The sequence below is a fragment of the Chlorocebus sabaeus genome, chromosome 22, assembly GCF_047675955.1.
Source record: "Chlorocebus sabaeus isolate Y175 chromosome 22, mChlSab1.0.hap1, whole genome shotgun sequence".
In the NCBI taxonomy this organism is placed as follows: Eukaryota; Metazoa; Chordata; class Mammalia; order Primates; family Cercopithecidae; genus Chlorocebus; species Chlorocebus sabaeus.
In genome coordinates, this window is record NC_132925.1 from 10,936,518 (window position 1) to 11,080,696 (window position 144,179).

Sequence of the window (144,179 nt, forward strand, 5' to 3'; positions counted from 1 at the left end):
GATCTCCCCTTTATCATTTTTTATTGTGTCTATTTGATTCTTCTCTTTTCTTCTTCATTAGTCTGGCTAGCGGTCTATTTTGTTAAACTTTTCAAAAAACCAGCTCCTGAATTCATTGATTTTTTAAAGAGTTTTTCGTGTCTCTATCTCCTTCAGTTCTGCTCTGGTCTTAGTTATTTCTTGTCTTCTGCTGGCTTTTCAATTTGTTTGCTCTTGTTTTCTATAGTCCTTTTAATTGCGATGTTAGGGTGTTGATTTTAGATCCTTCCCACTTTCTCCTGTGGGCATTTAATGCTATAAATTTCCCTGTAAACACTGCTTTAGCTGTGTCCCAGAGATTCTGGTACATTGTGTCTGTGTTCTCATTGCTTTCAAATAACTTTTTTTATATCTGCCTTAATTTTGTTATTTACCTGTAGTTCTGTGATTTTGAGTGAGTTTCCTAATTCTGAGTTCTAATTTGATTGCACTGTGCTCTGAGAGACTGTTTGTTGTAATTTCCATTCTTTTGCATTTGCTGAGGAGTGTTTTACTTTCAATTGTGTGGTCTATTTTCGAATAAGTGCTATGTGGTGCTGAGAAGAATGTATATTCTGTTGATTTGGGGTGGAGAGATCTGTAAATGTCTGTTAGGTCTGCTTGGTGCAGAGCTGAGTTTAAGTCCTGAATACCCTTGTTAATTTTCTGTCTCATTGATCTGTCTAATATTGACAGTGGGGGTTAAAGTTTCCCATTATTATTGTGTGGGAGTCCAGGTCTCTTTGTAGGTCTCTAAGAACTTGATTTATAAATCTGGGTTATCCTGTATTGGGTGCATATATATTTAGGATAGTTAGCTCTTCTTGTTACATTGATCCCTTTACGATTATGTAATGCCATTCTTTGTCTTTTTTTATCTTTGTTGCTTTAAAGTCTGTTTTATCAGAGACTAGGTTTGCAACCTCAGCTTTTTTTTTCTGCTTTCCATTTTCTTGATAAATCTTTCTCCATTCCTTTATTTTGAGTTGATCTGTGTCTTTGCAAGTGAGATGGGTCTCCTGAATACAGCACAACAATGGGTCTTGATTCTTTATCCAATTTGACAGTTTGTGCCTTTTAATTGGGGCATTTAGCCCGTTTACATTTAAGGTTAATATTGTTATGTGTAAATCTGATCCCGTCGTTATGATGCTAACTGGTTATTTTGCCCATTAGTTGATGCAGTTTCTTCATGGTGTTGATGATCTTTACATTTTGTTTTGTTTTTACAGTGGCTGGTACTAGTTTTTCTTTTCCATATTTAGTGTTTCCTTCAGGAACTCTTTTAAGGCAGGCCTGGTAGCAACAAAATTCCTCAGCATTGTTTATAAAGGATTTTATTTCTCCTTCACTTATGATGCTTAGTTTGGCAAATATGAAATTCTGGGTTGAAAATTATTTTCTTTAAGAATGCTGAATATTGGCCCCCACTCTCTTCTGGCTTGTAGGGTTTCTGCAGATAGATCCACTGTTGGTCTGATGGGCTTCCCTTTGTGGGTAACCTAACTTTTCTCTCTGGCTGCCCTTAACAATTTTTCCTTCATTTCAACCTTGGTGAATCTGATGACTTTTTGTCTTGGGGTTGCTTTTCTCAAGGAGTATCTTTGTGGTTTTCTCTGTATTTCCTGAATTTGAATGTTGGCCTGCTTTGCTAGATTGAGGAACTTCTTCTGGATAATATCCTAAAATGTGTTTCCCAACTTGGTTGCATTCTCCCTGTCATATTCAGGTACACCAGTCAAACATAGGTTTGGTCTTTTCACACAGTTCCTTATTTCTTGGAGACTTTGTTCATTCCTTTTTATTTTTTCTTCTCTAACCTTGTCTTCACACTTTATTTCATTAAGTTGATCTTCAATCTCTGATACTCTTTCTTCTGCTTCATCAATTTGGCTATTGATACTTGAGTATCTTTCACGAAGTTCTCATGCTGTGTTTTTCAGCTCCTTCAGATCATTTATGTTCTTCTCTACATTGTTTATTCTATTAGCACTTCCTCTAACCTTTTATCAAGGCTCTCTAACATTTTATCATGCTTCCTTGCATTGGGTTACAACATGCTCCTTTAGCTCAGAGGAGTTTGTTATTACCCACCTTCTGAAGCCTACTACTGTCAATTCGTCTGACTCATTCTCCATCAGTTTTGTTCCCTTGCTGTCAAAGAGTTGTGATCCTTTAGAGAAGAAGAGGCTTTCTGTTTTTTGGAATTTTCAGCCTTTTTGCACTGTTTTTTCCTTAACCTTGTGGATGTATCTACCTTTGGTCTTTGATGTTGGTGACCTTAGGATGGAGTTTTTGTGGGATCTTCCTTTTTGTTGATGTTGATGCTATTGTTTTCTATTGGTTAGTTTTCCTTCTAACAGTTAGGCCCCTCTTCTGCAGGTCTGCTGGATTTTGCTAAGGGGTCCACTCCATATCCTGTTTGCCTGGGTATCTCCAGCAGAGGCTGTAGAATAGCAAAGATTGCTGCCTGCTTCTTCCTCTGAAAGCTTTTTCCCAGAGGGGTACCTGCCAGTAGGCAGGAAGGTTTAAGTCTGCTGAAGCTGAACTCATAACCACCCCTTTCCCCAGGTGCTCTGTCCTTGGGAAATGGGAGTTTTATCTATAAGCCCCTGACTGGGGCTGCTGCCTTTCTTTCAGAGATGCCCTGCCTAGAGAGGAGGAATCTAGAGAGGCATTCTGGCTACAGAGGCTTTGCCCAGCTGTGGTAGGCTTAACTTAGTCCAAACTTCCAGGTGGCTTTGTTCACACTCAACTGGACATTCAGAAATCATCCACCTTCTGCATTGATCTCACTGGAAGCTGCAGACAGGAGCTGTTCCTATTTGGCCATCTTGCCTAGGAATCCTCATGTTGTTTCTTAAAGGAGGAGACCTAGTAATAAAAAGAGGAATGCCTTTTAAATATTTTAACAATGATGGTTGATAGAAAAGATAAGTTATTGAGAAATGTGTTTACATTTTAATTTTAAAAATCATTATTGTTGTAATCAATATAGAATTGTATGTTTTACAGAAAAATGTTAATGCACATCAGTGTTATTAAAACTCATTTGTAGTGCAGCAAACCAACATGACACATGTATACCTGTGTCTCAAACCTGCACATTGTGCATATGTACCCTAGAACTTAAAGTATAATAATAAAAATAAAATAAAATAAAAATAAAAATAAAAAATCTTGAAATAGAAAAACCAAAACCAAAACAAAAAACTCATTTGTACTTCTCCAAAAATAATTTTCTCTTTGTCTTGAAGAGTATTTAACTTCATGGTATCTGATTTTTAACTCACCTCAAATTTAACTTTGAATCTTGGAAATAAAATTCAACTGTATTTTTATATTTCTAAAGTATATTAATGATTAACATTACCTTATTTTGATATATTTTTCATGATTATATTTACATACAAAATTCTAAAACTACTTAGAACTACAAAAAATGTGTTTATTTATTCAAATACTTGGATTCATTCCTCTTCAAATATATTAAATTAATATATAATAGGCAATCTCAAACTTTTTAAACATTTGTAACTGAGCCTAAATAAGCATAGTTTTGTGTTTATGTTTTCTCTGGTAAATGAATAAAATAAAGTCTTTGCAAAGTTATAAATTCAAATACTTCAAAAGGGATCATAATGGAAAATGCTACCTTCCCACACCAATATAGTAACTAATCTTTAAATAATATAGTGTTTCCTATGGACCAGATATTAATCTAAGTCTTCTGTGTATATACATATGTACATTAATTTTCACCACATCCTCATATGGGAGGTAGTATTATTGTTTTCACGTTACAGATTAGGAAACTGAAGCAAAAAGTATAAGGTCATTTGTCCAAAGTTGCATGGTTAGTAAGGGTCAGGGTCAGAATTTATAATCAGTACTCCTACTCCAGAGGCCATGTTCTTGGTCAATACTCTGTTCTCTTTCTCTGTATCTGAGCACTCTATTCCTGATGTGACTAGTGAATTTCTTCATCAGAAAATAATCACCGTATACTTCGTAAATCAGATGGGTTAAAAAAAAGTGGATATTTTTGGCCATGTTTTTTATTAGAAAACAAGTCAGCGGAAGGTCATGCTGTGAAGGATGGATGTGTGTCTGCACATTTGTCTGCTTTTCATTGTAATGAAATTTATTTGCTCACAGTAGTTACCTTTCTCTTTATGAGCATCACTCTGTTAATTATTCTCACAAAAGTAAAAGGGATTAAAACATTAAAAGGTCACCAAATTCTCTTGCATGGCCCTTTCAAATGTGTCTCTCAGGGCTTGGATTAAGACTTTCTCTTCTTCTACTATGACAGTGCACTTCAAGACAGACTTCAAAATAAGGAGAAGCAGCATTTAAAAACTGAGGCATGGTGGATATTTTTGTGTGGAGAAAGGGAAGGAATAAAAGGAGAAAGATCCAGGGGAACAAGGAACAAAACATTGCAGTGGTTGTTTAAGTAATCTGAATTCCATTAATCACCAAGCATTGTAGAAATAAAATGTTTTAGAATGTTGACAGGGCATTCATGTATTTGTTAACTAACAAGATGAACACTGCTTCCATATGGGGGCCCTTTGAATTTCCCTCCTAATTTAAACTGAAGCTGTGACACATGGTTCAGTTCCAACAAATGTGACTTTCCCCCAACCCTCAGAATCTAAGCGATGCATCTCTTGTTTTAAAAAGAAGAAAAGTAATAATAAAATCTTTATAGGATATTATAATCTATTTGCTCCTTTGTTAAGAAATAGTGACAGTCATTTTACAGAGTGGATACTGATCAGAAAAGTTATCAAATTTGCTTTGCATTCAGTTTCAGACCTGGACAATAGGTATCAATTATTAATTTGATTTGGGTGCACTTCATCTGATAAAAATCTAAAATGTTGATTTAGACTGCATTTTGAATATCTCAATACATCTCTAAACTATGGAAACTTACCTAATGGCTAAACACTGCCTATTGAGGTGGGCTAAAATTTATATTTCTATTCGAGTTAATCCTTTCTTATTAACATAGGAACCAGGGCTGTGTGAGTGTTGTCCTAGTAAAATCAAGTCAACCAATAGTCATTTCATACGTTGTAGGCATTGTAGGGAATACTAGAGGGGAAAAAAAAGACACCTGCACAATCTAATTAAAAAGGCAAGATAAATGTTCCTCTAAATTTTAAGACAATATATTATCAAGTAATAGATTTTTTTATACAAATGTAAGTACTTCTGGAAATGGAATGTTTGAAATAACTCTTTTTTTTTTTTTTTTTTTTTTTTAATTGAGCCTGAGTTTCACTTCCTGGGTTCAAGTGATTCTCCCGAATAGCTGGGACTACATGTGTACACCACAAAGCCTGGCTAACTTTTGTATTTTTAGTATAGAAGGGATTTCATCAGGTTAGCCAGGCTGTTCTCAAATTCCTGGCAGGTGATCCTCCTGCCTCAGCCTCCCAAAGTGCTGGAATTACAAGAGTGAGCCACCATGCCTGGCCTTGAAGTATCTCTGAGGTTGAATCATTAATAAAGTTTTTGTGAAGAAAATTGTTCTAAAACATTGCATATGATATTATGTTGCAGAAAAATAAGGAAGAGACTGCAAGGTGAAGTGGAAAAGTTAGTTCTGGGATAGTGGAAGAAGAAAACAAGGGAGAAGGGGCAATGACAGAAGTTAACTTCCATTGTAGTATGGTACACAGCATTGCTAATGACTGAAGGTTTGCTTCCAGCCTCCCACTCTGCCCCAATTCGTTATGTTGGAGCTTAGTTCCCAATGAGATACTATTTGGAGATAGGACTTTTGGAGGTGATTAGGTCATGAAGGTGGAGTCCTCGTGGTGTAATTAGTGCTCTTATAAAAAGAGACGGCCGGGCGCGGTGGCTCAAGCCTGTAATCCCAGCACTTTGGGAGGCCGAGGCGGGCGGATCACAAGGTCAGGAGATCGAGACCATCCTGGCTAACACGGTGAAACCCCGTCTCTACTAAAAATACAAAAAAACTAACCGGGCGAGGTGGCGGGCGCCTGTAGTCCCAGCTATTCGGGAGGCTGAGGCAGGAGAATGGCGTAAACCCAGGAGGCGGAGCTTGCAGTGAGCCGAGATCGCGCCACTGCACTCCAGCCTGGGGGACAGAGCAAGACTCCGTCTCAAAAAAAAAAAAAAAAAAAAAAAAAAAAAAAAAAAAAAAAAGAGACACAAGAGAGTTTGCTTCCACTCCCTGCTCTCCACCATGTGAGGCTACAAGGAGCAGGGAGCTGGCTACAAATCAGAAAGTGGGCCCTCACCAGACACTGCATCTGAGGCACCTTGATCTTCAACTTCCCAGCTTCTAGACTGGAAATATATCTGTGTTGTTTAAACTGCACCATTTATGGTAGTTTACTGTGGAAGCCAAAACGAAGATAAATATGTTGAGAGTCACCCGTCGATGATCTGGACTGTCTGATGGTGCTAAGAATCTACCTCTCAAAAAGCTTTTACTCCTAACATCCTAAGTAAAGACATGCTATTTTCAAGTTATTTGTTTGGGTGTTTCAGGGAAGATGACTCTCTTTACTGCCTTAGAGATTTCCATTTTTCAGGTCACCATCAGCATCATGCTTTTTCTGCTCTGCTATGCTTCTGAACCTCTCATTGTTTGATGGGCAGACCCAGTCCATGAGACTGCCCTTGTCCTAGGCTGGACAGAGTCATGCCTTCCATGTGACAGTGTGTTGTGTAGACCAAGCAGTGTGTAGACATTTACTTGAGGTTCTGGTGTTTCCATGGAAGCCAGGGTCACTCATTCAGGTTGCATGCTTAGGCACAACAGGTGCAGTCTCTTGATATGTAACCTTATTATTATCTTCCTACCACAACCTCATCCCCTATCCAAGTCCCCTTATCTCTCAGGGACTACACAACTTTAATTCTACTTTCCAGACAACTATGAGGAAAAGTTTAAGCTTTAAAAAAAAAAACAAAAAAACAAACAAACAAAAAAAACAAAGAGTTGAGCTGCTGTATCTTTGTATTGAAATACAAACAACTCAAAACTCAAACAGGAAAATAAAAGTTTTTTTCTTTATATTTTGTAATTGATTAATTACGGGAAGGGAGCAAGCATTATTCAATGTAAAAGGACATGTTCCACCTGTGCCTCCAATATTCCTCTACTTTTATGGAGAACGTGGCTTTTATGATCTGTAAATCCCATCCCTCCTAAGTAAGCCATGACCCTTTTGCTGCCCCATCTCCAAGATCCTAGAAGAAACCAATCTGATACAATTGTAAACTTAAAGTTATATCTCCTTGGAGTACATTGTAACTCAGATATGAAATATCCTCATGATTTTCTAAACTCCAAAATACCACCTACAGCAAGACACAAATAATAAAATTTAAGAGAGAATATTGCTCAGATATTTATCTTGAGTGGTAACCTTGGCACGTGCTCTCTCTCTTTGTTTTAAGTAATTTTTTTCTGGTTGCATAATACAAAGTCATGTATTAACGAAATTTCAAATTGCCACAGGTTTTGGAATCTTGTAGTAGCTTGTTGGCAAAGAGCTATAGCAGAGAGGCTACTGTGTTTTCATTGTAAAAAGAATCTCTGAAGAGGCAATATTAACCAAAAGGAAAATACAATAATGGTGTGGGAATAAAATAAATTTTTGTTATCTTGTCTTTTTTTTTTTTTTTTTTTTTTTTTTTTTTTTTTTTTTTTGAGGCGGAGTCTCGCTCTGTCGTCCAGGCTGGAGTGCAGTGGCCAGATCTCGGCTCACTGCAAGCTCCGCCTCCCGGGTTTAAGCCATTCTCCTGCCTCAGCCTCCTGAGTAGCTGGGACTACAGGCGCCCGCCACCGCGCCCAGCTAGTTTTTTGTATTTTTCAGTAGAGACGGGGTTTCACTGTGTTAGCCAGGATGGTCTCGATCTCCTGACCTCGTGATCCGCCCGTCTCGGCCTCCCAAAGTGCTGGGATTACAGGCTTGAGCCACCGCGCCCGGCCTGTTATCTTGTCTTAAAAATAATTGCTATTTTGTTGAATTATAAAATATCTTTCACCATAGCTTAGTGGGGTTATCACAGGAGAGGAAAAAGGCTTAAGAGCAAGAAAACAAAACTTATATTTTTAGGAGAGCATTCATTTAGATCACACGACATATTGGCATATAAATCAGTTCCTACCAAATGAGTCCATCGAGATGACAGTACTTATATGTTGAAATCAGTGTTGTTTTGAAACTCAATGTTGCATTTACAATCCACTTAAAAAGTAGAATAATTTATTAGTCCTACTTTTTTACCCTAAACAAACACTTCTTTTTTTAAAAAAAAAAGCCATAGTATTCATTCTATTTATATATTAGTCTACTTTAAGAATGTGCACAAACGGGAGGAAACACCCATGGTAGAGACAGGGCAATGAAACCCAAGTCTACCCTCGTTTAGCCTTATTACACTGGAGCTTCAACCAAATTGTATGAGCAATTCTCATTTTTCAGAAATGTTAGGCAGTCTTTGTGTTCGTTTGTTTGTTTGTTTGTTTTTGGAGACAGGGTCTCACTCTGTTATCTAGGCTGGAGTGCAGCAGCATGATTACAGCTCACTGCAGCCACAATTTCCTGGACTTAAGTCCTCAACCTCCTGAATAGCTGGGACTACAGGCATGCACCGCCACGCTTGGCTATTGTTTTTTTTTTATTTTTTTGTAGATATGATGTATTCGTCCAATCTTGTATTTCTGTAAATAAATACCTGAGGCTGTGTAATTTATAGATAAAAGAGGTTTAATTGTCTCACAGTTCTGTAGGCTATACAGGAAACATAGCAGCTTCTGCTTTTGGGGGGGCCTCAGGCAGCTTCCAATCATGGCAGAAGGCAAAGGGAGAATGAGTCATCTCCAGTGGCCACAGCAGGAGGAAGAGAGAGGGGCAGGTGCTGCACACTTTTACACAGTCAGATCTTGTGAGAACTTACTATTGATGACAGCACCAAGGGGGTGGTGTTAAACCATGAGAAACTGCTTCCACCACCAAAGCACCTCTCACCAAGCCCCACTTCCAACATTGGGGATTACAATTTTATACAAGATTTGGATCGGACACAGATCCAAAACATAATAGACAGGAACTCACTGTGTTAAACGGGCTGGTCCTGAAATCTTGGGCTTAAGCAATCCTCCCACCTCAGCCTCCCAAAGTGTTCTCCCAAAGTGTATATATTGAAGTCTTAAACCCCCATCCCTCAGAATATGACTATATTTGAAAAAAGAGCCATAAAAATAGTGACTACGTTAAAATGAGACAGGTTGAGTCCCAATCCAATATGATTTGTGTCTTGGTAGAAAGAGGAAATCTGGACACATGCAAGAAATACCAGGGATGCATGTGCACAGAGGAGTGACCATGTGAGGACATAGTGGAGGGCAGCCAATTACAAGCCAAGGAGAGAGACCTCAGAAGCAACCAATCGCCCTGACACCTTGATCTTGGACTTCTCAGCCTTTAGAACTGTGAAAAAATAAATTTATGTTGTTTAAGACACCTAGTACTTTTTTATGGCAGCCCTAGAAAACTAATACGTATGCATATGCAGAAAAAGCAAATCCTTATATAGGTATATATTCATTGCTATGTCATAGTTGTTAGAAACATGCCTCAGAAAATGTTATATGAACTTTACATGCATTATTTCATTTAATCCTCAAAATATTATAGCAACAATGAGTTAGGTGCTATTTTGATGTCCATTTTACAAAGAGGAAATTGAGTCACAGAAGGTTTTAATAACCAATGTCATGAAGTTAGCCCAAAATCAGTGTTCAAACTCATAACCACTATTCTCTAAAAGAAACTTTTAAAATTTAAAAAAATAAACAAATAAATCAAAATTTAGTTTTGTAGGCATGTAGTGCAAAATGTATACCAATAAACCCAAGGCATGAAGCCCCAAAACTTTTGTGAAAAAGTGGGAAAATTCAAGTGACTTTAAACCTAATTTAGGCACACATGAGTGCATGTTACCAGATGTATTCTTATAAGAACATTTCAATGTTCATTTTCATGAGGAATGTGGATGACATGCAATTTTTAAAGCACTAAGAGTTGTTTTTAGTGCAGCCTAGCCTATAATTTTAGAGTCCCTTAGCACATCAGTTTCAAGTATCCATTGGGCAATTTCATGATCACAAACACAAAGTAGATATAACTCAGAAGAAAATGAAAGCTAATAACTCTCTTTTCTGGTCCATGGCTAAAATGCTCAGATTTTCAACTTGAAAAATATTTCATTTTGCCCACATCATTTGGTGTAAGGATTTCAATAGATCAAATATCTAGATTATATTGGTTTAACAGAAACACAATTTGATAATTTGAAATGTGTTAATAAGCATTGATAGGACAGGCCCCCAAGTATATAAGAATTTAGAATGTTTAGCATTAATTATGTATAAATAAATGTATCTAATAAGATAGAAATAGCATTTGAAGTTATGAAAAATAGTTATTACCACATGCCAGTTACTTTCCTAGATTATAGATATAGAAATCAACAAGAAAAAATCATTTTCTGTATTTGTCACAAATATGAGAAAAATGCCATCTCAAATTCATTTAATATTATTGTTTTTCCTTGAAATGACTTTTTTGATGAAACAGAAGGAAATGTTACCCGATGACCCAATAAATATAATCATAAATTGTAATTATTTAGTTCTGCGAGTGGCAGTATTTTCTCTTATTTACACAATCTTGTTCTTTATGTGTCTTAAAATCTAAACAATTGTACTTAGCACTTAATTATTTTCTCTAGCTATAACACTAATACATAACCATTATGGAAAATTCAAATGAGACAATTCCCACATATTATCCCTCCATCACTGAGGATTAGTATCAGATATTGATACATTGCATTTCAGTTTCATATTTGTATACATGAGTGTGTGCTCTCAAAGGTTGGTGCATGTATTTATTTATTCTTTTATTTAGTTACTGTGGCTAACGTGTATGGATAACAATTCTGTTTCAGAGCAACAGAAGGCAGAAACCGTAAACTCTGTATTCTGAGATTTTAAAAAAGTCTATTGATGGAGAGACCAGGAATCCAGATTTGGACACGCTAAGTTTGAGATGTGTATGGAACCCTCAAATGGAAATATGTTAAGCAGGAGCCCGATACTGAATTGTGCAGTTCAGAAGAGAAGTCTTGTCCAGCTTTATTACATTTGGGAGTCAAAGGCATTTAAGACCGTGCAGTCACGTAAAGCAGCGAAGACATCAGTGTGGCTAGAAAACAAAAGACACCAGAGATGAGCCCTGAAGCACTTCAATATTAAAAGTGTGAAAAGAAAAGGAAGGGCTGGCAAATCTGACAGAGAAGAAGAAAGTAGTGAGAGAGGAGAAAGAGAGACTGAGGTCAGGAAGTCAAGTAAACAAAACTTTTCTAAATTATACTACTAAAAGAGATAGTTTCAGCTTCATTAAATAGTGCTGATAGATCAAGTGAGGTGACAAGTGGGATCAGACTGTTGGATTTAAAATGAGGAGGACATTTCTTTATCCACTTGTAGATGGATGGGCATTTGGGTTGGTTCCACATTTTGGCAATCGCGAATTGTGCTGCTATAAACATATGTGTGCAAGTATCTTTTTCGTATAATGACTTCTTTTCTTCTGGGTAAATACCCAGTAGTGGGACTGCTGGATCAAATGGTAGTTCTACTTTTAGTTATTTAAAGAATCTGTAAACTGTTTTCCATAGCGGTTGTACTAGTTTACATTCCCATCAGCAGTACAGAAGTGTTCTCTGTTCACCGAATGCACGATGCACCAAAATCTCACAATCACCACTAAAGAACTTACTCATATAACAAAACACAACCTGTTGTCCAATAACCTATGGAAATAATTTTTTTAAAATTAATAAAAATAAATAAATACATTCAATGAGGAGGGCATTGGTAATCTTGAGAGCAGTTTCTATGGAGTATTGGGAAAGAAAAACCAACTGGAGTGGAATTAAGAGAAAAAGGGATAAGAACTGGAGAGTGTACAGGCTAGTCTTTCCTGGAGTTTTGAATAAGGTGACTAAAGAAATAAATACAAGTGAACGGCGTGTCAGAAGGAGGTGAGAAATTGAGCCAAAAAAATTTTTTCTTTTACAATGATAAAAATAACATCTGGCCTAAATGCTAATTGAAATGATCCAAAGGGGAATAAAAAGTTGGTGATGTAAGAAAAGGGAGAGAACTGTGATGCCGATAAGAAGAAAGGAGAATCCTGCCGTCAGTACATGAGGAGTTTAACTGCAGTGATAGGCAGGAGTGCAGAGTATGTGAGGGCAGACAAGGATAGGTAGCTGGTCATGATTAGTGAGAGCTTGAAATAATCCCTCAGATGTGAATCCACTAGAGATAGGATAGGATAGGTTCAGAAGGAGCAAGGCTAATATTCATGAATTTAAAGTGAGAACAATCAGGGCCCTTGTTTTCTACACTAAGGTTTAGCTGACTAAGTGCAAAATAAATGTAGGATAAATTTTGAATTTAGGTAGTATTGGCTAGTTTATCAAGTGTCCAAGAAAGTAAAATGAAGATTTTTAACATGAAATCATAAGCCTCTTTCCTGTATTGCTGAATAGCTTTAAACTTATTATTTTAATGTTTATAAGTAAATATGAACAAAAACATATTGAAGTATTTTCCAATTGTTGGAATATTTGTTTTCACTCATTATATATAATATTTCAATAATTATTGAATTTAAGAACCAAAATTGAAAATCAATTAAAAAAATAATAAATTACAAAGAGCTTCCAAAAGAATAACTGATTTAATTATGATCTATTGCTATTTAACAATTCATTCTCAACATTTAGTTGGTTTAAGAATCAACAGACTTTAATCTGTTTTCACTACTACAGTTTAGGAAGGACTTGTTGGGAATAGTTTATTTTGTACATGAACGTGCATTAACTAAAGTAACCTGGCTAGAAAAATTACTTCCAGAATGGCATCACTCACATGACTGTTGCTGTTGGTTGCAGACTGTGAGCAAAGCTGGAGATATCTGAAAGATCAAAATTTATCTTAGAAATCATATTTCTCGTGGCACACACACACCACGGAATACTACGCAGCCATAGAAAAGAATGAATTTATGTCCTTTGCAGGGACATGGATGAAGCTGGAAACCATCATTCTCAGCAAAATAACACAGAAACAGAAAACCAAACACTGCATGTTCTCATTCACAGGTGGGAGATGAACAATGAGAACACATAGACACAGGGAGGGGAACATCACACACTGGGGCCTGTCGGAGGGTGGGCGGGGGCAAGGGGAGGGAGAGCATTAGGACAAATACTTAATGCATATAGGGCTTAAAACCTAGATGACAGGTTGATGGGTGCAACAAACCACCATGGCACATGTATACCTGTGTAACAAACCTGCACGTTCTGAACATGTATCCCAGAAATTAAAGAATAATAAATAAAGAAATGAAGAAATCAATATTTCTATGATGGCTATAAACTTTGATTAGATTGGGAGAATTTTTATATATTTCACTATTTTTCACCCCAATTTTTTTGAAACTTATGAATTAAACTTCTTTAATAATTAAGCTTTGTTTAAATTTTTTTGAAATTACTTTTCTATTTTTTTAAGTTCACTTTGTTCTTTGACCAATTAATGTAAAGGTTTATTTAATTTAATTTCATTCTACTTTGTAAGTCTATATATTTTTTGGCATTTATCAGTCTCAACTTTTATATTTATTTATTTATTTATTTAAATCAGTAGGTACTTTAATGAGGGTGTATGTGAAGTATAGTCGGGACGTTTTATAGACAATGAAACCAAAGCTCCCCCAACAAAAAGTGGGCGAAGGATATGAATAGATACTTCTCAAAGAAGACATTTATGCAGCCCACAAACATGAAAAAAGCATATCATAACTGATCATTAGATAAATGCAAATCAAAACCACGATGAGATACCATCTCATGCCAGTCAGAATGGCAATCATTAAAAAGTCAGGAAATAACAGATGCTGGAGAGGATATGGAGAAATAGGAACGCTTTTAAACTGTTGGTGGGAGTGTAAACTAGTTCAACCATCGTGGAAGACGGTGTGGCGATTCCTCAGGGATCTAGAACTAGAAATACAATTTGACCCAGCAATCCCATTACTGGGTATATACCCAAATGTTAATCTATAATTTTTAAATTTAAGTTTTAAATGAATTTTAATTATTAAAATGTTTAAAACTATGTTTGTGCCTCTGGATATATTCTTGGACACACCTTAAGTCACACCTAAGGTGTGTCCTAGTTGTTCACTTTTGCTATTAACTTCTATTTTGTTGACTTAAAAAAATGAGAACTTTACAATTTCTTCGAGAAATACACTGAGGTTTTTTTTGTGACATAATCTAAAATCACCTTTTTGAAGAATTTTTAATGAAATCTTAAATAGTGTTTATTCTAAGTTTTAGGTTGTTAGGTTCAATGCATGCCTTTAATTTAACCTAGTGATTCTTTACTCAAACACTTTATTTTATGATATCATGCCAGTTACTTGACTGGCTACATTTTTTAGTGTGTAACAAAATTATCATGCCAGATTTATGACTGAGAACTGACGTATATAGCATTAAGGAAAAAATTGTTCATGACACTTGTCAAAGATGATAAGGAAGAATCGAGGGGAATACAAGGGACTACTGCAGTGGGATTTTATAGTAGGAGAAAGAAACTAGGCTCAATTCTGAATACCACATAAGTATTTACAGCTAAGAAGTAGGGTGAAAAGATTGGTGGATGGAAAACTACTAAGAGAGTAAAGTAATTCTTTGCTAAACTTACCTGTCAAGATTCTTGCTAAACATAATCTATGATGATCAGACATCATGAAGGGGATGGTAGAAAGGAGGAAATTGTCCAGATACTGAGGTTGATTAGACCCTACAAGGACGAAGACCAAAGCCCAAGTTTGAGCCTACTTGAGTGGACGGCTTAGAGGAACTTGACTGAAGTTTGGCCAGGTACAGTACCTTTGACAACAGCATCTCATTTGTAGAAATGTAATATTTTCAGTTAAAGCAATGACCTGTCACTATACAATTAGTTGTATTTGCCAAAATGTAATCTGAATAAATGATTCATTGTGAAGCCATACAAACAACCTATAAGGCCATTCTATGATTTCAACCTAAAAGGCCATTCTAAGATTTTCCTATAAGTATAATATCGACAAAGTATTAGCTTCTTACATTTAGAATCACTCTGTGATCTGACTCTAAATTATATATTACTTAATACATAACTAGGTATTAAAAGTTATGTTGCTGAATTCAATTTATCTCTTCCTAATACTTAAAAAAATACATTGAAATTTATAAAACCTAAAAAGACAGTTTCCATATTATTCACAGAGTGTCTCTTCCTACACTTTCATCTTTAACAATGTAAGTCTTCCCATAATAAAATGCATCTTAAATATTCATGTTTTATGACCTCATCAATTGTAATCATTTTATCCACCTGGATGAAGCATGGAAATAACTATATTAATCATGTTAACAGCATTGCCGTCTGAGGGTACTTACTGAAATCACATATCCTCTCTTTTGACTTTTCTTTTTTTGCAGAATTGACCTCAGGATTTATTTTTACACTGCTATCGTAAGTTTCATTGACACGTATTATTTAACGCAGTTAATATTTCAGCACATCAACGGTTAAGTAATAATATTTCCTAAGGTTCTTACTGATAAGTTAAAAAATGTTCATGAGATCTCCATATACAATGTAAAAAAGTGACAACAATATTTGACTTTCATCATTTGCATACTAAGAAAATGACTTATAATTTATCTCTATGTAACAGAATAGTTTCTCTGTGAACTTCATTAACATAGATATTTTTCCATCTTCTTCATTTGGAATTACACTTCAAATCATCACATGGATAAATTCAATGTGATTGAATGTTTCCTAGGTAATATAAATAAATAATACATTTTTGCACACAAGATTGACTAATAGCTAATTATTCTTACAGACAAGCCTCTGTAGTAGAATTTGTGAAGTTTATAGGTATATTATAATGTCATTCCAACAAATGCACCTCTGTAACAAGAGAATAAGATTTTAGAGATTGTTTGCTGGGGTTCCAGAACTATTTGAAAAGTAAAGGATACTTTGATTTTTTTCTGTGAAATATGTTCATATTTCAAGTTTACTATTACACTTTTATTTGTAATTTTACTTCTCTTTTATTCTGACTTTAAATATAATTTTCATCTTCAATCTTGAGCAGAGCATTTTTTTTTCCTCAAAAAGTAACTAAGTACTATATTAAAGTGAATTGCTTGTATTGTCATCTACAGGAAAATAATGCACTACATTTAATCCCCCTAGGTAAATAAGCCATATAGAAAATACACATTTTATTATACCCTCTAATTCTAGAATTTAGAGATACACTTTGTTAATAGTATTACTATAGTGTTTGTTTTTAAAGACCAAAACTCCATATGGAATATTTTAGTGTTATCCTTACATTCCTTTCAAAAGTATCTACACATCTTCAAGGAGAATAAACACATACACACATACACACACATGCAGTGTCTCAGCAATTGAAAAGTTAAGATAAATATATGTACAGTGTTATGAATTAGAGCTGTGATATCAGATCTCTTGAATAAAATTCTGCGTTCTCCATTTACTACCTGTTTATCCTTTTGTAAGCTACTCAGTCTAAGTTTTGAAATTCTTGTCTGTAAAATGAGATTTTACTTAGGACTATTGTGAAGATTTAGAGCAATCATATTCCTGGTACATATTAAGCACTGACCATATCTTAACTATTATTTTTTTGAGGTATCTTTTTCCTATCAATATATTTTTAAATGAGAGATAATCATATGCATAAAAGTATGTGTGTCTGTTAAAAAGCAGTTTAAGCTGGCATATGACGGATTTCACAAGCAAATTTATACAGGCTCAAAGACTCAGAAGAAAGAAAGAATTTTTAATTAACGTTTTTAAAAAAGATTCCATGAATTAATAGCGCCCTTCCCAGACACTGACACCAATATCTATAACATGTTATTAATGTTTTTATTTTTTATTGCTATAAGTTTTAGAAACAATTGACAGGATGACACAGATGCATTATTATTCAAGAATAATAGAATGAGTACGTGGTTTTTGAATAAAAAATAGATCTAATTCAACATATACGAAGTTGATCATTTAGTTCTTTATTAGATTTGAGTTCTTCTAGTGTGTTTGAGAAGCAAAGTACAATTGTTTTGAAAAGTCACAGGTTAAAAAGTATGTGAAATACTTTTCAGAAAACATTTCAATTGGTTGCTGCACAGATAATAACCTACAGCATGTGGTCGTGAATTAAATGCAAAATAACATCAGGAGCCCTGCTTCAAGAAATAATTAGGCTTTCTGCAGAGTCATTCAGTAAAATTACATTATTGTGTTCAACTGAGAGGAGCTGTGTAGAATTGTATTTGTAAAATATAATTGCAGGGACAGCTGGCCTGAAAAGGGAAGAATCTTAATAATATATGTTGCTGAGGTGGTTGGTTGTTTACTCCCCATTATGAAAGTGGTTGATAAGAAGAACAGTCACTGTTGCATGGGAAAGAGAAATTAATTCAGGAAAATAATGATGCAGCTTCTCATGTCATTTAACTGCATTTTAAAGCGAAATGTATTGTTAGGCATGCAAGCAACATGCCTGGAGAATTTGTGCTCCTGGCTCCTACTCCCAAAGCCTCAAATCTGCTATGTGGCCTTTCCCAGTTGGCTTCTTTTATTTTCTTAACTTCTCCCTTGTAATGTAAACATGGGAAAGAGAAAGCGGTAGAAGAACAAAGAATAAGCATACAAAGTAGCCCCACTCCTTCCGCATAAAGCTGTAATAGGGAAATGGTGCCACACTGAGACTGTGTGAATAGATTGATAATAGTGTGTTCATTTAAACCAAATAAGGAACCACTATATGTTTTGCCATTTTAAAGTTAATTTCTCTTTTACTTAAAGGCCTTCTAGATTTTTTTCCACTCTTTGTCAAATAGGACAATTAGTTTTATCAACATAACCTTTCAATGCTGTTATAAACTCCCATGTGTTAAAATAAATGTCTTAACATCCTCATGATCATGTCTTATACAGATTATCACATAAAATATGGGTGCTAGTATTTCATATACAATTTACTGTCATATAAATTAAACATAAATCAAGGGAAGACAAAGAAAAATGTTTAGCTGATTATTAACTCTGGAAAGAAACACGTTTTAATTTTTAATGATTATTTAAATGCAGGTTAGTTTTTAAGTGGCTTTTCATTATTCAAATAAATATCAAGTAAATATTTGTTGTAATCGTCCCACCAAACAAAAGCATTGATAAATGAATATAATTATCATTTCCTGGAAACTGAAAGTTTCTATTTTTAGACAATGTCACTATAATGTACTCTAAAATTATTGGGATGACCTGTATTTTCATTTGTAAAAGCAAAGTTTGTAACTTACAGGCAAAATATCTGAAGGCAAAGTTTTACTTCTTCAACAAATATATATTAAGGCTACTACGTGCCAGTCACTATTCTATACAGTAAACAAAATAGAGAAACTACTTTCAGGGAAGGGACATGCAAAAGTGAAGGTGGACATTACACATTTAATGTCATGTCAGTAGTAACAAATGCAGTGAAGGGACAAAAGGCAGAGTAAGGGTATCGATGAAGGATGTGCTACTTTAAGTAGGTTAGTCAGGGAAGGCCTTTCCGAGGCGATGACATTTGAGCAGAGTCTTGTCTCTTATTTATTTTCTTATTGAGAATCCTTTAATATTTTTATGAGGAGAAACAATACTGCTTGAAAAATGTAGGATATGATTGAAGCAATCCTGTTCTGTTTATCACAGGAAACCAAATCAGGTCTCTCAGCTATGTACAGCTGGGGTTGACAGAAATGCTTTTGTTGGCTTCATTTGTGAAGAAAACATGGATTTAAGTAAATCAGTAGACGATATTTAGAGCCATTTTTAATTTGTTACATCTCATGATCTTATGGGTCAAGAATTGAGCCAGAGCTTGGCTTCCTGTTTTGCTACACATGGCTTTGGCTAAGGTCGTTCTGATATTCAGCAGCACATAGGTTGGTGTAAGGATCCAAGGCAGCTTCTCTCACACATTGAGTCCTTAGTGGGGACGACTGAAAGACCACGTTTGGCCTGGGGTTGTCAATCAGGGCGCTTATATGTGCAGCTCCAGTACAGCAGTCTTCGAGTCATCAGAATTCTAACGTGGTTGTTCAGGGATGCCAGAGGGAGTAGTCCTAGAGAAGAAACGTAGATGCTCCCAGTCTAAGACACAGCCCTAACATCTGCCATGATATCATTTTGGCTTTATGCTATTGAGTAAAGCCTCATGGAGCTCACCCAGATCAAGAAGGTTGACATGGGCTCCTTGTTTTCATAGAAGTAAAGGCAAAGAGATGGTGACCATCTTTGATTGGCCACTTACGAAACGTATTCAAATACAGTGACCAGAAAGCGAGTTTGCCTAAGGTGCTTGGATAGTTCTAAAGACTCTGTTACGTGTGCGTGTGTGTGTGTGTGTAGTAAACCTAAAATGATATAGCTGTCAATAGAATATGTCATTTCCCCAATTTTGTACTGTAGAACTCATAAATTAAATTCCAGCCAGAGAAATATTGTTTATTTGTATGTTCTGGGTGGTAACCTGAGTCCAAAATGCAGGAAAAGCTAATTCACTGTAGGTATTCGTCTTACAGAATGGATTTCATAGGCCGGGCGCGGTGGCTCAAGCCTGTAATCCCAGCACTTTGGGAGGCCGAGACGGGCGGATCACGAGGTCAGGAGATCGAGACCATCCTGGCTAACACGGTGAAACCCCGTCTCTACTAAAAATACAAAAAAAAAAAAAAAAAAAAAAAAAACTAGTCGGGCGAGGTGGCGGGCGCCTGTAGTCCCAGCTACTCGGGAGACTGAGGCAGGAGAATGGCGCAAGCCCGGGAGGCGGAGCTTGCAGTGAGCTGAGATCTGGCCACTGCACTCCAGCCTGGGTGGCAGAGCGAGACTCCGTCTCAAAAAAAAAAAAACAAAATGGATTTCATTAGATGGCTTATTTTCATCTCAATATTTATGTTATACAACATAGTGGCTATAATTAATAGCTTATAGTTAATACGTTATATTCTAAAATTGCTAAGAGGATGTATTTTAAATGTTCTTACCACAAAACAATAAGTATGTGAGATAATGCATATGCTAATTAGCTCGATTTTGGCCATTCCACAATGCATCCATTATTCCAAATATCATGTTGTGCACCATAAATATATACAATTTTTGGTTGTCCATTTATTTATTTTAGCATCTTTTGATTCTTACATAAAGGGTATAACAGCAACTAACTACAACATAATGATCTCCTGTGTGTTTAAATTCCCACTGAAATTAAAACAGGTATTTGCAATGCCAACATTATGATGGACATTGTATCACCTGTCCCTGTTTAACTCAAAGGCAATTTTGTGTCTACTTGAGAAAAAATTTTGAAAGCTCCGTGCTGTCAATCTAATCATTATGGCCTTTGCTTCTGATATTTCCTTTGGCAGGTAACTTTAAGTTACAAGTGAAGTATCCACCCAATCAGTTTCACCTACAGCAGCAATAAAATCATTCTAGCATTCTCCATAACTGTGGTTATTCATTTACTAGATCAACTTCTAAATGACAGACAATATCATTTAGAATAATTCCTACAGCCATGAAAATTCTTAATTTGGGAAATTACAAGAACTTTTAATTTGCTATCGAATAGAACTCTGAGGTATTATTTTAAGATAATTTTATTTTCTATGTAAAAATGCTGTCTATGATATTTAAATTGCCAACATTTTACTATGACACTTTAAATGAGAACAGTAGAATTCTAGGAATGGCATTCCATCCATTGTAGCAGTTAGCTTGAATTATCCAAATTTCTGGTCTGTGTTGACAGCAAGGAACTATACATTCCAGAATTCACTTGACTTTTAACAGGAATTCTTATTTCTGTTCATGCCAGTTTGAGGATAGCTATGTGCAACTGGATACTTACTTCAGCAATTTTTTTTTTCTTTGATCTGTGTCTCCCAGACACTAGGTATGACTATGCCCTATATTAATTAGATAAGATTTCTCAATACCTAAATTCTAATAATTAAATTCTTAACATTGCCATGAGTTAGAAAACAAAAATTCTTCTTGCAGTTTTCCTTATTAAACAAACGGAAGCAACTCAGAAATTGTCAAGTGGAAATAAATTTAGAAGAAAACTACTTTCCACTCACCTTGTGCTGATCTTATGAAATAGTCTCATTCACTCTTTAAGTATGTCTCTCAAGTTTGACCTTGGCCAGAAAGTTACAAGGACATTATTAAAATCTCTTGTCTTTGAAATGGGTGGGTCTGCTGGGCAATTTTCCTTTTGGCATTCACAGTCTCAAATTAGTTGTGCACTTAATTAACAGCTACTTTAGTTCCTTTTTTGAAAGTGTCATAAAAATTCTGTGCCAACATTTAAATGTCTATCCATATAATCACATAGAGATGAGAATAATATCTGCTTGGTTTGATATCACTGTTGTGGGAATATCTGGGTCTAGATATTTGGGGATATCTGAATTTATTTTTCTTCTTTCAAATGCTTTATTTTCTGTGCCTTTAGCATTATAGAAGCCTAACTATAAACTACTGAATAACAAATAGTATTTGTAGGAAGCACTCATACCACTGAACAATTCATAGGAAACACTTACAGCACTGAATGTTCACTTCAATTTGTTAATTTTATTTTCTAGAAACCAGGTGTTCTTTTCATAGCTGTGGACCCATGAGCTTTAAAAAATAAGAACTAACGCTTCCTGAGCACTAATTCAAATCCACGTGTTTCTCTAGTGCTTCTTTGTATATTGACTTATTTAATCCTCATTACATTTCTACAAAAAAAGATGCTGGTTTTGAAGGAGAGAGAGTCATACCCATTTCTACGTGGACATTCTCTCCCAGAGAAGATCACAAAGCTTATAAATGGCAGAATCAGGATTTGAAATCGAGCTGTTTGTTTTGCCTGTTTTTTAACTGCTGGATTGTTTTTGCTCTCTATATAATATTTAGGAAGAAATTATTTGTAAAGACTCAGTGGCCTTAAGCTAAGTCATGGCAGAACCTATATATTCAAAGTTGCTTGGTGTGAGTCATTTGGAGTTTTTAAGTGTTCAGGCCTACAAACTCACCACCTGAGACCATGTAGAAATATCTGATTATAACTTTTTTTTGTGATTGACACATCCCTTGATCACTTTTCATGTATAATATATGATTATCACTTGGAGACACAAATGTATATATACACACACACACACATTCACACACACAAATGTTTGGGGGTAATATTGTCACTATTATTATATTTTAAAACATAATTTTCCTTCTAATTTTACCTTGTTCTTAGAGTGTCTATAAAGATATAATGAGACAAATTATATTTTGGGATTTATTTTTTTCTAAATTAACGTTCTACTTTTGGTGACCTCAAGTAGATATCTCAGACAGTGAAAGGGAGGGACATATTTGAAAGGCAGAACCATTTCATGTATTTTGATACAATGCCTAAGAAAAGTGAAAGTATAATGTTAAAACAGTAATTGTTTCTCTTATATATCTCTTATAGCCTTTAAGTAAATTTTTACTTCATGTATGTATCAAACATATAGTCTTAGATACAATTGACATTATAATTTCAGAAGAGCTATTTATCAGGTTCAACAAAATTCACTTTCTGGAATTTTTATAATGATTTTAAAAATTATTCAGTTTTGAGAAAAACTTTAAAATAACAAGTATCTATAGACCGTGGCAATATTTCTCAAAGAAAATAAAATAGAAATATTAAGATAAAATATTTCAGGATAGCTTTTTTTTGTGACTTGTTAAGACAGAGCCTTTCTTGTGGAATTAAAAATTTAACACATCAACAAAATATGTTTGCTAACTTATGGTGTGTAGGAAATAACTTACAAATTTTATTTAAATCACTATTATGCTGTATGACATTTCTGTGCTCTGACTATGCAAGACTTAGACTCATTAAAGTATAAGTTCAAAACATTTTATTTGAAAAACATTACTACTAGATCTCATAATATGTTTTCCTTATGATCTCTTCAGAAGTGAACTATTTTTTCCAGATACTGTTTAGCTTTAGCGTTTGGCCAGTGAATCAATAAATATAAACGTTATAATCTCTATGGATAGATTTGGTGGTAGGTATAGAAGTAAAGGAGCAAGAATTTTTGAGACATGATGTTGGCTGTGCACTGTGACAACGTTCCCTGAGGCTAAGACCATATGTTTTATATCTTGAGTCTAGCACAATTTCTGACACATAGTAGGCAGTTAAAAAATATTTGCTGAATGAAAAATGACTGAATGGCTGAATGTACTTAACTGTTCCAGTTTAGCATTTAGAGGTTATTTTTAAAACTGTTAGGGTGACGAATATACTCATTGAATACGGCAGCAAATATTTTCCTTTCACAAACGTCCAAGGATTTTTTGATCGGTATGTCAGTTTCCCATTGTGCCAAAAGCTCTAGTAATTTTTATTTTATTATTTTTTTTAATGTAAGCACCTTGGAAGTCTTCGGTTAAATTGAGAAGGACTTAAGTTTGCATTTTCAGTTTTTCTCTTTGTAAAAATGTTAATTTTTGTGTTGAATTTTCCATCTGATAAAGTATCATTAATAGTTTTTATATAGTATGCCTATGATTATAAGCAGTTTTTCTTCTTCCTCTTCTTCTTATTTTTTTTTTTTTTTGAGACGGAGTTTTACTCCTGCTGCCCAGGCTGGAGTGCAATGGTGCAATCTCGGCTCACCGCAAACTCCACTTCCAAGGTTCAAGCGATTCTCCTGTCTCAGCCTTTCTGAGTAGCTGGGATTATAGGCATGCGCCACCACGCCCAGCTACTTTTGTATTTCTAGTAGAGACAGGGTTTCTCCATGTTGGTCAGGCTGATCTCGAACTCCCGACCTCAGGTGATCCGCCCACCTTGGCCTCCCAAAGTGCTGGGATTACAGGTGTAAGCCACCGCCCCCGGCCAGCAGTTTTTCTTAAAACAATTATTCCTATTAAGTAACATTTAGCAATTTTGAAAATTGTTCAGAAACCTCACAACAATCCTAAGATGTAGGTATTATGGTTATCATTCCTCTTTAATTAGGTCTAGAGATGTTAAAAGATTTTGTCCCAGTTCGTTCAACTAATAACGAGGCCAAACATGACAGATCCTAAATTGTTGTCTTTATTATGGTCTCTGGCAAAGCTACTTTGTATTGGGATTGTAGTGTTTGTACCACATTCGTTTCTCACTGTGTGTCTCTGTGTGTGTGCATCCGTGTGAGTGTGTGTGTATATATATATATACACACATACTTTTTTTTTCTAATATATATCAGACTTTTTGGAGTCCTTACCTCAGCATGTTAAGTCCTTCGACTAAGTCTAGAAACAAAAGTGCATGGCTAAGGTGGGTATAGTGATGCCCATCTGTAATTCCAACTACTTGGGAGGCTGAGGCGGGAGGATTCCTTGAGTCCAGGAGTTCAAGACCAGCCTGGGCAACATGGCAAAACCGTGTGTCTACAAAAAATACAAAAATTAGGTAGGAGTAGTGGCACACACCTGTAGTCCCAGCTACTCAGAAGCCTGTGGCAGGAGAATGACCTGAGCCTGGGAGGTAGAAGTTGCAGTGAGCTAACTGCACTCCAGCCTGGGGGACAGAGTGCGACCCTCTGTCAAAAAAATAAAAATTGTGTTTAAAAAAGTACATGGCGGCCGGGCGTGGTGGCTCCCAGCATTTTGGGAGGCCGAGACGGGCGGATCACGAGGTCAGGAGATTGAGACCATCCTGGCTAACACGGTGAAACCCCGTCTCTACTAAAAAAAAATACAAAAAAACTAGCCGGGCGAGGTGGCGGCGCCTGTAGTCCCAGCTACTCCGGAGGCTGAGGCAGGAGAATGGCGGGAACCCGGGAGGCGGAGCTTGCAGTGAGCTGAGATCCGGGGCTACTGCACTCCAGCCTGGGTGGCAGAGCAAGACTCCGTCTCAAAAAAAAAAAAAAAAAAAAAAAAAACTACATGGCAGGAAATGTCATTTTTTCAAAGTATTTTTAACAAAAATATAATTTATTTTAATGTTTTAAATATGAAATTTAAAAACGTTTCCACATTATTAATGGTGAAATATAAAAACCTAAAAAATAAGACAGAACTAGTTTATTTTTAAGCACCAGATCTGTTTCCCATACAGTAATTACTTTGATTTGTTTTATTTTTTCCTTCTGCTTCCCAAAATGCTTACATAGGTGTGCCTGGTTACAACTCAAGTTGTTTATGTTACTCTAGTTTTTCAGACAAAGAGAAGTTTATTTTATTTTTCATACTTTTATTAAAACGTCAATGTACCACTAAAAATTCTAAAGACAGATTGAACTAGAAAACAAATCTGAACCCATTATTGTCTGCAAATGAGTAAAAAACACATGTATTTAAATTACCCGAAAAAGTGCTCATTTTGCTTCTTCAGTTGGTATGATTCAGATATAACTAGTGATGGAAGAAACTCTCTGAGAGCCATAATTGTGTTTCTATTATACCATTTGGATGCTCTTAGCTGCTTGTGTCTCGGGAGCCACATCAGGGCCATAGAACAGACTGTTTCCCGTGGAAAGCAGCAGCCCGGCAACACAGTTCTCCATAAAAAAAGAGACAGAGCACTGCCATGTTCACGTTTTTGACATTTTCATTATTATCGTAAGTTGCTTCCATTTTCAAAGTTGAGCATTCATCAGGGTGATCATTAGATCCAAAGCGAAAGAAGTAACTGTAGAACTGAAAATGTATTGTAGACATGTAACAACTGATTTAGGGTAGTCAATATTAAATCCTATTCTATTATCATACTTTTAGTTTCCATAGTTTTGCTTTATACTGTCTAGATGGACAAATAAATTGACTAATTTTATCAACATGTAGCTTATTGGCTTACAAGTCAATAAATCCAAAAATGTGGATGTAAAGCTATTCCTGATTGTGTATAGAAATTAACAATTTCTGGCCGGGCGCGATGGCTCAAACCTGTAATCCCAGCACTTTGGGAGGCTGAGGTGGGCGGGTCACGAGGTCAGGAGATTGAGACCATCCTGGCTAACACGGTGAAACCCCGTCTCAACTTAAAACACGAAAAAATTAGCCGGGTGTGGTGGCGGCGCCTGTGGTCCCAGCTACTCGGGAGGCTGAGGCAGGAAAATGGCGGGAACCCGGGGGGCGGAGCTTGCAGGGAGCCGAGATCGCGCCACTCACTCCAGCCTGGGCGACAGAGCGAGACTCTGTCTCAAAAAAAAAAAAAAAAAAAGGAGGAATTACAATTTCTATAGTAATCAATTCACATATTTGTTGAGTAAGTTAGAGAACAAATGAATAAACTGAGTCCATCTCAACTGTTTGTGGGGGAAACCAAACCAATGAGGAAGTAAGGCCTTAGTAAAGGATCATGGATGCCTATTTGAATATCACAGGTACTGAGAGAGAGAGAATATTCTTCCCTTATTCTAACTTTTGATATTTGTTGGTGGCATAATTTGAAGATGACTGATTTAAGAGTCAGAGGCCTGGATACTTATTGATTTAGCCGTGTAATGCTGTGTAACCTGTTGCCATGTATTTAACCATTTTGGGTTCCAGTTTCTTCATGGGAACTGTCACAGCTTTCCTTGACTTACAACTTTATGGTGACTACCAAAAGTTGTAAGATCCTGTTTTTTAAAAGCCACATTATAAACTACAGAGCCTTTTTAACAGATTTTTCTTATAAATAGAAAGTTGAAGATTTTCTGGAGTTTGCCTCTTTTGGATAAACTCTTATCCCCCAGTAACTTGCTCCATTTTGAATCTTTGGAATTTTCCATGTCTACACTCAATAATAGTGAGTGGGAAATTTCCTTGAAGGGTTTAGAGATAATAGAGATGAAGAAGGAAAGTGTGCACTTGTCCTAAGATCAGATGACTAAACTGAAGCCATCATTCCAGATTGCCTATGGTCTCATGTACCCAAACTGACATCAATAATCTTGTGTGTATGTGTCTGTGTGTTTGTGCTTATGTGTGCTTCTCTGTATATTTGTCTGAATTTTTGTCTTTATAATAAATGCTTATTATCCATTCACCAAAATACGCAAATCTTTAATTTCCGAATAATCTACTACATGTAGAAACTATTCTGAGCCAACAGTTTTAAAGAAAACTCCTCAGACAAAGAAAATAGATTTATGTTTACCCACAGGACTGAAGAGCAGGAAGACATTATACAGGAGAAATAACCACTTTGTCCAAAGGACCAGTCTTAGAATGATAACACGTATTATGTTCTCACGTAGAAATGATGGATGGTCCTCATTGTAAATGGGATCAGATGGCAATAAAAGGAAGCATATCTGATGGCTACAATATTGGGACCAATTAGATAAAATGAGACAGTAGTGCATAATGGACAGCACACATCTGTTGTTACAATACAAAGTGCTCCAAGGAGTTCAAGGACTACACAAGAAAGAGTAGGGGAATTTCACACTCATTGACTTTACCTCTAATTGATATTTCAGCTGCAGAGATAAGATAAACTTGTTTTCATGCTTAAGTAACAACACTCTCCAAAATATCTAAGTATCATTAGCAATTATGATGTACAAAGAAAGAAAGAAAGCAAATGTTATAATATCCCACTTTGTTTACCAGTAGTTAATTAAAAGAATACATGCTATTTCTTTTGCTGCGAAAGTACATGCAGTCTTGAAATACAAAATCAAATTTAGAAATACAAATGGCAAGGAACTAATTTACGAACATCACATATAGGCACTCTTTTTATCTATTAAGAAATTGAGGATGTCAATGTTTAAGTATTACTGGGCTCCAGCATCTGTAATGGTCTGTTAGTGTAATCAGCTATCTAATTATATTGGAATGATGCAAAATTTTCCATGTATTTTACAGCTCAGTGGTCAAGATACTCAAAATTAGATAGCACATTAGGGCTTTGATAATGAAAGTAACGTACTGTAATATTTTTGAAGGTAAGGGATTTTTTGGAACTAATGTTAACTGATTTCAGTGTTAATTCATTTTTAGTCTCAAATATACCTATCTACTTTGCTATTGGAGAAATATAACTAAAAATAAATTAATGATCTTTTTTCAGTCAGCTCATTTATTCCAACAGACTTTTCGCTCTTAGTGTCTGCTTTTATAATTAGCCACAGCGCAATTAATAATACAATAACAAATTTCATTTTATATATATAGGGGGAGGAAGAGAGAGAGACTTCACTACAATCTATATGAGATAAATACTATTATTACCTGAATTTCACAAACGAGAAACTGGCACCAAGAATTTAATTAACTTTTCAGAGATCAAAAGGAAGTAAACTGTGAAGACATGATTCAAATGTAGGAAGGTTTTGCTACACACTAAACCTTTACAGTAACCTGAATTTCACTGCTCATTAAAGCTCCAAATTTATATAAAGAAGAAAAATGTTGAATTGTATCCCTAAGTCTGCTTTCAAGCAAATATTTTATAATGAAGTTCTTATTTATTGTGCCTCATTTCAAAGAAGTTCAAACATTTGACAGACGTCAAATCTGTTGTACTTGAGTTTTAATTCTGACCTATCCTTGTCACTTACCGGATGTGTGATTTGGGGTTAGTCACTTAAAGTTTCTTAGCCTCATTTTCTTATGTGTAAACAATAAGAAAAATTAACGCTGTCTTTTCACCATTCTATGCATAATTAAGCAAAGTCTTATTATTTGTGATATTCTTGGCATAGAGACTGGAAAAATAGAAAAGGCCTAATATATGAAACTATTAACATTAATATCATTGTTGCCATCATTATCTTCCTTGTTTAAAATAATTTAATAACTTTCCATAAGCATTTCATAAATATATAATGAATTGATACTTTTATTGTTTTAGAGACTATTAACCCTATATGTTAAATTGAGAAATACACTTTTAACCTGGCTTCTAAGCAGTAGAATTTCATGATCCATTTGTAGAGATGGACTAGAAACAAAGAATAAGTTATTTATTCAGATATTTTATTTTCATTAAAACAGTATATACACACAACCATCTATTCTTCAAGTGAGTTCAAACCTTGTAACATATTGTTATCTCTTTGAATTCAATTCAATCCCTGATCAACTTTTATGGTTGAGCTCATTAGTTGACCTGATCCTTTGGCTCCATCACCTTCTACAATAAGAACTCTAACAGCTTCTGCAATTAATTGTGCCTAAATATATTTAAGACAAACTGACACCTAGCAAAGAAACACTTTGTCTTTCATCCATCTTTGAGGAGTGAAGACTTGTTTTCAGGAATGACCAACTCTACTTAAGTAGTCTCCACAATCTTAAACATCTGTAAAGAATATAATGCTTTATATGTAAAAATATAATGCACCATGTTGCAGAGATCCTATTTAAAACAGATTTAATATTGAGATTGCTTTGTTAGTCTAGTAACAAAAGGTAATTTATTCTATTATTTAAAAAGTTTCTGCACAGACTGCTTTCACTTTATTTTTTTCTTTTCTTCCTCTTTTTGTGAGGATACTTTATGTGCAAACTAGAGTCCTAAAATTTCATCTACTTCAACAAACACTTATATAGTACCTGCTAATAATATTAGCAACCACTAATATCTATTCTGCATTAATTATACACTTTCGTTTTCAAAAGAACCCAGTAAGATAAATATTATCTCCATTTAATAAGCAAGGAAACTAAGACTAAAAATATACAGTAATAAAAGAGAGAGAGCTTGCGCTCAATAAAACTTGCAATCTACTATGTTATGATAGTAGATTCAATTCAATCTACTATGAAGATAGCTGTGAACAAACAACTTAACACAAGCCATGGCATAAGTACAAGCCATCTAAGCATGCTAGATATACAAAAACCATTGAATGCACAGAAAGAAGAGCACGTGATACAAGTTGGAGAAAGCTGGGAGGAGCTGGCATTAGAAGCAACTTTAAAAAGAACCAGTGAATATCTGAAAATGGGGAACGGACTATTGAGGTAGAAGAAACAATTTGAGAAAAGGTGCAAAGGTGTGAAAGTGTATGGCATATTTGGAAATGAGTGTGTCACCTTGTGCCATTGTAGTACAGCATATTTGAGGAAGAAAGTAGGTGAGGCATCATGGTTAGATCCATTGCTCTCAAATTTTAGTACCACTCAGTAGTGGTTCCCAGGTGGGCCCAAGAATTTTCACTTCTGACAAGTGCCCGGGTAACCCTAGCACTTCTATCTCAGAAAACACACTTAGAGAACTACTAGTTTAGAGGCATATGAGTTGCTAATTTTAAATGCAAAATGTAAAAAGTTTTAATGTTTGTAATTCGTAAAATAGGATGTTCAATGTTGGCCTACGATGTTAAAATCATGTGATTTCAAAGGTAATTAACTATAGGCCTGAAGGGACTGTTAAGAAAGGATTTTTTACATTGAAGTCTGGAGTTCATTTGACAATCTAACAGGATGCTTGTTCATCGCCCTAAGGATGAAAGTCCTGTTGAAATTGACATAAGATCAGGTTCTGGCTAGGAGCAGTAATTAAGGAAACCATTGGGATCTTGGTTGTGGTAATACAACAACAGTCCCCCCAAAATGAAGACTCGGGTAACAAAGCAACATTAGGTCACATATGCGAAAGAAGACACCACATAAGAAGAGACCAAAGAACTGTCTTTGAAGTGTCTCTCTTTGAAGAGCTACTGCAAAAGGTCATGAATTGGTACACAGCACAATGGTATTGAGCAGAAGCTGACAGAGGGAGACCTCCAGGCTGGGGGCGGTAGCTCATGCTTGTGATCCCAGCACTTTGGGAGGCTGAGACAAGTGGATCGCCTGAGGTCAGGAGTTTGAGACCAGTCTAGCCAACATGGTGAAACCCTGTCTCTACTAAAAATACAAAAATTAGCCAGGCAGAGTGGAGCACTCCTGTAATCCCAGCTACTCGGGAGGCTGAGGCAAGAGAATTGCTTGAACCCAGGAGGCAGATGTAGCAGTGAGCCGAGATTGTGCCACTACACTCCAACCTGGGTGACAAGAGCAAGATTCCGTCTCAAAAAAAAAAAAAACCAACTACCTCTAATACTTGCACGCTCATATCTGATGCTGAAGCTAGCACAAAATAATAATTTGTCTAGACAGCACATCCCTTTCTAATTTATCTCCTAACTTCAGGAATCTATATTTTTTCATTCAAACCCCATAAGCCAAAGAATTGGGCAAAATTGGTTAGTTCTAAAATCTGGAGAAAAAGCAACCGCCTTCATATTGCTGGTACTGTAGTAGTAGGTTGCATGATCTTAAGTAAGTGGCCTCTTTTGGGATGTAGTTTCCTAAAACATAAAATTGAAATAGTTAAAATAAGTAATTTCAAATACACTTTCATATCTGAAATCTGTCTTTTAGAATAAAGAAAAAACAATGTGAGTAATCATCAGTATTGAAACAGGGAAGATCTGGGTTGAAAACCACTCACTCTCAGAATGCTCACTTATTGGATGATTTTGGGGTACATTGTTTAATCTCTCAAAGTTTCAGGGGACTTTATTTGCAAAATGAGGACAACAATCCTTATTTCATAGGAACAGAAAAACTGAAGAACAAGTTCCAATGTAAATTTTTTTCAAGTCACTGAAGCAAAACATTTTGCCCATTTTTGTGTGTGTGGTAAGGTAAAAACCCTACAGAATTCAAATCCATACCAACTTCCATTTCAAATCTTCCCGTACCAAACCCTAAAACGTGTAAATTGCTTTAAAAAGAAAGGTAAATGAAATTGCTTTGAATAGAAAGGTAAAAGAAATTGCTTTAAAAAGGAAGGAAAGAAGAAATGAACAGACGGGATGGAAAAATCAAAGGAGGAAGGGAGGTAGGAATGAAAAGACATGCCTTTTAATTCTAGAAAAGAACTACTTTTCTTTAATCCAAAATGACTAAATCAAATCATGACAGTACAACAATGTATAGAACATATGAAAAGTTACATACTATAAAAATTAAATTGTCAACAGTTCCATATGAAAAGTATGACTACAGAGGGAACAAACATAAGCAGTACAAGAAATATTAATATTTAACAGGTATCTATATTTTTACATGTGCACTTTAAAAAGAAGAAATTAATCATTAACATGTCAAATTCTCCAGTGTCTTGAAAGGATGTGAAGCACCATACTGTTTTCTAAGAATGCAGATACAGCTGGGCATTGAGGCTCAAAGCAAATTTTACTTGAATCTTGATTCCAGCACTTGTGTATTCCAGTAATGTGACTTTGATCCAGGTATTTACACTCTCTCAACCTTAATTCCCTCATTTACCAGATGTAAATAATACTACCTGCTTCTCTAATGAATCTGTTGCTTATTACTCAAGTGACCACATAACCAAACATTTAAATACTTCAAGCCCAGTTTCTGAGCTATCTCTAAGTGTTGTTTATTTTGGGGATTACATGAGACAGTGTATTTAAAATATCTACATATAGTAGTCTTTCAATAAATATTAGCTTTATTAATACTAAAGAATTCACATACAAGTGTGCAATTGACGTGCAGTTAAAAATATTCCTATTTGAATACCATAATTTCAGTCATTTTAACACCCTAGGATTTTTGGGTCTATCAAATTAATCTAAAATAGCTGTTTTTTTTTCCTTCAACAGCTGATTAAGGTTCAGACATAATAACAAATTAATTTTCTACAAATTCTGTTACTTTTATGGGACAAAATAGAAAACACGATTACCTGAAGCATCACATTTTTTATAGAAATCAACTCATATCACCAGGCACTTCTGAATGCTCATCAATTTATCTCAGAAACTAAACACAATAACACAGGTACTGCCTATCTAAAATTCAAATGAAAGAGTCAGTAATCTATGTATAGGTCCTGAACATTGTTTTTCAGAAATTCCAAAAAGATGGTAATACCATACTACATATCTTTTTATCATCTCACTCTATGAAATTCCAAATTTTAATGCTTCTTTCCTTAAGTGAGGAGCTAAGATTCCTACTGTCATATTCACATACCCATGAAGGGCATTTTGAAATGTAATCATTGACTTTCATGTTTATTCTCATTTTCGAGCATGATTGTGACCAATGACCTCCCCTGACATAGTCAATTTTATAATCTAGGTGACTTTTGCAGGCCTTGTTGGCTCCTGTTTGAAAGGAATAAAGGGCAATAACACTGCTCAGGTTACAAATGAAATGTTCTTTTACTCACATATTTTATAAATAATATGTAGGTACATTACATAGATTTTGAAATATACAAAACAAAGTCAAAGAAGAAAATCAGTATTACCTTGCACTCAGAGATGTCCTACATGCACACAAGAAAGAAAAATAAATACCCTGCTATTTCCATATATCACAAATATATTCTCTGGTAACTAAATACTTTTGTAAATAACTATTCTAATGAGTAATACATGTTTACACATTCATCCTATAATTCATTTCAATAACCCAATTGTTGATGCCAATTTTTCATTATTATAAATGTCATAACAATAAAGACATTTATAGGCAAATGGATGGCAATTATGTATAACCTTAAATACCTCCTAAGAAGAGAATTTCTGATCTAAAGTTAATAAAGCATTTACTTTTGGTAAGTGCTGTATTTTGTTTTTCAGGAAGTTTATACCAGGCAACAGTAAGTAATATCACTGTTTAAAATATTTCCAGTAATATATCAATCACCTCATTCATCTTGTTGTACACCTTAAAAAAAAAAAATCAGTTTTTGTCAGTTATACTTCAATAAAGCTGGTGGAAAAAACAAATAAAAATAGAAGAATTCTGGTAAAATTGAATTTTAGTTCAATGGAAGTATAATTAATGCATGTTCATTGAAGAAAATTTAGAAAATACAGAAGAAAATTAAAAATTTGAATAAATTTTGCCATTCACAATTAGTGGCTATTCCTTTTATCAGCAGAGCTTATGTATATATTAAACACACATTTTTAAAAAGGTAATACAAAATTTCAAACTCTTTTGACATTGTATTGTAAGAAAGCGTGAAAAAAAAAATCATAATTTTTTTAAGGCAGAGTCTCACTCTGTCACCCAGGCTGGAGTGCAGTGGTATGATCATGGCTCACTACAACCTCCACCTCCCAGGTTCAAGTGATTTCTCCTGCCTCAGCCTCCCAAGTAGCTGAGACTACAGGTGCCCGCCACCATGTCCGGCTAATTTTTGTATTTTTAGTAGAGACAGGATTTCACCATGTTGGACAGGATGGTCTCGATCTCTTTACCTCGTGATCCCCCCGCCTTGGCCTCCCAAAGTGCTGGGATTACAGGCGTGAGCCACTGTGCCCGGCTGCATTTTCTAATTTTTGAGTGTCTTTTTTTTCTTCCCTATTTCAGAGATTGGCTACTATCAACAACGTTACTCTCATCAGAAACTCATGGGAATCACTCCAGACATGACCTTCTTTCTTTTGTCCAGCACCAGCAGCTTACCAAGTCCTAAAATGTCCACTTGTAGAATAATGCTTGTAAATTTCAGCTCCCCTCCAGTCATATTTCCTCTCCTGTTCACTTATATTACCATAAATACCTTTCAGCAAGTCTTTTGACCTTCACTTTAGTCATTTGATATTCCACATCCCATGATCCTGTCAGAATTTTCTTCCCAATATTGATATAAAACCCTGTGACTCGTAGGATTACAATGATTCATTTAAGATAAAATCCTAGTTTTTCCAGATAACACTGTTCCCCTTTACTTTTTCAGCTTCATCCGGATAACACTGTTCCCCTTTACTTTTTCAGCTTCATTCATCTCTTGACATTATCTCAGACGTAGCTTGCCCTGGGGCAATGCCAAACACTTGCTGTTCCTTGACTGTTTGCTGCTTTTCCATGTTTTTTTTTTTTTTTTTTTTTTTTTTTTGAGACGGAGTCTTGCTCTGTCGCCCAGGCTGGAGTGCAGTGGCCGGATCTCAGCTCACTGCAAGCTCCGCCTCCCGGGTTTACGCCATTCTCCTGCCTCAGCCTCCCGAGTAGCTGGGACTACAGGTGCCCGCCACCACACCCGGCTAATTTTTTGTATTCTTAGTAGAGACGGGGTTTCACCTTGTTAGCCAGGATGGTCTCGATCTCCTGACCTCGAGATCCATCCTCCTCGGCCTCCCAAAGTGCTGGGATTACAGGATCGAGCCACCATGCCCGGCCCTGCTGCTTTTCCATGAGTGGGTAAGTTCCATATTGGAATCCTCACGTAGGGGTTCACAGCAGGGGCTCTGGGTGAATACTGCCTGTAGTTAAGTCTTAGCTGTGCCAGCTGTTGTCCTTGCACAATTCACTTAACTTTTTTTTTTTTTTTTTTTGGAGATTGACTCTTGTTGTGTGGCCCTGGTTGGGCAGGTTCCAGAGATTCTCTCATTTCTGCCTCCCGAGTAGCTGGGACTACAGGTGTACACCACCATGCGCAACTAGTTTTTGTGTTTTTAGTAGAGACAGGGTTTCACTATGTTAGCCAGGATGGTCTTAAACCCCTGGCCTCAAGTGATCCACCCACTTCGGCCTCCCAAAGTGTTAAGATTACAGGTATGAGCCACTTAAATGTTATATGTAACTTTTATGTTTTCTCACTTGTAAAATTAGGATAACAGTATTTACCTCTATGATCATTAGAAGGATTAATTGTTATGGTTATTAACTAATTACTATGTGTATTAAATAATGGCTTTCTGTTTTACCTGCACGTTATATTGGTTAACTTGCACAGCTTACCCAACATTGAGAGCTCTCCAAAAATTTTTTTTTTTTCTGAAACTCAGCTGAGATGCATTCCTCTCTCCTTTTACCTTTGTCCCATCATTTTCATCCAGCGTTGAAATTGTCTGTTTGTAACTCCTGAAACAGACTAACTTGTCTGAGAGTAGAGGTTGTCTTTCTCCTCTTTGTCACCAGCATCGAGCAGAAAGCTTAAGCTATGTCCTAAATTGTTTTGCATCAGTATCTGTTTTATGAATGAACAATGTTTGATAAATGGTAGTTTTGATGAAGATCTTATTCACCATTCTTCTTTTGCTGTGCAATATGTTTTCAAGACCTTAAATTAAAAAATAAATATATATATATGTATGTGTGTATATATATACACACATAACACACATATATATATACACACACACATATATATATATTTAAGGTCGAAGCTTTACATAATAAATTAAAAACATGTAATCTAATTTCAAAGGGAGACAGAGTCAAAATGTACTTTTATCTGATATTTTCTTGTAATATTTTCATGGAGAAAAGAAATAGCACATGTCATATAATAAATACAGTGAAAATGAACAGCCAAGCAGGCACATTGACTGAAATTGTATGTTGTAACAATTGCAAGTAAGCACCATGAGAAGACATGAAGGAAAAAGACATAGAACTTCCTTTGCAGGCTTCTTGGGGGTCTCTTTGGCTTCAGAGCACACATCCCTAAGATTATTTAGACACATGTAGAGATCTGTAACAACGTACAATTCAGAGGATAAGCAAATTAAAACAAATGGAACCATTATGACAGGAAATTTCGGCTCAGCAATGAAATATTTTAGGATGATATTAGTCTTAATTCAAATTATAAAGACAGAGACAAGGCTCTGAAACAAGAAGGTTAAAAAAGTTAAGGGAGATGAAGAGAACACTCAAAGTCATAAAAGTAGAAATGAGATTAATATTACCAAAAAGAAGCTTTGTGGAGGACGTAAAGCAATTGACAAATTCTTTTTCTGAGTCTGATGGTGCAACAGGAAATGAAAAAAGGTATACCACAGAGCATGGAAGTCTTTCACTATTGAAGTATTTAAGAATGAATGAGGTAAAAGTACTTCATAAATGAAGAAGTTATAAAATGTACATATGCTTATAATGCCACCAATGTTCCTAAGTTTCTAAAAATTATTGTAAATATTAACAATAGCATTATGACTGATGATGATGAAAAATGATGAATATTATTATTATATTAGTAATCAAGGAGAAGCAAGATGAATAGACAAATATAGATTTTCTAGATTATGTTATTTAAATACTTCAGGTTTACTGAACACCTGGTTGTCTAATGTGAATTATTCTAAAGAACATGCTGTTCCTTTCCTAACAAAAAAAACTTCAAAGGCAAATAAATAATTTCCAATTCTTTTTTGGTCTCCAAGTCACTCTTTACACAAGAGGAATTTGATGAGTTAAGTGTAAATGTATAAGAAACATGTGGATTGCATTTTCTTTAAAAATATACAACGGTTTAAAAATTAAGAACGAAAAAGTGTTTGGCACAGTGCATTTTTGGTGAAGCCAAACCAGAAACATTTGAGACAGTTTCAGATTGGAGTGTGACCTTCAGCATTGCTTGTGTTTCTGAGCATTAAATGAATCTAAAAATAAACACTATCCATAGCTAGAACTGAAGCAATAAAACCTGCAGCAAGGTATGGACTTGAATGAAAAATTTTATGAGGATTTACTGAATTTTTTCTTTTTTCTAAAAAAAAAAATCTTCCAGTCTGAGATTTCAAGCAAATGCCCACCATATGTGTCATGCTCTGTGTCTATTGCATTACTTCTTCATAAGGTTTCTGGTTCACGTAGAAGAGGAGACATCTGAATATGTATAAGAAAAATGTCAACCTTCCCTAACGGTAATATTAATTTAACTACAACTTGTGCTCTTCAACGGTTTCAAATGTGTTCTGAGATGGAGTCATTTTTCAATGCTTTTGGTCCACACTTTGTTCTAATTTCTCCCTATGTATTTGTTGAAAAGACACTTTCTGAGAATGATATTTTGTTTCTGTCCATAGGCAAGAATTATAAAACATAAATAGCTGGGTTATGTTGAGATTTATCGGTGGGTAAGTTAAGGTGATGGAACATGCACTATAACAGGCAACGACCATTTTAACAACCTGTAACAAGTGGAAAAAAAACAATAAAATGGAACTGTAAAATTAGTGTTTTATTTTTGTTGTGTGCTGCTGGCTTACCTGGGGCCTCTATTGAAGCATGGCATTTCAGTGGTTTTGGCTGTTCTACAAATTTTCCCAGTCATCGCACATTACCTCCATCTCCTTTATCCTGTTTTCCAAGCACAAAGCACTGTGTATCAGTCAGTTTTCACAATGCTATAAAGAACTGTCTGAGAATCGGTAATTTATAAAGGAAAGAGGTTTAATTGACTCACAGTTCTGAATGGCCGGGGAGGCCTCAGGAAACTTACAATTATGGTCGAAGGCGAAGGAGGAGCATGAACTTTCTTCATATGGTGGCAGGAAAAATAAGCAGGAGAAGAGAGCAATCGAGGAACTACCAAAACACTTATAAAACCATCAGATCTCATGAGAACGCACTCACTATCACAAGAACAGCATGGGGAGAACTGGTCCCATGATCCATTCGCCTTCCACCAGGTCTCTCCCTCAATACCTGGGGATTACAATTCAAGATGAGATTTGGATAGGGCACAGCCACACCATATCACACTGAGTCCTGTTGATTATTTCCTAGTGCTTTTCTCAAAGTCATCCTTTCCTTTGTTTTCCTACTGCCAGCGTTCTGAGGTAGGCTCTCATCTCTCTATATCTAGACTGTACTTGTGAAAGAGAGAAAGCATCAGTCTCTGCTATTTCACATATGCCCCATCACTTGTTAACAGCAATCTAATATTTCTAAAAAATAAAAAATTATTCTACCACTTTCTGCTTTATAGCCTTCAATGACATCGTATTACTCAAAAGCTAAATCTTACATCACAATATTAGAAAGCAGTGTTTATTCAGTAACTATTCGTTGAAGAAGCAAATGTATTTCTCTCTTGTATAGCTCTCTAAAACCTATCTTCTCACTATCTCCACTACTTTTTGAAGTACATAAACTCTTCGTGGTAAGCAGAACCATTTTTTCAAGTTGCCCACCCACTAATACTTGGAAACTGAATATGTTATGTTACATAGCAAAATAAACTTTGCAGATGTAATTAAGGTTACAAACCTTAAAACGGAAGGGGAGAGGATCCACTATCCAGGTGGGCTCTCAATCTAACTACATTGCTGCTTAAAGCAAGGAATCTTTTTGGCTTTTAGGGGAAAAAAATGTGGCAGAAGGTGAAGCAAGAAATATATGACTGAAGAAAAAGTCAGAGAGATTCCAAGTATCCGCAGATTTGCCGTGCCCTTGCTGGCTTTGAGAAGCAGGAATACACAGGCAAGGACCTCAGGGGCCACTGGGAGCTAATGGTAGCCCCTAACAGAGAGGGTGACCTCAATCTTACAAGTGCAAAAAACTGTATTCTTACAAGAGCCCGAGTGAGTTTGGAAGTGAACACTTCCTGGTACCTCCTGATAAGAACCCAGTTTGCCAATATATTTACTTCAGGCTTGTGAAAAAGCTGAAATCCAGAGCAGAGAAACCAGCTGAGCCAACAAAACAATGGGATAAATTTGTGCTGTTTTAAGCAAATTTGTGATAATTTCTTACAGCAGCAACAGGAAAATAATACACTCTCAAACATGCTGTTCTTGAGTTATGCCCATTGCCTCCTCAGCTCTACCTGGCATGCTACTTACCTATGGCAATAGTATACCTTCTGTATCACCTTCCAGTCCATCCCTAATCCACACAAACATCTTGGAAAAAATTGCATTGTGTTCCTTACAGCCAAATATTCTTAATTAATTAATGTTTGAAAAAGAAAATACCCGAGAGAATCTCCTTGGTTTGACCGGAAGGAGTAATGTATCTTTTGGATGACTTGCCATTATATATAAGATGGTCTTGTTTGATTTATGGCTATGGACATTTAATAAAGAAAAATATTTTAAACTAGTGCATAGCAAACCTAAATATGCATGGGTCACATCTGGGCATCCTGTTAAATTGCAAATTTCAATTCACTAGGTCTGGATTTGGTCTAGAAAGTCTTCATTTCTAGTAAGCTTTAATTGCATTGTCGTTTAATTTTTGTGACCTTGAGTAAATTACTTCAGGGTCCAAACTTAATTTTTTTCACCTGTAAAATTGATATTGTGTGTATAAATGAGAACATGGATATAAGGAAAACAGTGCTTTTTATGCTTTTCTATTACCACAACTCAGATAACACCAAAAAAGCAGCCCCAAAATGCAGGGATGAGCCAGGGACAAATCGCTCAATTAGCAGATCTCAAGAGCTGGAAGAAAAGGTCTCAGGCTCTCATTCTTTATTTAAAACTGCATTCAACACATTCAACAGGTTTTGTTTGTTTGTTTGGTATTGGAGGCAGAGTCTTGCTCTGTCACCCAGGCTGGAGTGCAGTGGCCCGATCTTGGCTCACTGGAACCTCCACCTCCCAGGTTCAAGTGATTTTCATGCCTCAGTCTCCCTAGTAGCGGGGATTATAGGCATGTGTCCCACGCCTGGCTAATTTTGTGTATCTTCATAGAGAGAAGGCTTCACCATGTTGCCCAGACTGGTCTCCAGCTCCTGAACTCAGGCAATTCTCCCCCCTTAGCCTCCCAAAATGCTAGGATTACAGGTGTGAGCCACCGCACCCAACCTCAACACAGTTCTTCAGAGGGACTGAGGCCCATAGCAGATGGAATTCCAGTTGTTCTCAGTGGTAACAAGCTTTCCTCTTTTTTAGTTTCCTTCCCCCCTGTCCTGCCACACCTTTGCTTCTGCTTCTTGGACCCTTTCAAATAAACTATCTTTTCATAAGTTCTTTTCTCAAACTAATTTTGCATCACAATTACTGATAGTCTCACCTATTTTGAAATGGGGTAAGAGGTAGAAAAGAGGGAAACATTGGTTTATGGAGTAACTCTGATGCTTGAACCGTGTGGGGGCAATGATAATTTAAAAGATTGTAAAATTAGTTGACATTTAATTTGCATTGAAAACTTTGGAGAAACAGAATGACACTGGCCAGAAGACCTTCCTGGAAGTATTTAAAAGTATTTAAAAAACTTAATTTATTTATTTATTTATCTATTTATTTATTTATTTAGTACTTTTTTAAAATTATACTTTAAGTTCTAGGGCACATGTGCACAATGTGCAGGTTTGTTACATATGTATACATGTGCCATGTTGGTATGCTGCACCCATCAACTCATCATTTACATTAGGTATATCTCCTAATGCTATCTCTCCCCCCTCCCCCACCCCACAACAGGTGTGTGATGTTCCCCTTCCTGTGTCCAAGTGATCTCATTGTTCAATTCCCACCTATGAGTGAGAACATGCTGTGTTTGGTTTTCTGTTCCTGCGATAGTTTGCTGAGAATGATAGTTTCCAGCGGCATCCATGTCCCCACAAAGGACATGAACTCATCCTTTTTTATGGCTGCATAGTATTCCATGGTATATGTGCCACATTTTCTTAATCCAGTCTGTCACTGATGGATATTCGGGTTGGTTCCAAGTCTTTGCTATTGTGAACAGTGCCACAGTAAACATACGTGTGCATGTGTCTTTATAGCATCATGATTTATAATCCTTTGGGTATATACCCAGTAATGGGATGGCTGGGTCAAATGTTATTTCTAGTTCTAGATCCTTGGGGAATCACCATACTGTCTTCCACAGTGGTTGAACTAGTTTGCAGTCCCACCAACAGTGTAAAAGTGTTCCTATTTCTCCACATCCTCTCCAGCACCTGTTGTTTCCTGACTTTTTAATGATCACCATTCTAACTGGTGTGAGATGGTATCTCATTGTGGTTTTGATTTGCATTTCTCTGATGGCCAGTGATGATGAGCATTTTTTCATGTGCCACCGCACCCGGCCTGCTAACTCAATCTTAGCTAGCAATCCTCTTTTATATCAGTGACATGACATAACAAAACTGTCAGCTTGCTTCATCATACAGTTTTTCTTCCATCACTACTTCCCCAATATTTATATTAACAAACAGTTATATAAGCAAACTTTATCCTTTTGTTTTTTCTTTTCAGGAATATTGGTAGTTGATGAAAACAGTAAGAGAAATGCCTGCTTCTTTGCATACACCGTAATCTTCCTAAGAGCACCAACCTGAATGCTATGCGTTTTTAAATGTATCAATCTAACAGTCAAACCTGGAGTAAAACTTTTATTGGAGGTGAAGGCAGTTAAAGCTCAAACTTTGGGAACTATAAAATTCCAAATTCAAGGTGACTCCTCTCTAATTGATTTCATTTAAAACAGAACCACTTATTTCAAGAAAATGAACTTGAATAAAATTATAAATAGGTGAGAGTATGAGTAGGCATGCTATGGTTAATCGATGAGAAACGTAGTCATTTTATCAGACTAGACATGCTCGGTGAATAAATATGAATAGTTAGAACCTTTCATAAAATTTCTGAAGAAATAATAGATATTTTCATATATTATTCCTGTATATATTAGTTTCAAAGACCCTAAGAGAAATCCTAAGATCACAGAATGTTAGAACAGGGGGTATTTTAGGGAGTATTCAATTCCATCCTCTGTTCTTAGATCCTCCTTCTTGCCCAGGAAAAGCAATGTAGCATTAAGGTTAAACATGCAGAATCTGGAGCCAAACAACCTTAGTTTTAGTCTTGGCTGTGAGGAAGTTACCTAATGTCTCCATCTCTCAGTTTCCCACCTGTGCAAGGAGAAGAATAATAGGAGTACCTAATTACAGGGCTGTTGAAGAATTGAGTGGCTGAATACATGGTAGATCTAGAAGAAACTGACACACACTAATAGCACAGTATGTGTATATGTGTGTATGTGTTTTTCTGCAGTGATGTTTCATTGAGAACCTACTACATGAAATCATTGACCAGGAACTAGAAATGAAAAGATTTGTTGTGGTTTCTGTCCTCTGGATGCTGAAGAACTTAAGGAGATGGACACCACAATGGTGTGAATGGGCACATTTCCCTGAAACGATATTTACAGAAGAGATGATAGTTTATCTAGATCTTGAAGGTTAAGTAAAAGCTTGCTAATATGTTGCTGCTGCTACTGCTGTTGTTGCCATTGATGATGATGATAATGACAGTGATGACAATAAATAATGAATTGATAATATAATTATTAATTGCTAAAATTTATTGGATACTTACTATTGGCTAATTGTGTTATTTTGTTTAATGCTGAGAAAGATCCCATGAGTCAAGTTTCATTTTTATCTTTACTCTTGAGGACATGAAACTCAGGTCTTGAGAGATTATGAAATTTTCCCAAGGTTACTCAAGGAGTAGATGGCAGAGACAGAAAGTTAGCATAGGCAGAAATCCATTTTAAGTAATGGGACAAGCACGGGAGAGCATACCTAAACTATAATGCATTGTGATGAATGGAAAAAAATATTCAAAGCAGCTCAAGCACTGAGTGTGTGCAGGTGATGGCAGCTGATGGTGAAGAACCTTCAATACTCTGCTAAAAGGGTGAACATAATATAGTAGGACCCAGTGGAAAAGAGAAGCTTTTAAAAGAGAGAAATAAGAATGATTGCTACCATTCGTTAAGAATTTATATCTACTCATAATCTCAATTGCCTGTCCCAATAGCATGTTATATACCTAATAGAATCCTTGGAAGTTTAGAGGTTAATCACTTTCCTAGAAATTTTGAAAAGATTACTCTGGAGGCAGTGTGCTTGAGAGTAATTTCTTAATTGAAGGGGAGGATGAAACGGAAGAAATGATGAAGTGGAGAATGACTGTGGTTTCTGGAGTAAGGAATTGTGGAAGAAATTATAATAATAAATGAGATTTATTGGAGAGTTTGAGAGGTAGTGGAGGAAATAAAAAATTAAGATTTTGCATAAACACTTTTCACTGATTATTGGATTTCCTAGTAGTAGATGTTTTTAGATGAGCAGTTAATATATGCATCTGAATAGGAAAGATAAGGTAGATAATAATAACAATAATAGTAATGATTTGAAAAGCATTAGGAAATTTTCCTTTTACCTTTCTGCATATATAGCCATTATTCTGATTGACCTGGGGTCCAGGGATATGGGTATCAGTGGCAGGTGAGAAGATGAAAATGTTTCAGAAGAAAAGTAGAGAAAGAAGATGGTAATAGTTATATCAATAATGATTTACAGCAAGACAGTGATTGTAAGTTCCAATATCATAGAGAAAAATTAAGATTACTTTGACATCTTTAATTTTCATTTATATATGAAAGATTAAACTAGATGTTTCCCAAAGGTTGGAAAAGGCAACCATTCCTTGAGGTTAGAACAGAAAGGAAAGTGATAATGTGATACATAAAAACACTTCACACTGACTTGAAGTTTGGTCAGAGAATGGAGTTGGGGAGAGAGAGAAACTATTTGACTTATGTCTCAGTATTCACTCTCTGGATTTGACCTCAGGATGAAGAAAGTGGATTAGATAATTAGGGGAGGGTAGAAAGTTCAGGGGACTTGTTATTTCACTTGAAATAATTTGGGAGGAGCCACTATGCACTGTGCCCTGCACTAGCATGAGGCAGCCAGTTTAGTAAAGAAGATGGAGTGGCGTGGGAAAAGAGGAGCACAGTGGGCACCCTCTAGTTCCTGCCATTCTTTGATGGCAGGGAGACCATGGTGGAGGTCACCACCAAATCTGGGAGCAGCCTACTGAAGTGGCATCAGTCACATTCTTGTCAAGGCCAGAGTGACGAATGGAAGAGAATTGTACATCTTTGCCAGCTGAAACTTGGGTAAGCTGAGCAAACCAGGTGAGAGAGGGCTAGGCTTCTGGAAGGACTTTATTACAGCCCTAAGTTTAAAACCTCAAATTTTAGTTTAGGAGGCATGTATGAGGCCCACCCACAAAGTGGACAAGAGTGACAGGAAAATTATCAGCAAGTGCATATCTAACAAAGAAGCAAAGGTCGGAGGAGTCCTCCCCATTGTACCTCTCACCAAATTAAAGTAATACAAAACTAAGAGCCACCACAAAGATGTGAACATTCCCTTTTCTCTACCTGAAAAGCTTAAGTTCATAGCAGGTGAAGGAGGTGCAGAATATCTGAACATAAATACCACTAAAATAGACAGCTTATTTAGTTTCAAATTAGATAGAACTAAAAGTTAATACTTCTTCTTACCAAGAAGTGAAGATTTCTAGGAAGACAGGCATAGTTACGGATTGGATTAAAGAGGTTTTATTTCCTATGTGACCAGAATGAGATTGGGAAAGAAGAATGAGAGAGAATAGAGGTATTGCAAATTTAGAGATTCTTTTCCAGTTATGGGAAGAGTTTCAGAAGAAATCTGAAAAAGTTTAATTAATTCTCCAACGGTACAGCAAGTGAATGCACTGAAATTTTTAGTTTGAGTTCATTTCTTGACTGTGCATCAGCTCATGGCCACTCCCCATGGGAGGAGCCTGAGGATGATACAAAGCACTTCACACAGTGTGTATGAGGCTTTAAGGAAAATAATTTCTCTGTTGGCTTCTGGAAATACTGCACTGGAAGGGTGGAAGGAAAGCTCTGTAGAATGTTACATGGAAAATGTTAACCCTCTCTACAAAAATGGTACCAAGAAACCTCAACATAGTTTATTAGAAAAATCTGGATAGAGAGAATACTTTCTAAAAACTCAACTCAATCTTATTTTTTACTTGCCTAAAATCAAAACGGTTTTATATAATAGTTTGGGAGTCATATTTACCATTATTTTGCTTTCTAAAACAGGTTTGGATTTATCAGAGGTGGTCTTTGGTGCTTTGGGATACAACATTCTCAAATTGTATTATTTGGATTAAATCTAAATTAATTAAAAAATATATGTGAAGTAAAAATACCAAGATTCTGGTAACTAATTAGTGTATCAATTGGTAGATTGATATTAATAGCTCTCATTTTAATAATTACTCTGACTTTTAGTAGCCATAAGACTAACACTTGAAGTACTTCTGTGATGTTCTTGGACAGCCATCGACATTACCAACTCATTCCCAACTCAATTGACCCAATGGAGAAAATCAGACCCTACTTAGCCCCTACTTTTACAGATTCTTGGTACAGAACTAAATCTGTACCCTGTGCCCCAAGAGTATGTGTGAGATCAACCTCATATTTTCTACTTACAAGCTCTTTCTTTGCCTTTTGTCTACATTTCCATTAGTGCCTCCTCTTTTTACTTTCAAAGTTGTAAAGGTTAAACTGCTTTCTTGTTCTAACTCTGAGAACTGCATTGTATTTCACCCTCTTGTTGAAACGGGAAATTGACTTTAAATGAAAGGCAAACAGATACTACTTAGTCATGATAAATGGTGAAAATTAAGCCCACAGAACTTTTATCTTTAAACATATTTTTACCCTGACATCTTGAACATATTATATGATGCAACTATTTCCACAAGTATTTTAAAACTGGTTTTCTGTTCCAGATAGGACCTCAAATTATTGCTATCATCATCATTCCATGGACTCCAACTCTGCATAAGGTGCTCTAAAGATATTGTATCTACTGAAAAGATATTGCACGTGACTAAAATCAAAGGATCTTTCTCACTAGGAGGCTAAGAGTCTATTTGGGGAAATTCTACAAGCACAGAAAAATTGTAATTAATGTAATTAATGCTGTTCATAAAGTAGAAAATGACTTTGAATGGTCTTAAAAGATGAATAAGATTGAGGTAAAGGAAGTCAGTGTATCACAGTGTCTTCAACAGGAAGTGTGTGATGCGTGCCTGTGTGGAGTTGGGAAGGCACATGGCAATCCTGGGAAACAATAGGAGGTGATTTGGGCCACAATGAGGAAATTTTATATAGAATAATTTTTCTCACTAGTAAAAACTACAAAGAGTTCTGAAGGAAGAGAAAAGAACTCCCAGACATCAGCAGAGCTACAATAACGGCTGCTAGGTGAATATTCTTGTAAACAAAGATTTTTGTATTTTTTTTTCTCTTCCTTCTTAATGGGGACTTAATGTTCCAAGAATCCATTTGACTTTGGCAAGCTCTACCAGACACCAAGTGATGGCATCTTTAATTTGTTTACATGAAACAGAAAAATAGAAAATAAAAATAAATAAATAAAACCTAGAATGATTTTCACTTGAACAAGCCAGAAGCTGAGAAGTGAGTGGGTGCTGTATCCACTGTGAAATGGATGCTGGTATCTCTAGAAGGATCCTACCTCTACTGTACAGGTGAGTTTTGTCGTGTTTCATAAAATGCTCCAGCCCTTTGACATATTGGACTCTCTGTTCTTTCCTCCTTCCCTTCAAAGGTTAAAACAAGCAGGGGAGATTGGGTGATGATCATAACAGAAAGAATGTGGGCGTAGGAGGTGTGAGGAAATCAGTGCCTGGGGCCTGAGTTGGTTCTTCCCTGAAATGATTGAAAAGCACAGTATGGCTTGATGACCAGAATGAACAACAAAGACTTTGAACAGAATCTGCAGTCTAGGCCCATGGGAAGAGTGTTCTGCAGTGATGAGTCCAGCCATCACTCACTCACATTTGCCAAAACAACCAGCCGTAAGAAGGATGCCCATCTCCCCCCAGGCCCCGCTTGTAGCCTGGTCGTAGTGTTGCCTGTTGCTAATGAACCACTAGGATTGCCTCAAACGCACCCTGACAGCTGCAGAGTTTTCGGTAACAGCCCTAATTCCACTTTCCCTTCCATCTGTCTACAGATGGTTTAAATTTGACCCCTTCTAAAAAAAAGTATCCTATTAAGAGGCAATTACTGTGCTTGTAGATTTCCCATAAAAAAATGACAGAATTGTGATTTGCAAGGGAGTCTGGTAATTGTGGATTATGTTGAGAGTTTGACCCTCATTCTGGACATGGAGGTTTTGACAGTATTTGGGGCTGGATTTATTCTAATTGCCCATCATAATGGCATAGATAATAGTTAGAAATGTCAGTCATAAGTGCAAAAAGAAGTCAGTCCTTTCAAAACCATTAGCACTGATCTTGTTTTTATTTTTTCAAAATATCTTTCAACTACAACAGGATGCTACACCACCACAATGTTTCTGTTTATTTTGTGCCATCTGGGTTTCCTTGATTAATTATATATTTCTTGTTTCTACAAGAACTTTCTTCTGAAAATTGCAAAGCAATTTAAAGATAGCACTTCAATATTCATTGTACTTTACGTATTATCTCAGTGTGAATATGAGAACCAAGATAATTTAGGAGAAATCAAAATGTAAATAGGTTTCTAGAATATTTCAGAGAATTACAAATCTTAGACTCTTTGGAGCCTTAAAGTTTGCTTGTCCAAATCTCTCTTTTGCTAGAGGCAGGGAGGATCACCATGCCTTGAGTGAACAATTTTGTTTCCCAGTGAGCTAGAAGGAAATGCCAGTCCTACTGATGCCCAATTCAGTACTATGTACTTTTGACACCTAAGTCACAAAAAATCTTTCTTCTAAAATGAGTCTGTGTTTTATAATAACCGAATTTCTCTCTCAAGGTTTCTGAAATAGAAAAATGTTCTTTTTTTTTTTTTTTTTTTTTTTGAGACGGAGTCTTGCTCTGTCGCCCAGGTTGGAGTGCAGTAGCGTGATCTCCACTCACTGCAAGCTCCACTGCCTCCCGGGTTCAAGCCATTCCCCTGCCTCAGCCTCCCTAGAAGCTGGGACTACAGGCACCCACCACCATGTCCAGCTAACTTTTTTGTATTTTCAGTAGAGATGGGGTTTCACTGTGTTCGCCAGGATGGTCTCAATCTCCTGACCTCGTGATCTGCCCGCCTCGGCCTCCCAAAGTGCTTGGATTACAGGCATGAATGTTCATTTTAACATGTCAAACCAATACTTTAAAGCACGTGCTTTGTGCACTATGTTGCAGAGCCTACAAAGAAAAGATACAGTCCCTGTCTCAAGCAGCATATTATTGTCTTGGAAAATTACCTTGAGGAATCAAGGCCTTCAAATGTGAAAAGGTATTTCATATTGGGAGGTTGTGCACGACAGAAAGTGAATGGTACAGTTGATATGGAAGTGAGTAAGGCTTCTCCTTGACTTTCTGCAGGTGCTCTGCAAACACTTGTTGAGTTGCATTGAGTTGTATTCACTTGGAGAGCAGCTTCTCTATGGGAAAAACAATGGGTATCGTGGGAAACCCCACCCCTGATATTCAACATGAGTTCTTTTCTATTTCCCTAAGTGTAGGCTGGTCTGAGAAATAAAGAGAAAGAGTACAAGAGAGAAATTTTAAAGCTGGGGCCTGGGGGAGACATCACATGTCAGCAGGTTCTGTGATGCCCAATGAGCCGTAAAACCAGCAAGTTTTTATTAGTGATTTTCAAAAGCGGAGGGAGTGTAAAAATAGGGGGTAGGTCACAGAGATTCACATGCTTCACAAGGTAATAAAATATCACAAAGCAAATGGAGACAGGGCGAGATCACAGGACCACAGGACGGGGCAAAATTAAAATTGCTAATGAAGTTTTGGGCACACATTGTTGTTGATAACATCTTATCAGGAGCCAGGGTTTGAGAGCAGACAACTGGTCTGACCAAAATTTATTAGGTGGGAATTTCCTCATCCTAATAAGCCTGGGAGTGCTACAGGAGACCAGGGCTTATTTCATCCCTTTGTCTTTGACCATAAAAGATAGTCGCCCTCAAAGCGGCCATTTTAGAGGCCTACCTTCAGGGGCACATTCTCTTTCTCAGGGTTGTTCCTTGTTGAGAAAAGGAATTCAGTGACATTTCTCCCATCTGCTTTGGAAAGAAGAGAAATATGGCTCTGTTCCACCCGACTCACTGGCAGTCAGAGTTTAAGGTTATCTCCCTTGTTCCCTGAACATTGCTCTTAATCCTGTTCTTTTTTCAAGGTGCCCAGATTTCATATTGTTCAAGTACACATGCTCTACAAACAATTTGTGCAGTTAACGCAATCATCACAGGGTCCTGAGGCAACATACATCCTCCTCAGCTTATGAAGATGATGGGATTGAGAGATTAAAGACAGGCATAGGAGAAATTACAAGGGTATTGATTGGGGAAGTGATAAGTGTCCATGAAATCTTCACAATTTATGTTCTTCTGCCATGGCTTCAGCCGTTCCCTCCATTCAGGGTCCCTGACTTCCTGCAACATCTCTCCCTTTCTTTTTATATAAATGTGCCATGGTGATGAAGGCTTGTTCGTTCTCTCGATTTTGACACAGGATTCTTTGACTGTTCCAGCACACTAAAAATAAGCCAATTAAACAGAGAAACATAATTCTAAAATTTACTACAGTGGAGCCCCCAATAGACTTAATCCAAGTCGTGGGGTTTAGTCCAGAAAGATTTTCTGCCACCTGATCTAACGCCTCAGCTCCAGGCACAATGGATAAGTGAGCTTGAGAGGCTTCAAAAATTTGTTTCTTTAATTTACTTATGTCCTATGATAAATTATCTTCCCTACCCAGAAGGTGTCCTTTGACCATTTCCCATGAATGATCAGTCTCATTATAGGAATACCGGGTGATGCAGAAATCAGAGGTGTTCCAGTTGCACTGCATTTGCATGTGGTGTTCGAGAATCACTACCTGATCTCCAAGCCAAATAACAGACTGTCTTAAATCATCAATTTGATTAGCCAAGTTTTGATTAATGCCTTGCTGAGAATTCCACATTTGCGTGGAATTGGCTTGCCAATCATTAACAGAATGAGCTGTTTGAATAGATGGATGTAACACCATTCTGGCAGTGGTGGCCATTGCAGTGACTATAATTAGACCCATGATCATAGCAATTAAAGTGAAAACAAATCTCTTAGATCTTTTCAGAATTCACTGTAACACTTCATTAATTAAATGTATCAGGAGGGAGGATTCCCAAGGTCTGGGCAAAGTTACTGGAATCCAGACCTTCTCGAGCTCAAACCTACATTACACTTTTCCTGGAGTCAACATGGGAGTTAATACAAGTGTATAAATGACAATTAATGCATTGGACAGTTTGATTGTTTGCCCAAAGTTTGATATTTCCCACTAACAGCATGTAAGGAGGCTTAACACAACTCTGTATGGGAACTGTCAGGTTGGAGGTAAGTAAAGCAGAATGTCTGGATCTACGTTGATACTGAGAGATGGGGGCAGTAGTGGGGACAATAGACAAAATAGTTTCCCCTTCCCATACTCATAGTGCAGACATAGCAATAGCCAATTTCCAAAGTTCTGGGTGTTCTGGGCTCAGAATGGGGAGTATCATATGAGGCCTTGGTGGGGGGTAATGCCTTTATCTTCCCATTTTATGGGAAAGAATGAGCTGAACCTCCTATGCAAAGTAGAATGATGATTCTCATTCTCCTGACAAGAAATAAAATAAGTAGCCTCCAGGCATTCCCTTCCACCAGAGAAGCAATTGTTTTTAAATAGCCCTTTGGTGCCCAGTCTCTTACTAAACCATGTGAGTCATTTTTTGATATTACTGCATGGGAGTTAACACAGTCTTCCCAAATTAAAGTTTTAGATGGACCCTCAACATTTTTAGGGCATGGTTTTCCTGCAGGTTTACATTGAAAGTATGGGGTATCTCCCATTACTCCCCTTTTCATTTGTTTTAAAGGAGAAAGGGAGAGGCCAGAGACCAAATGTCCCGGTTCCTCTGTAGCTGATTTATCAAGAAGATAAGCAGACCAGACGTGAGTTTCTAGATGGAAACAACCAGGTGCATGTCCAAGGCACAGAGGGGAGTATTTATAACACATGGTAACATTAAATGCAGTGCCTTCTTCTCCTGGTTGAGCGAGGCAATGATCATCTGTAGCTCCAGGCATCCACAAACTATCGTTAGTATAGATTTTCGCAGGAGCATCCATCCAGGTGACAGGTCGAATAAGTGGAGGAAAAGGCACATAAGCCCAACAAGAATAATTGTGTGTAGCAGGTAAACCAGTGTGAGAGAAAACTGGTGAGACAGAAATTATAAGGAGAATCATTAAATAAAACCCGTTGTAAGCGAGATTGAGTGCTGAAGGAGGAAGATAAAAACAGAGGGATGTTATTTTCAGGCTAATAGAAATGGTGAGATTTTTAGGTTTGTAAGGAGAAAAAGAAAGGTAATTAGAAATGGGATTAGTTAGATGGGTCTCCACTGCCAACAGAGAGGATTGAATCAGACCCATTGTGATTTGGTGTGCCTGCTTATGAGGAGTTGGCACAGATCTCACCACGTCTGAGGGTGGTCTCTGACATGGACATCTTTTCCCTGTGGTTTTCTTTTGATGATCTCCTGGTGAAACACAAACATATCCTCTTTCCCACGTTAAGTAGAATCAGAGACAATATCTAAAGGTTTGGGGAAATCCCGCAAGGCAGTAATGACAGCAATTAACTCTGCCTTTTGAGCAGAGATATAAAAGGTAGAAATAAGCTTGTCTGTAGGACCTACATAACCAGCATCGCCATTACTGGAGTCATCAGTGAACACTGTAAAGGCCTCAGGAATGGGCTGATCTTTGGCTAATTGAGGAACCACTAAGAAGTCATTTTTATAAAATCAAACAATTTTGCTGTTATCTGAACATTGCTGTTATCCTGTTCTTTTTTCAAGGTGCGCAGATTTCATATTGTTCAAGCACACATGCTCTACAAACAACTTGTGCAGTTAACGCAATCATCACAGGGTCCTGAGGCGACATACATCCTCCTCAGCTTATGAAGATGGCAGGATTGAGAGAATAAAGTAAAGACAGGCATAGGAGAAATCACAAGGGTATTGAATGGGGAAGTGATAAGTGTCCATGAAATCTTCACAATTTATGTTCAGAGATTACAGTAAAGAGATTACAGGAGTAAGAAATTATAAAAGTATTAATTTGGGGAACTAATAAATGTCCATGAAATCTTCACAATTTATATTCTTCTGCCATGGCTTCAGCCAGTCCCTCCATTTGGGGTCCCTGACTTCCCGCAACAAATGGGTTTGATCAACAATGTTAACTACTAATTTTTAGTAAAAATTCTGTAGGTTGGACTAAGTTGTGGATATTTGTTTACATATATTTCAATGTACAGTGTGACTAAAAAGTGCTATGCTATGCGCTTATTCTAAAAAATATGTTAAACATGAAGATTATATTAATATGGGGAAAACACTTTTTAAAATAATTTTCTAAGTCTTTACCAGTAGCTTTCTAATTTGTGATGGTTGATTTACGTATTAACTTGGCTAGGCCATGGTACCCAGGTATTTGGTCAAACACCAGTCTAGATGTTTTTGTGAAGTATTTATTTAGATAACATCAACATTTAAATCAGTATTCGTTGAGGAAAGCAAATTGCTCTCACAATGCAGGTGGGCCTCGTCCAATCAGTTAAAGGCCTTAAGAGAAAAAAGCCTAATATCCCTTAAGGAACAGGAAATTCTATTAGCAATCTATCTGCCTTCACAGTCATATTGCAACATCAACTTTTCCATGGGTCTCTAGCCTCTCAACCTCCTCTGAAGATTTTGGACTTTCCAGCCTCCATAATCACCTGAGCCAATTCCTTAAATCTCTCTTTTGTGAACGTGTGCATATGTGTATCTTTAGAAATATAAAATCCCATAATACCAAATACACAGCAGGTTCTTGAATAACATCCTTGCAAACATACAAATGGACTGTGTGCTGCAGAAGAATTACAAACACACACCAAGAGCAACATGTGGTTATAATATATATGCAGAGTTTATTGGGGGAAATATGCATATAAAGAGGTTATTGGAGAGAAAATTCAAACTGAAGACATAGCATAGCACATGCTGTCTCCCAAGCTCATTATTCTACAACTTCAGCGGGGTATAGATCGTCTGAATGCACCCCGGCCATGGTTTCAGCAGGAGGCGTCTGCCTGGATGAGAAGCTGGAAGAAAAACTGTGAACACGCCGGGACAGTGAATCAGCCTGGAGCCCACACTGCATTACATATTTTTTGGTGAACCTGCGAGGGGCTAGGGATCACCTAGTTTCACAAAGAACAAAAAATATTTTAAGATGTCTCTGAGCCCAGGTAAGATGCTACAGAGAATGCATGCAAATCAGGTGGGTCTGGAAAGCTATGCACGCTAGGAATGCAGACATCAAAGATCTCTTCTCTCTGTGGGCCATGACACCAACTGAACCAGCTCCCTGCCCAGACACCAATAAAGAGGAGAAAATGAGCCTCTAGAGCCATGTAGGCTTGTTTCCCAACAGGGTCTTAAGTATGAGTGACATGAGTCACTTCCACTTTTTGACTCAGTTCCCCTACCTGTACATTCTGACTATGGAAAAAATACAACTGCAGATTAGTTGCTATTTCAAAGCGAGTTATGCATCTTGCGTGACAACAAATCCAACCTTGGAGCGTGCTGTCTCCTAGCTGGCACCCTAACTGAAGCTTCAGCCGTTCCACTAGTCTACTAGATCAGCTAGTATATAGATAGGAATTCATTGCCACTCTTCTATGTTTCTAGATTACAAGCAATGTGGTGTGGGATACCATAACTTGTAAATAAGCCATTCTATAATTGCTTGGATGATAGTTCCAGAAGCAAGGTGCATTGATAAGTCAAATTCAATTTTGAAAATGTATCTATTTATATTAAAAAAAAGTTTGCTCACTAAGACTTGTTTCTCCTTTTGAGTGGGATATTGTGCATGTCTTTCACCCTAAAAAGAATGCCCTTAGAAACTTCTCTAAGGGCAGAAGCCTGAAATTTCATTTTATCTCTTCCTTTATACACACAAATTACTTTCTAATCATTTAGGATATACTTGCTACTTCCTCCTAACCAGATTCAATCAGCATCTAAATCATAGACAAATGTGATGTTCTGTGAAAGGTCCTAATCAAGGTCCTGAGTATGTATAAGCATATTATATAAGATATGAACACTCCCATACCTTTTATAATATAGAAGCATATTATATGCTGTGGCCATACCTTATATACTATATTTACACATACAATACACTGATATCTCTGACAAGAGAAAGTGAGCTGCTTCTGGTCAACCCTTCAAATTGCTATGGAGAAGAAGAAAAAAGCATTTTCAATCCAGATCAATAGATGTGTACTAAATTCTAAAACCTTCTTTGATTTATTGTACTCAGAATACCTATGTGGAATAGCAGTTACAATTGGAGTAACTACCTGGTTTATGACAGCCCTCAGTCATTCTTTATGACTCCTTCTGTTTTTTTCCCAAAAGTAAACTTGCTGTGGCCCTCTGGGGATGAGACTTTGCTTTTGGTTTGCTATGCAGGTACAGATGGCACTTCCAGGTGCTAACCCTTGGGACTTCTTATCATAATGGACAATGAGAGGCTTCTGTTAGTTTCCTAATGTACTTTACCCAACTATGCTATTAGGAACTGGGAAAATATCCAAAGGAGGATTCCGGACCCAATAGGACCACTTTGAGATAGACTTGGCCCAAAACTTTACTCATCAGCCAATTTCCATAAGTCCCAGAAGACTATAGTGGCACTTCAGGTGCTCAGGGATGAGTGTCAACTCAGAGCCAGTGTCTAGAATTTTCCCTTTCTCCAGTGCAAAGTCATAGGTGAAATGGCCATATACTCCTTCAGGGTATGCTTAGAGGAAGATTTAGAGTCTGTAAACATGAGAATGTTGCAAGGCCTTCCTCAAGGGGGCCTGGTCTCTCCTTCAGTTAAGTAATCCAGGTTTATAGACTAGTTTAGATAGAGGAATTGGAGACGCCATGACTTCTTACTGCAGTGACTCAAATAAGACCTCTGCTCCCCAGTGTATTCTCTACAATACAAATCAAGTAATATTTATGCCTATGTATTTTGTCCCTAGGTCTCAGTAATCAATTATCCATAACTCAGGTCCCTCGAGTTTAAAACACCCTGGATGGCAGTCCATCTTTACAACCAGTCATGGTAATTGAGCCATCCTTATCTCTGATGCTTAAGCACTGCCACCTGGCCTCTGTCACTCTGGAATCCCACAATTTCCATTAAAATCACATAGATTACTTCACAAGTGGCAACTCCCACCATCAACCCATATTTCCAGTTGAAATCCAGAACCAGGTTTTCAAAAAGGCTGGTATTTCCCTCATAAAGCATTTCTCAATGCCCTGGTGATATAAGTGTTTTTTTGTAACTTTCAGATAAAATTGTCAGAAGAAGAGAAAGCAAATTGTCCATAATTATTTTACTCTAAAATGATCATGTTGGTATATCTGTTGGACTCCTTGCTCTACATAATTACAGGAAAGTTTTCACATCTTGACCTTTTTAGACATAGCCCTTTGTGGAATCTATGCTTTAGTCAGTCAACCAAGTGAACTATTAGAGCCATTTCCAGATGATCAAGTTAATACATTAAATCATGAATCCAATAGATATAGCCAACCGGACTGTATATTTCTTTTTCTTCTTTTCACATGCTTACGATTCATTTATATATGTGCTCTTTAAATTTCCATTAATCAATATGGGCAAGTTTTTGCAGTTCCTGGTGGTCTATATGCTGCCTTCTTCCAAGATAACTCGTGATTCTGCCCTGGTCTTACTGGAATCTGACTCCAGTTTTGGATCTATAAGCAATGAAGTGCGATGTGTGTGAATTACAAAAGACGGCTAGTTTCCTGAGGAAAATGAAAAGAAGGAGAGGTGTTTCTTTTAGGAAATCAGTTTTGATATTCAATTATGGAACTCATTTCATTGTGTAAGTCCAGTGTCCAGCTTGATGTGAACAAACAGTTTTCTGTGCATTTCTAAGAGAATCATTGCTTTCTCACTAACCCCTAAATATTAGCAGAAGAAATTTAGCAAAGTTATCTGACCAACTTGCTTCAAATTTCTCCAGACTACACCACAAGACATTAGTCCTGACTTTCAGCCATGCTGTCCTGTATGTATAATGGATAAAAATAATTCACTGAAAGCTGTCATCAAGTACTCTGGTTTTCTACCTATGTTTGAGCTGAAACTTGTAAGTCTTGCATTGGCTTTCTTTTTTTTTTTTTTTTTTTTTTTTTTGGAAACCCTGTAGTGTTGTCTCAAATACTTTATCAAGCTCCACAATACTTGTAATCATTGTTACTGCCATAGTGGCAGAGTACAGCAGATTACTTACTTTCTTAGAGCCTGGAAAATCCAGGTGGTTGTGATGCCCCTACATACCATGGATTACTAAAATTCTCTCTCTGCCTTCATGCGGGTCGTTCCTACTTTCAAGATCTAACATACAATCCTTTCTTGAGGATTTGTTTCCTGGGATCACTCCTTATGGGCAAAATTGTATATACCATATTTCAACCAGGTAAGTAGAAACCACTCTGAGCTCTTAAATAGCAAATTTGAAGCAGGAACTTGGTTATATAGTGATAGAAGAGCTGCAGAGATGGTCAAACAAACCAGAGATTAGCAACATCAGGAAGCCACTCCTACCCACAGAGACAACAAAGAGAAGCATTCTAAAGGGAGCCCAGACACCAGGGTACCCAGCAGTAGTTGGGAGTGTGTCAGCAGCTGAGGCCTCAGAGGAGTCATAGTCACTGCAGGAGACACAGCTGCTGCCAGAGATGCTGTCCAAAGCAGAGCAGGAGACAGAGAAATATCCTGGCTAGTCCTAGTACCTGGTCTCACCCTTCAATCTCATGCCAGGGCCAGGGCTCCACCCTCCGGTGATACTACATGTGACATTGGAAAGTCTAGGAAGGGATCAGTCTTGGGAAAGCAGTTTCAGTGCCTGCAAGGAAACTAATATTTCCCTTTCCGGAACAGAGTGGTTTATTCAGGAAGAGAAACTATGTCTTCCTCCACCTCAGAATGGACTGCTCTGGCCATAATTTGTAACCACCACTGAGCAGTTAGGGGACCTCTTGCTTGATGTGATCAATCTATTTACAATAAAGCTATGATGAGGGTAAAAACAGATGAAGTATATGTTAGGACATTTGCTGAGAAAGACGTACTTATGAGAAATGAAGCAAGTCAGACTGACTAATATGGAAACATTATTGATGGAAGAGAATGTGCTAGAGATCCATACACATGAAACAGCCAGATCAAGGAGGTTGAGGATGTTTTTAGGGCACAGAGACTGTGTTCATTTAACTTGCTTTGTCTACATGCTGGATGGCATCATGAGCAGGTGGTAAATGCCTTTGAATTATCATGATAAACCGTTCTTCCTAATGAAAGTGTGAATGACTGTAGGTAATTACATGAAATTCAGTCGCGAGATTAAGCCGTCAGCAAATGCAGGAAATTTATATTGAAATTTAGTCATTTATTAGTGTCCCAGAAGAATCTATAGAAGCCAACATGGATCGTTGAAATTAAGCTGGACACGTAACAAGGATTTTGTTTTGTAAAATGCAGCAGAGTTGACTGAGCTAGATAACCTGTTATGTCTTTAATGATATATGTCTGTAACTTTGTCTACTGTGCTGCCTGTAATTAGTAACAGGAATGCTGTGAATGCTTTTTTTTTTTTTAATTCTACATTTCTATTTTCCACCACTGAATAATTCAAACCAGCACATGAAACATATGGGATGAGCAAAACATCTAAATTGTGCACAGGTTTGCCTATTGGCTCCTTGAAAGAAAAACTGTTAAAAACACAATTCCAGGATGTCAAATTCCTAAAAGAATCATGTCCCTCTTGCTATTTCTTTTCTCTCTCTCTTTTTTTTTTTTAACTTCAGATTACATAAATGGCAATGGCATTCGTTGCAGAGATTGTTTGGAATTTGTCTTTGTTCCACTCTGAACAACATTGTCATTATTGAATTTTTACAGCTCCAACTTGCATTAACATTTGAAGAAGTTGTTAAATAATATTTTCCAATTAGATTATTCTTTCCAAACTATTCTAGCTCCAGGAAAATATGAATGATGATGTCTAAATAGGGTACGTTGTCATATTTAAAGAAAATACATGTACAAAAACTTTTAGAACTAGAAGAAGCCTTAAAGATTGTCTAGTAGTATTGTTCCTATTTTATAGAGAAGAAAACACACCAAAGAAGTTTAGTGATTTTTTTTTTTTTCTAGGAGCACACGGTTTGTTAGTGACAAAAACAAGTCAGGAATAGATTTTCTTTCAGACAATCTAAGAAAGCATTCTTTAGGTAACTCTTCATTATTCAATAAGATTCCATTACTTTAGCATGTGATGTAGTTCTGGTTCATGATCATGCACAGTTGCAAACAACATATAGTTTTATTCTTAAGAACAACAAGACTGCTTTATTCAGAGGATAACTCATTCCTCATAGTTCTCAGCATCAGGTTATTTGTACACAAATTCTTCAGTTCAGAGCCCCCCCCCCTTTTTTTTTTTTGAGACGGAGTCTCACTCTGTCGCCCAGGCTGGAGTGCAGTGACATGATCTGGGCTCACCGCAAGCTCCGCCTCCCGCGTTCCCGCCATTCTCCTGCCTCAGCCTCCTGAGTAGCTGGGACTGCAGGCGCCGCCACCACGCCTGGCTAGTTTTTTGTATTTTTGGTAGAGACGGGTTTCACCGTGTTAGCCTGGATGGTCTCGATCTCCTGACCTCGTGACCTGCCCGCCTCGGCCTCCCAACGTGCTGGGATTACAAGTGAGCCACCGTGCCTGGCCCAGTTCAGCATCATCTTACAGACTTTTTCCTTGTTTGTCTACTTAAAATTGATTCCAAACATTTTTAATTTTCCATTCTGTCCCTCTCCCTCAACCTGGTCTTGTAACATTTTAGTTATTCAGTATGTAACTCTCTTATCATCTTAGGGTTTTGTTTGAGGCAGAGTCTTGCTCTGTTGCCTAGCCTGGGGTGCAGTGGCACGATCTTGGCTCACTTCGACCTCCGCTTCCCAGGCTCAAGTGATCCTCCCACCTCAGCCTCCCAAGTAGCTGGAGTTATAGGCATGCACCACCACACCTGGCTACTTTTTGTATTTTTTTGTAGAGACATAGAGACAAGGTTTACATCATTTTGTCCAGGTTGGCCTCAAACTCCTGACCGCAAGTGATCTGCCCCCTTGGCCTCCCAAAGTGCTGGGATTACAGGTGTGAGCCACCACACTCCACCTTATTATCTTTGAATTTTCGGTTTAAGGTACTGCAACAGATAGGAACCAGAAAGTAAAGGTGCAAAGCCACAATCTGATGCCTTTCTAAGCAGAACTTCCGTTTTTATCATGGGAGTCGTGCTTAAGTGACATGTGCATAGGAGAGTTGCCGTGAGGCTAACCAGCTAAAGCTTCCAGGTCTTACTTGCACAGGCCCTTTCCCAGGTCTTGGGATGAATCTGGAGCTCATGTTGACATATGTTTTTGTAATTTTCTCAAAAATTAGCTGTTTTAAGCACTATTGTTTAAGAACACTGTCTCCTTCACTCACATATACTGTCTTTTCCATCACATGTTCCAGTTATGGGGTGGTGGGGATGAAACTAAGACAAGGTTGAGTTGGTCAATACATACAACTGAGATTTAGTGGATGTATTTATGCCATTTTCAAATATATCTATGTACAATTAAATAATCATTTGTTGGCGTAGAAATGGCTTCTGGGAATACTTCAACCCCTCCATTGCAATGTTTCAAATGGGCCTGAGATGACCTCTCTCTATGAACATATCCTATCAGTGTTCTATCAGCAAGCACAAGAGTGTAGTGAAAAAAAGTAAAAAACAGGTTTAAAGTGTGCAGAGGATTAAAACTAGTCGTTAGAAATACAGTGCATCACATATGCATCTTTAAACAAGTAATTAAGGAAAATGTACATTGTTTTTCTGAATTTTGTTTTTTATGGCATTGATTTTCTTTTCAAAATGTGTCCATTGTGATTTCTCATTTTCAGCATTCACTTATGTACATAACTTAGTATTCATTTGGGATTCTTTTTCTTAAAAGGTCATCCTCTCCCCAGCTTTCCTAAGTCTCAGGCCCCACAAATCCTGGATCTGCCACTAGGTGATTAACTTTCCAAAGCTAATCCTTTTAGACTTCAGAGGGAAAGTCTGTTCCCGGCTCGCTCTAGCCGCCAAGGTTTAGCAGGGCTGGGATAGCAAAGACCTAGCAGAACAACCAAGAAATAAAAACAGGTAAAAATCTCTTCTGTGGCATTCGATAAAAAGTTCCACATCAGAGAAGCTGAATTCTTTTGACAAGGCTAAGAGAACTGTCATAGGGCCACCGAACATGGACAAGTTTAGAAGCCTCACAGGTCCACAGCAGAGAGCAAGGTGCAGTGGTTGCATCCAAAAATATTTCCATGAAAAAGCTGTCATTTCTGAGACTTGTTTTTATGAATGTGCACTTCCTGATGGGAGAGAGTGGTTTAGTCTATTACAAATAGTCAATACAGACACCATATTCACTGTCAACATTGACAGGGGAAATGGATTAAACATCCATATGACTTCAAATCAGGACTTCTAGGGGTTGAAATCACTACTTTGTTTTACTTCTATTAGTATTTTTACCACATATAGTTGACCCTATAGAAAGTCTAAATAAAGAGAAAAAGATATGATACACACACACACACTCACACACATACACTCACACACTCACACACACACAAGTTCTGGGGGTAGGATGATTTCTCCTGCTTTATTTTCATGAGTTTAGAGAAAGAAGGAAACGGGGATTATAATTCACAGTAATCTGAATTTTCATGCAGAAATTGAACTAGATTGTCCAATTACTTACAATGTGTCAGTCTCATAATTCAATTTTAAGAAAGTAAGACAGTAGTGCAGAGTACAGCTAATTTGTGGTAGAAACAGGTTAAAAACCAGGCTTTCAGTTACTTGTAGTAGAATCTCTGTCTTACTTGTAGTTTAAGTAGACTTCTGCCTTACTTATATTTTATATGTGAATGTGAGCAAACATTAGGCACTCAATGTTAATTGTACAGTAGATTGAGATGGAGGTTGGTGTAGCGGAAAATACACGAGATGTGAAATTACACTGGACTTTTAATCCTGATTCTTCTTTGTCATGTTATTTAAAATCCCTGCAACTCAGTTTTTCATCTCTAATGTGAAAATAAGGAAACCCGCCTTGAAAAGTTGTTCTGAGGATTCAAAGAGGTGACTTTTGTAAAGTTCCTGATTATAGATGCCTAGTAAATTTGAGCCAATACCAATTGATGCATAAAATTCTAATCTTCCTGGGAAGTCTAGTAGTTAACAGGTACTTACACATTATCGCATGTAATCCACATATCTATCCTATAATATAGGTATTGCCCTCTCCTTTTTACTAATGAGGAAGGGTACGTTTCCCACGTCAAACAACTGGCAAGTGAGGAGTAAGGTGACGCTAGAATCTTACAGCCTCTCAGCTTTCTGACACAGAAGCTGCAGGTTAAGATAAGTGTTTTCAGATGATTTATTCTGTTCACGTTTATTAAAGTCTTGCCCAAACACATACTCTAAGTGTGAGAAATGAGGGTGCTTCATGAAAAAAAAAATTTCAGGACTAAAATGTAATTTTGATTTTTTTTCTAGCAGACCAAACAAGCGCTGAACACTTAGCGAGATTAGGGAGTTGACAGTTTCAGATGAAAAATAAGATTTCAGCATCAAGAAGCTAGAATTCTTCCAATCCATTATGCACTACTTTAATGAGATTTGAGGATGAACTGAGTAAAGGAATAATCATATTCCTTGAGACCAGAAGAATATATCAGATGAATTTATTCTCTATCCCCAAGTTGCAAATAATGTTCTACAGCTCCAAAGTCTCTCAGAACTGTCATTCGTGAAGCCACGTTACTCTCCCTCACTCTTCCAAAGTGCCCTACCCTTTCTGGCCATTTTTACCTCCTCCTCCTGTCTCTTTTTATCCCAGTTGACTATGAGATTATACAATCTTCTCACAGCAAATACATTCAGATGTGACAACAGCAAAAATTTCGGGTGGTATGGAGTTCTGAGATTTCTGTTTGGCTAAATCTGGGATCTGGGTTTGGATCCTGGCTCTGTCACTCCCAGCTGAGTGCCTATATTAGGATTATCTAGAGGAGAAGAACTAATAGGATATATATATGTATAAAAATATATTTATATAATATATAATTATCACATATATTTATATAATATATAATAATATAAAAATATTATATATGATTTATATATAATTATAATCATATATAATTATAATTATAAAATATATATAATATAATATACTGTAAATATATATTTATATAAAATATTTATTATGTATTTATATATAATAAATATATTTTATATTTATATATATATTTATATATATATATCCCAGCCCACTGACTCAAATGTTAATCTCTTTTGGCAGCACCTCACAGACACATCCAGGATCAATACTTTGCATCTTTCAATCCATTCAAGTTGACACTCAGTATTAGCCATCACAAGTCCACTGCTTATCGACTTAAACCCATACATGTCTCCTGAAATCACACATAATTTCAAATAAAGACAATAATAAGGTCATAATTAGACCTAACAAAATACAACTCTCCTTCATACAACCAGAAATGCAACAGTCCCCAACCTAAATGCTATTACATAAACTTAAATGCTGATATGAAGTCAATAAATCTTACGTCACGTGATAAAGGAAAAAGAAAAAAAATGAAGGTATTTTCTTAGTACAAGTGTATGCGTTCACAAACATGTTTCTAACAAAAGGAGAAGGAAATATTCATGACAATTACAGTCCCTGTTTCTGCAGCTGGTCACATTGTCTTAGCTGGTATTGATGACTACCTTCTTCTGCTACCCATTCTGTATTCCCTTTGCCTTTAGCAAGCACCTTGGCACGTCATGGTTTTTCCCCTGGTGGAGTTATCCAACCATCAGCTCTTGACTTCTGTGCACTTGCACAGAAGCTGCCAAGGCTTTAAGTCACAGCCCAGCCTCTACATTGGGCCCTTTCAGCCACTGTTAGAGCAGCTAGGATGCACCAAGACCTTAGGCTGCACACAGCACAGGGACCCTGGGCCCAGCCCATAAAACCATGTTTTCTCCCTAAATCTCCTGAGATGGGAGGGACTGCTGTGAAGACCTCTGATATGCCCTGGAGACATTTTCCCCATTGGCTTGGGGATTAACATTCAGCTTCTTGTTATTTATGCAAATTTCTGCAGCCGGCTTGAATTTCTCCTCAGAAAATGGATTTTCCTTTTCTATCACATTGTCAGGCTGCAAATTTTCTGAACTTTTATGCTCTGCTTCCCTTATAAAACTGAATGCCTTTAACAGCACACAAGTCACTTCTTGAATGCTTTGCTGCTTAGAAATTTATTCCACCAGGTACTCTAAATCATCTCTCTCAAGTTCAAAATTCCACAAATCTCTAGGGCAGGGACAAAATTCCTCCAATCTTTTTACTAAAACATAACAAGAGTCACCTTTGCTCTAATTCCCAACAAGTTCCTCCTCTCCATCTGAGACCATCTCATCTTGGATTTCATTGTCCATATCACTATCAGCCTTTTGGTCAAAGCTAGTCAACAAATCTCTAGGAAGTTCCAAACTTTCCCATATTTTCCTGTCTTCTTCTAACCCCTCCAAACTGTTCCAACCTATGCCTGTTACCCATTTCCAAAGTTGTTTCCACATTATTGGGTATCTTTTCAGCAGTGCCCCCACTCTACTGGTACCAATTTATTGTATTAGGACATTTTCGTGCTGCTGATAAAGACATACCCGAGACTGGGCAATTTCCAAAAGAAAGAGGTTTAATGAACTTACACTTCCACATGATTGGGGAGACCTCACAATCATGGTGGAAGGCAAGGAGGAGCAAGTTACATCTTACATGGATGGCAGCAGACAGAGAGCTTGTGCAGGGAAACTCCCCGTTTTAAAACCATCAGATTTTGTGAGACTCATTCACTATCAGAAGAAGAGCAAGGGAAAGACCTGCCTCCATGATTCAATATCTCCCATTGGGTCCCTTCCACAACTCTTGGTAATTATGGGAGCTACAAGATGAGATTTGAGTGGGAACACAGAGCCAAATTATATCAGTGCCTTTTGGAATGGACTTTACTGATGATTTCCTCAATTACTGAAAAGTTAGATTAATTAAAGAGAAACAACAATATTTTTTCAGTGATAAGTAAATTAAACAGTTAATCCCTGTAACAACTCTGTGAAGTAGTTTCCTTTAATATCTTCATTTTACAGCCAGGCACAGTGGCTCACGCTTGTAGTCCCAGCACTTTGGGAGGCTGAGGCGGGCAGATCACGAGGTCAGGAGTTCAAGACCAGTCTGGCCAGTGAAACCCAGTCTCTACTAAAAATGTCAAAATTAGCTGGGCATGGTGGCAGGTACCTGTAATCCCAGCTACTTGGGAGGCTGAGGCAGGAAAATCCCTTGAACTCAGGAGGCGGAGGTTGCAGTGAGCCGAGATCGAGCCACTGCGCTCCAGCCTGGGTGACAGAGCTAGACTCCAGTTCAAAAAAACGAAACAAAACAAAGCAAAACTTCGTTTTACATACAGATGATCACCCTGTGATTTAAAGAGGTCAAGAAAATTATCCAAAATGTGCAGCTTCTAAGTAGCATTGCTGAAACTCAGCCCCCATTTTTATATTGCTAAAAGCTTCCCAAATAATGCTATCTGCATATTACTATTTGTGAGAGTTACTTGAGATTAATTCACGTAATACTCATGATAGATCAAGGACTTTCATTAAATATTGTTTCCTATTTATTTGTATTTGTATAGTACTTTATTTTTCCCAAATCCATTTAGATTTTCTTATTTCACTTGATCTTCCTTGGACAGATAAACAGAAATATAAGATTAAATGATATCAACAAATCACCAGTGGAAATCGTCCTAGGATGTGGACCTTCTCTCTTCATATTTGGTATCATTTTTCCTTCAAACCTTCAATCCCTCAAGATGCCATAAGAAGAGACTTTGAATTTTAGCTTTTCTTGTGTCCTCCCTCCATTTGGGGCTCTGAGGAAAGGCATATGAAAATAGGGCATATGCTTATTTTCATAAAAGGATGTTACAGAACCTGATAGCACACACTTAAAATGATTACTTTGCGATCTTTGGAATCATCGTGGTTGAAGGGCCACTCACAACAGGACTTTTCCTCTTCTTGCAATGATAAGCCTTAATGGAATCTGGCCTACAGAGTGTCTGGGCTGTGTGTGAGCTTGGTGTCAGATCAAGTCCAAGCAAGTTCCCCGAAGCTCAGGCTTTACAACATCATGTAACTCAGAAACATTCCATCAAGCCACCACCCACCTTTTCCAGTGGGAATTCACTAAAATGATTCTCTTGGAAGCAGTGTGGAAGTAGGGGGAAGGGTGTTAAATTTGTGCTTTTGGAGCGGATTGTAGATGCGTGAGTGGGTGGAGACAAGAGGGGGAGAATTAAAAGCAAAGATGGAAAAAATAACCACACTGCCACCAAAATATTCTGCTCAAGGATGAGGGAGTACACCCTACAGCTGTTAGCACTGTTCAGCATATTTTGCATATTTACATATACCAAGTATTTCCAAACAGCCTTGTGTTTGTTTTAAAATCCCACACGGAGATGTCTGGTAAAGCTGTCACTGCGGAAACTTCATGGTGAAGTTTGTAAGACTATTTTCAAAATTCTTTATATGCATCATAAACTGAGCAGAAGAGCTATTGTCATTAACCACATTATAGAGAAATCTGAACTAATCTGCCTACCCATCAGACAACACTCAGAACAAAGCATCCATGTTCTAAGACAAAGAAAGCACCTCGTTGATTGAAGCCAATTGTTTTTTTATTGTTGGTGTAATTTGTTTAATACAAAATGGCACACAGCATGATATCATGTCACCCAATTATCCTTGATTAGTCCTGAAGTTATCGAAGTATGATTTTTCTTTATTTCTGATGACTCTAACCTTTGACTTAAAGATATTTTCCCAGACTTACTGAGTTATCATTGACAAATAAAAGTTGTATATATTTAAGGTATACCATAGGATGGTTTGACATGGGTAAACATTGTGTAAACACAATCAAATTAATTAATACAGCCATCACCAGACGTATTTTTTGTAAGAAAAATAACATTGGACAGATTTCTCATGTAGCCATTTTCTTTTGGAAACATAAAACACCACAAAACCATACAGAGCTCATTTGAAAAAGATTCTTGAGTTTTCAACAGAAAGAATCGGGGAGTTTAAAGCTATATTTTCCTTTTAGCAAGATCCACAAGAAAGGACAGAGTGTCATGCTTAAAGGGGAACAGATTTTGTATTTTTTGGCAAGATATTAAATCCTCTGTTGCTATATTTGGCTCTCTGCAAATAGTCTCTTGTACAAGTGCAAAGCAAAGATCAATGCTGGTGTTCTTCATTCAGTCACAGCCAAACTTGGTATGGAAAGTAAAACAGTTGTGCTTGAGTGTTGTTTCGAACAAAGTCTTGCAGTTCATTTATTGATCAGCAGCATTCCAGAGTATGGATACCCTCTTTACACATTAAATCTATCAAAACATGTTTGCTTTTCCATAAGTTTTTCCACTGCTTAACTGATAGCAGATGGAGTGATTCAATCTGGACAAAAGTGTTAAAGCTTTACCACGTCAATGTGGTCGTATTTAGCTATTTAGTCAAATGTGTATAAGCAGGTCAAATAAGATGCTTGGAGACTTAGGGCATCACAAGATGGGCCTATGTTCCCAAAAAAGGAAGCAAAACAATGAAATCGTACTTGGTTGTCCCCAGAGGAAACACACTTCAGCTAGGAAGAATCTGCCGGAGATGACCTGCTCTCCACCCCGCAGACTGCTCATCTTACATAAGTAACACATAACCCTTTGGATTCTGAAGTACTATAGAAACTACATGAAACATTTGAAATAGTGACAGAAATTTTCTTTATATGCAATTATTTGATGAATGAAGACAAACCCCCACACAAATGCCAACGCAAGCATTATGACTTGCTACTCCCAGTGAAATAGTCCTTCTTGATTACAAGAGTGATGGAAAATGACAGAAGTCCAATACTAATTGTTGTAGGTAGAATAATGGCTCCAAGTCCTAATCCCCAGAACCACTGAATATGTTATTTTACATAGAAAAAGGGACTTTAAAGATGTAATTAAGAACCTTGAGCCGGGCACGGTGGCATTCGCCTGTAATCCCAGCACTTTGGGAGGCCAGGGCGGGTAGATCAGGAAGTCAGGAGTTGGAGACCATCATGGCCAACATGGTGAAACCCCGTCTCTACTAAAATACAAAATATGAACCGTGCGTGGTAGCACGCGTCTGTAGTCCCAGCTACTTGGGAGGCTGAGGCAGGGGGATCCTTTGAACCCAGGAGGCGGAGGTCAGAGGGAGCCGATCGCGCCACAGAACTCCAGCCTGACGACAGAGCAAGACGCCATCAAAACAAAATAAAACAAAACCTTGAGATGATGAGATTATTCTGGATTATACAGATGCAGCTATTGTAATCACATGAGTCCTTACACATGTAAGGGAGAGGAAGAAGAGAAAGTCAGTGATGCCATGTGAAAAGGCCTTGACCAGGTTGCTGGATTTGAAGATGGGAGGAAGCTAAGCAAAGGACTCTAGAAGCAGGAAACAGCAAGATTCTCTCTAGGAAGCATCCAGAAGAAATGCCGCCTACATTCTGTAGCCCACCAAGACTAAGATCTTCGCCGAATGTCTGACCCACAAGAGCTGTAAGATAGTAAATGTGTGTTGTTTTAGGCCATTATCGTTGTAGCAATGTAGTGATATTTTACAGCAGTTCTAAAAAGCTCATTTTGACACCACATTCTAAATGTGGTAGACAGTTAAAAAGCCTGTGCCAAATTATTTCATCTGTAATGCTGGAAAGTCTATTATTTAAATGCTGATTTTCGGACTTTAGTACTTTCACATTAAAGATACGTGTAATAAGAAAATTGAGGGCCCACGTGGAGAAACTCTAGCTTTCTTCAGAATACACGGTCTTGGAATTCTCTTTTCAATGTTAATGCATCGTGGAAAAGTTTTTGTTTGTTTTTTCATATTACTTATGGTAGGGTCCCTGTCAACAAATGTAAAAACAATAAAACACACCTTGGTCAACCAATATCCTTAGAAGCATTGTATTATAAAATTCTCAAGACTTTTGCTGTTATGTAATTAATATACCCTATTTCATTTGCTTTTCCATTATAAACATGTGTTTTATAATCTATTCCTTGCTGTAACATATAGACTTCTTGGCTCTAGAAATTAACTTCTTAATTAAAAACACCTAAGATGTTGTAATTTCCAAAATATTTATAAGATGCTTAACTGAATAAGAAGGAAACAAAAAGAGCTTTAAATTCTCAAGAAATGCAGACCAAATCCAAATGCTACATTCAAATATAAACATTCAATTCACATTAAATTATTTATTGAACAAGTTGAAGATAATGACATCTGTTTTTATTACAAAGTCCTTCCATCATCTGGTATCATTGACACATATTATGAGACCTGCATTTGAAGAGTGAACAGAAATAAGAAAATGTTTTCCCAGTCCCACAAAAACAGAAAAAATATATAATTTCATAGTTATCTTATAAAGCCAAAAATTTTATGAGTTATACATTTTTTATTAATTAAGAATGACAGCATAACTAAGGTTAATTTTTATTTCTGGAAACACAAAATTAAGGTAGCATAACTGCTTGTAGAACTAATAAGTCTGAAATTTCATGGTATTTCAATGCACTAAAATAATATTTCTATTAGTTTTCAGTTTATCTAATCAAGTGACAGATATAAAATTCACTACACTGTATTTTTGTTCACAAAAGCATTTCACCTTACCTAGATTTATATAATAAAAACAAATTGTATTCATATCTTCCCTTTACATATATGTACTTTAAAATGAAACAAAGAATTCACATGAAAACTTTTCCCTATGTTTTATCTCCTGAAAAAAAGGTACGGAATAGTATTTTTAAATCAGATATAATATCCAATATTGTACATATCCTAAGAAATTAAATCAATTGTGTAAATAATCATTATTAACTTTTGCTCTAGCCACAGCATAGAAAGAAATGTACATCTCTATTAATATAAAGAGATATCAATAGGAAAGTTCACATCTTATGTATATACCAAAAAACTAAAGTATTTGCATTTTAAAAGCATTATTCTTATGCCAAATTTAGTAGTCTAGAAATTGTTTTTTTAAAAAAAAACAAATTGATGATTACTTATCCTTTTCTAAAAGGTGTCTGTTTGCTTATACAATGGAATTGGTAAAAGTACACTTAATTATAATAGAATTTATTGGAACGTAAAAAGGAGATTCAGAAAAACTTACTGGATCAAATTAAATTGACTACGACTTCAAGAGAATACTACTTTGATCAATACTTTAAAACTATAAAAGTATTTTTAAACAAAAAAAGCACAATAGACAATAAAAGAAATACAAAAATTGAGATAATTTAACAATAATGACGATTTCTATAGGTTGGAAAAGTGTACATGGTGCAATTCCCAGAGAGCACTACAAGATTAAAAAGAGGAAAAAAAAACCTGCTAAAAAATTCTAAATGTCTGTGCTGTGACCAATCTCCATGATCAAGTTACCAAGGAAAGTAACATTTTGAAGTTATCGAGACTGAGGTTTCCTTATAGGCTCCACTCATGCCCCCACTTGCCAGAACATTCACTTTTTTATAGGTTCTATGTTTGTTTTCAACATGCATTTTTGAATGGATGTTGAAAGGCTAAAATTTTTGCCCAATTTTTCTAAAATGATTTTAATAATACTTTTAATGCTTTCATAATAGATTTAAAGGGCACTTTGGCCTTTAAATATTTTCAGAGAATAAACTGTAATTTCTCTCTCAAACAAGCCTTTCTTATTCTGAAAGATGTCTTTTATCTTACAGGAAAGAAAAAAAAAATGAGTTTCTAGGAGCCTCTCCATTAAACTGGCAGGCTGATTTCGTTTCTGATCCCCTACAGTTTCTGCTGTCTTTCCCTTGGCTGCAAAGGTGATCAACCAGGAATTCGAACGGCCATCAATACCCCTTTGTAACTGCAATGGCTCAAGTGAACTCCTTCCATCTTCAATAACTGACACAGTGTCAACATCTGCTTCCAATAAGGTGGTTTCTTTTTTTCCTTGAGTAGAATAAATCTGCTGACTGAGATTGTAAATGGTTGTGTTTTTTCCCCCTTTTCATGCGGAAGATTTTTTCCACCATATTTTGCAACTTTCCTTCGAGTCAAGTAAAAATAAAAAAAAATCGGAGAACTTCAAAAGAAATGTTCTTATCCTAGGTGCCAAGGAAGTTCAATATATAACTAAAAATATAAACCATGGTGAATGAATGACACTGTCCTCATAATTTTGGACACAGTAATTTAAATAAAATTTTGGAACATGTAAGAAAACTGAGTTGGACCTACACGCCACTATAAGGTTAATTTATTTTTCCTTCAGAAATGATACACTAAAAAGTCAGCTAATTAAGAAATGTACATTTATCTCCTATACCAGGTAGGAGGGACGGTTAGTAGGAGACAAAGATTCTCTTTGTAGTAATTGCTTACAGAAAAACAATCATGTATCTATTTGATTGCTGCAGAAACGAATACGGACGTGAAGAGAAGAGACCTTTGGGAGCTCAATTTAAGGAACTACTTACTCAACTGATAGGCATCTCTAGTAGCTGTTATTTATTGAACATCTAATATGAGCCAGATGATTGATCTGTGTGTGTGTGTGTGTGTGTCTGTGTGTGCGTGTATGTGATTTACAACGTACACAGCCTGCCTGTTAGGTATTATCCCATTTTACTCATGAGATAAATAAATAAAACCCCAAACCACACATAAAATTGTGGCTAAACTAGAATTTAGAGAATGGCCTAACAGCCAAACTCTTTTCCATTAATTCATTCTGCTTTGTATTTATCCATCAGTCAAAACTCTAACATATGTACTTTCCTTTTTCCACCACTTAATGCCACTGCCCCCACCGGCTTAATTCAGCAAACACTATTTAAAGAAGGGACACTCACTAAGGGATAGAATACAGGTCTTTGAAATACAGTCTCTGATTGCCACTTTAAATTATAAATACAACATTAAACCAGATAGCAAACTCAAAAGCCAGATAGTGTGACATATTCTGCAAATCTTAGAACAGGAATGGGCAAACACTTTTTGCAAAATGAATAACAAACTTCTCAAAGGCAACTTTCATGTCAGTGCCTAGAATTTGTTTTTTTTTTTTTTTAAGTCTTATAAAGTTAAAGAAATAAATCCCTCAATTATCTGCAATCCATTCATTCTCATTTTGCAAATTTTAGAGCAATTTTGGCCATTTTTGCTTAACAAAATAATACAAATACTCTTAAGAAGAAAGAGAAAAGAGAGCAAATAGAGGGGAAGGTTAAGAGAGGGTGCTTAACTTTCTTAAGAAGACACATTGATTTCTCAAAAGTTCAGAGGCTCTTTCAAATTAACAATGAGGGACAAAATAATCTGTTAGGATCCTGATTTGTCAACATTATGTTGTTTCTTAGCTCCCGACGGTTTATTGGTGGAAGCACATATTCTATTTAAAATAAATGAGATGATTTTCTAGGCTCTAGTTCACAGACATTTAGAAAGCTTGAATAAATCTGTTTCATAAAATCAGACAAAAGTCACCTTTGTCTAAAGGTGGAGTGGTTTTAATAAAATTGTGGAGGCAGATGGTAGCCCTCATTAAAGCAGTTCAGCAGCCTCTAAGTCCAACAGCATCATTTTGATGTGAAAAAAGAAGAGCCAGAGAATGATAAAATTTTAAACTTGGAATGAATTCAGAATATTATGCTAAATTACAACCCATCCTCTTTTAGGACTTCTGGTGGTAACAGCAATGTGGTCCTAGAAGACAATTGTAGAGACATGCTCATTCTCTATTTATATTTTTGATCCACTCTCTGGGTGGCAGTGTATCCCAAACACCTAGGGCCTGTTTTCTTTTTCCTTTTTCTTTTTGAGACAGGATCTTGCGCTGTTGCCCAAGTTGGAGTATAGTGGTGCAATCACAGCTCACTGCAAACTGCAAACTCAAACTCCCAGGCTCAAATGGTCCTCCTGACTCAGCCTCCGGAGTAGCTGGGAGAACAGTTGTGCACCACAATGCCCAGGGAGTTTTTCAGAAATGTTTGGTAGGGATAGGGTCTCCCCATGTTGCCCAGGCCGATCTTGAACTCTTGGGCTCAAGCAATCCCCCTGAGCCTCAGCCTCCCATAATGCTAGGATTGCAGGCATGAGCCGCCGTGCCCAGCCTGGGTCCTGTTTTCAAAGAGAGAGCTCACTTACACATCTTTCCTCTGTGCAGCAGAAACCAGGTTCCCAACGTTTCTCTGGTCCTCAGAGCCGATACATTTTTTATCTGACAGTTATCAGGAAAGACACAGAGCAAAGTCTACATTCAGGGAGAAGACATCTAAGTAATGCCCTTCAATTAAATTTGGTGGAAAATAAGAAATGGAGCAAGGAGTACTACTTTCCTTCTCCGCTTCATTGGGAAAATCCAACTGAATGATCTGAATGAGTTTGAGTATGACATTACTTTCAAATAAATTACAAAGGAAGTTAATGTATTCCACAGGTGGATGCGGATGAGGCAAATAACCCTGTGAGCCATCACATGGGAACTATTAAACACTTGGCTTTGAAAATTCAGAAGGACACAAGGCAAAACCAGATTTATAAATTCACACAATTTTGTGCTCCATGTATTTGGGCAAATTATAAACAAAACGATCATATCAAATCAAATTATGGACCAGAGTACAGAAAATTTAACCGGGCTACTCCCAGGAAATATAAGTTCATATTATTAGTGAGTGGAAGGTATCTTAAATTTGGACCCCACATTGGTAAAAATGTGCATATTGTGTAAAAGAGAGTCTAGGTAAGAAACAGCAAAGTGCAGAGTGATAACAGTACAAGAGAATATATAGATCTGAAACTCAAAAGATGGATAGTATATAAATGAATACATAAATTACAGCCAAGGAAAAGATTTGAAAATTATCTATGATAACTCTGCCTATTTGAACATGCCATGTTCATGTCTAAAAAGCTCACATATAACATATGAATAATTAAAGACAGAAAGTGGCATTTCACTGATCATACTATTTTATGTGGTGGAGAGAAAAATGGGAGAAATTTGAAAAAACCTCTTCATAAAACTAAAAAACTTCCATATTACACCAACTTTTTTACATGACATCTCTGGAAGCAGTTGATGGAAGAAATGAACTTTGCCTTTGAAGTCTTAACAGTATCAATAACTGCTACTTTCATAATCTTAATCTTCTCCTAGCAGTGTCTTAATGATAATTTCAACTTTATTTAGATCCTGAGTCATATCAAGTTAAATTCTCAAATTTTTAATTTTTAGCCCAATTTAAATGGTATATGACCTCTGGTTTTATTTTTAAATTGTGGCATAAATTTAAATCCTAATATACACTTTATTTTGCCCTAAATTTCTTTCTAAAAACAATTAAATCAAGTAAAGCCAGATTTAAACAAACAAAAAGATTTGTTAAGTTCTGTGTTTAAACTATTACATATAGAATTTTGTGTTTGTTTGTTTTAGTTTACAGTGATAGGTGGCATTATAAGAAAGAGCTAGGGCTTTGTAATTTCTCTAGTGCCTTCCCAGATATATTGTTCCTTCAAATGCTTTTCAGGAAAAACAAACCCCACTTAAAATATGACTTTTTAAATTGCCATGAATGAACAATTAGAAACAGGTAAAATAAGTCACTGGCACTCACAGGTAGCATGGTTAAATGCAGTTTTTTCCTTGTAGTTGTATATAACCTCTGGTTCCATTTATCAAATTTGGGTGGGCTAGAAAGGTAATTAGTCTCCTGAATTCTTCATCTAATTGAAAGTTTATGCCAACTTTCTTATTAGTCAGCCTCCAAGTTATTCTTTGGGAGAAATCAAAGCAATGAAATATCATTTCTTTAGTGTGGTCATTTAAAAAAAAACTTTTCAAGCTATACATATAATTTAAAACTAATTGAGCTAACATGGAATTAAATCTTTACTGCGATTCAATGTAAAAACAATACTGCATTGGTTTGTCTATGGTATAGCTACTTTTGTAAAAAGGAAAAAACATAAAACATTTGAGGTAACTTAGAAAGCACAGACAGAGCATATAATAGACATCTGAGAGATAAGCATTTTAAACATTTGTGCCAGTGCTTCTCTGAGAGCAAGTTCTTTAAACAGAACTCAACAATTTTTACAATATTAAAAAAAAATACATCCCTCAAAAATAGCCCGTCAATGCTAAACCAACTTTTTTGTATTTCTACAAAAATAGATGCACATAGAGCTACAAACTTGTATTCTTGAAAGAATGAGCATTTTAATGTGTGGTTCATCCTTTCCTGACAAGGTGGTTGGCGGAAAAAAAAAAAATCAAAATGAAACAAAAACTTAGCTATATACTGGCAAAAGCAAGATAACAAAAGGAGAGAGTTGCACAGTTGGCAAAGGCTCAGATGAGGAAAAAAACAAATAAAAATGCTTTTCTTCAATGTCTAGGACCCACTTTGCTTTCTCAAGAAAGGCCGAAACCCAGTCAACTGTGTGACACTTTGTCTTCTCCTTCCATGCCTTTCGTGTCCTATTGCTGAATGGAAAATTCCGACGGTGTGTTTTCCCAGTGGGCCCTTGGATTTATGCTGCAACTTAACTCACTAAGATTGTGCGTTTCAGTACCATGGTGATTCCTTACTCTTGTCTTGATGCTGTAGACCTGGAACAAATGACAATGAGAAACAATAAAGAACATTAATACACATAGTACCAAAAATTAGTGTAATCTGCAATACATCGGATGTAGACACCAAAAAGATAATCCAGGCAACTGTGAGGTCTGACCTGAAGACAACATGATCTCTAAGCAAATTCTGTGCTAGAGCTCACAATTTTCAAAAAGCCAACGAACACAGTATGTGACAAAAACACAAGACTAGAACAGTGCTATTTATACAATACAAATTCGTTGCTATTTTTTTAAATTTTCTTGGAGTATGAGTGGATGGCAAATAGAAAAAAATGAAACATTTTATTTGTAATTTCAAAAGGAGGTGATATTGGGAGAAAAAATATGTAAATAATCTTTGGAGCATTTATGCAGTGCTTCAATTAATACTTTCAGTAACAATCAAAATTATTCTTTTAGACTAACGTGACAAATAAATTCGGTTGTTATTTTGAAATGTACTCCACAATGGGATTACTATAAACTATGTGAGCAATTAGATGGCTAAAAACTGAGTCTACTATTGTCGGTAAAATAAATATAGTTGGTTCATAACTAACAGTCCAGACCTATATTCTATTTATTAATTTACTTATTTTATCTTATCTTCCTCCAAAAAATATTTAAAGTGGATTTAAAAAATCATACCAGATAGCAAAAATTAAAATTTAGAAGTTAAAAATAGTGATGAAAGGAAGGTATACATAGATTAATAGGACATAGATTAATTCGAACTCAAAGCTAAAATCAGTAATAATTTATCAAAGAGAAAACAGGAAATGTGACTTTTATCTGTGTCTAATACAGTTAATTGACTAATATCTGATATGGGCTATTCACATGGCGTCTTCAGTTTGCACCTACTCGAAGTTACTTTTGTTTTTTTCTTTTCAGCTTCATTGACATATAATTGAATATTAAAATTATATATATTTAAGGTGTGTAACAAGATATTTTGATGAACTTATATATTGTGAAATTATTACCTCAATAAAGTTAGTTAATATATCTGGCACCCATTTTAGTTCCCTTTGTTGTACTTGAAGTATTGTTTGGAAGAGCGAAAACACAGAGTAATAGGTGCTTTTATGTTGTTTAAAACTAAATAACAGAACATGAAGCAAAACTCTTTAAACGTATAGGTAGAAATGCGGCAAGGTTGCTGTTGTGTGGGTGCAAGGATCTCAAGTTGTTTTCTTGGCCTTTGATCTAAAACTGTTGTAATCCAAGATGGATGTCAGAAACTGAATAGCTAAATGAGCCAATTTGGTTCCAAGTTTTTCTATTATTAAACAACATTTCTTATCCCTCAACTAGTAAAAGAATTTTGTAAAATATGGATGTCGTTACAAAATCGGACACAATTAGTGTTTGGAGACATTAAGACAATCTACAAAACAGGCTACACAAAGGGCAAAAGAACAAATAGAAGGAGATAAAGAAGCACTTCACAAAATTACAAGTCACAATCTGCGTACTATGTAACATTTGTATACCGGGAACGAGCAACACTTCCTGAATCCCGAAAGATTGGCTCCACATTTCTTTTTTCCACAAGCATACTGGTATTACGCTTGATAAAGAGGCAATAGTTTTCCTTTTCCATTTCGAAAGAAGAGGAGGAGAAGGATAAAAGAGGACAATGAAGGAGAGAAAAAAAATAAAAGGATCTGGGGTATGTCAATCCACTCTAAGTTTGCTTTATTCATTTTCAAATGGTTTTCTGGTTAGAATAATTTGCAACCTGACATAGTCTCTGTTGGGTAACTCTTGTAATCTAAACCACCTTTACTGACAATCTGCTGACTATATAAATATTTTTTTCATTATTAAAACATCTCATCTTCTGTATGACTCAGGATTTCCACACTTGAAGACGGCATCAATCTACAGAATGTCAGCACTGCAAGTCATGAATACTGTTGTAATCATCAAGTGGTTTGCCTGCCTTATTTTTGCTTTTAAATAAAGGCAATTTCTTATTTGCTTTGCAAAGACATACGACTCTTTCAAAATCACGTGAGCCTTTTGCTGCGGACAAGTATTGCATTACTTAAGATCGCCCCGGATTTTCCAATCAGAATAACAGAAGTCATTCTCTCGTTATAAATTCATCTATTCAATTTCTTGTTTCCATGTCTCTGCATTTCTACAATATGAATCTTAAAAAGTCAATTCTTCTCTGGCCTGAAATGTATCAGATATCTAATGGATCCTTGTGGTTAAACTTCTTGGTGATGGAACATAAAAAACTTTGCTTTAATTACCAGGCATTCATTTGTAAATCTCAAAATAGGCATACGTAAAGCACAAGAAAATGAGCAACTACAAACAAAAAACCCTACTAAGAAGTTGCAAAAGAAAAGCAGGGCTACAATTTTTTTTTTATTAAGACAACTGGTAATGGTAGATCGGGATAATTAAGAGTCAACAAGTACATTTAGTTTTTCCCAGCGAGGGTGGAGCGGGGCAAAATTGTTAACCCATGAATCTTACGTGGTCTACATTTATTTGGGATTTCCCATGATTTTTCTTGCCGGAATAAAATCTACTCTACTACAGGTTCTGCTCCTATTCAGACTTTTCTGCTTCCTCACTTACCCAAATCAAACCTACTTGAAATTAATTCATAACATATCCTGAGATTTCCCCACTGGCTGTCTGAAACCACATCTGTTTACCTTCTTTATGGTAGCCATTTTCTTTTAGTTCTATTGTTCAGACCATGAGATTTTTCAGTAGAAAGGGAAAAAAGTCATAAAAATGAGGTGAGCTAACATTTTCTTAGGGCCTTAATGATTATATTAGGAATGGTGCTAAGTACTTTATATGAAACATCATACTTCATGCTCTTATTCATGCTAAAATAATATTCATTTTACAAATGAGAAAATTTAAGTTAAGATAATTTATGCAATTATTAAGTGAGAGAAATAGGATTTTAAAAGAGGTGGTCTGATATCAGAGTCAAGGGTCTTAAACATCATATCTGTGTTCACCTTATGAGAATTATACTGGCTGTAGCCTAAGTCAAAATTATCACAAAATCAATTCAAGGAAAACTTAATAGATTTTTATACTCCTTTTTGCACTGCTTAGAAACACCCTGATGTAACAGAACTGATCAAGAATAACAAAATGACCCTCAGTGATTTTTAAAAAATTCTCCATTTGTCACATTTTTCCTAAAATGACATAAATGATGACATAGTAGTCTGTTACACTTTTGATGAAGACCACTTCAATGGTGTGATAGGATGTGTCACATTTAACTGATGTGTCTCTCTACATGTATCTTTAATTTAACGACCACACCCCCTGCCAGACTTCTCCAGTGTGAACTTTAAAAACATAGAGTGGTCAGTTGGTTCTTGAGGTGGTTGTCAAAAATGAACTAAGAAACAAAGAGATCAATTGTATACTCCAGAGCCTGAGTTTGAAATTCAGTTAGGACAAAAGCCTGAAAGAAACTGAAGGTTCATAGACAGACCCATTTCCTTACTTCAATTACAACACCACTACTGCCTGACCACCAAAAGAAAAGGAAAAAAAAAAAAAAAAAAAAACTATTCAGAGCCAGGATGAGAGCAAAGGAAATATGAACATACAAAAAAACAAACAAACAAAACAAAACAAAACAAAAAACAAAAAAACCCACCACCACAACAAAAAGCAACAAAAACAACAACAACAAAAAATAATCTTTGGATAGGGGCAAGTGAGAAGTCTTGGTCAAGGAAGAGGATGAGAACACGATTTTCCTTAAAAATTTGAAGATTCTAAACAGTCTTAGTCCATTTGGGCTGCTATACTAAAATACCACAAACTAGATAGCTTATAAACAACCAAATCTTATTTACCACAGTTCTGAAGTCTGGGGAATCTAAGACCAAGGTGCCAGCAGATTTGGTGTTTGGTAAGAGCCTGTTTTCTGGTTCGCAGAGAGTGCCTTCTGCTGTGTGATCACCTGAGATCTCTCTCAGATCTCCTTTATAAGGACATTGATTTACACTCATGAAAGCCCCGCCCCCATGACCCGATCACCTCCCAAAGGCCCAGCCTTCTAATACCATTACCTGGGGGCTAGGATTTCAACATATGAATCTGGCGGAGTTGTAGTTATTCAGATCATAGTACTGACTGTATATAACAAGGCATCATGACTCATTTTCTAACTGAGATCCAGGGAAGCAGCAGCTTCACAATCTACCTCTTGTAAAATGCTATAGAAATAAGAAAATAGAAATAAGGACATGGTAGGTCTGAGCGTGAACAGCCTAGAGACTTCCTCCTCCTTAGTTTTCCTCAAGCCCTGTTTTTCTTTTTCTCCAAAAAGTCTTAAAGCTCGCCTATGCTCCCCACCAATGGTAAAGGAGACCGTTCAGTGAGAATTCTGGGGTCCTGTCAGTATTAGCTGTGATATGGGTATCCCACAGCAGAAGAAATAGCATGGGGCACCCCAGATGGGCGTCTTGGAGGGATCACAAACACTAGGAACTGAATTCAAACAGGCCAAGTTGAGTAGGCCATTATTAGAAAGCACATTAGAAAGAATATTGTATAGAGAATGGCTGGAGAAACAGATTAGAGGAGGAGGGTATATTGGAAACAGCAGCAGTCCAGGATAAGAATGAAAAGACAGAACCAAAAAGCAGACAACAACTTATCAACTGGACAGTTTTTGTGATGTGAATAACTTTCTAGGAACAGAGGCAACCCCAAGGAAAAAATGAAGAAAGAATCTGAGAAGAGATTTCAATTCAAATGGGATTTTGTTTTAAACTGAGAATAATGGAGCTGCCAGTGGATTGAACTAAGAATAAACATAATTGATGAGGGTAAGTCTTTGACCATTAGATAGAAATAATAAATAAACATTGGGTAACAAAGAAGTGACACTAATATACAGCTGAGTTTTAGGCACTGTTTGTTTTTCAGTCATAACCCACTAGATAAACATGTTCTACTTCTGAGAAAGCACAGTCATTTGACAACACCACTGATCGTGGCTCTTTAAGTAAGCTGAATATGCTTTCAATTAATTTTATTGTGGGAGATAAAAGAGGTAACCATACAATGGGAAACATACTGTTGATTGAAAAAAAGGAACATAAATAGGAACATAAAGCCTGAAAGTGTATGTAGAAACTTTGAAGATCTAAAAGTAAAGACAGCATTTATATGGGTAAATGTAAACTTTCATTTCATACATATTAAAAGTCAAGAAGCCATGTGGATTAGAATGCTTACTATTAGGCTAAGAACCTGGTAACATTTCTATATTTAAAAAATAGATCTCCCTTTTCGATTATCCTTTAATAAAGATAAGAAATACTTATTACAAAGCTAAATATATACAACACTGTGTCAGATGCTACATCAAAATATCCAAACTTTGCCAGCAACTTGACAGCTAACACTGACACATTGATATATGATCACAAAAAGGTGCAAGAGACAGTCATACTATTTTCTATTGCTTTATGAAATTATCATTGTTAATGATCATAGAATTGCATTTGTTTGTCTGAGCCCTGGGGCAATCACTTTAAATACTAGCTAAGAATTTCTAAATAAGATCTATGTAGGGGTAGCACCTTAACGCCTGCAAGAGAAAAATGTAAGAGAGAAGGCTACCCAATCTGAGAACTATGATTTCATTGCAGGTGAATATCAAGATTAACATATAGGTGCCACATTTTAAAACATTTTTAAAACTCTTGAAACATCATGGAATTCTTGCTTAAAAATCAAGTTAAACAGTATTTAGAAAGTAAAAAGCCTACATAATATCACCTATCATCAGACAATTTGCTAAGTGTACCCGATCTACATATACACATACATACCACTTGCCTATTTCACCAGCAGTATTATCTTGGAAAATCATACTATGTCAGTATGTGTACCTCAACCCCATCCTTTTGGAAGGCTGCACAATATTTATTCTATAGTATACTATTACCCAATTCTCCATAGATGTACATCATTTGGATACACACACACACACACACACACAAGGAGGTGTACAAAGTTGTTGTTACTTGTGTGAATATTTAGGAGTTAAATTTCTTAGAAAAATACACATATGTATAATTGCTGAATCCAAGCATGTGAACATTGACATTTACGTATTTAATTGTGGTGACTAAATGTGCTCAGGAACTTTGTACCCATATTTATATTTTTTGCTATGTATGATCAATATTATAGATTAAAAGCATCTAATTGTTTCAATGTGAGTTTCTTTCACTGTTAGTGAGGCTGGATATTGTGTGATTATGGCATTTATTCCTCCGTGTTTTAACTCTGGCCAAATGCTTATGCTTTTCAAAAAGTAATTTCCTCGTTGATTTTTAAATGCTTTTTGTATACTAGCATTTAGTATACTTTTAGGTATCCTAGCATTTTTTCCCATGTATTACAAATATTTTTGCCAGTTTGATGACTTCTCTCCATATTTAATATGCAAATTTTGAACAATAATTCTTTTTAAAGTAATGACAAATAAGATGTATTTTCTTAAACCAGACCAAAGGTTAAATTTATTATGATATTTCAAGTGCAATTATTCTCTTATAATTACAATTCTTGCACACCAAAATCATTACAAAAGATACCTAGTGAGGCAGCATAATAACGTTCTGGCAGAGGGAGATTTTCTGTGTATAGAGGTATTTTCTCCAGGCACATTTAGAATGCACTTAAAATCTCCACATACTAGTATTGTCAGAAACAGCGAGGTTAAAAACTGTCTGAACTTGTCAAAATGTCTTTAAGCTCAGATTCAAAAGAGGGTAGAAATGTAAAACCCACTGAACCTGATGTTACTAGAAAACCATAATTCACTAAGGTATTTCAAGAAGTACAGCACCTGCTCACCTGAGGCAAACATGCAGGTGACAAACGTTCAGCCACCCAGGTGTTTCTCCTTGCTGGTGTTTCCCAGACCCAGACAGCAAGCCACTTTATTCTGTTTGCTCTCTCAGTACCTACCTCCCTCCAAAACCACAAACTCTCCTGTGCACAGAATCTCTAGCCTTGGCCTTTAGTGACATTCACTTCCTCAGACATGTGCATATTAAAATGCACAGCTGGAGGGTAAATTGGCAAGTACTTAAAACATCAGGATATAAAGTTACAAATCTGAACCAGTTGTTTACAAACTGACCTTGTGGATATATATAAAATATAAATCGTAGAGTTACGTAGTTTTGTTTTTTTGTGTGTTTGTTTTTGTTTTTTGTTTTGTTGTTGTTGTTGTTTATCATAGTGGCAATTTACCAGTCTCAAAATTTGAATGTCAATGTGGCCAATAACCTCTTGGGTGACTGGGGACTATATGGAAAGATACAGAATTTAAACACCGCTTACCAATTCAGTGACTTCCATTTCAAAAGCAGATATAAAGAAACTTTGAAGCCAGAGACAAAGAATAAAGGAAAGGCAGAAGGGAGTGGGGAAAATGAAATGGAATACTCTTTGTAATTTCTTCTACAGACTTTCTCCCAGAACTGGGGAGGAGCAAAAAAAAAAAAAAAAAAAAAAATCTTGGATCACTTATTGTAACCAAAACCACAAGTTATAATACTCTCAAGAGACTCTAACTATCCAGACATCTGTTGGATAACAAATGTAGCCAAACATGCATCTTTAAAGAGGTTTCTAGGTTATGCAGTGACAGCTTCACAGTCCAGAAAACAGATAATCCAATCAGAGAAAAAGCTAATCTGGATCCATTTCTTACCCCAAAAGAAAAACATAATTAAGGACATAACACCAACATAGGAAACATGATACCTAGAAGTATGAATTGTAACATTTACTATTCTAAAATTTTTTAAAGATACTTAAAAACTGCTGAAATATACTTGCATTTTAATGTCTATTTGGTGTAAATGTACTTGATTTAATGCCAATCAATCTCTCTACAAATGCAAGATATATTGGAAAGCATTCCATTAGAATGAGATATGTTGCATCTATATCAATTTTTGAGTTGACATCAGAAAATATTCATCTCTCTCTCTCTCTCTCTCTTTTTTTTTTTTCTTTGAGGCAAAGTCTCACTCTGTCACCCAGGCTGGAGTGCAAGGCACGATCCTGGCTCACTGCAACCTCTGCCTCCTAGGTTCAAGCGATTCTCGTGCCTCAGCCTCCCCAGTAGCTGAGACTACAGGTGTGCACCACCATGCCTGGCTAATTTTTTGTATTTTTAGTAGAGACAGAATTTCACCATGTTGTCCAGACTGGTCTCAAACTCCTGACCTCAGGCGATCCACCCACCTTGGCCTCTCAAAGTGTTGGGATCACAGGCATGAGCCACCGCGCCCAGCCTCATCTCACTTTTACCTGGCATGAACAGAAGCTCACTCTCTGACATTTTCCAAAAGAGACTGTCCAATTCGAGCAAACATAAATACGGCTTCAATGATTATGAAGATGCTAAGCATCACCTAATAGTGCTCAAGTAAACCAGCCATGAAAATAAACACTACGAAACATACTTGCGTTAAAAAAAAATTACAAAGTTAAATCTCCAGCATATCAGACTGTATCCCCAAAATAAAAAATACCCAGCATATTTTGTTTCTCATCAGTCCCTTTTGCCAAGAAATTCAGGACATGTTGCCTGCAGACAACTGTTTGTGAAACCTTATATTATTGATAAAGAGAACAAGAAAAGGATAGTTAGGCAGCCTGAAAGGGAATCAACGGTATCTGTAAATTCCTCAGGCCATACAGAATGTTTGTATATAATCTTTGCAGACTGTTGGAAAATGGATATAAAATTGTCTGGGAACAAGTTCTGAAACAGATTTCTTCATTTGATCTGTTCTTTTAGATGCACCCCTATATGAGAGATGAGAAACAGCAAAGCTGAAAGTAGTATTTGCTGATAAGAACCTGACTGCTGAAACAGGCTTTTCAATGCTTTGTGTAATTCTCTACTGAGAGTCATATCAGGACAACCTGGGAGTTATGACTTCTTTCTATCGTGAGCACATCAGTTCTTTTGGGAAGACAAGTTTTACTCTGAAAAGGTCTCCACCTCCCAACCACAGCTAGTTGATGACAATTCCTTTAAGAAAAGGGTCAAACGATGATGGCACTGCCTAATCTTGCTTGCAGTTTTTAAGAAAATACTTAAGCTAACAAGGGATGCTATCCAATTTACATAGTAATTTATATGGTAAAGGAACTTTAAAACTCCTTCATAAAATTAATGCTAAGATAAAAAAAACTGATTAGATTTGCAACTTTTAAGGATTAGCATTTATTATTGGAGATTTGCTGAGCCTAATTCATAGTCTAACTTCCTTTTTTGTACTTAAAATTTTCTTTTGTTTTATATGAGTGACAAGGATGAATATCTCAATACATAAGCGTAAAGGGATAGGTTTTTTTCTTTTTTTTTTAGTACCCTCTCATTCCACGTGGCAGGATATTCTAGATAGAGAAAATGTTCAAATGTTTAAAAATGTCTTGAAGATGTTAATCCCTCAATATTTTTATCTTCTTTTCCATTGTCTGCCCAATCAATACAAAAGCACCCAGTTTTTGCTGTATGGCCAATATCACCAAAACCACTATCAGGAAATTTAACTGTGACAAATATCACAGCTAATCTTCAAGAACAGGAAAGGATTAAGTCAGACACAGACAAAATAAAAATGACAGATGCATTCACAGCTTGCACCTCAATTTTTTAGGATGTCTCAAACCTCCAGCGTGAATTAATTTTTTGTTACAGTGAACCATATCTCAGATTCAGAATCATGACAGTTTTCACTCTGTGTCATGTATCACCATCTAGAAAACACGAGCTCATTGGGTTCTCCCAGCTGTGTCAGGGGAGGAAGTGTCCTCTCCATTTTGCAGCTAAGGAAGAGGAGGAGCCGAGGGGTTAAAGGTTTACGCAACATAATGCAGCTAATAAGTGGTGATATGTGTCCAGAACCTGTTTTTCAGTCCCATTTTTCCCTACCTGTATCTAGACACACATTTCTACATCTCTGCAAATATTAGAGATGCCTACATTGACCAGGATTTTTATGAGCCCCTAAGTGAATTTGGGAGGGGGGTAATAAATTACTAATAAAATTAATGCATCTCTTTTCTCTTTTTCCCTGTCTGCCCTTCTCTCTCTTTCAATGCATACATATGGATATGTACATAAATAAATATGTATATATATTCTTCCTCTAAAGTCCTTCTCCTTCTTTCCTCCTCAAACTCATATTACTGACCTCAATACCTGCTGCCCCAAAAGAAAACACGATTTGACAAACTAGTCTTCTCTGCTTTCATTGAATGATATGTATGTGCACATATGATACAGACAAATACGCAAACTTTTTTGTTATTATTTTCCAAAAAGGACATATATGTGCTTTTCCTGATCTTTTCTTTTTCAGTTAGTAAAACCATATGGAACACAGTTCACTCAGAGATCCCACCTCTTGATGGTAATCGCTGAATTCCACTTTTTTTCTTACTGCAAACATTGTCACAGTAAACATTTTGTACATGTATCATATGCTGCGGCTTGTATTTATGGGAGGTAGACTCAAAGGAGTAAGAATGCTCAGCCAAAGTTTATGAATATTATTACTGTTACTACATTTTCCAGTCTACTTCTTTAAAAAACTAAAACTCTAATTTTCTACCGGCAAGATATGAGAAATAGCATTTTGTCTTAGCAAGACATCTTTTACAATGACTCAAATTTACGCCACATAACTATTTGTATTATTATGCAAACACATCCTAAAACATAACACTTTTAGAAAGCTCCTGCACCTGTTCTACCAAGTAGGAGAAGACTCTGAGGCAAATCCCCATAGTTTAGGCATTGCGACATTATGGCACCATTTTATGGAGGAAAGTCCACAGAAGCCCATGGGCATGATAGCTACATGGCTCTCAGAGGGCTGGGGAATTTCATTACGGTCCTACAGCATCCAGTTTTGAATACTTGAAACTGACGGCAATGTTCTGGAATGCATTTCTCCCCTCTTATTCATCATCCAGTTACTTTTCACGCAGATCTCACTGGCTGGGATCTCCTGGCATTTTGCATGCATCTCAAAGATGGTTTCCATTACCCTTCTGGTCATGAAATTGTCATTCTGGACACGTGCCCTACACAACTAACACCAATCAAGAGTTTGTAAATATTTTAACATAACTCTGATGTTTTTTTCCCTCAGTAATAGGCTTATGACATATGCCAGAGAAAAAGAAAAAGTTTTGTAGAAAGTGTGAAGCAATTGGGTGTTGATTAGAAAAATTTTTCTTGTTACCAAATCGTCATAAACTCGACAATGACAACAAAGTCCAGAAAAAGTATTTCCATTATTCATAAACATTCTGCCTGGTATTTTTAAAAATAATCTGCACCTATTGCTTTGTGATGTTTAACTTTCCTAGCTGAGATAATGCCCTCAGGGTAGGTATACAAAATTCTGTAAATCGTTTTTGAACCATAATAATGAGATGGAAGAACACCATATAGTCCTAGGCTGGCTTCCAGATAGAAACGTCATCTTATCTGTCTACATACTGAGATCAAAAGATTATAAGTAAACTTTTTTTTTTTTTTGGAGACGGAGTCTCACTCTGTCGCCCAGGCTGGAGCGCAGTGGCTGGACCTCAGCTCACTGCAAGCTCCGCCTCCCGGGTTTACACCATTCTCCTGCCTCAGCCTCCTGAGTAGCTGGGACTACAGGCGCCTGCCACCTCCCCCGGCTAGTTTTTTGTATTTTTTTAGTAGAGACGGGGTTTCACCATGTTACCCAGGATGGTCTCGATCTCCCGACCTCGTGATCCGCCCGTCTCGGCCTCCCAAAGTGCTGGGATTACAGGCTTGAGCCACCGCGCCCGGCTATAAGTAAACTTTTATGCCTATTATATTTTAATGCCATTTTTAAACATCTTCATAATTTCCTAATCATGTATACAAATTATTAATATTGTCAAGAAAGGCCTCAATGAATCCCTAATGCCATAACCCTCAGGATTCAGATGGCTAATGTATGCTCCCTGAGAAGTGAAGTAGAAAGCAGGGAAACTATTTTTAGTTGAACATCTACAATATATGATATTTTGATGCCCTCTAATCTTTAGGGTGAAAAATATCACAGTGCTTTAATATTTTAACATAAATCAAACTATTCTGTTTATTATTATTGCGGCTCTCTAATGATTCATCTCCAAATTTATTGCATCCTGCTTTCATTGTGAAGCCCGGAATTGGAGCATTATAATATTTAGTAAATATTCAAGGGTCTTGAGTTGTAAATCTACGTTTCCTGTAATCCTTTTTGTAAATGTAAATGTTTAGAAAGAGAAATTATTTCTAGGATGTTACTGGGTATAAAATTCCATAATTTTAATAACATTAGTACCCCAATGAAGTTAACTCATCAGTAACTTTTAAAGAGTGTTATTTAGCAAGGTTATTTGTCAAACTTTTATGCAACTAGTGATTTTTACCCAGCTGGATTAGCACCAGACCACCTAAAGGAAATCATGGGTCTTGAGATGTGAGTAAGTTTTGGCAAATTTATGGGTGGAATGGAAAAGTAAGAAGTAAATAGATCTCTCTTTCATGGAGACAACCTGCCTCTCCATTTGCTTCTCTAGTATATTTGTTATTCTCACCCTGTTTTTTGTATTTCCTGTACCTAACAAAACCAAGATATTTATGTTTTTAACTAATAGACTTCATTATAAAGCATCATTGTAGTGCCAGCCACCATAATCTTAAACACTAAAGCAGTTTAGTCTGTTCCAAAGCGAATACTATATAACAATTTCGAGCAATGATGATTACAACTTAAATCCATTAAAATATAATTTTGCCACTTCTGAATAATGTCCCTTTCACAGGATATTCAGATTAAATTGGAATGTTGTTTTTACATATAGCTTACTGACCTTGAACCAAAAATAATTTGGAATACCATTTAATAATACCATTTAATATGATTCTGCTTTTATGATATCATCAGGCACAAGCTGTCCACGTAGAGAAAAGGGTAGATTAGGACATTTATCTACTCCTGGCTTCCCCTGTAGTACCCAGTCCTTCCTATCTCATATCAAAATGGAGAGCCTCAAACAATTTTTTTCCAGTTTTCTTAACAGATGAACTTCATTCACAGGTTAGAGAGTAAAGCTTATTGCTGTGAAAATCTCTTCAGAGAGAATACTAGAAACAACTTTCTGTACTTTTGAGAAACAAAAGGTACATCAGCATATGTTTACTCCCTCTAAGTTCTAGATTTCATGGACCTGAGAAATAATAGGTTATGAAAAAGTAATTGTTATATATATGTGTGTATATATATATGAATATGATGTTGTTTTGTTTGTTTAATATTAGGTTACCTAAATGTATCCTAGCAAAAAGTATATGAACACCTCAATTCTAAGTTGTTTATGTATACTGTATATTGCATTATTGTGACATTCCTTAAAGTAAAAATAGATATTTATAACAAAATTGTAGCTAAAATAACATGAGGGGACCCCAAGAAAAATAAATCTGTGGATCTACAGATGAATACAATCTCATGCCATGAGCAGCTTGTGTTTATAAAAACGTCACACCACAAAGCATGACTACTTTTGTTTTGGGTACATTTAAATAAAGTGGATGAAGTGGAAATTGTGAAAGTTAAGTTTAAATTTCAGTAAAAAGCCCTTATTAACAAATCTTCACTTGAAAAATTAATTTAAACTTGGCTGAAATGTACAAGGTTGTATGTCTAACATTAGGTAAATTATTGGCAATAACAGGAAGTAAGAATGACAACATTTCAGTAGAACGCATGGAATGACTGTGACCACTGAAAGAGGACTGCTATGTCAGAATCTACTTAATGTCATCACTAAAATATCTGAGGATGATAAGAAGAGACATATTCACACGTGAATGCCTGGTAATACGTTGTACATGATCACAAATATTTCCACATTTAACTCTCCCCCTCCTTACACACAAAGGGGCCCAGTGTAATACTCTGAGATAGCTGCAATCAGTCCTCCACATCCTGTGACCCTTCCTTGTTCACTGTACGATTCTAGGTGTCATCTCTGGCCCCACCTACCCTTGTTAACCTAGGTTATATGCAGTTTAAAGTAAGGTGAAAGTCATTCAAAACGCTGAAAACCATGACTTCTATTATGGGGAAGAGACAAAGTTAAATGAGAAGTTAATAAGTATACCCCCAAAAATGTGTTCATAAAAAAAGCAGAGTGGAGTGGAAAAGTCTCCTGCTAAACACAATTTAAAATTCCTTTTTACTGAAGAATATACAAAACATTTTATATGCTATAGGGAACTGTGATCTCTAAGAGGTATATGGTAGGCAATGTAAATAAATTCAGTTGATAATAGATCTTTTGTTTTCTCAATGAAGCCCGTATTATCACATTCTGAGTATTTTTCCTATGGAAACCATGGAACTCAGTTTAAAGATTGACAAAGGAAAGAGAAAAAAGCCGAATGTGAGATTTGTGATAACACCCTCTTGGTAAAGATGGGCATTTTTCACGTGGCATGGAGGGCAAATACAAATGACTTATGATCATACCATACTGATCATTCCAAGGTACCTGTATGTAATACCTGTTCAACAGAGGGAGCAAAAAATAAGAGTGAGCTAGCATGACAGCAAAGTAACACCAAGACAAAGGTTAGAGGAATAAGGAGCCCTGGGTGTGAAATATGGGGTGGCGTACACTTGCACAGCCCTGACAGTATGGATCCCTTTAAAGTTTGTTCCAGAGGCAACTCACTCCCCTCACCACCACTCAGCCCGTCAGAAAAAATGGACCACCTTACTTCATTCCTATGGCAGTTTTGCCTACCAAACCTCAAACCCTATTATAATATGTTGTAATGAATCTTAGCAATTTAAATACTTAAAAAAAATTAAGAATTAAAAATTTAAAGGTAAATATTTTAAAAATCGCAGATATATGCTCTTTGAAAAAAAAAAGATTCCAAAAATACAGAAATATATAAAATAAAAAGTGAGGTTCTCCCAACCCCACAGTTATACTCCCAGATATATTTCCAAGAGAACTAAACACACATTTACATAAACACTTGTACATGAGGGCCGGATGCGGTGGCTCACATCTGTAATCCCAGCACTTTGGGAGTCCGACGCAGGCAGATCACGAGGTCAGGAGTTTCAGACCAGCCTGGCCAACATAGTGAAACCCCATCTCCATCTACTAAAAATGCAAAATATTAGCCGGGCGTCGTGGCAGACACCTGTAATTCTAGCTACTCAGGAGGCTGAGGCAGGACAATCGGTTGAACTCAGGAGGCAGAGGTTGCAGTGAGCTGAGATCTTGCCATTGCACTCCAGCCTGGGCGATAAGAGTGAAACTTCATCACAAAACAAAACAAAACAAAACAAAACAAAATCTTGCACAGGAGTGTTCATCACAGTATTATTCCTATTAGTCAAAAAGTAGAAACAAATCTAATGTCCATATTCATTTGTTTATGCATCAAATGCATAAGCAAAATGTGGTATTATCCACACAGTGAAATCGTACCCAGCTCCAAAAAAGAATGACTTTATGATAGATGCTACAACACACATGAAACTTGAAAACGTTATACTAAGTGAAAAAAGACACAAAAAGCCACATATCATACAATTCCATTTGTATGAAACGTCCAAAATAAAAAATTCCACAGAAGTAGAAAGCAGACTAATATTTGCCAGGCATAGGGGATAGGGAAAATTGGGAGAGATTCCTAAGAGGAATAGGAGTTCTTGTTGAGGTGATGGAATGTTCTGTAATTAGAAGGTTGCACAATATTGTGAATGTAAGACCCATCAGTTATACTTACGAAAATGGTGAAGCATATGCTATTGTGAAATATATCTAAATAATAAATTTTTAGAAGTTAAAAAAAGTGAAAGTCTGTCCATCTTCTCTCACGTAGCTAGCATTTACAGAGTACTTGTTATATGCCCGGTATATTTGTAAATGCTTTACTGAATGAACTAATTTAATCTCAAAACAATCCTATTAGGCATCGTTTATCTATAAAGAAGTTGAAGTAGAAGGAGGGCAAAGTCATTGGTCCAAAGTCTGCTTCCCTTGTAAGTGGCAAAGCTGGGCTTACAAAATCAGGCAGTCTGGCTTCAAAGCTCATGCTATCCACTAACTTACCATGAGTAACTACCATTAAAAGTTGGGATATACACTTCAGGATAACTTTCACTGAGGAAGTGCATGCGCCCATATGTATGAGTGTGTGTAGAAGATAACAGTTATACACAGGGATGATACTGAGGGTCGGCAAGTACCCACAGGCCAAATTCGGCATCACCTGTTTATGTACACCCATGAGTTAAGAATGCAAGAGTGAATTTTGCAGTGGTTGGAAGAAAAGAAGGAAAAAAGCAGAGTAGCATTTGATGACACATGAGAAATATATAAAACTCAAATTTCAGTGTGAATCAATAAAGTTTTATCGGAACACAACCATCTTCATACCAATTTTGTCTACAGCTGTTTCTGCACCACATGAGCAGAGTAGAATTAGGCAGTGGTAACAAGAGACCTGTACTGCACGGCAAAGCATAAAATATTTTGATCTGTTTCTTTACAGAAAAATTTTGCTAACCCCTGGATTATGCCATACATGATACTATAAAACTTTAGTTTGTCACTACACATTATATTATGTTCAACCTTCTAGATTTCAAGGTTTCTTTAATTTATTTAAGTAGATACAATGAAAAAAAGCACCTAAAATTATTAAACTATTTGCAATGAATTGAATGTTTATGACTCCCCTTCAAATACATTCAGATGTTGAAATCCTAACCCCCAAGGTGATGGTATAAGAAAGGGAACCTTAGAATGTAATTAGGTTATGAGGGTGGAGCCCTCGTGAATGGCATTATTGCCCTTATAAAAGAGATCTTCAAGGTTACTTTGCCTGTTTCATCATATGAGGTTACAATGAAAAGATGAGCATCTAGAAAACAGGCCCTTACCAGACATCAAATCTCTTAGAACCGTGATCTTGGATTTCGTAGCCTCCAAAATTATGACAGTAAATTTCTGTTCTTTACAAGCTACCCAGTGTATGGTATTTTATTGTAACAGCTTGAAAGCACTAAGACATCATTTCTCTACTAATGAAAATTTCATGTTTTTAGGCTGGGCGCAGTGGCTCATGCCTTAATCCCAGCACTTTGGGAGGCCACGGTGGGTGGATCACGAGGTCAGGAGGTCGAGACCAGCCTGGCCAACACAGTGAAACCCCATCTCTACTAAAAATACAAAAATTAGCTGGGCAGGGTGGCATGGACCTATAGACCCAGCTACTCAGGAGGCTCAGACAGGAAAATTGCTTGAACCCGGGAAGTGGAGGTTGTGGTGAGCTGAGATCGCAGCACTGTACTCCAGCCTGGGCGACAGACAGAGCAAGACTCTGTCTCAAAAAAAAAAAAAAAAAGAAAGAAAGACAAAGAAAATTTCATGTTTTTAGCAAGTTCCACTAAAAATAATTGGATTAATGTATTTATTTTCTAATGGATGTGAAATTGACCTATATTTTAATGGTCCAGATCACTGGGACTTTGAGAAGTTTTATGACTATATGAAGGTTCTTCTCTTGGCTGCTTCGTAGTCACCCAATTATTGATGCTGAGTTTTCAGCTGAGTCACTGTTTCAGGCTGTGTGATCAGGTCAATGTGGCAGAGGTTATATAGAGGGACCCAAGTTTCACTGTTCTCAACTGCTCTACTACCCCTTCCTAGCTTGGTCCTATTATGCAGAAACTTCTGTTCATTTAAAAGTAGTTGGAAAAGTGGTAGAGTGGCTACTACCCTTTTGCTGTCCCTCTTTAGAGGATAGTGTGGTGTACAACCAGATCCCTGTCCCTTTAGGACCGAAGCATTTATTCTCCTGTTGCTGGCAATTCCTGACTCTCAGTTGCTTCTCTCTTTGGGAATTGCCTTCAGCTGAACAAACGCACCTCGCCTAATATCATGTCCCCTTCCCAGAAGCAGATCACAACTTCTAACTGGTCAATTCAGGAATGTAAAAGCCCAACCCCTTGGCCCCAGGCAGAACAGTTATGAAGAACCATCTCACTCTGGAGCGCCTTGTAGAACCCAGGCCTCTATTAACTTCATCGGTGAGACTTCTTCTGCCCAAATCTCTTTTCCTTCAAAGATGTTGCCCTGAGAACATTACCCCATAAATTGTCTACAAACAAATCTGAGTCTCAGAATCTGTTTCCTAGAAAAATTGACCTGCAACACCCCTCTCTAACGCCTCTCAAAGAAAGAGAGATGTAATATTTGTTATTATATCTGAGTTTAGCAGAATAAAATGACCACATATGGCTCAGCCCCTTCCACTCTCTCTTTTTCAGGCCAGCCTCGATGCATGATCGTGCACTGTCCTGCTTGTGCCTTTTGTAGGGAAACTGTACAAGAGGTAGGCCTCAGGTTATGTTTTTCAGAGAAAAATCTGATCAATCATCAATCTCTTCATAGTAATGGAGCTCTAAGCTGTATAACAAGGAAGGTGTCCGTGGGAATCTTCTCTGAAGTTGAGATTTTCCCCAGAACTGCATGTACCAGAATCTAAATTTAGCTGAAGGCAGCAGGAGGTTTAATTGTGGCATTAAGTCTAATCTAGAATCTCCAATTCTGCCTGATCAATGATTATGCTAATAATTTTATCTTTATTTTCATGATTCCTTTGTTTTATCAATTGGGTCAAAATTTATGAAACGAATCTTGATTGCTGTCCTAAACCTACACTGACAAAGAGCAGCACGCCACGCATGCAATAGGAAAACCTTCATCTTTCACTATTAACCATTTTAATAGTCAAATTCACCTAATTTTACCTGATTTACTTATACAGGGAGATGGTATCCCAGTAATCCCTTAGAGAGGGACATGTCTTAGTTCAAACTTCAGCTTGGACACATAACAATGCAATTTAAGCAAGTAGTTTTCTGAGCCTCAGGTTTCTTATTCATAAATGAAACTAACAAGAACTATCTCAGATTTAGTTTAAGAATTTAAAGTTGTGTGTGTGTGTGTGTGTATGTGTGTGTGCATATGTATATAAAGTACCCCAGGTAATGCCTCATATTGTGAGTAATAAATGCTCATTCATAGCTCTGTAAGTGTGAAGAATTATCATAAATGATATCCAACTGGGTCCTCTCAAGAATTTCCGGGGAAAAAACCCTCTTATCTACTTCCAAAAGGTGTGAGAATGGCTTTTCACCTTGATGAGATTATTTCAAGCTGAAATTCTGTAACAAGTCAGTGAATCAAGCTCACACTGAAGTGAACAAGTACAAAGCAGGCCATCAAAATGAAAGAGCAATAATCACATCCACTTCCCCCTTATTGGTAGAATTCATAGAGGGAAGAACATGCCCTTTACCTGCGAAGAGCATTGTTACTGTTGCCACATAGGTACCACATGAGACAGAGAAGAGCCTCCTGAGACCTGCTGTCCATGAAGGCAGCTGCCAAATTGGGAACTCTAATAAGATCTGGCCTCAGGCATCACATGACTCCCAAGTTGTCTTTATTCTGTTAGTATGTGGCAAAGAAAGAAGGGAAGTCGGCGCTGGCTGTCCCATCACACCCTCTCCTGCAGAGGGAGTACCGAGTCCCCTGATACTTTGTTTGGAAAAGCAGCTGGAACCCAGTCTCAATAGGAAGCTGAAATGGGTTAGATGGGGCAATGATCAACAATGGAAAGCTCAGTGGAGAAAAGTTAACCAAAATAAGAATGTTCCACTCACGTCACGGGAGAGGTAAAATAAAGCTGAGCATTTATGACTCTGGGGAATTATTTGTTGTGAACCAGCACATGACTAAGGGTTCTCCATACTACACAAAAGCTGAGGAAGGAAAGAATTTCTTTAAGCTTTTGGAAAGAGAGTTCCAGTGTGCCACAAAATGTTCTAGCAAAAGAATCTGGGACCCACCACTTTGGACTCTAGGGATGCGATGATCAATTTGTCATTTTGGGCTCTGATGCCTGTGATTTCATGAGCTCAGAACTATGAATACCATTAATATGACTAGTCTGGTTCAAAAACCAAGCTCAGACAGTTAACACGTAACCTTCAGAACTAGTGAATTCCAGAGAGGAGATGAATGCTCTGTGAAGAAATCATTTCCTTACTATTCGTTTCTAAATTTGTTGAATATAAATTTTATAGCAGTCTTTTAAGTCTTGTATTATTGAAATCAGAGACAGGAAGAGAGGAGAGGAACAAAGGAGGAGGAATAAGAAAGAGAAAAGAAGGAAAGGCAAAGGAGGGCAAAATCAGGGAAAGGAGGGCAGCGGAGGGGAGGGGAGGAAGAAAATGAAGAAAACATCATTCTTTTAAAATAGGTTCCCTAATTCTCGTTCAAAAGGCTACACTATAGACTATATTTCAGAAAGCCGTTTTTACAAGTCATACATGAGGACTAACAAAAAAAAGGAAAGAAAGGAAAATGACTGAAGTATACTATTTCTGAATTCTATTAGGCCTGACACATGGTGTAATGCACATAGGCATGGGAGATTTAAATAATGGGCTCAGTTCTTTGTAAACAGAAGGTACCAGAGAGTCCATTTCAAAGGGACAGGCTACTAGCCTAAGAGATGAGAGAAGAGCTCTGAGACCTTTCTCAGGCTGTACTGCATGAGCTAGTCATACCAGTTGCTGCAGGAATACAGAAATCATTGCAAAATGGCTAGGTTCCATAAACATGTTGGTAAAGTTGAACTCTACAGATAAGAAAGAACAACTTCAAAACAAATTTCCACCTTTTCTTAAATTAACTTTATCTTGTTAGAGAAAGAAAGCAAGCCAGCAGCTCACCTGTATCAAATCCCACACTTGGCACTATGTCTACTGTTCCATGAAAGGCTCCAGCCCACGCTGAGGTAGCAGAGGTGACTGTGGTCGGTTCTGTCTTTGTGATGTCACACTGGGGAGCAGGAATCCTGGCCGCATGCACTGAAGGCATCAGCAGAGGCCCATAGGATGGATCCAGGGCAGAACCAGCAGGAGGGTGGTGATGGTGGTGATGATGGTGGCGGTGGCGCATGTGGGCATGAGGGTGGTGGTGCCGCATGTACACGTCATGCATATGGCTGTAGGATGGGCTCACCTGAGATGTCAAAGGATAAGGCCAGGACTCAGACACAGCAGGGGGAGGGGCTGGGCCAGTCTGATGCAGGCTGTGTCCTGGCCAAGGACTGGGATCAGCTGCAGAAAAGGTGCCAGGGGGTCCAGTGACCTGGAAGTCAGGATGAACTCCCCCCAGACAAGGTGCAGGTGGGGGCTGGTAAGAGCTGGTCCAAAAGGAAGTTGGGAAACTATTCCGTTGGCTTGAGAGAGCTGAGCTGTCTGAGAAGACAGAAAATAAAAAACGTGATTAACATAAGACTCAGTTTTGGGATAGACTTGCCTCTAATTGTCCAATAATATTTTACAAGCAGTCAAACGAGCATGCACTCTTATTCTTCCCAAACAGGGGTGAACTGATACCAGGCTGGCCTCTGGGCTCGCAAGCCAATGGGTCCGTGTGCAGGATCCAAAGTGTTGAACGAGCCTCCCTCCATTTGCTTTGCTTGGCTTATGCCGTCACAGTCTGTGCTAAGGTTTGCAATTTGGGGACTGAAAAATTTCATTTCCTTCTGAGTACCTTGCAGCCATTAGGCCTAAGAGGAGGTCATAGCTACCCACTTCACTGGTAAAGAAAGCTTATGCCATAAATGAGGTTTATATAAGTTGGAAATGATCATTTTTACCAACTTCTAAATGCAAATACGGTTTTCATTTAAAGGAAAGATTTTAATGCCGAAGGTAACAATGAAAGTAAGATCGCAATTACTTATACTCACTAACACTCATTTTCCATTAAGAAGAGCCTCATTTTATTTATTTATTTTCTGTGGAGATCTGGGAGTCTGTAGACCGAGAATAAAAACGGTCAATATTTAATACAGTATCAAATGTCCAACACTATGCCAGGGGCTTTTCATGGATAATCTCATAGGAGTTTCATTCCAGGCCTATGGGGTAATTATTGTTATTATCCCCATGATGAGAAAATCCCAGCAGAGAAGAAGCCTAAGGCTTAAGATGGCAAGAATGGGACTAGGCTTTGAGGCCAGGTGGCCTAAATGGCCAATGGCTGGTCCTCTTCATAAAGTGCCACAAGAGGGCACAACTGAAACTATGAACCTCAACATCTCGAATTTGGTGAAGATCCTAGGGAAATGATAAGTGGAGGAAATTCAAGTAGAGGTCACGGGTTTGAGGAACTATTTTGGGGAGATGGAAATATCAAAGAATAGCGCTTAGAGACAAATCAGAAAGAAAATCATCCCCTAACTCTTCATTAATTCAATTTCCTACTCGATAATAACACATTTATACAAGACCTACTATGTATCAAACGTAGGCGTCAGGGATGACCAAATGGACACCATTTTTAGTCACAATCTGCAGAAGGATAGATAAATAAAAACAGACATGTGCAAGGTGACACAGCAGGTATATTCCCCCAACAGGAAGCACAGAGAGCACCAACCCCAGCTTAGAAAGTGATAGGTAAGTGGAAGCTGACAGGCTGAGTAGGGGCTAGCCCTGGGAAGAGAGCTTTAGGCAAATGGATCAGCACATAAGAAAAGGCCGTATATTACACACACACACACACACACACACACACACACACACACACACACACGCGACAACAGCAGCATTTGAAAGACAAAAAGAGTTCGGTAGGCAGAAGGTGGCAAAAGAAAAAATGAGACTATTGAAATAAGGACCCAGATGGTGTAGACTTGCTGGCCATGGTACTGAATGTAAATTCTATTCTGAGGTGGTAGGGTCTCAATGGGCTTTGAAGGGTTTTAATCTAGGAAGTGACATAGTCAAATCCATTTGTAGAAAGGTCAGTGCCTCCACCTGTAGCCTGTTGCCTACAGTGTTGTGTAACTGAACAAGCACTGGGCTGGGAGACCAAGGAGCCCAGCTTTCATCCTAGGTCTTACCCTAGGACCCTCGTTTTATCACCCCATATGGACCCATTGATCTTTCCATGGCTTACTTTCTTTTACTAAGAAAATGAAGTATTTGGATCCATTAATTCAAATTATCTACTGGTTTAATACTGCTAACAGTCTGGGAAGTACCCCATGGATTATTTTTAACTATAGAAGAAGATATCTTCTAAAGACATTAGTCATGAAAGTTTAAAGACAGTATTTGTATACTGAGCTCCACATAAAAGAAACTTGCTAGACATTTCCATTGAATGAAGGGTAAGAGTGGAGGATATCTTAAGAAGTATTTTAAAATAAGAATATTCAAAACATTATCTATGTTCTCACTTCATAAATTTCCAGGCCATACTTTTCTTACCTCAGGGAAAGCTTAAAAAACTTCAATTAACCACCACATATATCATTTGGTTAACATAATTAGGCTATTAATGTGGTGTTTGAACATCTCCTCTCCACTAAAGGCTGTGGCAGCAGCACTGCAAGCTCTTCTATTCTCTCCCCTTCAGCCAGGCATGGGCACCAGCGCTATGATCATTTATCCCATCCATCCTGTGGTCAAACAGCTATTCACAGTCAATTCCCTCCCTCACAACATCTTCATCGATCTCAAAACACGAGGGGGAAATCTAGGAGATGACGTTCTTCAAAAGGCAAAGGATGGAAGTGCACACTTTAAGTCTTCAGCCAACCTCAGGAAACTTTTAATTGAATGGTTTTGTTAAAATCAAAATCTATCCAAAAACACCCCCTATGATCAACCTTACTGGCATTGAGGTAAATATGTTTTCTTGAATTAACAATCATCTCTTTGCAACATATGAAAAATGCTATTAATGACAAGAAGGAAAGTCATATAAGTTGTAAGAAGAAAATTCAATGTGCCTTAGGTGATGGTCATTTGTAGAATATTTCAGTCACACCCACAATGAAAGCCATCAATGTTTAAACTTAAAATCCATGCACAGAGTTTAGAGACGCTCCTTATTCTACATAGTTCATCCCTGTCACTTTTCACACGTCTGCCACTTTGCTCTCACAACCCCCATCTTGTGGGACCAAAGCCTTCATTCTGCTCCTAACTTCCATCTCCTGGGGGGCTAGAATCCTATTATGAAAACTAGTAAACCCCAACCACAAGTAAGTGCCAGAGATACAGAATTCCCCTTATTAAAATCCACTATCAAGATGTCAAAAGTACAGAGTATATACCATTTCTCTGTATGCTTTTAGTCTCATTTATATGTACATGGAGCCAATCTTATTTTATAGATGTTTATGCAGTTTGAATATGCAGGCACAAAAGGGAATAATGAATGAATTCCTTATCAAAAACATTATTGGTCTATTTATGAAGTACTGTACCATGATTAGTGAATACATTATTATTGAAAGTAGAAATCTATTTTTGAAAATGCACTCCATAAAGAATGAACAGAGTTTAAAAATGCTCCAGGGAAAAATAAAATTAAAAGGAACTTAATATTTTCCCAGTCAATATGTCTCTTGAGATTAATATAAAGTTTGCAAAGATCTATGCAGCCCTTTAAAAAAAAAACCTGTTGCATGTACAATGGAAACAATATTGAATTGAAAATAAGTTTATGAAGAAGTTTATACTTCAGAATCACTATTCGGTGTCTTGCTTGTTTAAAGAAAAAAGTCTTGATGCAAAGGAAGAGATGATATGCTTTGTTTCATGCCTGAGAATCAGTGTGCTTATTTCATATGTATGTAAATTTTTTTCATTACATGATTCTTTGCTTATGGGTACTTAATCACAGCCATATTTGTTGGATGAAGAAAACATATGAAAAGCTGTATGAGCTATTTCTATGCAATATTACATTTCAGGTTAGTGAAGGCAATACAGCACTTTATGCTATTAACACTATATGGTGACTTTGGATTCAATATTACCTGATACACAGATGATGTTAACCGATATTCGGATGATGTTGACACTGACAGTCTAACACATACAAAAAGCCCAACTATAATTTTGATTCAATATGCATTTGGTGTTAAAAATATTACACACACATACATACACACAAGTTTATTTCTAGACAACAAAGAAAATGGTAATATTGATACATTGTCTAACACAATCCACTCAAAGCAAACCTAGTAATCTCACTATCTGATTTAGACTGGAACATGGTACACCAGGTATTTCTTTCAATTTCATAATAGCTGGGATACTTTTTACACTGATTCTAAATGTCTCTTTAAAACACACACACACATCAAAAAACAATTTAAAAAAATCTCAGGGTAAAAAAAAGTTAAGAAAGATAGGATTCAAAATTTAAAGAATGATACAGCTTATTAATCTTGAAAATAACAACTACTAAATTAAAAGGAAAACGGGACAATGAAGTGTTGCAGAAACTCTAAGTCATCTTAAAAATTTCCAGAAACCACATTAGAATCAATATTGATTAAAACATCATTATTAAATGTTAAAAGGTAACATTTTTACATTTTTTATTAATATCAGTTAAAAAACAAAATTCTACTCAATTCTTAACCTAAAGTGTTCTTGCTGTAATTTCATTGCCATTCTCTTGTTGTTCTTCCCACAAAAATAAATGGCTGGGTCAGAGGTGAAATGACATGTGTTCCAGTGTTTTCTGTCATTCAGTAATTATGCATTACCATTCTGTCCGAAGATTGCCCTCTAGTTACTTTCTTCTAGAGTTGCTCAAAATGGGCCTTGTGACTCTACACTGAGAGTTTCGAGGGATGATGTCAGAGGCTGATACTCCTTGGAGGCAGCAGGGTGAGGTTAGTCACGCCTCACTTTTTTCCCCATGTCTTGGTCCTATGGACATTCTGTTCATTTCCAGTATCAGCCAGCTCATCAGACAGGCCCTCCTTTTCCTTTCTCCATTCGACTATTTAGGTTTCGTATTTATTTCGAGAGTTTTCTTTTTCCCATGAGAATGGATTGCTCAAGCAGACCCTATGTACATCAATGAGCCAATAGATAATTTTCTTTGCAACTACAGTATCAGTAAGATTAGCACTCAGGATGCTTTTAAGTCAGTGATCTACTCTGCTATGGCTTGACATAAGTCCTGCCCTTTTCTACAGGTACACACACACTCATTTCTGTGAAGATCAGTGCATAGACATAGTTGAAGCCAATGTTTAGCTCTGTGCCAAATTAATCATATAGATTATTTTAAAAATCTTTATGATAACACTAGGAGAAGGGTATCAGTAAACATATATTTGTATGGAGATAAGGGAACAATCATATTCATTAGGTTTTCCTTTTTTTTTTTTTTTTTTTTTTTGTGATGGAGTCTTGCCCTGTCACCCAGGCTGGAGTGCAATGGCACAATCTCAACTCACTGCAACCTCTGCCTCCCGGGTTCAAGTGATTCTCCTGTCTCAGTCTCCCAAGTAGCTGAGATTACAGGTGCCTGCCACCATGTCTGGCTAATTTTTTGTATTTTTAGTAGAGACGGGGTTTCACAATGTTGCCCAGACTGGTCTCAAACTCCTGACCTCAGGTGATCCGCCGGCCTCGGACTCCCAAAGTGCTGGGATTACAGGCGTGAGCCACCGCGCCCGCCTCATTAGGTTTTCTTAATAGAAAGAAATGAAATTCTTTCAACCCTGTTAGAACATATAGCAGGATTAGAGGTAACTGGTAAGACCCTGCCAAATAAAATACATGTACTTCCTATCATTAAGTGTTTGCCTTACAGCTGAAAAACACCTAAAAAAAACTTTCCTAGCTTCATCAAGGAGATATACATTCAAAGTACAACCATTATTCCATTATTAGCTGACACACACTATTCTTTGTCTAAAGATTTACCATGGAAATCTATTCTGCAGTTAAACTTGATTCAGTTATTTAATTTGTTTGTGGCATCGTAGCACTTCTGTGGCACTGTAATAACTTTATGCTGTAAACTAGACCCTTTAACACTTGGTCAGCAGTTCCTTTCTAAGCATCATCGCCATGGCCGCTAACATTATCATTAGCCTTTAGTATCTACTATTATCTAAGACTCTGTGTTTTCTACCAAAAACACAAAGTTCCGGAAAACCATGTTCCCGGATAAAGGCTCAGGGTTTGTTTTCTATGTGGCAAATGAGTGGACACTTACTTAAGGAAAAGAGAAAAGGCATCTGACTTTCATTCAGCACCTTGAGTCAAGCTCTATGCTAAATTATTCATATACATTATTTAAAAATCTTTACAATAACTCTAGGAGATGGGTATCAATAAACACATTATTACAGTTGAGGAAGTCGACGTAAGAGATTTCAATTTAGTCATCCAAGATCACATTGCAAGCAGAAGGTAAAGGCTGGAACATGAATCTAAAACAAATGGACTCCAAAGACTACATTTTCCAATTCTGTGTAGCCTTGCCAATTAATATTAAATTGCCACCAACTCTCCTGTCTTATGAGAATAAAAATGTGAATCTCATTTTATTGAACCTCTTCTTTAAGACATTTTCTATATCTTTAATTATCGTTTGTGGCTGTCCTATAAATCCTACACAAGTTTTATATATTTATCTAAATCTGACTAATTCACAACTGAAGATAATTATGGCAAAGATCTAAGAAAAGCAAATCATACCTTTGAAATGATAGAACTTTACAGGAGAAAAGATTTTTACCAATTCTTTACTTCAATCCCCTTATTTTATGAATAAGAAAACTGTACCCAAAGATTTCATGTACCTTATTTCCAAGAAATTTGCTATTAAAGACTCTTTTGCCTTCTAATTCTGGATACATGGTATGAAATTGGTTCATTGAATTCACTCAGTTAATCATTAAATTAATATCTATTTCAGATTTTCCACATAGAAACACACTGTCGTGAGCATCAGAAAAAATTAGGTACCATAAGAAGATACGGTATTTGTAGACTTAGTGGGAGAACAGGAGCTAAAAATTGAAGTGCATGCTGTGTTCTCCTGGTATACTCTGAAAAACTGATGTAAAAACCTGTAAAATAGCCGGGCACGGTAGCTCGCGCCTGTCATCCCAGCACTTTGGGGGGCCAAGGCAGGTGGATCACCTGAGGTCAGGAGTTCAAGACCAGCCTAGCCAACATGGTGAAACCCTGTCTCTACTAAAAAAAATACAAAAATTAGCTGGGCATGGTGGAGGCCCCCTGTAATCCTAGCTACTCTGGAGGCTGAGGCAGGAGAATCGCTGGAACCGGGGAGGCGGAGGTTGCAGTGAGCCGGGATCGCGCCAATGCACTCCAGCCTGGGTGACAAGAGCGAAACTCCTCAAAAAAAAAAGTTCTAAAACATCTGTTCTCCACCTATCACTTTGCATTCCATTCGCCTCACATCAGCATCTTTGCTTCTCATTAAATATTCCAAGCTCATTCCATCTTCAGGGCCTTTGTACTGTCTGTCCTGTGTGTAGAATTATTTTCCCCTAGGTAACCACATGATGAGTATTCTTATTTCCTTCAGCTATCTGCTCAAACGTAACTGTGCCCCACAGGGCTTTTGTTATCACCTTATGTAAAATAACATCTTTTGTAACAATTGTTTGTTTCCTGTTTCTACCCCAAAACGTCAGCTCCATGAGGGCAGAGCCTTGGGCTGTCTCAGGACTTAGCACATTGCGTAACACATAGCAGGAGGTTAATCAATGTTTGCTGAGTATGTCAATGAATGAAACAGGTGACATACTTGAAGATCAAATTTCAGATGGTTCTAAGAAAATTTTAGTAATAGTTATGAAAACATTGCCTTGATTAGCCCTTTCTATGTTACAATTTAACATCTGCTAAAGGACCTTGTGTAATGTGTTATGCAAATTACAGGGAAAATGCTGATGTGTTGTAGGGTTTCCACACATTCACAACATCCCACTGAAAATTATTTTGAATATGATACCATAGATAATCACTCTGGCACCAAGAAATAATTTAGGACATTAATTCTGATTTTTCAGGTTAAATGATAGCAAGGTTGCATATGCCCATGTGCTAAAAGAAGTAGACATTATATGTATTAGTCTCTTGGGACTGATTATCTTAATAGGATTCATTATTAATATACCAAATTATTTATTAAAGCCATCTAATTCACTAATGTTTTCCTATTTTCTTCCTCTATAAATTATTAAAATTATTCATCACATCCTGTTAAACAGGACATTAGTCTATTACATAAGCATCATAGGCTTCCAAGGACTAAGTCTCAGTTCTCATAGTAAGTCCATAATATTTACTAATCAAATAAGTAGAATGTTTTTCAATTCATTTCCATCAAGGCCTTGGATATTTTATTTGTAATCCACCTTACCCTTTATAGTCACTGTTTAGTGTTGTTTATATTTACTGAAGAGAAAAATAAAGAAGGAAGGAAAGAAAAAAAAAGAGGAGAGGAGAGGAGGCAAGCAGGGAGGGAATGAAGGAGAGAGGGTAAGAAGGGAGGGAGAGAGAGAAGAAAAGAAAGATAAAGTAGCTAAGAAAAGATCAGGCCCAGCAATTCCACGTGGCCAGGACTTCGACCGTGGAGCAGAACCAGTCCAGTGCTTCAGAGAAGGTATCACTAGTCACTGCTCACTGCTCACCTGGCCCTGCCCGCAGGTGGCCAGCTTTTCCTCATGACAGGAATCACCCAGAGCCCTTGTTCAAGTGTGATTCCCACACCTTTCTACGAAGATTCCAGTTCAACAGACTCGAGATAAGGGGATCCTGCAAACTGTCCTTAACAGGATTAGATCAATGATTATCAAACTCAAGCCTGCATTGGAGTCACTGGGAGGGCTGGTTAAAACACAGATCGCCCCATCCCAGAGTTTCTGATTCTGCAGGTCTGGGGTGGAGCCCAAGAATCTGCACTTCTAACAAGCTCCCATGTGGCACCGATGTTCCCTCGAGAACCATTTTACTAGATCATTCCTATAACCAGGTGAGTTTGGAAGACATCATCACTGTAACAAATTTCTCTGAAGCTGTCATTGGAATGACATATTATGTTTTTCTCCAACCCTGTAATTACCCTGATTTAGATGTCACCAATAATTTTCTGTGAGTCAGAAATCAGTTTCAAACATATCTCTGTGACCTCAATATAGAGAGAAATAAAGGAGCCCAACGTGCAGCTCTTTCTTTATCAAGGTAAAAACACTAGTTTAAACCATGTAGATGCTGCCAAAAATGCCTAGATTGTATACTACAAAGAGTTAATACAACCACCAATCAGGATAGAGAAGTCTATTAAAAGAACACAGACAGCTTTCAATGTCTGTATTCCTGGGTCAGACTCAGGTCTCTGGTATGTCACCACGTAGCACCTACTGGAATGAGCAAGAGCTAATTTTTTAAAAGCTGATTTAGACACGCCTATTATTGAGAGATCCAAACTGGGCCGCTGGGGCTTTAGGAATGGTGCTTCGCAGCTCCATGCGGCCACTATAAACTCCAGCCGGTTGTATCACTCCTTTCCATGAGGAATTTAAGGGGTGTGACTGCATCCTTTCCAACCCTGCATTCCACATGTGACAAAACCGATCCAGCTGTTTGTCTGAAAGAAATTCCTCGCTGTCCTTAAATATTAAAAAGCAAGTGGATATCCATCCTCAGGGGCAAGTCTCCAGCTGGAACCTGGTACAGGCAGTTGCGCAACAAAGACAGTGCCCTGGAGAGCATCTGCTTTTGAATGCTTACCTCGCCATAGGGGGGTTAGCCCCATCTTGCTTTTTGAAATGGCAGATTCTGGATGGAGGGTGATGGCTTGGCCCAAAGCTCTTGAGAAGTGTTCATCCACTACTGACCCAATGTCTCCCTGGAAATAAGTGAAAAGGACACAGCGAGAGTTAAGGTACTCCATCTCGGCAGGCTGGTCTTTCTCCTCCTCCTCCTCCTCCTCCTCCTCCTCCTCCTCCTCCTCTTGTTTGCTGGGAAGGGTGACTTCCAGAGAGTTCTGCATCTTGCTGAATACCGCTAACTTCTTCTGGGATGGAATAAACAAAACACAGTATCAAAGACCGTTTGTAAAAAGGCATTCACCAGTTAAGTTTTCACTTAAAAAAAAACACAATCTAAATATTAACATATGTTTGCAAACTGATTCTACTTCATCTGCTTTATTCCATCCTTTTCCTCCCCAAACCAGTTGCCTCCTTCCCACACTAAAAAAAAAAATAATATTAATAAAAAGTCTGTGATTCTACATTTAGCAAACAAACATAAAAGCCCATGATCAAATAGCATATTTTCAAAATGGGATTTTGTGTTTGTTTTTGCTTTTTGTTTTTTCATCTAGCTAGGCCAACAGGAGAATGACATTTTAAAACAAGTTTTTCTTCCCAGTTTTGGTTTTTACTTTTAAAAATGTAACACACAGCAGTGTTACGGTTTAGGACAGAGAGGAATGACTGTCTGGGGGTGGGGTGGACAAGAAAAGATCTTTGCATAAATAAAATAAACTAAAATGAAAACAGGAATGTAGCATCTTATAAAAGGATTTGGCAGATGTGCTGAACTCATTTCTCAAAAATCAAACTAAAATGACAAAATAAGTCTGTGTGAAGATGCATTTTACATGGAACATACTTTTCAGATGTTCCACTTACCATCATTATCATGAGGGGAAAAAGTTTTATTACGGCTTGCTGAAAATATTATAAAATACTAGTAGCCGGTTAATCTTTCAAATAAAAATCAGAAAGATTGGTTAATTTAAAATGTTTAAAATATATGATAACTCTCATAATAATATACATGATGTCAGACATGCTTCTAAAACTTTCTATTTATCACCTCATTGAATCTTTATAATTCTATAACATGGCTATTAATACTATCCATATTGTAAAGATTAAAAAGCTAAAGCACAGAAAAGTTAAGTTACTTGCCGAAAGTCACAAATCGTGTAAGCTGCAGAGTCCGAATGCATAAGAAAATCAGACAGGTATAGACGTGTGTGTGCACACATATGTGCTGGGGAATGGCAGGGAGGGGTATCTAGAGTATAGATATGCATGTGCATACATGTGGTAGGGAAAGGCAGGGAGGGACATCAAGAGTAAAACAATTACAAAAATGTATTTTGTATTGTTTTTCTGTGTAATACATTTATAGTTAATAGATATTTTATTATTCCTGCTTTTCAATATTTCCAAACATTTTTCACTGAGCACATACTACATTTATTATCAACCTCAATGCGAATTACATATAAGAAGATAATGCTAAAGATTGTGAAATGTATTATTCTAGTGACCAAACGAGCTTTCTCTGTCATCCTCATGTCTGCAAAACCTGATCCTTGATCATACCATTTTTTTTTTTACTTTGAAAAAAATGCATGCTGGAAAATGAATGTGAATAGAAAAAGATAAATCACTCCAGAATACCCAGTAATTTTTCATATGTTAGCAAAATACATACCCCAGACTCTATATTTCTAATGTAATTACTAGCTTCAATATCTACAGCTCCAAATTATAAATGCACCATTCAACAATTTGGCCCCTTTCCCCAGCAGTGAATATGTTGCTCTTGTATAAGGTGAGTACTGAAATATTCAGAAATACTATGAGCTTCTAGTTATCATTTCAGGATGGTTATTTATAAATATATATTTTGCTTTTATTTAAAATTTGTGTCAGTATGGTTATGATTTGTTGATGAATAGATAATTCATTCTTTGTAAGTGAATGTGCCTTGCTGATGAATAGGTAATTGCAATGACCGAGTGCTTTTCTTTCTCATAACCTACTTCTGCACAGATTTGAACATTTTTATATTTAACTTCAATAGTAAAAACACCATAGAACCATATAGTATGTGTAACATTAGGGAATCGAGCTAAATAACCTCTAAAGCCACTCCTAGTTTTAAATTCCATTCTAAAATTAAATGAATATTATAATTTATTAGTCAAATCACAGTGCTGCTTCTTTTGGTGCATGTGTATTTGCCTAAAACATGTACTGTTTTAACCATATGCACACACTCTCTGTTGAATATTCTGGAACATTAGAAAGCAGCTCTGTATTTACATGAAAACAAAAACCCTAAAACCTATCTACATGGTGGCATCATTGTCCACAAGTGTTCATTATTATTCGTGAAACTAATTTCTTTTTTCTGTTATTGTCCAGCTCAGCATCAGTTTGTGAGAATGGGGCCCTGCATATAAATGCTTTATTTGTTTAATTGTAACATTCATTCTTTAAGTAGAAGAGCCTAGCTATGTTAACAATCCAAATAAAGTCAACGTTTTATTTTATCTTTAATTGACAGCAATTAATTCTCAGATGAAATAAAAGTGAAGTTATACATATATATACACTTTTTTATATATATATGTATAAAGGATTTGAAAGCCATGAATCCTGATACAAATGTCAAATAGTATTCTGATCAATAGTAGTAATCATAAAATATCAATTTTAAAATTGATATTTTTAAATCAATTAAACTATTGTATTTAAACTATAGAATTTCAATCTATTTAAGATTTCAGTTTTCTAAATGCTTCATAATATTGTGTTACCTTTCCTACCAATTTTTGAATGGTTGGATAGAAATAAACTAACCTAAAAATTATATTTTTCAATATGCAATGGGGAATAGTAAGCAAAAGCTGCCCCTGCATTAAAAAGCTCATCACCGGTTTATTTTAGAAAAAGAATTATCTCAATGTATGCATTCTTTATATTTTTATTTCATATATGTAATATATCTATATTTACATAAATATATACTGAAATATTCCTTTTTGATATGGCAAACATATATGGTTCTTTAAAATATCTATACTGATTCCTCTACTTAAATAAATTTTTTTGGACTGATTATAAAATATACTTTCTGTTTTCTTTTTCTCTCTCTGGGTTCTTTAAGCCAGATTCTTTTACTAATTAAATAAATTTGCTAGAAAACTATCAAACAAATAAAATGAAAAAAGCTTATATCTACCAATAGGCAGGACACAAGAATTCTACCACTGCCACTTGCACTTTTTTTTAAAGATAAAGTTAGATTGGGCCGGGCGCAGTGGCTCATGCCTGTAATCCCAGCACTTTCGGAGGCCGAGGCGGGTGGATCACGAGGTCAGGAGATCGAGACCATCCTGGCTAACAAGGTGAAACCCCGTCTCTACTAAAAAAATACAAAAAACTAGCCGGGCGAGGTGGCGGCGCCTGTAGTCCCAGCTACTCGGGAGGCTGAGGCAGGAGAATGGCTAAACCCGGGAGGCGGAGCTTGCAGTGAGCTGAGATCCGGCCACTGCACTCCAGCCTGGGTGACAGAGCAACACTCCGTCTCAAAAAAAAAAAAAAAAAAAAAAAAAAAAGATAAAGTTAGGTTAATTTAATTTTCGCAGATTATAATGAACCAATTTAAACATTTACGTTTACAACACATACACACACACACACACACACAGACATATCCTCACGATCAACAGTACTGGTTAAAGAATTTCAAAGTATCAAATGACCTGATAACTAACTAATGTGCTAAGGTTGAATTTGCATACTTTTGTTTTAACATTAAATGTGATCATGAAGAAAACAGAAATACAACATTTAAACAGCAATCGATTCAAATGCTGCCATTCATCCCATCTTAATTTCATTCTCCATTCTCCATAGACTCTCGTGCCTCAACTACTTTCTAATGTCTGTGTTTTGTTGACTGTAAATCAATTTATTGTTTTTTTTTGTTCGTTTTGTTTGGGTTTTTTTTTTTTTTTTTTTTTTTTTTTTTTTCTTTTTTGAGACGGACTTTTGCTCTTGTTGTCCAGGCTGGAGTGCAATGGAGCGTTCTTGGCTCACTGCAACCTCCGCCTCCCGGGTTCAAGTGATTCTCCTGCCTCAGCCTCCCTAGTAGCTGGGATTACAGGTGTCCGCCACGATGCCCAGCTAATTTTTTGTATTTTTAGTAGAGACGGGGTTTCACTATGTTGGCCAGGCTGGTCTCAAACTCCTGACCTCAGGTGATTCACCCCCCTCAGTCTCCCAAAGTGCTGGGATTACAGGCATGAGCCACGGCGTCCAGCTCTGCTTTTTTTTTTTTTTTTTTAAACTAAGTATTTTACTCATGAGCACTTCTGCCACGTTCTGTATTCACTTGGGTCTTTGCTCCTTCAGTGAAACGTCCCTAGTGTTACATTCTTTCTTGGAAATAATATATAAAAATCAAAACATTGAGACTAAATATCAAATCATCAGAACCCAGATTTCCTGATTCAAGGTCAAAATGTAATCTAATTGGTATTTTTCTCAAAATGCACAATCACTTCCTAAAAATATCCAGATTTCGCAGAAATATTTATGTTTTGCTTAGAAGACCCTGAAGAAATGTTAACAAAAATAAAGTCATCTAAAGGGACTTTAAAGACTGCAAGTTGTTGTGTTTTTTTAAATGCACATTTATGTCTCTTCACCACAATATAGTTATGACACTTTTTCCCTCGGTAAAATACACTCTGGAGTAAGATGAAACAATAAATGGGTTAATAGCTATAAAGTGAACGCTAACTCACCAAGAGGTTAAAGTATCAATGTGGAGAGTTCGCTTGGGCAGTACAGACCATATCCAACCACCACGCTGCTTGCCATCAGGCACAACAGCAACAAACTTTTCAGCAGGAATGTGCCGGGGAAGGATTTGTCTGACAAGAGAAAGACTTCCATGTCAGGAGCCAAATACCACTAACTCCCCAAGGCTTAAGCCTACAAAATGCCAAATGATTACCGTGCATATGTGGAAACTTTTTTTCCTAGGGAAACAAAAGTATTTTAATGAATCACTAGAGTCTTTGGATATTTAGAAACAGATTTAAAAAGAAAATCTACTGGCTAGTTTTTTAAAACACAATGATTTTTTTATATTCAAAAACACGATTGGAGCTATAAGAAGAAATCACTCTCCCAGGGTAAATATTTCAAAATCGTGGAGGCCATAAAAGCAGCACATTGCTCTTTGACCATATGTATTTTTTTCTTTTGAGACAGGTTCTCGCTCTGTCGCCCAGGCTGGAGTGCAACGGCGTGGCCACAGCTCCCTGCAGCCTCCACCTCTCAGGCTCACATGGCTATCCCACTTCAGTTGGGACTACAGATGAGTGCCACCATGCTGGCCTTATTTTTTATTCTTTTTTTTTTTTTGTAGTGACAGGATCTCACAATGTTGCCAGGGTTGGTCTCAAATTCCTAGCCTTAAGTGATCCTCTTGCCTCAGCCTCCCAGAAGTGTTGGGATTACAAACATGAGCCACCGTGCCTGGCCACATATTTCTTAATGTACTTGGATAACAGTTTTTGCTTCTTCACCTATTTGGAGAAGGCTAGGTCAGCTTATATGAGGTTGGGTCAAGTTAAGGAACGTACGTCACAAACCTTTTGTATATTTCGTTTCACATAACTGTCCTCCCCCACACAAATATTTTGTCAGAATAAGTACTCCCAAGTTATAAGTTAATATGCAAATTACTGGGTCAGGATGATCTAATTATAATAGTAAGTGGCAGAGATGGGATTAGAACCTATTTCTGTTTGTTTACAAAGCATGTACCCAGAAAATAGACTAAAGAAAATGTGTCTCTATGGTATTTATTTTAACTGAATAAACAAGCCGTAAACATCAGTCAGCATGGCATCACATACTAACTAGGACAGTCTAAAACTCATGACATTAAAAAAACAGAAATTAATCAATGCCATGCTTTTAAAAAACATACATCATTCTAGATGAAATTGAACTTCTCTATCTAAGAATACGTTATCTCCTTGACAAATCAGATACATAAAACAATTGTCTACAATTTTTCTGAAAATCCCATTTTGGAAATTTGACGAGAGTCAGTCTGTGAGACAAAATCACACCTCACCATTCTGCGTTTGTTTGTCTGTTTTTCTTAACAGTAGGGAGGAGTCAACCAAAAATCATATAACTTAACATGATGAGTTACTTTCGAGTGCATTTGCCTCTAAACGATTCTTGTCACTATCAAAAAATCAAATCTAACTCCTCCAAGGAAGAAAAATTTCCAGTTTTAATGATGTTCAAAAAAATGTGCCACAGGCTTAGAGGCGATTTCAAAATTTACATTCCCAAAATGTTTTAAGCAATGATCATATCATGAGGGTATGTGTTCTCCCTCAAACCAACGACTTTGAAGGAGAAAACAGTTTCCAACATATAAATTTCTAGTGAGTTTGTATAATTCTATTACTGGACTTAGGGTGTAATTACATTTTTAAGGTTATTTATCCATTATTCATTAATTTATCTAATTGTCAATTAATACCTACTTTGGGTCAGAAATTATGCAAAGACTCGGAGTCACAAAGATGAGAGTCATAGCCTGTTCCTAAACTCAAACTTCTCCTAGTTAGTTGCAAGAGTATGGTAAGGGCAATCATAAATAAAGAGAGCCTCATGATTTATTGACATGGCTGATTGCATTATATTCTCTAAGTGGCTAATATTCCAAAATTTAAAAGTAAGAAAATTCAAAAGATAACACTAGGTTAATTACTAACTGTTTTCTTGTTTCTAAAGCAGCACCCATGGGTAGGGAATTCAATAGAAAGAGAACTGAAATGGGAAAGAAGATTTGACCAAAACGATTTCCATGAGTCTGAGCGAGCCACTGAAGCTTCTGGCCCTTAGCTTCCTCTTTTGAAAACAAGAAACTTTGATGTGATGGTCTCAGAGGTCTCTCATCCAACTCTATATCTTAATAAGCAACATGCTGGAGCTCTAGACAAATTCACACTTAATTTTGTTTCTCAGATTGGCTGCCTCTTCTGATATTTAGCCAAAAAAAAAAAAAAAAAAAAAAACCCTACAGATCATTGAAGAATAATTTATTTTCAGACATGGGTCATCTAGCCCGATTCCTAGGAATTAGTTATGGTGTTTCCTTTATCTGTCTTCATATTAACAAGAAAGGACACACTTTTAGAGTCCCCCTACTTCATCCTCCAATGACAAGTGTTTTGACACACTGAAATCATATAGTTTTAAGGAGAAATGACACCTGTTGAATTTAGGTCATTTTTTTTTCTTCTTCTACTAAAGAAGGAGACAAGTGAAAAGCGGTTCAGCTATCCCAGTTCAGACCACACTTGTAAATTACTGGAGTAAATTTGCTATCCACTGAACTATCAGTAAATATGGATTTATGAGTTGTTCTAGCAGCAGCTGTTTAGGTCTAATGGTTCAAGGCACTCTTAGGGTCCTTCTAAATGAGTAGTCAGAGCAGAAAACCAGCTGCTGAAAGAGATGTGTTTTGAAAGGTTCAGAGCAGAGCTTAGCTCAAAAGTTTTGCTCTCACTGTCCCTGACACAGCCTCAAATTCAACTCTTAGAGAGTCTTTGCTTCTTGAATAAAAATGTTTTCTTGGAGCTAATACCCTAACATATTATCTATTACAGGATATATTCGTTTTCAGCTTTTTAAAAAGTTAGTTGGACACAGAGCCTATGGAAATGAGATCCAAGCTAAGCACTCAGGTCTTAGAATGACAGTCACCTAGCTTACAAGTTTGCTTTAAGATCTGTCTTAGGTATCATAAGCTTAAGAGTTTTATATCCACTGAAAAATCACTTTGCACAGATAGATATGACAAATATATATATATATACTTGTGTGTGTGTGTATATATATGTGTATATACACACACACACACACACAGCCCAGCCTCTTCTGCAGTAGCCTGAAGAAACGGTGCATAGGAGAACAAGGCTTTCCACTCTAAGCACCTCTTTTACCATCTTATAGGTCTCCTTGCCATCTCCGGCTTTATGAGATGTGAAATTTTACTAAGGGCTAGATAAGGTAGGACTTCGTTGCATTTAGTCAAAATACCCTTTAGATAAATTTCCAGAGAGTCACCTTGTCCTGGCATTTGGTTTCTTGGTGAACACATCCTCACTATGCATGATTTTATGGATCTCAGTCTTGCCCTTACCATCATTATTGTAATCTCCATTCTGGTGGACCACCAGCGATAACAGTGCAGTTATGTTAACAGTTCATTTTTCCTCCGGTTTGGATTTTCTGGCCGGAAAGTCATTGGGAGCATGAAGCTCTGGGGCACTTCAAGTCTCTAAGTCTCTACAGTGAAGTTAATTTGTGTAGTGTGAAGTTATAGGGGCTGTTCTTTCTCAAAGAAATCCTGTATGAATTTTTATAAATCCACTTAAGTCCTTACTTACAGTTGCAAGAAAAATAGATCCTCTGCCTCAAATCAGTTGTCTGTGAATGGAAACTACTTGGGTTATAATTGTATTATTTTCTCTTAATGAATCTAAACTTAGATTGGAATAGCAATAATAGATGAGGCACTTAAAATTAACTGCTAATACCACTTCCTGTATTTTATTTTGGATAAATAAATATTCATTTGCTAAGTGGATATACTATTTCATCAACAAGGGGTGCAACATGGGTAGCATAAGTCATTAGCATAATCCAAGTGCTTGCTAAAGGCCTTGGAATGCCTAAACTTAAGAAAGTACACTACCAAGGACTTGGACAGAATCTCGCACTCCAAGGCCAAAGAATCTACTGCATATTAATCTTCATCATCAAAACAAATTGATTGGGGATCTAAAGACAAAAAATAAGCCTATTGTGCAATAGCAAAACATTAAAAAAGTTAAAAAAGCTTTAGGAAACTTCACGGCATTGTACAAAGATGCTACACTGGAGAAAGGGAGATCTGGTGGCCCTAATTTTGTCACCAGCTTTGAAATCTTTAGCCAGGCATTTCAGTCCTATAAAAATCCATTTTCTCACTTGTAAAAGGAAGCGTTGAAGTTATGTTTTTCCAGGGCTTTTTTCTCTGACAAACTGAATCTCAGAACAATTGTATGACTCAACCAAGGTAGCAGAGTCCAGACAGAGTTTGAAAAAACACCTTACAAAACTTATAACTGAAGTTCTGCCTCCAAGGGCACTTAATTTTTTCAAGTGAAAGCATGCATGCAGATTCATCCAGCTGTTACCCTGGAAGAGGACAGAGTAAATATACTCTTTTATATGAAGCCCAAAGTGTGATTGTTAAAAATCCCCATGTGCAATTAGAAAGCCGGTGACAGTTCTCCGCCTCATCTATAAACTGCATAATTCTGAAACATTTGACAGCATGTGCTGAGAGACCGAGTCAAGAGTTCTACTGAGGAGATGTTAGAGACTGACATATTAAAGCCAGGATGAGATGGTGGGCACGGGAAACAGGTCACCCAGCATCCCTCAGCAATTTTGGCTCTATAAACCCCACTGTATGATTTATACCCAGCCATGCAATCTCTAGTAATCGATGTCAGGGACTATAAAATTTATACTTTGGACATATTTCAGCTTACTTTGAATTTTTAGCCCAATGTATACCTAAGTAACACACTGCAGTAAAAGCTAATATAAATACATATACAGTTCACTAGGTTTTCAAAACGACATTCACTTATTACCCACCTACAACATACAATATGTTCAACAAAAACCGAAATTTAAATTTCAAGTGCACATTTGTGCTTATAGGGAAACAGGTGAGAGTACACGTGCCTGGATAATGAAGTTCTGTTATTTCCAAAATAATTCTCAATATTATAAGATCATTTGTTAAGAGGGACTGTGTTTAAAATCCATCATAATGAATCATTCTGATATAGTAATTAATAAGGACTTCAGAGCTACACAGTTTGCGGGGAAAATTAGTTGACAGATACACTATTACAATTGAATACAGAAGTAATACAAAACTTTAATGTCGTCTTTTCTAGCATTTCTTTAAATGACCATTAAAATTTCTTGATTACTGTTACTTTTCTTTGCTCCTTTTCCATTTTTTCCTTCTCAAAAAATCAATTTTTCAAATTCAGTAGGAGTTGTAGCCCTTACTTTTGTCTCCCAGGCAAGATTCTATTAGGGCTCACTTCCCATGTACAGAGAAAGCAATCTTCATGGATAATAATGATAAAACCTTATGGAATGCAAAAACAACCAAAATATGTATTCTCGGATGACTGCATTAGGGCCAAGTCAATATTAGTCCCACTTCACCCACGCATCACATAGTCTAAAAATGCTGTCAGCCTGATAAGAATTTCCTGATTTACTCTCTTTTCCAATAGAAAATGTAGGTCATCAAAATAAACTTCTGACAGTAAAAGAATAGTTACACCGTCAAGTCTTTTTTTTTTAATTTCACTAGCCAGTTATGGTCAAATAGTTTCTTTACATAACCAAAAAAAAAGAAGAAGAAAAAGAAGAAGAAAGAAATAAATCTTGAACAAGCCGTTTTAGTAAAAGCAACAAGAAAATTTCCAAGCACATCTCTCGACTACATTCTTATGGTTGACTCAGCCAAACATCTAGTTAATCTAGCTAAGCAATGTCTACAAAAGTCCAAAATATAGAAGTTGAACTAATCAATGTAGATAAATTGTTTTCTTTTTAAGAAGCTCATTGGTCAGAGTTTTTCTAATTTTTATTTTATTTTATTTTATTGTTTACTTTTTAAAATTGCTGTCTTCAGTATATTGATGGTTTTAGCAAGAGAAATGAATTGGGGACAGAGTCTCAGGGCCATTGCAAACATTATATAAAGTATTTGGAGCCATTTCTTATTGAAAAGTTTTATGATTGGTAATTTGCCATTTTCTCTGGTACCGAATGTTATTTTCTAGCTCAAAAAAAAAAGCGTTACAGTATTAACTCCACCACAGATTCATTAATTTCACAACCCTAAAAAAATGAAGCCGTATTTGAAACAACTTCTACTAGTTTGTTATTTTATAAAGGAGGAAAGTATCTTTCTGAATACGTAGAGAAGTTTTAGTTTGCTGCTCATCCACATTCCAAATGATAATTGAAGGCCTCTATAATATCAGGGATGCTTTGAAATGCTGGGGCTGTTGAATATATTTTTTTTTTTTTAAACAGGATAGCAGGAAAGTAGGGCTCCTTCCTCTTTTGCCCTAATTGGTCCTAGTGAAGCTGGTACTATTCAGCAGATGAATCTGGGACATGTACCCTTCCAGAGTTAGCTGAATTTCATAGTTCCTAAATTCTAAACAGAAAGTTAGATTTCTTTCTAAAGCATAGCACTATAATTCTAGCAGAGACAGAGGTAGAGGAAATATAGAAAGTAAAAGGTCAGATTAATTAACAGCCCAAACCTATGAAGGTTTGCAATAAAACATGTGGTTCCTAAGAAAGTAAAAAGAAATAAATCAATATATTCTACGGATGGTAATTTCCTAACCAAATCTAGTTATATATTTTTAAGTTTCTCCAAATCCACCCACCCTAATTCCCATAGTCTGAGGTGGACTCTATTTTGGTACAGCCCTTGCCACATACATTTTTTATTTTAATGTAGCACTAACTAAGCCTTGGCACACTCTCTGTTGTATCCAGAGAGTAATGTCCAAGGGCGCCTCGTGCCAAATTCCCCAGAACTCTACTGTTCCTTCTAAAGTAACGATATCATCTCCTCAGTTCACGACCCCTTATGACGGACATCTTCAGTCACTCTTGGAAGGGTGGAGACCCAGCATCCAGAGATCCAAGGTAACCTTTTGGCCTAGGGACACACTGTCAACAGACTGAACACGCACTATATAACAAGCTCTGTGCTTTGCGGGGATGAAAAAATGAATGAAGAACCTTGGAATCCATCCCTGTCCTCTAAGTCACAGTCACAGGGAGAAACACTCTGTGGAGAAGTTCTAGTAACACCCGATAGACATGATGCTCGACCGATGTTCCCCCATGAAAGTCCCAGATCATTTCGTGAACTCACTCTCCAGATAGCCTCCCCTACCTCTGTCAGCGCACTTCATCCTCCTCATCAATAAAACCCTGAAACATTCCACCTTTCCAAACAAACAAAATAGTTGGTTTAAAGGAAGTTTACTCACATAGTCCTAAGACAGATGCCCTTGGTGAGCTTCAGAGAACTGAGTCCTAAGAGCTAGGGTGGCTATGAGGCGCAGCCTCTGAGCTCCGGTGACCACAGCTCAATGAAGCCCCCAGCCAGGTCATGCCTCACCCACCCGTACACCCCGCTGCTCTCCCTTCCCGGCTCTCTCGGGATGGCTTCTGCTCAAGGACGCTCCCGCAGGTCCCAGCGCATCCTCCGCGCCACGCGTGCCGGCGGGACGTCGCCGAGCCCCAGACCGATACTCTCGATGCCCTTCGCCCCCGCCCCCGGCAGGCTGCCCGGCCGGTGACTCACCTGCTGGCCAGGTTGGGGCGCCGGCTGGTAGTAGGCTGTGGGGCAGGTTGTCGCTGCCATGGGGTTGGGCAGATACTGGGGCGCTCCATACGGCTGGGGGTGATACATCACCTCCGCACAACTCATGGCAGCCGGGGCAGTGGCGGCCCCCGAGCTGCGGCCGCCGCTCTACGCGCTGGCGCGAGGGGCGCGGGCGCCGCCGCCGCAGCTGCCGCCTCTGTCGCTGCTCCAGCTGCTACTGCGGCGAAGGCGGGTCCTCGGCGGCCTCGGGCTCCGCGCGGGGCGCGGGCTCGGGAGGGACAGGCAATCAGCGGGGGCCCGTGCGCGGGCACCTTCATCTTCAGCCCCTCCGGGTGTCCCCTGCCGCACTTATATAGCGGCTCAGGGACGCAGCCGCCCGCTGCGCCGCTGGGGCATTACCGCGTCTGGCTCCCGCGAGGGCTGCGGCGCCCACGGCAGCGCCAGTCACAGCCACAGCCCAGGCCCGGGTCGGCCAGCCGTGGGGAGCCCGGTTCTGGTTTGCATATACACAATGCACGCCCGGGGCTCGTCCTATCACGAGTGCTCCCGGCTGTGCGAGGACCGAGAGGCGGGGGCAGAGGGAGGGGGAACTCCGGGGAGGAGGGGGAGCACTTCGCCTCCCCAGGCTCTGACGCGGAACTTTGCGAAGTTTCTCCAACTTGCTTTGCAGCCGGCGGGTCACCCTGCAGGGGGACCCCGGGGAAGGCTGGCTGCGGATTGGAGCGAAGTTTGCAGCCCTCTCCGCCTCTCAGCACTGGATGGTGGTGGGAGGGGAATGGTATGCAGAGGCTCCGCGCCCTCGATGCTCGGCAGGTTCCCACCCTGTCTCTGTCACCTGGCCTCCAGGGCAACGGCTTCCCAACTCCAAGGAGATTTTACAGGGAACACCAACTCAGAGGCTGGGGCCAAACAAAAGCCAAGTGTACAAAGGGGTAAAACAGAGCAGGCGCAGAATACACGGGGATTAGCTCCTACATTAAAATAATCATAAGTGAAAGTTAACATCACTACAAGTGCGCACATGCCAAGAATGCAACACAGTTTTCCACAAGCAATCTCTGCTTTAAGTTTACATCTTCATGGTATGACACTGCTGTGGGACGTCCACCATTTCTGGCTTTTACAGCCTGGTTTTCCTAGAGCAATAAAGGGTAGTTGATTAAGCCCATTCAGCTAATAAAGGTTTATCTATTTGCAATTGGATCTGACCCTTTCCAAATGGAGGGAAAATCTGTGAGAATATACTTGCATTCTGACATAATCAGTAGAAATAATTATACTCACATTATTTTATTTATTTTGAGACAGAGTTCCCCTCTGTTGCCCGAGCTAGAGTGCAGTGGCATGAGCTCAGCTCACTGCAGCTACCACCCCACGCTCAAGAGATCCTCCCATCTCAGCTTCTGGATTAGCTGGGACTACAGGCATGCAGTACCACGCCCAGTCTTTTTTTTTTTTTTTTTTTTTTTTTTTTTAATTTTTGTAGAGGGTCTTGCTATGTTACCTAGGGGAGTCTCTAGCTCCTGGGCTCAAGGGATCCTCCTGCCTCGATCTCCCAAAGTGCCGAGATAACAGGCATGATGCACCGTACTGGGCTTCATTTTATAAATGAGCAAACTCTAGTTCTGAGGTTGGTTCAGCAAACACACCTTTCCTTATACATAGGCATCCTCTTTTATGACTCAAAGCAATCTCTCATTTTCACAGTCTATCTTTTCTCAGAGAAAAAGTCAATTTGAAAGTCAAATCTACTAATGTTTTTATAGATTGAATTATATCTTCCCCAAAATTTATATATTGAAACCTTAACCCACAATAAGGCTGTATTTGAAGACAGGACATAGAAAGAGTTGATAAAGTTAAATGAGATGTAAAAGGTTGGGCCCTAATCTAATAGGACTAGGTTCCTTATAAGAAGACAAAACACACCAGATATGTCTGTCTCTCCCCCCAACAGCACTCCCTCTCTCTCTGCTCCGCCAAAGAGGAAAGGTCATCTGAAGTCCTAGTGAGCTGCCTGCAAGCCAAGAAGAAAGGTCTCACCTTGAAACCAACACTGACCACACCTTATCTTACGCTTCTAGCCTCCAGAACTATGAAAAAATTAACTTTTTTTTTTTTTTTTTTTTTTTGAGACGAAGTCTCACTCTGTTGGCCAGGCTGAAGTGCAATGTCACGATCTCGGCTCACTGTCACCTCCGCGTCCCCGGTTCAAGCGATTCTTCCACCCCAACCTCAGTAGTAGCTGGGATTTCAGGCACCCGCCGTCATACCTCACTAATTTTTTGTATTTTTGTAGAGACAGGGTTTCACCATGTTGGCCAGGATGGTCTTGAACTCCTGACCTCAGGTGATCTGCCCGCCTCGGCCTCCCGAAGTGCTGGGATTATAGATGTGAGCCAGGGCGCCCAGCTTAATTTGTTTTTTTAGGTCACCTAGTTTGTGGTATTTATGAGAGGCCTAGCAGACTAATACAGATACACAGTTCTCATATATTGTTAATGTTTAGGTAAGTGTCTGTGTGCATGTCTAGCTACACAGATACATACACATGTATAAACACACAAGCATACACACACACACACTATAAAAATTGGATAGGAACTTTTCGCTATGCCATAACAGCTTTTATTCACTCGTGTTATCCCCTGAAAATTAAAAGCGTATTTATTAAGGGTTTGCACAGTTTTTGGACTTTAAATTGTACTCTTTGTAGTACAACAGTATTTCCAGCAATGATATGTTTCATAATTTACTTTAAATGTTTATTATTGTCTTTTCCCAAATTGACATCCTTTGATTAGATCCCTTTCCTGTGTTCCAGTATTCAGTTCTTTCTAGGCAAGTCCACATAGGTGTTACATAAGGACCTCAATCCTAATACTCCTGATCGTCTCATGTCCCCAGTTTGATCCTCTTGTTTAATCTTCATCTCTACTGAAACTCCCCCACTACCAGTTGCCCTAGCTGGAAATGTGGGAATCTTCTGGCTTTCCTTCCTTCTCCTCACAGTCCCCACACCTGGTCTTGCAGTCAAGATGACCCTCAGTTTTCCATTTCTACTGAGTCTCTCCTTATCTCTGTTGCTATAATCGTTAGTTTACTCGGCATCTCTCACTCAGACTCCTGCAAGAGACCCTGAGTGATTTCCGGGCCCTAAGACGAACCCTCTTCCTGTTCTGCATAGTTGATACTACTGCTCTTTAATGACACTGAAAATCCAACTGTGCAATGATGATTCATTCTTCTTTTAAAAATTTCACAGTCACATCCCGCAGTCTGTAGAAACAACTCTTTAACCTTCTGATTCTGATCCCTGCCTATGTCACTACCTCCTGCGAATGTTTACCAGCTATCTGAATTGAGATCTACATTCTGCGAAGCTATGGTGCTTTCTACCAGCATGTCATTTTACATATGTGCACCCACACATCCCCTACCCTCTTCACTTGTTAACTCCTTCTTGCTCTTCATGTAATTGTCCTCCAAAACATCCGATGAGGATCAGCTTTAATGCCCCTATTTTCACCAGCTCTTGTACTTTTAAGAATACTGCTCCCATCATACTAATAGTTAACTACTTGATTTGAAGTTGCTTATTTGCTTGTCTCCCCAATATGATCATGGCTACTAGAGAGGAGAGACTGACTTTTATCTCTAATTTTCAATCATATTGTGTCTGGCTTAGTAAACATTCTTTGAATAAGTAAAGCGTATAATAGGAGGAGAAACAAAACTATTAGAATAACTTACAAATTTGTGGGGGAATCTGAGCACATACGAAATCCGTGAAGGCTATAATGTAGAATATGATTTCAAACTCTGTTTTAGGCTTTCTACTGTATGTTAGCTTGAGAAAATCCTTAGGATGTTAAAAAAAAAAAAAAAAAGGACTTAGAAAATGACAGCCACTTATCAGAGCCACACCTGCTGTTCAAATGTTTAATGTCTGCAACTTTTTTCAAATAACTTATATCTGTAGTTGATGTTTTTGTACAATTATGAGTTCAGTATCTGTCTATTTAGCTAGACTTTGACAGAGGTTATTTATATCTTGTTCATCTCCATATCTAACACTTAGAAGACATTCTATGTTTTCTGAATGATAAAATAAAGCCAGAACTTGATTCAACATGTCCATACCCCTCACTGCTGCATCTTCAATGCTCCATATGGCCTCTAGTGTGTTGCAAATATTTATTCTATGACAAAAAGAGTTATTTGGTACTAGTAAGTCATGGACACAAAAGTCCGTAGGTGTTTGGCAAAATCTTCCTATGATGCAATATCTTTTTTGATACCTGTCTTTGTTTCTATATTGTACTGCTGGAAGAAAATAAGAGAGTAAAGATTAATTCCACCTTGTCTTAGAATCTAGAGAAATGGACAGAGAAAGAAAATAGTTTGTCAAAGGCTGCAGTCTTCGTGAGGTCATTAATAAAAATTCTGATAATTAATGTTAGGGAAATCTACATTTGAGTTCTAGTAAGAAAGCAGATATACCTGACGTCCCCTGGGTAGCTATTTAGGGCTTTAGAATGGAAAATAATAAAAAGGATCATCAAGTTTAAAACATCCTTTTTCATAAATAAGTAAATATATGATCTGATTGATGTCTTCTAGGGAACCAGTGGCAGAACTAAAACCAAAGTCTCATTTCTCTTGACTCTTGATTTAGTTCTCTTTCCATAATCGCATAATAAAGATATATAAACAAATACGTATGCATATGTATATGCACACATGCATTATACATATGTGTACATATTCTTAGATATTTACTTATGCATACACACACACACACACACACACACACGAAGGAAGAAGTTTTTGATCAGATCCTCCTTGGGTCAGCTTGGAGTTGAAGAAGAGCAGTATGTGAATGGGGTGGGGATGCGGGCCAATTGCATTTAGCAAGAGTGAGTCACTCAGATCAGAGAATGTGATCTGGCCACTGGTGTACTCATTGTCATCTCTACTATGTAAGTGTGTCACAATTACTTGGAAAAAGCAGCAATGGTATGGAATTCAATTTTATATAGTTCTGAGCTAAAGTTCCTCAAAGTTTGCCCTGAAACATTCCCAGATCTTCTGAATTGTGGGTTTACAGTCACTACATTTCTCCCCCACCACCAAATTTCTCAAAATGTTTGTTTCCAAATTTTCCAGCTGGCATTTAGTGAGGTGGACCACCCCCTGCATCTAGTTTTATTTGGAGGGATAACTTGAAGTGGGTTTTCCTCATGTATTTTGGAATAAGATAGGGTAAAAAGCGGGAGCAGCTTACTTTTTGAGTGGTGACAGCCACGCCTGCCTTTAACTTGGGATCCCAACGTAAGAGAACTCCCTGGGCCCTGAAGTACCTGCATGTAGACATCTCAAACTAAGTATTTAAATCTCCTCTACTCGCCCCCTGCTACCAAACAGTTGAGTTTTGACCAGCCCTTTACCCTAAGCTGAGCCCACTGATAATGCAACCTGCTCTAGGAACCATGGCTCTGAGGAAATGGGCCTGCGTCATCTGCGCAGGAAATTGTCAGGTCTTGAGTAAAGAAACATAGTTGTTCTAGGCAGAATTATGCCCCTCCCTAAAGATGTCCACATTCTAATTCCTGGAACTCTTGAATGTTCTGTTACTTAGAAAAAGGCAGTTAAGATTGCAGATGGAATTAAGGCTGGCTAATGAGAGGATTTTAAGAAGATAAGCCTGATTCTCTGGATGGGCCCAGTGTAATCAGTATGAGGTGGGACACCTCATATAAGGGAGACAAGGGACAGAGGAGTCTCCCATATTGATGCAAAGAAAGAAAAATGGCTTTGCAGGCCATTGCTAGTTTTGAAAATGGAAGGGATTCGAATCATGGTCCAAGGAATGCAGACAGCCTTCAGAAGCTGAAAAAGGCGAGAAAATGGGTTTTCCTAAAGTCTCCAGAAAGAGCACAGCCCTGCTGACACATGTCAGTCCTGTTTTTCTACTTCTGATGTCCAGAACCATAAGATAATAAATTTACCTTATTTAAAGCCACTAAGTTTGTGATCATTGGTGACAGCAACAATAGAACCCAAATACAGTGGTAGGATGGGGAAGGAGATGCTGGAAGAGGTTTTGGTGAGCAATTCCCCTTTGCCCTACAATTTCCTATGGAGAAAGGCACCACAGGAAGAGGGCTAGTGAGGGGCACTGTAAAACTCAGGGCCAGGGAGGGACTCTAGCTGCCTGGATCTAAGAGTGGTATCAATTGTGCCAGTGGGATAGAAGTAAAAACAGGAGGTCAATACTTGCATGGAAGAATGAAGATCGTTTTAATCAGTTGTCATTCAGGATCACCTGCCCTCCTCAATGGCACTGCAACTTTACTGTTTCTCTAAATGTGCTTACCCATGTCGTCTTGTAACTATTGCTTCCTGTCTTGTCCACCATTCTCAAATCTCTCCAATTCAAAAATTTTACCCACTTTCTCCATCTCTGTTCTCTATTTGTCTCCATCACCCCACCAACATATATTAAGGTCAATAGTACTGACCATGTTGTCCAATTCAAAGTTAACTGTTAAAACCTCATCCTAATTGATGCTTTATAAATTTTGCCATTGTGAATTAATCTCTTCTTTAAATTACATCCTTTCATGGTATCCTCCTGTCTGCATCTGTTTCTTTATACTTTGGCTGTTCTTCCTGTTTGCTCTGCGACAGCCTCCTCTACCTAAACTTTAAACACTGAGTGTCTTAGTATTTGGTCCTATACCCTTTTCTCATCCTTAGGTAGTACTTCTTGAAGAGATTTTATATGTACTCTAATTCAAGGTAGTATATATTTTTTTCCTGATGAGTTTACAACATCTAGTGAAATACTCCCTTCTCTTATTAATGACTCTTATGAGGTTGTTGGATTAGAGTACACCTCATATAAAGATTCTGAGGCTGGGTTTTCAACTGTAACAATTAATGACGGGCTACTTTCAATCTTCATGGTTTGATTTATTTAATGAAAAATGAGACTTTAAATATTTCAGCAGAGACACATAGCAAATGGTAGCACCTGCTTCACACAAGATTCTCATTCGCTGGGAGCCCAGCCAGGGTTGGCCAGGACCCTCTCTTAGCACCTCTATCTACCATTAGCACACACTCCTGAAACAGTCAGTACACTCTTTCTATTAAGTGTTTTTTTCTCATAATTTCATAAAAAATTTTCATATTTTTTCATGAATTTGGCTGGAGTTACAGGATTTCACTAGAAGGCATACACACACATATGCAAATATATGTGTATGATACTATATTATTAGTATATTTTATAGATACTTAAACATAGAGGAATCCAAGTCGATAAATTATGAGGTGAGATTAAAAGATGTCAAGACACTATTTAGGATCTATCAGCAGTGTGAGGTGATAGATATGTTAATTAACCTGATTTAATCATTCCAAAATATATACATCTTCTACATTCTACAATATATCATAACATCGCATTGTACACCCTTAAGTGTATACCATTATTATTTGTCAATTAAAATGAAATTTTAAAAAATACAGGTTAGTCTAAGAAATATTCAGATAATATCAACTCATCATTTAACTATGTGCTGTTAAAATGTTAATTATTTTTTAAATGTTAGCAAAGAATATGTACTTAACTGTATAACAGGGTTATCTGTCATCACAAATGACAGACCTTGAGTTCAATGCATACTTTGAGTTTGTTGTTTGTTTCTTTGCTAGTTTTCCTCATAGTAATGACAGATCTGGGCTAATGTAACTACATTGTCTCTCTCAGCCTCTGACCAGAGGAATATATTCACACGAAATCTGGCCTGGGTATGAGTACAGTTCTGTCCATGGAATGGAACAAAGTGAAGTAGGCCAGGGGGATTAAATCCTTGATCTTGGCATCATTAGCACTGTGTTCTAACCCACCAGGCTAAGTAGCCACAGACAAAGACCAATTGGATGAATAAATCACGGCAGCCAGAAGTATCTGGTTTGCATTTATATCTCATTTTCAATACATTATTTTTATAATTTGATTTAAATATTTTTAAATTAAAAATGTAAAAAGAAAAAAGAGAAAAGAAAATAGAAACTTTGGAAGAAATGAAGCCAAAGGCAATGTTGCCATCATTCAGAAGTGAGAAAGCAGGGAGGAAAAGCTATCCCAGGAAAAGCTATCCCACATGAAATCCCAGCACAAAGCAAGACTATGAGATGTGCTCTCACTTTGTACAAGAGGTGTCAGCTGAGAATGTTAAGAGAAACTCACAATTCTTTCAAGTAATTTAAGAAGCACAAAAGAGGCTTTGTATTTAATGAAAACTTTTTTGAACCACTTTGAAGGCCAATAACTTTTATGAAAAAAAAAGTACTGTTATGAAAAACAAAAATTTTCTGCTCTGTTGTTGCTGTTTCCAGATTGTCAGTTTTGTGTTTGATCCAAAAATGAGGTATGCATGTATTTTCACATCCTAAAAGTAACTTAGTTGCATCCCAACTGCCCAATTCATTCTCATTGTATAAATAGGTCACTGGAGAGGATGTCTTAACATTATTGTCCCTGTGGATTTTGATTTCTGGAATATATTCAAAATCCTATCTACTTCCAAAGCCCATTATAAGTAGTACCTCCTTTAGGACGTGCATCTTAACATTTGAAAATTGACTTCCCTATACTGTTATAATTTGTGTTGCCTGCGTCTTATATTTGGAGACTTGATTGTATGTAATTATTATTGTTGCTCCTTATTTTGCTCCAATCATTTCCATTATCATAATTGTCTCCCTAATGAGAAGACAAATTCCTTAAAGGAAAAGGCAGAGTTGGATATACCTCTTGGATGACTCACATAGCACAAAAGGTAGGCACAAAGTTTATATCTGCTGAATTTAATTTCAATTTAGCAATTATACCTGTGATCTGTGAATATTGTGGGATTGTCAATCTACAGATGTTCTTGCTTTGGTCTCTTTCAACATCAAATAAGAAGAACAGAGATGCTAAGAATTTTTATGTGAACATTATATAAGAAATACATGTTGCATTATGTTTTAGCTTAGTTGCCTAATTTACTTTTATGAATAAATTATGTCTTCAAGTAGGTGTCTCTTTTGAAAAAAAGTATCTACAGAATAATGTCAAAATGTTGAATGTGATGGACAATACTTTTGAAGATTTTTTTTTATTTTCTAAGAATTCTAACTACAGCGGTTTCTTTAGTATAATACAATTATAATAAAACTGAAAAATACAAAATAACTTATTTCAGAAGCTATTCATCACCTTCAGTAACTATAAATATTAGCAGCTCATCTTCATATGTTTGTATCTTGAGGCCTTGCAAAATCAAGTTCATCTTGGTGGTATAGTAAGGGGCAGACTTCTTGAAATTATGTAGCCATAACATAAACTTGATGAATATAAAGGAATAAGTAACAGCAATAATAGTAATCAATAGTAATAATGATGATAATAGTTAACCTTTAGAGTGCCTACAATATTGTAGGCAGGTCTTGAGTGCTTTACACGTACTAACTCAATTATTCCTCACAACAACCTCGTGAGGTAAGAACAATAATTTTCCCCATCATACAGATTAGAAAATTGAGGCACTAAGTGGTTAAATGATTTTCTCAACGTTATGTAGCCAGGCAGCCTGTTTCCACAGATTAGCCCTTAACCAGTGTGCATACTATCTCTCAAAGGTGAGGGTGCTGAAGAAAGCTGATGTGTAATTTTGCCACTTCTAGATCATTTTACCCATTCTATTATAAAACGTCATAGTCTCTTGTCTACAATTTGTTCTTAGAAACTAGGTAGATAACATCATCTCTGAAATCTAAGATGATGTTCTGTACTCTAGATATCAATGATCTTCACTAAAAGGAAAAACTGCGGGTGATAATAACCTGTCCCCTACATATGCCACCTTCTTCGAATCTCAAGGGGACAGGGACAGGAAAGTAAACAAACCAACTAAAATAAAACAACACCTAATGCCTCAACATAATACTTGCCTAGTTCTCTTATTTGTAGAATCCAAATATAAATTTCATTCTTTCTTAAAAGTGAATAACTGAAATAATGACACGCCTGCTGCCAACTTTGTGAGATTAAATCTCACATATTCTCAAAGACTGAACTGCTTGTTTATATTTCCCTTGAGAGCACACCATGTTCTGTATAGATAATAACAATTTGAAAAGAAAACCTAAAAGAAATTTCAGAGCATTTGGTAATCAGGTCATGGCATCATCAACTTCAGGTATGGTGAGAATATGAGGAACTCAATGTAAACAAATGGGAGAAATAAAGAAATGTGGGAGCTGTTCTCGGACGATGTGAGATATGATGTTGAATATTAATTGTTACTTTTAAGCTCAGGAAATGTGCAAAAATTAGTCATTGACTAGAATGTTGCTACTCAAGGTGTGGTCTGCGGTCCAGCAGGATTGTTATTATCTGAGTTAGAAACGAATCATCTCAGGGTCCCAACCCAAATCTGCTGAATATGAATCTGCATTTTGATAAGATCCTCCAAGCACATTAAAATTGGATATTCACTGAACTAACATGTCTTCTCTATATCCAATATCAAAATGTAACATCACATCACTTATATTACCTTTTAGCCTAATTTTTAGACCATAGCCACCTTAAAAAATAGACTAATTATGACGTATTTATGGCAATTTAAATCTATAAAACCCTTTCCCAGGCACTTACCTCATGTAAAATCCTTATTCTGCCTTTGAGAAATTCAGAATATGTACATGTTTTTAATGGTAAACTGTTGCTAAGAGAGAAATTATCATGGGGACAAATACATAGAGGTAGTAATTTAAACCTTGATCTTGTAAATCCAAATCCATTTCAACACCTTCACCTTTGAGACATAGTGAGGCCTTTTCCATTCCAGAGACAAGCATCTGCAGTTGTCAGAGCATTCTTAAGTTGTGTTCAGGAAATGCTGAAGGATTGACAGTCTATTTTTCTAAGACACAATATATTCCCAATACAATTCCCAGTCTTCATGAAGGTAGAAAAGGTGATTTAGTCAAGCACAAGGAAACCATGTCACTCTAAGATTTTCTTGACATTTTCTGGATAAACGCAATGGTTTGAGGTTAAACTAGACATTTCAGATGTTTCCCTTCTTCTTCTGCCTGAAATGTTATTAGGCTATTTGGTGGGGTAGGGGAGTGCATATGTGCATATGTGGGGACGTGGTTTGGAGGAGACGCTGTGGTTGCCTCAGGTTCTTAGTCCTGACACCCCACGTAGCCATCTCTACTCTTTCCCCTTTCCATGGTGACATTCTTGGGAGACTGTGCCTCTTGGCATGCTAGGCAGAGAGCAGCGGCACAGGCATTCCATCCTTTCAAATTCCACTTATGATCAACTTCTATTTCTCCTCTTCCCTTTTAGGATCCAACTGCAAGGGTAGGGACAGGAGAGGAGTGGACAGGCCGGAGGTTTCCCCCTCTCATATGTTTTCACCAATTCTCTACTCTTTTGTTTCCTGTACAACTCTTCCCTATTCCTTTTAGCCCAGAGAGTTCTTACCTCTTCAAAGGCAAGAAAAACTAGATCTTCGGGTATTTTTATGTGGCTTTTATTTTAAAGCTTAAAAGTCAGGATTTGGATGGTTTTGTTTTTCAGTTTCCATAGCTGCCACTTCCCCTTAAGGCAACGCCTGCTTCAAGTCTGTCTGGTGACCTAAATGGAGGAGAGGTAACAGGGTATAATGGAATGAGGTATGGCAAGCATTGGTTAATATTTTAAAATATTGTCCTTTCTGGTGACCTGTAATTCTCATGAGATATATGAACCTCTAGAGCACTGGACTTTCTAGAGTTTAAAACATGGAAACTTAGGCTCATCTAATCTGTTCGTCTTAGATACTGAATTCAGTTCTTAGTACCACTCTTTAAATGTCATTGTCAACATAACGGATGGTCTTAGGAAAAGAATCAAAATGGAAAGGTGTCTGGGAATGATCTCCTGTGAGGTCTGATTATATGAAGTACGATTATTTAGCCTAGAAAAAATAGACTAAGAGGAAATAAATATTTAAACATCTATCATATTTACGGGGAAAAGTAAGTAAGCTTTTGCTATTGTTATTGCTTGTCCCAAGAGCAGAATGAATTAGAATTGGTGAAATAAATTTAAGAAATCTAACTTTAGTTCAAATTAAGTACGGCAGAGAAAACATTGCCATTTTCATTTTACTGCTGGATGGAGCAACACTATACAAAAAACCCCAATTCCTGAGATATGATTTGAAGGGAAAAGTCACGAGGAAGGCAGGGATTTTACACATTTCAAATGGTGATATGAAGGAGAAATAAAATTTTTATTATGTAATGCCATCACTAATATTTTGTGATTTTTATTTTATCACAGCATGTTCTCCTACCTTGAATCGTATAGTAAGGAAGAATTTCCTGGGACAGATATTCATCAATGAACTGGATTTCCCGTGCAGAAGCACCTATTCTATTATGGAAATTATTGAGCAGTAAAAAGGATACATTTATTCAGTAAATGTTTCCTTAAATGTATTTTTACATTTCTCAAAATAAATATCTTCATTGAGTACATAATATGTGCCCGTTATTCTAGTATGCGATGAAGAAAAATTGGAGGCAAGATCAGCCTGGCCTCTCAAAATTGACTGGGTGTTCCGATTAGGTGATTTTTATGTTTGCTTTTGATCCTAAAAGTTTTAGGATCAATTTAATAATTTAACAGCATACTGCTACTCCTAAATCCTACCACACCATTAAAGTTCCTATAATATTCAGCCATCTCATTTTTTCCATATGCATTAGTGTGTAGGCATATTTATGCATTTTTATTTAAACACAATTTTATACTTCTGATAACTTGCCTAATGATTTTTAAGAATTGTAAATAATCTGAGATTTTTATCGTACTTGTAAGATAACAAGTTAGCTTGCCGTAGTTTCATGGATGCTAACAGAAGGCAAAAGACTCCTGAATCAAAAACAAAGGACAGTTTATCGCTTACATCAATAGCAGTAACCAAAATATCAGCATTTACACTGGTTGCCTGAGTCCCAATTCCTATAAGTAGATGTGATGAGGGCCACGTGGCACCTGCACGCGCAACGGGTTGCATTAGATTACAGGGAGGAATACCAAATTTAGGAAATCTCAGGCTTTTAGAATGGGCTGCAAGCAAGCCTGCCCAAACATTGTCCCAGAGGGAAACATTACTTATTTTCATAATGGATAGCAAACAAGCCTGGTCTCTGCCCTCAAAGGAGACACTCTCTATCTTCCAAGGTTGTCTTCTATACAAACCTGAAACTTATCTGAAAAGATAGAACAAAAGGCTGTCAGTACTTCCGTTCCCAGACACACAGAAATGCTGGAGATTCACAGAAATTGCCTTGCAATAATCATACCTGCTAGATTTCAAATTACCACAAACCAGATCCCATCTTTTTCATCACCATATTCAATTTCTTCCCCACTGCCTAGTGCACAGTATAAGGAGCTAAGACTTACCGAGGTCTCATCATATGTCAGACTTTTCAAACTTTGTGTATGTGAACTCAATTCTAACTACTATTATATAGTTACAAACGTTGCCTTCATTTGGCACCGAGTCAAAAGAATTTAGAAACTCATCTAAGACCAAACAAATAACAAGTGTTGCAACATAAATATATATATTTCTAGAATAAATAAATTGGATTAATAGATGGCTGGAAAATTATGAAATGGAAAAGAAGCCTCTGTGATTGTATGCATCAAGCTATGTATCAGGCTGCAATTATGAGTTTGAACACAGTACAGTTCTTTCTCTAGACCTCACATACTATTAAAATCAGAGGCTAATGCATATTGTTTTACTATTTGTTGATTACTGTAACTTCAGTCTGCTCAGGGAATCTGAGATGCCTGTGCTATAACATATCTAATGGAAGCTTTAGTGTCTAGGTTTAATTTGCCTGACTTGGCCAAACTTTATGGTAAAAGACTAATTCTATCTGAAAAACACAAGAATTTATTTCATACTGATTGTTCTTAGCAGTATGTCCATTGGCAGAACATTAAAAAACAAGAAGAATGGCTCTGTTTTATTAGCTGTGGAATAAATGTACAATGGAAAAACTAGCTCATGCTTAAAAGAGAGAGAAGTCATTTCTGTGCTATGTAGCCGTCCCTGGATATAGACACGACTGTAGCTACACAAAGTATATACTGCTCTATGTCTTGATTTTTGTTTTTCAGAAATTACACTCTGTTCATTTCTAGTCCCTCTCTTCATAGAATGATCTCATTTTTCCAGGTTGTAACTATAAAGTGGCATGCATTTGGGTAGAAGGAGACCGAAAAATACATATTACTGCATATCAGCGGGGATATAATGGAGAAAAAGGTGGGAAAAAAAGAGGAAAGAGTTTGGAAAATCAAGAAATTAAATAAATGTACACATAATTCCACATCCCAGTGTAGAACCATTATCATATTAATTTGTATATTTTTCTCCAATATTTAAGTAATTCATCAACAAATTCACACAACACATATTTATTGAGAACCTACTACATGTCAGATACCGTTTAAGGTGCTGGGCATATAGCAGTATACAAAATGAAACAGATATTCCTGCATATATTCTAGAGATGGTTTTCTAGATAATATACATAAAATTTTGAAAGCTATCTTTTAAACTTTTAATCATTTTCCCAGGTGACTCTTTGGTTTTCATAACCATAATTTTTAAAGGATTGAATGATCTTAACAAAATAGCCAATGATTTCAACTACTTTTTTTATGGTTGTTGTATTTGCTGTTTTCAATTTCCTTTTCTTCTTTCCTTTTTTCTTTCCTTATTTTTATTTAAAACGGTTTTTAGCAAATAGCCTCATACTGAACATCTTGTAGGACTGCTTTTTTGTCTGTATTTTATACAAGTGTGTTCTGTCAGCTCACATTTCCTCTGGACTTGTGCATAGTGCCTTTAGACACCCTTCTCTTTTTTGGGCAAGATTCACATTACAGAGCCTGAATGTTAACACATCGAATTCTCTGACGCAGAATTGACATTGAATAATTCCAGAGCTCCCAAAGAATGATTCTCCTGGGATTTCCTTTACCGATAGCTGATTTTTGAAATGTCAAGGTTAGAGTTTCACATTTGTCCTCCTTCAAAATGTACATACCACTGCAATATTAAAATCTAGGCTTGTTACAATCATCTATGCATTTATAAGAACAAAGAAGGAGCAGGTTTGATAGAGCAGAAGAAGAAAGCAGAAAACTAATGGTGCCCATTTTGTCCTATGCATACAATTCAGGCAAGTTCATTTTTATATATAGATATATGAATGTTATTTCTTGCTTCATCATTGCTATGAAATACCTAGTATGGGTTTATCTGAAATTAAGAAAATCTGTCCAACTGTAAGGTCATGTGTAATTGGCTGGGTAAAGGGATCAGGTGTGAATCTCATCAATGCAGTGTTTTAGTTGTCTAGAGTCAATAAATAGGAAGGATTTTATATACTGTCAGACTGTTATAATGATTAAGGATGAGAATAAGCTGGGAATGGGGTAGGCTCATAGATTGTTAGCACTATATTCTTTTCTAGTATAGGTATTTGATTTTCAAGTGGAGAAGCTGAGTACTAAAGAAACTGAGAGATTTAACTAAGTCATAAAAATAGAACAATATCTCCATTCTAGTATTCTTTCAGCTTGTGTTTACTGCCTCTATGCTTTAATGAGCATTTGCATATTTTATAATGGCCTTTCAAAAACTCAATTTTTTTCAGCTTTTTGAAGGAAAGTGTATCAATGGATGCTCTTGCTTAATTGTGCTTAATTGTGTATTTTTTCTTTTCACCTAGAATCTCAATAATTTTTCTAAACTGCTTTGTGGACATACATTATGAAAATGTGAAATAGAAAGGAAAAAGATAAAAAAAGAAAATAAATAGAATGAAGCAACAATTTAAAAGTAAATTGAGTGAATTCTGACTTTCTCCTGATAATATATAACACTTCAACGTGTGTTTTTTATATAAAAGTTCCAGTTTCCCTTGTATTCCACTAGAAGGAGCCATTCAGTCTCAACTTTGAGGGCATACTTCCTTCCCAGAATAACATGAAGTATCTATTTTTTCCTGTTAAGACTTGAGCTAAGCATGAGAATCAATTTTCTTAAAACAAAGTTTTCTTTATCTTTAATGAAAAATAAATACTTGTTTTAAATTACTAATGGATTTGGGCTTTATTCTAATGCGTGGTTATGCTCCTCTCTAAGAGTCTGTCCATTCTAACATGGGAGAACAAAAGGCAGAAAAATAATCCATATATTTATAAGGGAGCAAAAGGGTGTGAGTGAAAATTCTTGGAAACTGGAAGTTGGAAAAACTACCTAGAGGAGTGTAGAAAACAAGTGTCAAGTGAGTCTAGATATAGTCCTATCGTGAATCTACTGATCAGCAATTCGTGTGGCAAGGAAGTGGGGATGAAGACCTTACAAAAAGCACTATTCTAATGTCCAGGAGCTGGGCTGGACAAAAAAAACTGAATTTCAGTCAACTTCCCAGTCATTACATGATGGAAATATGTCCCTTCCCTGCTGTCAGTTTAGGCTTCAGATGATTGAGATCAATGGCTTACTCACATTATTTCAGTCTTCTTAGGAAACGTATTTGCTTATTCCATGCTAGATTTAAATGTTTGTGTGCCTCCAAAACCCATATGTTGGAATTTAATCACCAGAGTCGTGGCTTTGGGAGGTGAGAGCTTTGCAGGGCGTGTAATTAGTAGTTAGATGGTGAAGCCCTCATTAATGGAGTTGGTGCCATTACAGAAGGGGCCCTAGAAAGCTGCCTTGCCCCTTCTACCATATAAAGACAGAGTTAGACAGTGCCATCTATGAACCAGAGAGAAGGCCCTCACCAGACCACGACTCTGCCAGCACTTTGATCTTGGACTTCCCAGCCTCCAGAACTGTGAGAAACAAATCAATCTGTGGTGTTTCCAAGCCACCCAGTTTATGGTATTTTGTTCTAGTAGCCAGAATGGACTAAGACACTTTATGATTCTACTTTAGACTGAATCAAAGATTTGAACTATTTTTCCTCATATTTGGACTGTTACTGAAAATAAATAAATAATATTTCCCCCTTTTTTCTACATTTACTATGCTATCTTAGAGAGAGAGAGAGGGAGAGAGGTTATAGTTCATTCTTTTTTCTCCACTCATATTTCTGAATATTTGTTCTTGAATAATGCATGCCAGTTGAATCTGCATATGCTTATATAATTTATAAACTGCCAGAACACAATTTTGTAAAACTGTCAAATTAAAATAGTATGCCCATTGAAGTGTAGCATTCTTTATTTAGGTTATGCAGTATTTCTTAAGTAATGGGAGTGACTCAAAAGCATTTTATAATTATTTACTGAGACCTACTTTTATAAAACACACAGACCATAAAATCTATAATAGGCATTACATGCTAAGTATTATTTCTTTAAAAAGAAAATAAAAATTAAATTTTTAATTGCAAAATTTCATATCTAAGCGGTAGTTATCAAAGGTTATATTTAGATTCATAAATTACTGCTCCTCTAAAACAATATGTAAATGAATACATTGCTTTGTCTTTATTAGTTTGACTACATATTTTCAAGTATCTATTAGTTTTTTTTTACTTGTTTTTAATTGATGTATAACAATTGTATATATCTTTGAGGTACATGTGATATTTTGTGTATATAATGTATAATGATCAAATCAGGGTAATTGGGATACCTGCCATCTCTTTTCTTCCTGTTGAGAACATTGCAATCCTTCTCTTCTAACTATTTTTAAATATAAAATAAATTTTTAACCATTAATCTCCCTACTATACTACTGAATACTGAATTTATTTCTTCTTTCTAACTGTATTTTTATACCTATTAACCAACTTCTCTTTGTCACCCCTCCTCTCTACCCTTTTCCCTGGTAACCATTCTTCTCATCTCTACATTCATGAGATCCACTTTTTTAGCTCCCACATATGAGTGAAAACATGCAATATTTGTCTTCCTGTGCCAGGCTAATTTTGTTTAACATAATGACTCCCAGTTCTATCCACGTTGCTGCAAATGACAGAATCGTGTTCTTTTTTTACTGCTGAATAGCATTCCATTGTGTATACATACAACATTTTCTGTATCAGTACATCCATTGATAGACATGAAGGTTGATTCCATATTTTGGCTATTGTGACTAGTGCTACAATAAACATGAGCATGCAGATGTCTCTCCAATATACTGATTTCCTTTCTTTTGGATATATACCCAGCAGTAAAATTGCTGAGTCATAGAGTAGTTTTATTTTTAGTCTTTTGAGGAACCTCCATACTGTTCTCCAAAGTGGCTGTACTACTTTAAATTTCTACCAAGAAATACTCTTTCTACCAACAGTGTATGAGAGCATTCTCCCTTTTCCCCACTCTCATTCATCTGTTATTTTTTTTTCTTTTTGTATTTTTTTTCCTTTTGATCATAGCCATTTTAATTGGGTGAGATACTATCTCATGGTGGTTCTGATTTGCATGTCTCTGATGATTAGTGGTGCTGAGCATTTTTTTTTTTTTCTCATTGACTATTTGTATGTCTTCTTTTGAAAAATGTCTATTCAGGTCCTTTGTCCATTTTTAAATGGGATTATTTGGTTTTGCTGCTATTGAATTATTTGAGCACATTATATACTCCACATATCAATCCATTGTCAGATGGATAGTTTGCAAATGTTGACTCCCATTCTCTAAGCCATCTCCTCACATTATTGATTCTTTTGCTGTGGAGAAGCTTTTCAGTTTTATGTAATCTCATTTGCCTATTTTTGCCATTGCTGCCTATGGTTTTGAGGTCTTATCCAAAAAATCTGCAGTGTTTCCTCAAAGTATTTTACTAGTAGTTTCATAGTTTTAGGTCTTACATTTAAATCTTTACCCCTTTTGAGCTAATTTTTTATATGGTGAAAGATAGGATGTAGTTTACTTTTTCTGCATACGAACACAACAGTTTTCCCAGTACCGTTTATTAAAGGGACTGCTCTTTTCACAGTGTGTGTTCTTTGTGTCTTTGTTGAAAATGAGTTGGCTATAAATTAGTGAATTTATTTCTAGGTTCTGTATTCTATTCCATTGGTCTACATGTCTGTTTTTATGCCAGTACTATGCTGTTTGGTTATTACAGATTTGTAGTATAATGTGAAGTCAGGTAGTGTAGTGCCTCCAGTTTTGTTTTTTTGCACAAGATTGCTTTAGCCACTCAGGGTCTTTTGAGTTTCCATACAGATTTCACGATTGTTTTTTCTAATTCTGTGAGTAAGGTTATTGGTATTTGGATACAGGTTGCATTGAATCCTTAGATTGCTTTGGGTAGTATGGAAATTTTTACAATATTAGTTCTTCTAAGCCATAAGCATGAGATATAGTTTTCATTTTTGTGTGTTCTTCAATTTCTTTTATAAGTGTTTTATAGTTTTCCTTGTGGAAATATTTCATTTCGTTGGTTAAATTTATTCCTAGATTTTTTTTGTAGCTTTTGTAAATGAGATTTCTTGACAGTATCTTTCACAGAGCAGAAGTATCTGATAAAAATCTGTTATCCAAAATATGCAAAGAACTCTTAAAACTCAGCAACGAAAAATACAAACAACCTGAAAACAAAAAGTGAGCAAAAAGATACCTTAAAAGATACCTTACCAAAGAACATATTCAGGTGACAAATGGCGTATGAAAACATACTCCACATCATATATCATCAGAAATGCAAATTAAAACAACAATAAGAAACCACCACACAACTACAACTGTTAGAAGGGCAGAAATTCGAAGCACTGATAATATCGAATACTGGCAAAGATGTAGAGCAACAGGAACTCTCATTCATTGCTGATGGGAATGCAAAATGGTATAGTCACTTTGGAAGATAGTTGAGCGTTTCTTATAAAACTAAGCATGCTCTGAGCATATGATCCAGCAATCCTATTCTTTGGTATTCACTGAAAGGAGTTGAAAATGTATGTCCACACAGAAACCTACACATAAATGTTAATAGCAGCTTTAATTACAGTTGCCAAACCTTTGAAGCCACCAAAATGTCCTTCAGTAGGAAAGAATAAATAAACTGTGATACATCCAGACAAGAAAATCCCATCAGCACCAAAACGATATGAGCTATCAAGCCCTCAAAATACTTGGAGAAAACTTATATACATGTGTTAAGTGGAAGAAGTCAATCTGAAAAGCCTACATACTATATGATCCCAACTTCATGACATTCCTAAAAAGAAAAAAAATACAGAGACAGAGATAGAAGATCAGTTGTTGCCAGGGTCTGGGGTAATACAGAAGTAGAGGATGAATAGACAGACCACCGAAGATTTTTAGGGCAGTGAAAATACTCTGTATGATACTATAATGGTCCATAAATGCTATTATAAATTTGTCCAAACCCATAGAATGTACAACAACAAAAGAGTACCCTGATGTAAACTGTGGACATTGGTGAATATGATGTCTCATTGTATGTTCATCAATTGTAAGAAACATACCATTATGTGGATAGTGTTGATAATATAGGAGGCTATGCATATGAGAGGAAGGGGATATATGGGAAATCTCTGTGATTTGCTCTCAATTTTGCTGTGATCCTACAATTGCTCTAAAGAATAAATTCTATTAAAATTAAAATAAAAAGAGAAAAGAATGCATGATTCTTCCTCATGCTTTTTTCTCTACTGAGAGAACCACAGGTACCTAATAAAGTTGCTCTTTCATCCTGAATCTAGGAATGAAGGTGATAGATGAAGCAGAACCACAATCAGTCCACAGCCTCCATGTAACCTGAGTGAGAAACAAACATCTGCTGTCGTATATAACTGAACCTTTGAGTTTGTCACCATGATCTAGCCAAAGCTAACTGATAACCTTTGGAAACTCCTTTCTACTCCACTTAACTTCATGTATCATTTGAAACCCACTTCCTTGAACTTCTTTCTTTATTCCCTTTAACTTGATATACGACTTGTTTTCTTTCTTTCTTTTTTTTTTTTTTCTTTTCTAACCACTTCTTTGCTCTTTTCATTCTTATTTTCATTGGATTTTCTTTCTACTGCCATTCTCTACAAAACTAAATCTGTAAATCACACCTTTACCTCCACACACTACTTGTACTGTAGTAATTGTTTAATTGTTTCACGGTTTTGAATCTATTAATCCCCTAGCTTGGACTATGTATTTGTGGCATTTGATTTACCTTTAAAAATAATATTTGCCTTATATTATGTTTCTACTAAAAATCATTAGTAACCACTCATTACTTATAAGGTTAATCTGACCATCTCACCTTTGTTAACAAGGTCCTTCAGTTGGTTTCTGAACTGCCTTTCCTACCGCTTCTACCACTGCAAGCATCTTCCATTTCTCTATTGAATTAACACTCTTCAAACTGTATTGGTATACTCCTCGTTTCAGGATTTGCAGCATACACTTCAATCTCTTTCGAATCCTATTTCTTTCCATCATTTGAAATCCTCCAAGATATATATCTTAAATTCCATTCTTTCCAAGAAATTGTTTCTACTGATTTCATTGAGTTACCATTGACCCCTTCAAGCCACTCTCTGCAAAGCTGCAAGAATGACCTTTCAATGACACATATCCTTCATCCCTTCTATCTACCCTACTTAAATTATTTCACTGGGCATTTAGGGGAAAAAATACTAAAAATCTTGAAGAATCTACAGATGTATTGTCTGTTTTACTCTCTCTCTAGCATTCTGGCCACAGGTATCATCTTGTGGCTCTATCGAACACCATATTCCCTCCTACCACAGGATCTTAGTGCTTGTTATTTGCTCTATAATGTGATTCTTTTGTCATTCTCTAGTTAACTCCTTCTTGTCCTTCAGTTCTTAATTCTCTTATTACTTCCAAAGAGAAACCTCTGACCTCTCTGTGCAGGTCCAAACTTTTTATTTTGATCATGCCTTTATAGCGTGATTTATCTACCCCTCCTTCAGAGTACGCAGTATTGTTGTAATTTTGTATTTATTGTTTGATTATTACATTATCTACCTGCTTGGACTTCAGCAATATAGACCTGCCCTACCCACGGAACAGTATCTGGCATGCTGTATACCCTCAATAAATATTTGTTGACAGTTACTCAAAAACTTGAAGTCCGTGATGCCTGGACCCTTCCTTCTGTATTTATCTTTCATTTGTTATGCATTATCATACCGACTGACAGTCTTGTATTGATTTGTAATTGAAGTCTTTGTCACTCTTCCTTGCTATTTTTTTTGTTTGCATCACTGCTATACCAACAAACACATCCAAGGGTCCTAAGTTATTAGTTGAATAAATGCATACTTTCTGGCTATTAGTGATAAGAGTACTCACCAACTGAAGGTTAGTAGATGCAGCCAGATTTATATATTAAAATTCATCAACATCTTGCTATTTTAAAAAATTTAGTCCATAGTATCATTTACATAAACAAAACTATTCAAGCAAAAACTCCTGAGCACTCACCATCCCAAGCACTACGATTAGGATTGCCAGATAAAAATCTCAGCCATGAATAATTTTTTAGTGTATGCTTTCTGTATAGCCTAGGACACACTTATAGTAAATTGATGAGTGGTTTCTCTGAAATTCAAGTTTAACTGGAAATCTTTTATTTTTATTGACTAAATCTTGCAACTATAACTCTGATACTCACTGAAATGATAACTGTTGTTCTTCACTGAGCACTGACTGTCAGTCACATATAGTACTAAATGTTGTCTATTGACGAGGGGTCTATAAATATTTACTTTGAGCACATGAAAAAACTGAGGCACAAATTAAAGAACTTGCTCAGAGTCACAAAACTGTCAAGTGAAAACTCTGGATTATGTCTTGAGATGTTTAAGAACTTAGAGCCTGCACTACTAACCATTATAAAATACCACCTCATTTAACACAGTCTAAGCTATTGCGCATGCCCTCAGCAACAGTGAAATCAACAGGGGGACTTTTGTCATCAAGTGTTTCAAGTATCTTTTAACTGTGATCATCCAGAGATCCTAATGTAAAACCCAGCATCAGATTTGTAAAACTGCAAACGTGTTTCTGACACTCCAGGAAGTTTCGGGTAGTTTATCAACTACAGGGGTTCTGAATTGACATAAGTGTGTTAGAGTATCACTATTTGCATAAGTTATAATGTTGTGTTTAGTTGCCCATGAGTTAACTGTTTGAGAATTTCTATGACATTACAAAATCTAGATATAGCTTTCATGTCCTTAGATGAATTTAATGGATATCTTGCCAGCGACAGAAACATCTCCAAAACCGTATTTTCTTTGAGGATTTATAAAGGTTTGCACTATACTCGCCATTTTATTCCAATGGTAACTTTCAATATTATCAGACCACCCAGTGCTTTCCACTGTAACCACATAAACATTATGTGAATGAGTTATTACTTTGCATAAGTATTAACTTTAAATTTCTGCTCTTTAAATTAAATTGTTAGGTGACTTAATCCCTGACTTCTATGCAAAAGACGGCTTGGGCAGAGTAATGGATTAACTGATTCTTGTGCAGAGTTTAAATATCAGCTTGAAAGACGGTAAAGAAAATATTTAAGGTATATCATATGTCAAGAATGTTGGGCCTTCAAGGTGTTGTGCATTCCATCATTTCTTTACAGTCTTCCTTCAGGGAAAATGTGACTATCGGGTTTCATGCAGAGTAAACCTCTGCTCCTTCATCATTATGTAACTTTCACTAAGTGGGGGTCTTAGACACAGACATAAAACGGCTCTATTCCACACTGAGTCCATCCATGTTCTCTCCTTGGTTCACTTAACTTAGCTCGCTTGCTTTTTCTCGCCATCTTTACATCACTCCCCTGGGATCTGGTCACTCAGCACACCTAGGGACAAGCTGCCTCCTTTTACTTATGTGGTGACAATGTCACAAAGTCAACAGTGCAAGCTTTTGAGTCAGACCAACTTGAGTTCAAATCCCAACTTTATTTCTTAGCTGTGTAACCTAGGGCTCTTTATTTAACCAAAATGTTAACTAATCAGTATTACTAGTATTTCATGTTATAAAGAATGTGCAGAATATGCCATTGTAAACATGAAAGGAAAAAAAAAAAAGCCTTAGTTTTTACTTTCCTGTTGGACTACACTCTAATTTCCTCTATCAATTTTCCTATTAATAAGTTGCATTTAATGTAAATACGTTTTTAGCCTTAAAAATGCAACACACAAAAGCGATTAAAGTTTATAGTAGCAGGGAAAATGCCGTGCAGAACACATTGCTGATCATGTTCACACCAGCCATTCCTTAGATGTTAGACTCTTCAACTCCTAGACTAAATTACTAAAGGTACATTCTTCCTGAATAAAATGCTCCCTTGATTTAGAAGACAGAATCAGAGCAAATATCTCTTATTCTGCTAAAAGCATTACCATTGGTTTTTTCAAAGTATGTGGAATCTTACTGCTCTCTAATTACAAATAGATTGATGTTCTTTTTTTTCTTATTGAATGCCCCCCACACCACCTCTACCATATTTTCTTTATTTTTTTCAGCTTGATGAAAAATTTCCCATTCATTAATACTTTCATTAAAAAATTCACCATGTTTGAAATATAATTACTCAGATCAAAACTGCCTTGATCTCTCTCTCTCTTTTTCTCTCTCTGCCTCTCCCTTCTCTCTCTCACCCTTTCTCTCTCTCGCCAACCCTCCAACCACCTGCTAGGCCTCTCTTTCAGACTCAGTCCCCTCTACCCTCTGTTTTTAGACCTCATTGCCTTTAACACACCACTCTCTTCCTAAA

At 36.9% G+C, this 144,179-nt stretch overlaps 1 protein-coding gene and 1 pseudogene across 4 annotated transcripts; both read right to left on the bottom strand.

Moving 5' to 3' along the window:
• Positions 1–66,878: 66,878 nt before the first annotated feature.
• Positions 66,879–71,160, bottom strand: LOC103228694 (uncharacterized; annotated as a pseudogene).
• On the bottom strand, positions 69,507–120,089 carry VGLL3 (vestigial like family member 3). Of its 4 annotated transcripts, none has more exons than XM_007986171.3 (4): positions 119,263–120,089; positions 106,723–107,005; positions 96,847–97,377; positions 69,507–75,931 (listed from the first exon to the last, which is right to left on the bottom strand). In XM_007986171.3, exons 1-4 carry the CDS (start codon positions 119,386–119,388, stop codon positions 75,888–75,890), a joined length of 984 nt encoding a protein of 327 aa, XP_007984362.3. In that variant the 5' UTR covers positions 119,389–120,089; the 3' UTR covers positions 69,507–75,887. The 4 variants fall into 4 exon arrangements, with proteins under 4 accessions (XP_007984362.3, XP_007984361.3, XP_007984364.1 ...); XM_007986170.3 differs by having other exon boundaries at positions 106,723–107,008; positions 119,263–120,065; XM_007986173.3 differs by having other exon boundaries at positions 106,723–106,840; positions 119,263–120,053.
• Positions 120,090–144,179: the final 24,090 nt, after the last annotated feature.

Excerpts from the sequence above, each read along its gene's own strand:
- VGLL3 (XM_007986170.3), bottom strand. The coding sequence starts at position 119,388 with ATGAGTTGTGCGGAGGTGATGTATCACCCCCAGCCGTATGGAGCGCCC. Across the intron at positions 97,378-106,722 it reads GCTAACCCCCCTATGGCGAG|ACAGCTCAGCTCTCTCAAGC; the intron begins GTAAGCATTCAA and ends CTGTCTTCTCAG. Across the intron at positions 75,932-96,846 it reads AAGTGTGGGATTTGATACAG|GTCTACAGCATCAAGACAAG; the intron begins GTGAGCTGCTGG and ends CATTTGTTCCAG.